We start from the raw sequence: 144,179 nt of genomic DNA, 5'->3' as shown, positions 1-144,179 counted from the left end.
TTAACATACTGCATTATTTTTTCATCTTTCCTCTAACGTATTGCCTTTATAGTTTGTCTATACCATGCATGCGATTGCAAAACGAGAATGTCTTGATTCATAGAACAAAGCAAACGGAGGGAGGGAGGGATGCGTAAGTCTTGGCCAGCTTCTTGCGCCAGTATCCATTACCGATATTTGTAATTGTGTTTGCATGGTCTCTATTGATATGTACATACATAAAGGTAGCGCTGGGTGGATTGTATGCATATCTCACCAGCGTTAATATAGTAGGAGGGGGAACTGCCATGGCCGGTTCGTTCACATCCAAATTACAATTTTTAGAGTGGAAATCAAAGCAGAAATATATGGTGTCCATATTAAGATACTTTGATAGTGACTCATGTCTGCTCTAGAAAAGATAAATAATTTGGATAGAGGGAAAAAGTGAGATTTGTATAACCAAGTTTTCCAGGGAATACATTTTTTTTCAAACTTAATCAAATAGATCGTTAAAAAAATGACAAATTAATGTGTCAAAATTCAGAAATGTGAGTTATCAGATTTGCTGTTCCTTTTTCAAGTAGACCTACCTGTGTTGATGAAAGCTCCATTACATACATATACACATGTAATCAATAAGTGAGTATAATGAAATAGAATAGGAAGAAATTGATTGAATGGTTCAGCATCCAGTGCCTACAATTAGCAGCTCTATTGTTGTTCTAACATTAACCTATTTGTTGTAAAGAGAATGCTGGTTTTAATAGTGTGATTAAAGCATGAACCTGACTATAATACAATTAATGACATTAATCAATATTATTTAACAAGGATAAGTAAGAATATAAAACAAAGAGTAATACATATTAGTTTGTATAATTCTTGATATAATGCCTGAAAGGTAATCAACATTACAATACATGTGCTTCATTTTCTACTGATACATGTACATATCAGCTCAGTGACTGAGTGCCCTTGACTCCATGTCAGATGCATAATCTCTTTAATTAATTAATTACATCCAATGATCATGCAGTTCATATTGTCTGTTGAGATCCAGAAGGGTGTTAACTCCACATGAAAGTATATCAGTGAACACCCTTAATACATATGGTATCTTTCCCTCTTCATAGTTAGCTTTGAATGCTAGGAATAGTACATGTTATCTGCCTTGAGTCCTGAAGTCGATGGCTCACTACTCTAATCCGTCTGTTCACAGAGCTGGAAATACAGGTGCTGATTAAGGTAGCATGTATAGTACAGACTAAGTAAGCATTCCCAACAGATTAATTGACCCCTGCAGAAGAAAGGAGAATAATTAAATTGAGTGCATTGCACAAGGTCGAAATCATAAATAAAATTTGAGTCGGGTACATGCCTCTTAGCTTTGCTGTCAAAGCTGTACATGAAGCGGGTCTAGATGGTGTATGTTGATGGTAGGAGACAGCAAATAATGAGGTTAAAAGGTCGCAGGAAGTGCATTGTGGAGGAAGTACTTGATGTCCGATATGCTTACCATCTCATATCCTACTCTTGATATAGATGATATAGACGACACAAAGATCTACAGCCTCGTAGAATAAGATTTACTACATGTAGATGCTGATCCACCTACACATGTAAGATGCCACTTTGGTAGCATATTTAGTTTTCATGCTTCTGAGTTTTAAATTTTGAACTGAAAACGGTGTCTTTTCATTGGAGATGCTTAACTAACTATATGTATAGAAATGGATGCTTGGCATTGATTACACTGTGTCTTTCTATACATGTACATGATGTACATAGACTGATGTACAATTATCCTTGTTACTTTAGAAAAATATAAGTCTTCTATCAAGACATAGTGATCTCATGTCACAACGATGACCTCTGTGTAATGATTACATGTATCTCTGTTTGCTACTATGAGTGGATACAGATCCTTGGAAGTGTATGCATTTGATTACATTAATGCAGAAGATATTACATTTATTTGCCCATATCTCAGTAAAAAAAAATGCCTATCACATCTTATTTCTTGATCATAATCCTATCAAGTGCAACGCTGAAGATGTCTCTCTTATACCCGCAGTGGCAACACGCTGAATATGTGCATCTATTTATATGCCCCCATGGTCGCCATGGTAATGGAGACTGCAACAATGGATGCCTTGCGAGCGTGAGTGGCCCCTCACATGCAGGCATCACCTGAGGAGTCGGCTCTGCGTATATGATGAAGACAAATGCAGCTCTCCCCCCGCTCTCTCTCTCTCCTTCCTTCTTCTAATCCGTCTTTCTTTTGGCGTGGAAGCGTTGCGGCAAACCAGATAGGGATTGCATGGTATATTTCGTTAGGACATACCGTGCCGGGAGATTTGCGTGCAACCCGATTCTCCTGGGTTACGCTACTTGTGTTATAGAAGCAGGGCAGCGATACCTTGCTTACCTCTCGGCACAAACAGACCATTCTAGCTCTGGATCACCCAATCTTTCTCCATCCTTTCGTCTTCTTTCTCAACTAACACATTGATTTTTGATTCGGAGAAACTTATCCAGGGGCGATAACAAAAATTGTTGGGAATTTTTTTCAGAAAGGTCTCACTCGTCAATTTCCATTGTTTGTGAGAGAAAAGAAAGGCTGTTGGATGTGTTTCTTTTTTTACCAGCTCGAAAGCTGTTGCACACTTTATGTTATAATCTATTATTAAGAAATATCATTTCTTGGGTCTTGAAAAAAAAGCCATCGTATTGTAAGAGTAATCTTCACAGGGTATCATTGCTCTTCAGTACAACAATATTCGTACCAAATGTTACAAAAAGGTTTGTTGCCTTAGGGGAAAACCCTTTCTTTACGTCAACCCTGCCTGTTTTTATCTTGAATAAAATGGGTCACTGAAATGTCACACAGCTATTTGTATTAGGATGAACGGCTATTAATACGTGTCCCTGAGGGCTGCTTGTATCCATTTTGAATAGCACCATCTTACTTTTCAATCGATTTTGTGCATTGTTGTTCAAAACAGCATTTTGGCAAAAAATCATTTATTCCCAGTGAATATAAGTAAAGTTTGGTTAATAATGGTCTTTTGGGGGTTTGTCATGGAGAATCCTATTGCTGTGAGTTTTATAACAATTGTTTATTGTGATGTAATGCAGTATGGGTTTATAAAACTTTTAAAGATTTTATGGATTATTTCATGCAATTTATCTAAAAATACATCTTGATTTACTCCTATGAATACATTTCTTCACATTGGAGAATACATTATGTAAAGTTACATTAGACCAGTTATGCATAAATGTCCAATATCAAATCTAAATATTCATCTCAAAGCGCTAGTTAGTCAGTTTCATGGAATGAGAGAAGAAGAAAACATGGAAGAAATACGGAACAAGAAAAAGGGAGAATGAGGGAGACGGAGACTAAGAGAGGGGTAAGTAGACAGACAGAGAAAGAGGGAGAGAGAGAGAGCAAGAGATAGAGGAACAGTGAAAATGTGTGTGTGTGAGAGAGAGAGAAAGAGAGAGAGGGGGGGGGGGGGTGAGAGGGAGAGGAAGGGGGAGAGGAAGAGGAAGGGTGAGAGTGATGGAGAGAGGGAACATGAGAGGGAGATAATACTTTAAAAGAAGACATCATCCAGATTAGCTGCCTCTACAACACATGGTAGACATACAGTTGACTCCCTGTCATCACAATTGGGTTAACGAGTAGTTATATGGTGAGAGCGTGATGATTGTGAATGTGAGTGTGTGCACATAACTGAGAATATCTACAGTAGAACGCATTCCGTATTGACGTGAGAGAAGGACAAATCTGTCGCTTTGGTGTGTATCCATACTATTTGGTGACTTGCTTTTAAAGGGCAATTGCATTTAGTATTGCACCTGGGGTGTTCATTCTGTGTATGTATAGAAAGTGAAGTACATCATCTGTTTGGAGCCAGAAGGGTATCAACTCATATACCTCAATACAGATTTAATGCCCTTATGGTTCCAGGTTTCAAGGAGACCTCTTATTTGAACAGATATTAGTAGATTTTAAGACGATTAACTGCTATTCGAGATGGAACCAAAGAAAATACAGATTAATTTGAATTGCAAAGACTTCCAAAATGTTATTAATCAAAGAACCATATTTTATAGCACATTTGATTAAGGAACCATATTTGGGGTACTTCAAGGAAGCTCCCGAGAAGACTCAATGATCTACTTAATCAAGGCACCCCTAATTTTTTTGATAATTTCATATTCTGCCTATGCCAAAACACATCTCATTTGGCGCCATTTCACTACTTACCTTATATGTTCCCCTAATTCTATATTATCACAGTTTGCAGAATAAACACGGATGTCCTGAAAATAGTAACCCCATTTTCCATGAATTTCAGAACAGCCATGCACGTTACACATTTTGATTTCAAGTAAAAGCACTCGAGGCATATGCACTGAATATCAAAGTCAAGGTCAAGATCCAGCAATGAATAACTTGATAGAAATATACTCTTACAGTTTGACTGAGTTATGTACTGTTACCTTTTAGGATGATTATCATGAAATGAAACTATAGATAAGCCTATTGATATCATAGTCATTTACTTTGTTTCAATCTATAATGAAAATGAAGAGAAAAGGTACAAGATGATGAAATGTTTAGTTTGTTATGCTGATATTCTACCTGTCATTGTAAACCAAAGCTGAACACATACCAGGTTTTAAATGATAGTTTTACTCTTGTAGATGTGTTTTGATAATCTGACATCATTTGTAAAACTATATTTCCATTGTTGCTTCCCCAGCTAGGTAAGGTTGTCAATAGAGAGTGCAATCTCAATGAGATATGAACATGTTCTCAGAGCTCATCATTCTCAAGTATGTGTTCAGTAGTGCAGGGTGCTTTTCCTTTGTGATTTTAATTAATATCACAATCTGCATCAACATCTTCATTTGTTATTAGACAGGTGGTATTAGCTCTGTGTTAAAGTCTATGGGTTGACACCACTTTAGTACTCAATAGATTATATCATGTGGAAAACATGTAGATGTCTTAACATGAGTTCTTTTTATTACTTATTAATTCTTATATTATTCAGAAAAATCATTACTTCATTGAATTTAAGATTAGATATCATGTGATATGATAATCTGAATCACAGGAGTGGTTGCAAGCTTGCCTACTAAATGTTAAGGTTGGTAGAAGCTTAAACTACATGTTATAATTACCCCCAACCAATGAAAGTTTTCTGCATTAGTCTGAAACAGTTATGTAAAAAAAAATACACAGGAAAATACCCTTTTTAAAATTGAATTACAACACAGTAAATGGCTTTAACTCGATCGTTAGCCATGTACCATTGCAAAGGACATTGACCATGCCATTGCTGTGAGTATACAATGTTTACAATGAAGTGACGTGAGGAAGTGTAGCCTCAAGTTTCAGAGATAATGATAAAGGGCATTGGGGATAGTAGAAAGAAAAGGATGGTAGAGCGGGAGAGAGAGAGAGAGAGAGACAGAGTGGGAGAGGGGAGGGAGGGAGGGACAGAGAGAGAGAGGGGGATGGGGGGGGGGAATAAAATGAATAGAAAATGGGAAGATGAATTGAAGGAAAGAGAGGAAGAAGGAAAGAGAGAAAGAAAGAGATAGAAATGAGAAGGAGATGGGTGGATAGATAGAGTGATAGAAAAAAAAGAGACATAATTGGGGGAGAGAGAGAGAGAGAGAGAGAGAGAGAAAGAGAGACAAACGGATTGAAAGAGTTAAACATAAATAAGAGGAATAAAGCGGAGGTTCCTAGCTGGAGTGTTTGCTTGTTGTAACCCTATTGACATAGGGGTAATAAATGAGATTTACAAGGATGCGATGTGGAGATGCCTGTTGTATTAATGAGTACACAACCACTTGAGTTAAGGGAGATGTTATATTCAGGCCTTTAAAGCTCTTAGGGATGAATATCTTGTAATCTTTTCCTCATTCCTTTTGGGTTAATGACTATTACACTGAAATGATAGTATCCTAGTATCATTGTTGAATTATTTTTCTTGAAAGATTTATTCTTTGTCATTTGATTTACAGACTGCTATATAGAGAATTTGTAACGTTTCCTCTACTTGCTATGTTGTGTGTTTTCATTGCTTTGTCTATTGTTGTTTTATCTAATTGGTCTTGTATATATTTTTTTTTTAAAGTGACGGTTACAATGACTTATAGGTTTCATGTATGTTGAAAATTCCATTCCATTACAGTTTATTGTAAAGTATAGATTAGATTTTAAAGCAAATTAAATTAACAAAAAAGTCTAAACATGTTATCAATTATTTAGACCTTAGTCTAACCTTACTCAATCATGTTTCATTTTTTCTCTTTTATTTCTCCCTTTTCTCCTTTGTCTGGCTGGATGATCTCTTGTACTTGGCTGCATCCTCCTTCTCAATACTTCACTTGGCATATACAGGTAAGAAACATCAATATTTTAATTTTTTGCACCAGAAAAGAGAAAAGATATTACGATGATAGTAATGCATTGGCCTGTATTTTTGTTTACCTTCATCACAAACAGATGTACATTCATGAGCCTAACAAGCAGATCTTGAAACTAGCAACATGTTATTCCAGATACTTTAAGTAATATTAATGAGCTGAACCTTCTCTCTGAAATAGAAATTCCTACCGTCTTATACTAAGTCATTACCAGTAAAAAGCAAAAACAAAAAACAAATGAGTAATAATGGTTTCTATCCAAAGTGTTGTTTTAATCATAGTCACCTTGATCTCTTATGTTAAAACATTAAAATGATCCTCACATAAGAATTAGAGCTAACAATAAACGTAAATTTATCTTCTTCATTTTGTTGTTGCTTCTGTATCTATTTACCAAATTGCTATAGAGATAATCATTGATCTAGCCCTTAAACAAAACCATATCTTCGTATAAAAAGCAACCCGCTGTGTATTCACAAATTTTTCAATCAAGTAGATTTTCTTTGAGTGGATTAAAAACACAAATCATTAGGGGGAAATTGCAATCAGACAATTGAATCAAGCATGATATGAAAAATCAATAAGAGTATGACGGGCCATTAGAATATTGATGTAGTAACTAATTACATCGATTGAACTCTGTGCAGATCTTTGCACTGCGGCTCTATCACCGACTATGCCATGCCTTGATTTTATGACTAGAATGTGAGCTGTCTTTCATTAAAAAGGGTATGCCGGTATGTGAATATTATCTGCTGAGTGGAAAAAGCTAGGCATCATCTTTGTATTGAAGCATATTTGAGCATGACTTAACGCCATTCTGACTCTCAGCTAATGGAATATTGTAGAGATTTTACTAAAAATGGTCATATGATGGAAAGCTCTTTTTGTAATCAAAAACAATTCTCATATATACAGCAATTTCATAGCAATAGTTATTTAAACTAGACCAGTATTATATTTAGGTACAGTAAATGGGTAGGTTAATTTTTGGTTTATTTTAGATATTGGTTAGTTTCAAGAACGCCATATTCTTGATGACCTCATGCCACAGTTTGAAATATTTCATATTCAAAATTGAATTTACTTATATACTCCCTGACTTCTTTTGCTCACTTCACTCTTTGAGACTGTATTTCCCTAGCTCTGCTCTGCTCTGTGCCTTCCCCCTCCTATTTGTTTTGATAGTGATGATTGTACGCCTATCTGATGGGTAGACTGTAAATACAAATAAATAGTGTCCTGTCTGCTAATCGCAATATTTATCTGATTTGCTCAGGCACACTGATGCATGGCATGAGGTCAGATAGGAGTTAAGGTGTCATTCACACCAGATCAATGTTATACCAAATTCATATAAGATAACTTCTGAGGAAGTATTGATGGCTTGATGGAAGAGCAATGGCTCATAACTGGGAGGTTTGGGTTTGAAACCGAGTCGATGCGCTAGTGCCCTTTGGTAAGGCATTAATCCTCACTACCAAGTTTACTCAGAGAGGACTTAAAACTATCAGTCCCCTAGTTGCTTACAAGCATACATATGCTTTCTCTGAAGTCACATAAAACAAACCAACAAATTAGAATCACTGTGTAGTAAAATAGGCATGCACATAAAAAATGTATAAGAATATTGTATAGAGGAATGTTGTGAAGAGAATTTTTTTTTTTTGGTGAAAAAAAATTCATCTTGTATAGGTGTACTGCTTCCTTGAAGCTATACATTATATTTGGCTAGTCTGAATGAAGGCTTCGAGGAGTCAATTAACTGAACCCTCATTTAGAGCTATGAGGTGCTGTAGCCAAATTGATTCCAGAAATGAATCGCACAAATAGTATCGAGGAGGCTTCCAGTTAAAGGCGTGGGTCAGCCTGTCTCCTATTCAAAAGAGAAGTCATTACCAGTGAATTAATTATAAAGATGACTTTCAGAGGATGCTTTGTCTGACAAGTGAATAGCAACTGACTGATTCATAAAAATGATTGCATATCCCAGTGCGTATCAGAATATCTGCTGCTGCGAGCCAGCGTAATGTTAATTGTATGTGAAACAATATCAGTAGACTCCCTTCTTGCTCTCACCACACATTATACACTTGTTTTATATCCAATATAAAAATGTTCATCGTCAAATGATGTCATCTAGGGCTTCGTAAAAATATTATTGTAATTAGAACATATAAATTTTGAAATCATTTCATCAGGAAACCATTGAACTACGTTACCAATGAAGAGGAGTGTTAAATAGAGGCACACTTTATGATAGACGATTTTCATACTTCGTTCCCATCTGTCAAATGCAAAGTTCATGGTATTTGGAGCATGACATTTATCTATGCATATTTATTCCATGATTGATTAAGAGAAATTAATGCTAGAGGGCTAAATATTCTGCCATCATGTTCTGGTTTAGACAACTCGTTTAGACAACTTGACTTTCAAGCAATTTGAAACAAAAAGTAATTTATTCATTTTTGTTGAGATGATAACATGTCACTTTATTAGCTTATTGAACCAGAAAAGATGTGATTGCTGAAGTGAATGCTTCATTATAATTAGACATCCTGTGCCTGTCACTTTTTATTTACATTTAGCTTCTAAACTAAGCACATCCTCCGTGTGGTAATATGGCACAATTACTGTGTCCTATACTCAGCAGCAGACAATGAGCAGTTAGATGCTTTATGAATACTATAACTCTACTCTGTGTTATACTCTTATGGGTAGAAGATGAATGTATATTTGGCAGTTAACTGTAGATGATTTTGGATATAATTTGAATGTATATATTTTGAGCAGATAGACAGTTATATATGCCTGTGCATATTGACTGTAGTATGGTGGGCAGTTAAATACTTATGTACAGATGAATTTATTTTTGGCAGTTATATACAGATGCTCATGAATTGAAGACAAATGCATGTTGGAGCAGTTAGATAGTTATGGATATCATGAATGGATATCATGAATGCATATCATGAATGCATATTTGGCAGTTAGATGATTATAAATATAAGATGAATGTATATTTGGCAGCTAGACAGTCAGATGCTTATGGATATAAGATGACTGGCTATTATGCAGTCTGGCTTATCGGATGACCATCAGCCAGGTGTTGAAAGCATGGCGGCATACCGTGGGAATCAATGAACATTAGACATCGCTCTCATACCTTACTCTGCGGTATGCATCCCCATGCATAGCTCTTAGGGTCAGGCAGGGAGGGAGGAAGGGGGAACAGCGTCTGAGTATAGCAGGCTCTCTTAAAGTAGAACCTCAGCATGGTACAGGAAGAAAATAATAACACATCATGTAGGCAATCAGCTATGAATGTGTGGTATTAACACTCTATTTACCTTAGCTGGAAGTTGATGAAAAGTGTATGCCTTACAACGTATTTTGAGAAACTAAAAACTAGAGGAGAGTAAATTCAAAATGAAATGCATCTTCTAGGCGCTAGTGAATTTTAGAATGTGTTTAATATTGAATGCCACAGTGCAAGGATGAACATGTGTAGGAGAAATGTATCAATAGTGAATATATTCATATGTCAGAGTACGGAACAGATTCCATTCCCTAGAGAAATGGTTCAAGACCATTAATCCCTCAGTCTGCCCATGATATCATTAGCTTAATGATGCTTAAGGAGCCTGAAAGTCTATTGGCATGGGATTTAAATCAAAGATTGCATTGTATAAAGCAAGCAGAAAAACACTCATAGGAAAGATACTGAAGTGTGAATTTGATGAAATGTAAAAATCAATCTTTTCATTCAAATCACACACCTTGGTGTTCTTTAGCCTCTATTTTCAGTCACGATGTCCTTGAGATGTCTTGATAATAGAAAGAAGAAGATACAAGGACTCCTCGAAGGCCACATTGATCCCCAATGACCATCACCACAGTGTACAAGTTAGATGACTCTCCTTCTGGGTCATCCAGTCTTTGCTATCCTCCATCATGCAGCGTGCGTGCGTCTGTTTCACTGCATTGATAACATCATATAATCTTCCTCATCTTAGTAGGCAAACACTTGTAACCTTATCATCACCGTAGTAACGTCCCATCACTGCAAACATGCTTTCACCTTGACGGGAGGAGGAGGAGGGTGGAGGGAGGATGGAGAAGGAGGAGGAGGAGGAAGATGCAGTAAAAGTCCAATCAGAGGTCAATCCCATCTGTGCATAAACATGTAACCACAGAACTTTATCCAGGCTCTCCCCCTCTCCCTCTCTCTCTCTCTCTCTCTCTCTCTCTCTCTCTCTCTCTCTCTCCACTCTCCATTCAAATCAAGATATCAGTCGGCACATTCGATTTGTCTGACAGCGTCTTGTTGAATAGTGTCCCTCCTCTAATCTCAAGGTGGAGGAAAGCCTGAAGGTTACAGCGGAGGAGTAAACCTGCAAGGTGTGATGTGTCTTATCACTTGTCTTATCATAATGGCAATGACTTTCAGTTCAGAAATGAATTATTGGGCAATCTTGAAAATACTTGGAAATACAGCTCTTTGAAGGCTCCTGAATGACTTATGACAGATACCATATTATCCAATTTTAGATTGTTATGTGCTGTCAAATTTTTCTTAAACTCAGGCAGCTTTGTTGGTAACCAGTGGCATTATTCCCCCTTCATATACATAAACTTCTTTGACAAACACATCGAGCCCCCTCTCTCATACATTTGACAAGACTCCTACATGTCTCTTGTTTCTTAGCATGAAGCCGTGTGCCTCCTCATCTTATAGAACTTTGGTTTTGAACCGTCAACTGTGCAGACAGGCAAGAAAGATTACATTAAGGCACACTTGGTTGCTTTAACCACCATTTAGAGGGAAGGTTCCATGCGCTGTCTATTTTGTTTTTCCACTCCGCGAGCATGAAACATGAGAGGGCTGTTTTTATCATTCTGCCGAAACCGTCCTCCTCCCCTCTCTTGTCAGTTTTCGCATGTCAGATTTCTTGTCATCAGTTATAAATTTACATTTGTATCTTGGAAATTATCAAATTTTATCAGGAATATTACAAATTCATTACCAATTCATTGCAAACATTGGGGTTGCATTTGTCTTCAATGTCTGCTTTAATAGCAATCTAAGGTGATGAAATAACCGTGTTCCACAGGCCTTCCTTCCAAAACCTGGTGCACAACTATCTAAACAAACAAAAAAGTGATTTTCAACCTAAAATATATTACATAAATATTGAACGATTGGAGGTTCAAATATGAAATACATATATCATACAGAAATATTCAATCCTGAAGAAAGGAGAGTTGAGATGAGGGAAGAACAGAAAAAGAGAAAGAGAAGGAGAGAGAGAGAGATAGAGAGAGAAGCAGAAGAGGAAGACTGCAAGAAGAATCACAAGATTTGGATCATGAGTTGAGATGTTGTTTACATAACGCTGAAAAAAAATATATATCATGCACATATGGAAGTCCCACATTAGAAGTCAGCATGCATGGGCAAACCATATATCACCATGAACAGCTAATCCGAGGTACTTGTAAGTGCATATCCCATTATCCAAATAATTCACCATTGGAAAAGAACCCTTGAGTTTAGATTATGCCAAAGTGAAGGACTATTTTGGCTTAGATTTGAGAGAAGTACTCTACCCTTGACCCCCAAAAAGTTTGGTACTTGGTCCATTTTGATAAAAGGGTCTGGTATTGGAATAGACAGACTCTTGTTTGGTTCCATGGTTAATTCATAAGTAGCGTGACAGACATGTGATGATGAATGCTATATAAATAGAGACAGACACACAGATAAATGATTTAACAAAAGGCTTTTAGGCTACTTTAGAAAATGCAAAATATTCAAGGATTTTTTTGTTGTTATTTCATGAAATTGGTTTTAAAGAGAAAAAAAAACCTAACAGTGCATAATTAATAATGCTTGGTACTCTAATATCACTAGAATGCAGGAGTTAAATATGGCTTGACATTAAATCATACTTCTGAATTTGAATGAGACGGTAAGAGTATGATGATGATGATGGTAAAGTTTAGTTGATTTTCATCAAAGTAGAGTGTTTTCCAATCATAAATAGAGGGATATCTTATCTGTATACAAATTCTTGAGTATGTTCATATCTTCTTGAGACTGTTTATTCAATATACCTAAATAACTTATAACAAAAGTTTATTAATTTAATAACAATCTACATGGACCTTGCATTTCATTATATTATTTTAAAATTCTAATTGAAAATGCCCTCACACTCTCCAACTTAATGGTGCATTCTGATCTTCATTAGAGAATGAATGGATGTGGGAGATAGGATGTAAATGACATCTTACTATTCAAGAATATCACATTTTTTATTGTCATATCAAACAAATTATGGCTCGAAATCAATCTTCATATCATTTTCAATATCATTTTCAACAAGTGTGTTTCTATCTCCATTAGATGGCTGATGAGTGTGGTGTGGGAGCGATATATATTTCACATTTTATCAATTCAAGATTTGTACATTTTATTCCATAAGTATACATATATAATTCCATAACCATACATGTTTGATGCCTTAAATCATTCTCTTAATCATATTTACATATGATTTGCATGGTATGTCTACATCTACATTAGATCTATGAGCATGGGAGGAATGACTATCACGTTTAAATAGCTAGGATCATTTTGATTTATTTTATTGTTCTACCAAACATAGATTCTTGCTTAAAATCACTCTCCATAGGACAAGTGAATATCAGTCATGTAAAGTGTCTTTCTATCTTCATTAGACGACTGATAATTGGAAGAATGCTGATATATAATGTTTATCTTTCCAAGATTATTTATTTTCTTTTTATATCACAAGTAACTTCTTGCCCCAAACTCCATTCCTTATTTGTTCAAGTGTGCATTTTGTTAAGTTTCTATCTATGTCCATTAGAGAACTGTTGAATGTTAGGAAAGGATGATTACATTTTGGTTTCCTAATAAATACTCATTCTGGCCTTAATACTGCTGTCAATCCACATCACATTAGAAATATGCTTTGCATTAAGTGTGTTTATATCTTCAGTACATTACTGTAGAGTTGAAAAAAGAGATATGACAGTTAACTATTCAAAGTTATTACATTTTGTTGTCAAATCAGATACATTTCATGGCTCAAACCACTCTCCTTGGCAAATTTCCAAATATGATTTGCATCAAGTGTGTCTTTATTTTCATTAGCTTACTGCAGACTTCAGCATAAGATATGTCAATTCACTATTCATCTGTTTGCTTTAGATAACCCTCCATCATCAATTCTAAACCTAATCACTAAGGTATTCAGTGTGTATATCTTCATTAAATGACTACTGAATGTGAGCAAGAGAGTTGATATTATATTAATTATATTTTTACACCAAATTATATTAAACAATTTAGACTTTTAGACCTCCAGGACACATTATAAGTACACCTTTTGTGAACTATATTAATACTTCACTGCTTAAATATTCATAAAGATAAAAGATAAAGACTTTTTAAAAATAATTGCTTTTCATTTTCATATTGGTCAGAGGCAGAAAGGTGATAACTCATAGCATTTAATACCCTTGTGACTCCCAATAGACAATATACACTGGCTTCAAGTAATCTCACTCCATATAGGCGCATTCTAAATCTGCCCAGTGTTCAATCCATCACTGTGGAATTATTTGTTATTGACATTGAGATATCTTGACAAGAGGTTTAAATCATCAGTTTCAGCGTGAAGACAAACAAACTTGTCAGTTTTGCTCTGACACCCACGTCCCCTTGCCCCATAGTGTTTGTGCAATGCTAAATAAGAAATATGTACATTGTGCTAGCTCTCTTCATGAATGGGATAGAAAATCTACTTTTGAAGGAGTTGATACTGAGGATCACTACCGTTGGAGTTGAATTCACTCCAAAGTAGGTGTTTGAATTACTCTTGTAAGACTGGATTCTACTTCTAAGCATAGATTTCCTAAAAAAATCAAACTCTGATATGACTCCTCAAAGAGTGGATTTCCACTCTTATACATTTAGAAAGTGAGTTCATATCTTCAATACAATAATAAAATCAGCTTTATTATATTTATACTAAATAAGTACACTTTTCATGTATAACAAGCATATATCGTATGGTTTGAAACTCCTCTCTCTTTACTTCACTGTAAATCTTTTGAGATTTTGCTGTCCAAATGAAATGATACATTGACGTTGTATGGAACTGGATGTAAACATAGGTGTAAAAACTATACTAAATCAACACACTTTATTTATTTATTCACGAATTCATGGCTTTATTTACAGTATGTGAATGACAGCAAATGGCTGCTTTGCTCACAATTTACAGAATATGCATTTAAAAAGATAATGAGGATGTATTCAAGATAATTACATGTGCAATGAAAGATACGATAATATGGAATAAGACGGCCAAATAGAAAATTAACAACAATGATAATATATCAGAAATGAACTCCTGTTTGAAACAACCTACATCTTCTAGCACCATCTAGATTTATTCAGTGTTTTCTGTCAACTGAAATGATATATCATTGACATTTGAGAGAATCGGACATTGATACAAGTCATCAGTTTTAGTCGAGCGGGTTCGTGAAGCCCTGAAACCGACCGCTTTCAAAGCCACATGGTATTTGTGAAATGCTCAATCAAAAATATACATGGATTTGTAGATTCAAGTGAATAAAGGGTATGAACTATATTGAATCAATAACCATTTTCATGATACAGGGTGTACATAAAATGCATTTGCGTTAGAAACTATCCTTTTGTGTGGTTCTAAATCACATGTTAGGTCTGTTCAGTGTTTGCCATCAACATAAAATGACATTTGAGAGAGTCAGACATTGTTTTAGATGATCAGTTATAGTGGAGCTGGTCAGTGAAGCCCTGACCGTCACCCACGGTGCTCAAAGCCACATGGTATTTGTATTCTGCTCAATCTGATTAAGTTCAACTCACTCTGACCGACGATGAAGAGAAAGATGAGGCTGGTGAAAGGAGAGTGGGATGGTTGACTGATCAAGAGGGCTGCTTTGCTAAGTGATGACTTTATTAATTGATGTCATCTGTTGAAGATATAGTTTTTGAATCAATGGTGACAATGGCTTGGTGGATTGGATGTGATAGGAGGTGTGTAAGTGATAGCAGTATTTTGGAGGTATCATGAGAGGGGGTAATCTCGGTAACGATTGATTTTAAACATTACCATCTGAGTATATCTTTCCTTGAATTAAAATACCTCCTGCATGAATAGTTCGTGAATTTTATATGCAATGATGTAAATAGTATATAGGATAAGTATCCAAATAGTATATTAATAATATGTGAATATTACTACTGGTATGTGTATTCATATAAAGTGGACATGATTTCTTAGAGAATAATTAATCAGTTTAGATGAAGGAGAAGAAAAATGGTCTTGGTGTTTTCAAGTTATAAACCGAAATTGTCATAGAATACCAGAGAAGGTGATTTTCAATTTAAAGAATGAAATTTTGGTTGTAATATTTGCTTTGGAGTCAACACGTCAATGCATACCATTACCCATCAACTGATCCGATACAAGTTTGTTCTTACAGCACATCACTGCATACTCTACAAAATAAGTCAGAAAAGTCCCTCTATATTTTCCACACAAACAAACTGATGTTAAGTGAAACCGTCGTCAATAGGAATAACAAAAGTCAAACATGTATTTGCTGCTTGACCAAGCATGTTATGAACAAGCTTCTAGAGATGTAAATTCTGTGTTGACTTGCTGATTTCACAGTGTTGGCATTGACTCACGGGAGAGATGATGGACTCGTGATGTGTGAACATTTCCTGGAGACCTTTCCTGTAGTTTGCACTTAATTAGCATCCCTAGCTGACCTCAAGATGTATTAGTGTTCATCCCAAGAGAAATGGTGGAAATTTGATTTCTTAAGTCAACTCCTGTCATTCCTATGCACTTCTGTCTGTCACGGGTGCTGTATCAATATCTTTGTGTACGAGACTGTTAATTCCTTTCATTCTTTTTCTTATTGACTGTACAACTTTTATCCGCTAATATTTCAAAAATACATTTTTAGTTATTCATGCTTGTGTGAGTATTTACAGAGTTGAATTTGGGTATGAGGCAATACTATCACATACGTTGTAATTGTTACATTGTTTTACAATCCAGCTACAAATTTGCTTAGCCTTCAAATGTATTGAAATAGGAGAATATAGCTAAAACCATATGGTATGCCCATATTAAATATTTACTTGTGTGAAATTCATCTGTTTTATGTATCCTTCAGTTTAATTCTAACATATAAAAAGTAGAATACTCACTTTAGCTCTAAATTAATTATTAATTATTATCAAAAACTAAATTTTAAATTCATTTTGCTACCTACAAATATATAATCTGAATATTCAGATATAATAATCAGTAGCAAAGTTAAATTATATTTTGCTATGTTGTATTGTTAAAATATAAAAATGAGGTACCAGCAAAATTCCATGTTATTATTTTTACAATTTCCTATGCATTATGATATTCAGGGCACCTCCAGCTTCATGGCTTTTAAATAAACAGCCTTGCAATCAAGGATTCCATTTTCCAGATCTTGATTATTTTACTCTGAATATGTTTTTTTGGATTGCAGTATTAGCTGATGATCGAGTGCATTTATACACCGGTCTGGTTGTAAGATACAAGTAAATACATTTAATCTAGAAAAGTATTCTTTCTCAACAGATTCTCTGTATGTTAAGAGTCAGAAGGGCATTCATTTTGTGATGAATTATGAGTTAACATTCTTCTACAGCTCAAAGAACATAATTTGTTGTACCGAGTGCCAAAAGGGCTTTAATTCTATGCGAAATGTTATGGTTTAACTCACCTCTTGTACTGAACAGACACTAATTCCCATGCTTACCCCTCTGTCTTTGGTAAGTAATATTGCAACAAGTTGAAACAATAGCCTGCATATCAGTGAATAGCCCCCAATGATATTTGCAATATATGGGTCATGATATAGCAGTTGAGGTACCGAATGTACTTGTAATAGGATGTTTTTCACACATTTTTTTCAGAGATGTTGTTGTATCTGAATGAATAGGTAGAGTAGGTGGGTACTTTGCTATCAGGAGACCCTAATTGCCTACACGATCATCGCTTAAATCCCTTCCAAGATTGCAAGAGGCATCATTAAGCGGAAGAGGAAGATGATTCTCCAGCATTATAGCAATCTCTAGTGATTTCTTGGGGGAACGTATGCTAGATAATCTTGCAAAGAAAACTAGTTTAGATAGAGAATTAGTGGGCTGACCTCATTTTGTTTCTTGCCGAAAAGAGAGTTTTTTGTTACCGTGGATGTAGGACAAGAAGTGGAGTATCCCTTTGGACATTCTCTAGAGAGTTACAGAAAGGGATGCATGGTGAATAAAGTAACGCTAACTTAAAAATGACCCATCTTATATACTGTATCCCCTGGGTAGTATCATTCTACATGTACCTTGCATTCTCACTGGTGGTCATGTGGAGGATGGAGTTTGAATTTAATCTGGAGGAATAAACAATTTTATAGAAACCCCTAGCCTTGCTTTATTAGCCACCAGTTTGTGTAAAAACACTAATGTCCGTCGGTCTTCTACTAATTCAGTTAAAACCGCCCCTGCATCTATGATCATGTAAAGCAAAGGTAAAACCTAGACGCAGGCTATTACTTCCTTTGACCGGATTTTGAATACAAGCTTATTGTCTTACATTGTCTTACACTCTGTCTGCTAGGGCATTCAATCATATAATTTTCCATACATGTAGAGCTAATAACCTTCTGGCTCTCAGTAGATAACTAACCACTTCAATTTTCATCTTCATTTTTTGTCTTCAATGGCTATACATTCATTTATGTATTTATTCAAATGCCTTCTGTACTGCACGATCAAAAATTTGATTCATCTTGAAAGTAGGTACCAGGAATATTTTCAGATTTGGAAAGTAGACATATTATGTGATCATGCATGCATGAGTGGAAAGCTAATGCATCCTGACATGAGTACACCACTACCATGGACCTACTACTACCAACCACTATACCAGAACCATAACAGTTCTCATCCCTCCCCCCTAACACATACTCTCACCCACCTACCCCACCCCACCCCACTGCCACAATATATGACATGCAATATTAAATGACAGCACGCGGCACACATTAAGCAGGAGGTGTGATCCATCACCCCTCAGATACAGGATGTCACTTCACCTGCTGTCTCTCACAGCGACATTGAGTAGCACCGGAAAAAGCCCCAAAGATGCACTCTTTTCTCCCCAGCTGACCTTGTGCGCTCTGACACTTGTAATAGGAACTCTTTTATCTACTAAATACATGCAGGAAAAGAGAAGAAAGGGCTCAATTATATTTCCCTCTTGCACAGATGAAATATATTCATCCTAAAGTGCATCATTTCCAGTTAAACCACTTGATTAATGCATTGCGTCAAGAAAAAAATCTGGAGTCGTATTTTTGTCAAAATGGCCTTGTGCTTATAAAAGCTTTCAGGAAAGGATCCATCTCTTTTATAGATGCTGGTTGGGAGTGCATGATTAATAGCTCAACTAAGAAAAAGAAAGCATATTTTTAATAGGGTCGATTTTAGGAGGTAGCAATAAAGGTATAATATTGAATATTTAATATTTAATGATTTTTGCATAATAATGTGTCATCTTGTTTGTTTAATAAATCAAATATCCACCACTCGGAAATGATGGATATTACAAAAATATATCTTAACTCAGGGAAATTGTGAATTCATCAAAAACTTTATAAAAAAATTAACTATTGACTTTAATATCTACCGGTATTAAATAAACTTCAAATTCAAATACCTTTTCACTGATCAGAGTGAAATTTAAAAACCCTCATCGTTTTCATCACATTGAGACAAAAAGTACAATGGCAGTCATTATGGCTCATTTAAAAATATGTGCACAGTTCATATCCTGTATAGTACATCATGTTGGTGATAATTAGGGTGTGTATGTGGACTTTGAATGATAAGTTCTTTTCATCACTCCAACAGTCATTTCATTTTCACAGAATTTCATAACAAACAAGAGAATATCATAGCCTACCAAATCAATACCAAATAAAAACAGATGTTTGTATCTCCTATCCCATAGAAAGAGCTGCATTTAATGAAAAACCATGAAATCAATGATACTGATGTAACCGTTGTTTTGAGGTATCAGTATTTGCACTTGACACCTCTCTGCTTTTGTCGTGGAGTTGACAAAATCGGCTTGGCATTGGGTTTGTCGCCAGCTTACTGGTGTTAACAGACTGATTATCACAGCTTCACCAGATGTCTTTCCCACCCGTAAATTGTCGGAGATAGCATCTCGTACAGGGGAAGAAACTTCATCTAAAACGCACCGTAGGCCTTTGTACTTTATATCCTTCCTTCCTCATGGCATATTTCTCTTTGTCCTGTTGTTGCATGACACCTATACCTTACCTATCTCTACCGTTTTACATCCCCCCCTCTCTCTCATTTTTTTGTATCTGTCTGTATCACTATACCTGTCTGTCTGTCTGTCTATCTCTATCTCTTTTTCCCCCTTTCCTCTCTTTCTCTCTCGCTCGCTCTCTCTCTCTTCCCCTCTCTCTCTCTTCCCCTCTCTCTCTTCTGCCCTCTCTCTTTCTCTTTTCTCTCTCTTAATTCCCCTCTCTCTTAATTCCCCTCTCGTTCTATTTTTCTCTATCTTTAGGGTATGTCATCATGTTACACCACTTTTCCATGTGTCTTCCGTTCTTTTTCTACAGTTTAAATGGACTTTAGTATCATTTTCTCCATACCCCTGCCTGTGACCCTTTTCTCCCTCTCTGACTTTTCTTCTTTGCTTAACCTGTTGACTAACAGATTCTCAAATTCTCATAGGCTTAATACAGGGGCCAACCACTCTCCAGTGGATATTAGTTAAAACTATCAATGAGTTAACTATCTCCTCTGTTTGATATTCTTTCCTTTGGTTAAAACTTAACTTTTATAATTACTGTTGTACTGCTACATTTCTTTTCCACTTTTTCTTTCTACTTTCTCTGTTACAATTTTCCCTTAACTGTTACTGTTAAACATTTACTGCTTATTTTTACTGAAACACTTTCACTGCTACTGTCACTGTAAACCTTTTGCTGCTACTTTCACTGTTACACTATTACATTTTGATAATGAGACTCTTGTAGAAACCATGAGTAATACCTTTCAACTTCCCTTCAACTCATCAGGAAGAGGGGTGGGGATTAAGAGACTTGGGTAGTGCCAATTGCACCTTGTTTCCATCTGTAAAGATTACACTAATCAGCTTAGTATTTATTTTAGAATCAATAGCCACTCCAAAATGTTAAAGGATACAGCAAGATCTTTTACCTTATATTCTTTGAATGAATAAAGGATCAGGAAACGCAAAGTATATAAGAGACTGCGTAGAAGTTAAGAGGATAAGTGAAATTATCCTAAACATGAAGGAAAATCTTGTGATTGGGTGCATAAGGGCATGGGAAGGGGACCACATTGAGAGTATACCATACATGCACATTTAGCTGCAAATGATATTTATATTAAGATTAAGAAGAGCTATGGGTCACCTTTTATGTTATCTTTAAGACATTTTGTTTATACATGATATCATGTACATTGGATGTCTATGGTGTATTTCAATCACAAACTCAAGATAGAAAAAGTATATTCTGAGCTTTGTAGCAAATAATTGTTCTGTATCTTGATTATTTTATATACCACCTGAAGTAAATTCTGCAAAGTGGTTCTTAGCCTCTTATACATATTCATTTTGTTGAAAAAAATAACATGAATTCATTCTGTTTCTAAATGTTTTCAATGTAACTGATGATTACTGTATAACATGCATGATTCAGTCTAGTTGTACTGTTGATTCCGCAGATTGAAAATGGCTTTTTTCAAAGTGGATTAGAGCAAACAAAAAGCGTTATTTTTTCAAATTGATTGATTTTGTGAGTTGGGTCGATAGAAACATCATAAGTTTGACAGTACCTGCTCAATGTTTATTTCTCAAGGACTAAACAGATCTATATCAGCTCAATCCACTCATTGTTCTTAAACTCTGTGCATCACAACGGTTATTGACTTTTGCTTTTGTATTAGTTGATGTCTATCATGAAACAATGCATGGATCCTTAAGATAGTCGACAATTAAACGTATGTTTTTGAGATGTAATGGGTCCGAGATACGAGCGGTCCCCTCCAGATGGGGAACCACATCTATGGATTAATAAAAGTTTGATCCAAGCAAAGTTGGACTGGTCAGTCAACCATCTTATCGATCAGTTGATATCTTATCAACTGAGCCCCCCAGAGCACCCCACTGGTTCCCTTTGGTCACTATTGTTCCCTTTTGTTCCCGTGTCTGACCGAACGTCTCTAAATTATTGAATTTTCCTTTTGTGAGGTTGAAAAGGCTTTCTACACTGGATTAAGGGTGAGATACAAAACCCATGTCATTAAAAAAGAAAGTGTGTAGCTACCTGGTGTGAAGTGCTTGCATGCTAATCTTGTAGTTGTTGCCATTTCTGAATTGAGAGACATCCCCATCTTTTGATAGTTTCATAATAATCAGGCACCTGTATATTTCAAGAAAATAAGTAAATGTAAAAGGACTGAGGAAAATTAAACATTTCTGTTTCCTGTTTTCAATTAAATGAAGGATTTAGTCAAAGTCTATAGATTTAGATGAATCAACAGTGGAGAGAGGGAAAGAGAGGGAAAAGGGATGGAGACAGTGTAGAGGAAAAAATGAAGAGGAGAGAGAGAGAGAGAGAGAGAGAGAGAGAGAGAGAGAAGGAATTGAGATGGGAAGAGATGGACAGAGGACAGAGGGAGAAAGTAAGATAAATATATTTTGTGAAAAGAGGGAATAGAACAGACAAGAAGAATGAGAGAGGGTAAGGGAGAGTTCGAGAGGGATGGGGGAGGGAGGGATTTGTGAAGAAGTAGGTCAAATACAGCATCAGAAGGCACAACACAGCTGAAGAAACTTTGTTTTTGCCAAGACCAATCAGCATGCTCTCTTCAGCTCCAATATTCCATTTGTCCAAATAAAAGTAGAACAACACTGCCCAAAATAGGCCTGCAGCTGAATATTATGTGGATAACCTCCCTAAAAAACTCAAGGTACATACACATCAGACCAGTTTCTTAGGAAGCATATTCTTACCTACATGTATTTTCCTGTCTCTAAATTATTCCTACCACCCTGGGGGGGAAACCTACATATAAAATCTTATTCATGGCTTGTTGGTTGACGATAAGCCCAAGTTTAATGCAGCTCCTCCATCTTGGGGCAACCTTTCATGCCTCATTTGAATTGAACCGGTGTGATTCGGAGCACTGTCAGGTGAGTCGAAGAGGTCAAACCAGGGGGGAGAGCAGAGCTATACGTATGTGTTCACTTGCTACACATCTACCTTAGATGATCCACATAAGGGGAAGTACCAGGGATTCTGTTTCAGGGTGTATTTATTATCTCCTTAGAAGAGGAAATCAAGAAAGAAAAAGAAAAAGAGGGGAAAAAAGAAGAAGAAGAAAAATAATGAGAAGAATGAGAAGTGAAAAATTATATGTTGCCTGCCAAGAGCAATTTACATGGAGTTAACACCCCTCTAGCTCTTGGAAGATATTTGGTTCAGATATGTAACCTCTAGCTAGTGGTTAAGTATATAATCACAAAAGAGACGGTTTCTCCTCCATCCGTTTCTTTTAGAAGACATACAATTTTATCCTTCTTTAAGTGCTTGTAATGCCAATATATATATATCTATTTGCCCTGGACAAAATTTCAGCAGTGCAAATATAGTTCTTATGCTTGTTTATTTTACCAGTTGTCCTTAAGATTTTTTTGGTCATTCCTTTAAAAAAAGTATATCTATTTAGGATCAAGTCTCAACAGGATCTACATATTTTGAGCCAGTCTGAATTTTTATAGATTCTGTACAAGGATATGTGAATTTTTATCATTGGTATACACACAATATTATGGACACAATCTTTAGTAAGTTAGTTTTTTATGGAACTTTAATCTTTTAAGAACTACTTACTAATGCATAAAAGAAACTTGATTGAAGTAAAAGAGAGGTAACAAAGTACATTTCATTCTATAGAAATTCTTTGAAAGGGATTACTGTGCATCCATTTAATGAAAGCGTTTATTAGTTCAGATAAACACAGGCTGCATTGTTAGGTTTTCATTATCCATCTTTCCTTTGTTTCCACTTTCTTCCCTCTTCCCATGTCTCCCTGAAAACAATGCCTCCAAATGTCCCTGTAGTTAAAAAGCGATGCGGGGCACGCATCTTCCATTAATGGAACAAAAACCACCAAGATGACTTCCAGCTATTGCCATGGCAACGGGGAAGTCGGAAAAATAACCAAGGGCTTTGTTTCCCTTCTAGTCAATTTCATTTTGTAGCCTGCTATCTCTAATTCCCCTTTGGATTGTGGGTTGGAGGATGGTTTGGAGAGTCTCGTAGGAAGTAGGTTGATGCTATGACGCGATTTATCATGATTGTGATCAATAGACTCATACTGCTTGCTATCTATCTCATATGAGAGTTTCTAATGGTATTGGTTGAGTATCAGGTGGCAGGAGTGTGTTGGCATCTTTGGCGTTAAACTAGATGTGATCTTGTGGTCACTTTAAAATGGTAATTAATTTGATAAAGTGAGAGATGGTTTGAATAATAATTTTCATTCAATGCTAGTGTGTTATGGATTCTTTGCTAAAATTGATATTATCAAATAATGTTACATGATATGCAGTGTTTCATGAAATGAGGGATAGCTTTTTCTTCATCTAGCTCAGAAACATGGCTGTATCTTTCTTGTCCACACTCTTTTCTTGAGTTAAAATTCTTTCGTCTTGTTTAGAATATTGACTATCACTAATTCATTGTTTTCCATTTTAATGCTAGAATATAACAGTAGTAATCTTCAACAATGAACAAAAAAATGCCCAGTCCCTGATCCTTTTTAGTGACCCATCTATTTAGCAAATCAAAATAACAAAATAAATGGGAATGAAAGACTATTTATACATTATTTCAGAAAGTCCCCATATCATAATATGAGGTGCAGTTTTGCAAGTACACAAGACCAGAAATAGCTTGAAAGCAGTAGAATTAAATATTTAGGAAAAAACCTCAAGATCGTGGATATCCTTGCACCAAGAGCCACGGATGAGGCTAAGAGAGAATGGTGTACGTACACTCAAGAGTACCCTGCTTAATGCATAATTCATGATTCTCGTGCGACGATGGCATGCATTTCTCCTCTTACGCTAAGTAAAAGACAGTTTATTCAGTCGTTGGTCAGCATCTTACCTTTAGCCTAAGTTCAAGCCAAATTTACCCCATATTTTCAAAATAAAGAATATTTTCCATTTTATCAAACATAAAATTAGGTTACTATAGGTCTGTGGAAGGATACATTGGTTAACCTGATTGGTTTTGAGGATTTCTTCCTATTTCTCTTCATAGATTTTGATAAATGAAATTTTACAGAGCCTTGTTTTTAAACTAACTGAACTTCTGCTTGGGGTCATATATTCCCAGGCTATTCCCTGTTTTACTGGCCTATTTCAGGGAAATTGACCTTATCTTGCATGTACAAACACACCGTAGTACATGTTTGGAGTGTTTCTAGTATTGCTATCTATCAATCTTTAAGATATTCTATCCTTGTAAATTTAATTGTCCTAAACTGAAGATGTCATGATATAAAATCATTATGACTAGTCTATCCATGACACAAGTTTTCCTGTATACTGTGAATTCGGGTGCGACTTCATTTGCCAAAAAGTTATTATATAATTAGTGGTACATTCATGTTAAACATTATTGCATGAGTGCAAGGAACTACACAATTTTATTTTGTAATGATGAATTTCTTGCAATTTTAATCCTGCTCAAGACAGGTATCAGAACCTTAAGTCTCTCTACTAACCAAAATGTACATTAAATGCACTGTCAATATTGTTTGGATTCTCTGAGACTGAAAGACCAATAGATCACCAAGAAATGCTGAACACTGATAGTAATATCCCAAGAAGGAAAATTTTGTTTCATTGTGACATTTTTCTAAGTGCATTTTAAGCAATAAAGAGAAAACACAAAGTCTGCAAATTACTCTGTTAGTTCTCTACATGATGTATCATTTCCCCTGAAATGGTGAAACATGATTTCTTTTAAATATAGGTTTATGTACAATTTACCCACTTTCACATTTACTCCATAGTCAATTGTACCAATGAGATCTCGTTTAGAAGTTGTCTAGTGGCATTATGATGTTTGTCTACATATCAATATAGGTCATCACGTTGCAATCTCTACACTCCCTTCCCTTATGGCTTCATCTATCTTGCTTTTTTACAAAAATATTTTCTTTTCTTTTTCGACTGTCTGATCTCTTATCTCTAATTATGTAGGATTCTCTGCTGCAAAAATACACAAATGACACATTTGCAAATATTTCTAATGACGTATTCTACAAAATACTAAGAGGAGCATGTGCTTACATGATTTTGCTGATGAATTTACAATGTTGTATCTTGTGGGGGAGGGTCCTAATGAATAATTCATAAGTCTACTGCCTGAAAGGGTCAGATGAATAATTGATGAGGTCAGTGAATGGAAAGGGGGATCAAAGGAAAGCATAGTCATCTGCACGAACCCCTTTCAAAGCGGTTCCTCGCAATTTTAGGTGGAAATCAATTTTTTGTGTCCATGTTCTGCCTTTGTATTTTTTTTGTTGTATACTGCCTGTGAACATAGCAGGTGGATTTTTGGGACTGTGGATTCAATCAAACAAGAAATCATTTCTGTTTTGGTTCATGGTGAATGTGGTTTTCTGGTCATGAAACCTCTCCACATCCTTGTCCAAACCACCCTCCTTGATCAGGGGTCATCAGAGGTTGTTTGGCTTATCAAGTTCATTTCTCTGCACTGCTAATGGCCATTAGATTGTATGATTGGGTATCATCTGACTTGTATTAGTATGGGTCACTAGATAATTCACAAAGTGATTCTGTGTAAATCCTTGTCAGACATATTTACCTGTACATTTTTTGAAATGTTTTCAAGATATTAGGCAGAAGAGAATGCCAAGGGTATACAGTCAACAACTAAACTATTCATATGTTTTCCAAGTTTGGTAGTTCTTTAAGTATTTGAAAATTACTTAAAATTACTTTTAAGGGAGGAAATATAGCAATTTGAAACACTAACGTGACATTGTATACCGATATAATTTTTTAAAGGGTAATAAAAATGTTTGTATTAATCAATTCAATTACTACAGACTATCTGAATGACATTTTCATCGTAAGAACTAACATAATTATTTGACAAGTTGAATTTTGACAGAGTACATTTGTCTTTTTTGATCGTTTAGTCACATCATTGTATAATCATACTAACTGTGGATGGGCTATGCATAAATGATCTCCAAATTTTTGAAATTGCTCACCAAATGTGCAAATATTCTATGGGATGATGAGCATAGTGATGATGATGAGGAGGATGATGATGATGATGATGATGATGATGATGATGGTGGTGGTGATGATTCACAGCATTAAAATGGTGCAATATTTCTATTTAAACAAAATTCAATGTATTGGTGAAGTCAATATTGATAGTTATTCAATAATCAATCATTTAATTTGGATATAATTTCTGCATCTGTATATATATACAAAGACAGAAGAAGATGTTATTTATAGTATATGTGCAATAATCTTCCTGATAACAATGGATTCATATGGAAATGAATTCATCAACTCCTCGTTCTCATATAGATCATTAGGCTATCTAAATTTGCGAAAATAAAAAGCGCAACCTTTGAAAACAAGCATTTCCAAACATCCCATAAAATCAATCATTCAAAATGTCAGGCCTTGCGATGTTTACTTAAAGTGTCTGGTATGACACTATTTTCAATGCATTATTCAAAGGCAAGCATGAAGGCAGTCAGGCAGCATGCGGTCTAGGGGTGCAAGAAACCTTCCCTTCTCCATCAAGATGGTTGGGATGATACTCCATGGTATATAGGTCCACCAAGCAAGGAGAAGAGAGCAAAGAAGATCATTTGTATACATATAAAGTCTTACATGCGGTCAAAATCGTTTGTTTTGATATTGAAATTCATATCAATTGCTAGTTACACAGAAGAAGAGGTTCTGGTTTCATATGAGGGTTCTAGTGACAGATTGTTGTCTTGTGCATGTGCTACAAGTGGCATTTATTTGTAGAAAATTATGTTGTTAATGTAAAAAGGTTGTGGTATATTTAGTAATGTAGCCTTATTATGTGATTACAAATTATTGGTGGAATGTTTTTGTTTGCAGGTAGAAACAAAATGACTTAACAATTTCAATTTTATATGGACATTTCAACAACAAAAATTTGAACGTATACCTATTGATATGGATACTATATGTAGCCAACTGATAAAAACTTGTGCAGTTGATGGATGAAAATAATTGCTCTGAATTATTAATGATACTTGAAGGCCCAAAATGTTTTTGTACAACAGCAGGTGTCTTGCAATGAAGTACAGTGTCACCTTAATCACCATATAATAATAAGAAACTTTGTAATTAGAATTACCACTTTGCAGCTGTAACATATATTATTGATGCATAGAGTTACTGGTCTGTGTAGTTTAATTCAGCAAAGCTTAGCTAACATAGACAATAAGCCTGTGTAGGGCCTATAAGATCTAGGTGTGTCGATGGAGTTTATTGATTATAACAACTTCCAGATCAGTTGTAAGTTAGGTTATTTGCCCACATTATGTATCATTAATGACGTCCCACAAAAAGAATCACATGGGGAAAAGTATCTGAAGACTGTTCCCATTCTCTATGATTCGTCTTGTCTACAAAAGACTGGATAGATTGGTGCTCCTTGGGTAAATCTATTTTCCATATATCGACCAGGTAATTTGAATACCTCTAGGCTTTTATGTAGAGAACAAAATCAATATTATGGAACAAGGGTGGAGAGCTAGGGGTGTACTTTTTACCAGGGCAGATGAATCAATCCTGTATGAATGAAGCTTCCAAAGAAGCCTATGCCAAGCCCCAAACAAGAGCTTTTATCTCAAGACAATGTCTTTTGAGGTCCAGAAGGGCGGTCATTTGATGTAGAAATGCAGTGCATATGAGCTAATGGCCGTCTGACTCTTGGTCAAATAATAAGGTCTCTTGATTCTGTCTTAGATAAAGATACTATCTTCTGAGATCCAGATGAGCATTGATTCTAGTACCGGTAGACCTACATCAGTTATACCCTTCTGATTGACCATAAATGATTTTAAAAGTTCCTTGGATTCCAAGAGAGTCAATAATAAATATATCTACAAAGATGAAAAGAAAATTCTGCTTAAAGCCAAAAGGGTGTTGATTCCATGTATAATCATATAAGTTAGTGCCTTTATGAATCTAAATGCAGAACAGTTTTGTTGAGAGGGGTAGAACTTTTCCCACCGTTTTCACATTGTAAAAGCTTGGTTAGTTGACCACAGGTACAATTTGAATTGAAATTATGGCATTGATCATTTATTCTAAGGCATTGGTCAGGCATTATGATAAGTGGAACTAAGTAGAGACATGTATACAGTCAGTATTTATGATCATTTTTAAGATAGATGATGAACAGTCTTGAAAGTTGATCTAGATTTCATTTCTTATGTAATTAATATAATAATTGGTTTCACGTTTGATCTGTTGAATTACCAATCAAATTTCTACTCTGACAGTCGTTACAAGAAACGTGACTCAACATTCGTGCTCAGAAAAAGTCAGGCAAGCGAAGAATCACAAGACATATCATTTTTCAAGTTTACTGTCGTCTCACGTTTCATTCAAGAAGCAAATTGCTTTTTGTTTGACATGGAGGTATCGAGTGAACTTGATGATAGGATGATAAAATATTTGAAGCCGAGTATGTTGGTCATCAACATTCAGGCTTGAATTACAGTGATATTCAAAGGACTCCCATTTCATGAGAAGATAAATGCTATGGAAAACAGAAAACAGGGTACAGGGTACATCTCTGTTATTATTGTGTGGAAAAATAAAGATGTGTTATTTATACTTATCAAAGGAGGATCGTTGCTTGCATTTGGAAAAGAAACAAATCTAGAATGAAGAAAAAAACTAATGCAAGGTTGATCATGAGTTCAGATGACATCTTTAAAACACTGTTTTGAAGGTTTATTTTTCATATTCCCTCTCATAATAAGAAATTATCACTTTATAAATCAACCGTGGTACTTGCCATTGAAGCGGTAATACAATATTCTTATGCATGCATGGTTGCTTGAATTACATTGTGGAAAAACATCATCTCAAAGTGCCCTATATATCAACAGTGATGTAGAAAATGTAATTAAATTGGTAGTATATCTTTGGATATATACACTCGAGGGAGAAGAGAGAAATCAAATTAGTGCAAGTGTGATTTCCTTACACATTAATAATTGAATAGTCTAGGATAGTCATCCATAGATGAAAAAAACCACCCTGGCCTCAAGATTTTTGGGGTTTGAAGACTGCTTCAATTCATTTGATTTCTCTTTGTCCAAAAAATACACAGTCCTTCTTTAAATAGCTAGTTTGTGTATTTTTAGTCTGTATTTTTCGAATATTTTATTCAAATCCAAAAAGAGCTATTTTTTATAGATATCATCTAAGATTGTGTGTTAAACCTCGCCATTGTTTTCTTCTATTTTTTCTTACTTAACCTCACTATTTTGATATCTTCCCACAAAATAATTTTCTCTTCTCTAGTCTTTTTTCCTTTCTCCATTTCCTCTCTCCATTTCCTCTCTCCATTTCCTCTCCTCTCTGTCTTCTCCCCTCCCTGTCTCCTCCCCTCCCTCATTTCTGTCTCTCTGTCTAGTCTCTGCTCTCTCTCCTTCTCTCTCTCCTTCTCTCTCTCCTTCTCATTCTCTCTCTTGATTGCATCCTTTTGCCGTAATGGACATCATAATAATCATGTACATTAATTCGTTCTCCTTTCTTGTTTCATCTTATTGCAGGTGCGGACCCTATTTGTTAGCGGCCTACCTATGGATGCCAAGCCTAGGGAACTCTACCTCTTGTTCAGAGCCTATCAGGTACATTTTTCATTTCATTTTAAAATTAAATGATTGTAAATCCATCTTGACTGACTACTGCCTTCAGATTCTGGTGCCATAAAACCCATTCATAAGTCAAGTCAAAACTTAGTTTTCAGCGTTTTAGCGTTAACAAGGTAAGGTATTCATATCTCCTTGAGATACTAGTGAGGAAGAGAATAAGGAAGCTGAATATAGGAACATGGCTAATTTCTAAGCAGCAACATTCATTTTCAGTTAACCCTGAAGTTCCAAATTAGTTTAAGCTAACACAAATTTATATTACATCCAATAATTTTAGGGAAAAAAGGCTGTATTCTTGAATTGAAAATAGGGTTAATAGATCATGAAGAAAAAAATGTATACATGAATTAATATTTTTTTTAAGCACATAGAGACATTGAAGATGTAATAAGCACAATTATTAATATAATTAAATTTAATTAATTAAAATAATTCTTGCATCATAAAACTTTATTTGCAGTGTATGTTTGCATACTGAGAGGCAACTCAAGGAGTAAAATGATTGTTTTACAAAAATGTATCCACAGCGAAGAAGTGCATTTCCTTTCACCTGTGGTAACTCAATATTGAAAGACATTCCTTTATACGCCAAATCCTTTGATGTCACTTCCCCATTGAGACACTACCAAATAAAGAATGGACAATCTTTTGGAATGTTCACTTTTTTGCTCTTCACCCTAGTCAAATTCTCAGACATTTGCAAGCATATGCATGTGACTCTGGAGATAAGGAAGCGATTCAAATCTAGGTTTAATCTATTTGCTGAATGAATTTTATACTTGTGCAAACACCAAGTTCGCATCGCATCCCGGCGCAGCCAGTGATGTAATGCACCGAAACGGTTCCATAACCTTAGAGGTAGTGATGGGCTATGGATGCACTAAAGCTTTGCATGCATGCCACTAAGATTTGTAGTGCATTCTTGAAAGTCCAGTCAGGATGTGTGTTGCTCCAACTGATGAGAACCTGCAATTTACCCAGAGTGTGATGCAGGCGTGAAAGACCAAAGTGTTGATACTTTTATCCAGATTAGAAGGAGGGAGTTCTTGCTGGCATCCCTAATGGCCAAGATGCATTAGGAGATAAAAGATGGAGAAAACACTCTCTTTTGATGTGCATCCCTAGCAACTGGAGCGCATCTCTGTATAGCTCCCTCATCCATTGGTCAGATCAATAGAGAAAAATCGCATTCTGAACAATATGACGAGAAAGAGAAAGAATGGATTCTAAAGAAAGGGAGAAAGGAAGAAAGAGAAAACAAATGTTGTAAGTGTATCAGAAAATGGCATGGAGAGAGCTAGAGGAAAGTGGAAGAGGTGCATACATTTATAAAAGCAGATTGCGGCACCCAGTGGAGGTGAATATCAAAAGAAATAAAAGAAATATTATCATTGCTATCATACATTTATTCACCACTTTTTAATGTTGAAAGAGAATTTATGCTTTTCACCTGTTTTCAACATTATAAAGCGACGCCATAGGAAGCAAATGAACATGCAATTAATTTCTTTGTGTCTAATATCAGACCTAGATGGCATCTTGATGTGAAATGTGGGTTTCATTTTTTTAAGACATACACAGAATTTATTTTTATGTTACTCTATAATGCTTTAAAAAGTGCAGACAACTCTACTCGTGTTTGAATAAGGCACGATGAAGAGAAAATTGAAAAGGGGATGAAGTATGGAAAAGGAGAGATTCATGAGAGAAAGAAAAAAGTATTTTAACCGCCCTTGCCACAAACAACTCATGCAAGAGTGTGATGATTATGCAAACACTTTGTGATTGATTGAACACTACCAACACTGCAAGGGTAAAACTGCTAGATTGCAAGTAATTCACTTGTAACCATGGTAACTATGTGTCTTGGGAGATCTTGGGCTGATGCAATCAACCAAGTTGAAGAAACAAGACTCTTTGAAGCATCATTGCTTCACTAATACGTTTCTATGTTTGACTTCCATCTTTGCTCAAAAGAAAAGTCAGTTCTATTAAAAGCTTACAAGGGAAGGAACCCCAACAATAATGTTCTTTTGATTAAGAAAATGAAGGCTGGGTTGCTCTACTGAAAACAAGCCTCTATATTTAATATTCTTTCAAAAGGCAATTGTCTACATTCTCTACTTAACTGTAGTAGTGAAAAGATTGCTTTTGTAATAGTACGATCATCAGGATTAGAATATTTAAACATTGATTTTTAATATCATAAGTAAGATTAGTAAAGATCATCTTAAAGTTTTAGATTTTTCCTTTCTTCAAAAGAATTTATCAGCCTAAGCATCTACCATACATGTTGACTGCTTACCATGAACCTAACCACTCAAGTACAAGGCAAAGTTGTTTATTTAAAAGTCATTCTGATGTTTAAGTTTACTCGAGACACAACATGGTATAGCGTTACAAAGCATTTCTCATCATAGAGGGATTTGAATCCCCTTGTTATTTGTACACATTCATCAGTCATTAGCAAGCAGAACCCAGTAGATAGAATGACAAAGACCCCTGGGATGGATTTTAGGTTTCAGATACGAGGAGGATCGAATTCCTCCCCAACAGCGCTTTCTCTTCAACTTCAGGAAATGAGGAAAACTAGGGAGTCGTTTTGGGTCATCAGTAGTTTTAAAACCGGAAGAATGTAGTAGGGGGGAGGAAGGGATCGATGTACTAAAATAGATGAATTTTTTTCCCTGCCTATTTTCTTCCCTGTTTCAGACAAAAAGGGCTTATTGAGAAGTGACCTGTTTTCTTCCAAATATGCTATTCCACAGCATTGTTTTTCAATTATATGAAAGTTGTCACAATTCATTAAACAAAATTGTTCTTCGATTGTCTTTTTTGAACAAATACTTTCGTATACTTGAAACCAATCATTAGTAATCTTCTTTCATGCAGAAATAAACATTGTATAAAATCAGAAGAAAAGAAGTATGAAAAATAATCAAAATATTAATACATTTTAAAGATTTATTTTTAAGATGGTTGTGTCATTCTATTAAATGCTTTATTTGCCAGAAAAATCAAATAGAATTAGGTTGTTTTCTGTCAATTTTTAGGCATCATAATCAGGGAGTTTTAGTGCTGTCACATATATTTTCTTTGATAACATATCCCAATTAGCAACTTTGTATACTCTGGCATTAGTTATACATGTAGTGATATTTTGGTACTTTAAATCAATGTGTGTTAGATAAAGCAGCAGCACTGAATAGATGGAAAGCACATCCTCAAATACACATCTCCACAGACTCAGAACATTTTAATGTTATGGCAATCAGGCCCTTATATATGATAGCATGCTGTTTGGTTGTGTGAGCGCATGGAGTTATCAAAATACCACCAGTCCCAGGCAGCTGGTATATCTGGAGGAAGGGCAAGGGGGGGGGGGGGAGGGGTGCAATTTGCCCCTCCTTACAAATTTCCTACCAAGAAAAATATGCAATCACATTTTATCCTAGTAGTTAGCAGTTTAAATAGTTGTAGGATTGCGATGGAAAAATGCATAATGTATAAATACATTCTTAAATGACTTGCCCCCCCCCCCCCCAAAAAAAAAAAAAAAAAAAAAATGGACAGAAACCCCCTTTTTAATGCAAACCAGGACCTTCCAAAGTGGTTTTCGAACTGAACTATATGTATCTATATACATGGATCACATGTGAGCTGAGATATCTTCCCCTCATGATACCAAGATCTGGATATGCATGGGTCATAGAATAATAGAATATGCCTCCATGGTGCCATGGCAGTCCAATCTTTACTGAGGCTAGCTAGCTAGCTAGTAGTCCCTTGAACATGACACTAGTACTGACAGCATGATATGAGCTAATCCCTGAGATGATTGTGATATGGGAGCTTGCAATCATCTCTTATCTGTTGACAGTTTTGTGTCTTCGGATGACGATCGGTGGTGAAAGTATCTGATATGGGGTTAGAGTTACAATGTCGATAACCCGCTCCCGCTCGGGAATCCAACCTGAACTTTGACAGGAGGAGTAGGTTGATATGACATGGGAGTCTAAAATATTACCCCCAAATGCTTTATTTATAAATATACTTTCAGTCCAAGTTACAAAGAGTATCAAAAAGTAAAAATAAACACTGACCCTGTGATCTTAAAAAGTGAACACTGAACAGTTTCCTTTAGCTATTTTTGTATGTTATGTTAAGCAGTGAGAAATATATAATATGGTATATAATGTTAGCTAAAAGATGAAGGTTCACAAACAAAAAATTCCTTTCTTAATCTTTCCTGTAGAACAAATGCACATCCAGACCCTTAATGAATGAGTGGTTGTTTTGTAAGATTGTCTCTATATGAATGTAATTTCACTTAATTGTTGGAGGGCTTTGAAGATGGATCATTTTGCCTCCATGTTAACCTCATGTAATTTCAGTATGGAATATAGACCACCTATTTTAAATCAGCTCATAGATAATAACATGTATTAAGTTTGTTTGGGGTGGTACTCTCATGTAGATCTGATCTTTGAATACATTTTTTGTACCAAAAAGAGTCCATTTTGTAATAATTCCAAGATAAAACAAACACAACATAGAAAAAAAGCTTTGCTTGCAGGTAGGATACTGTAATAGAATGTACCCTGTCTTATTGGTCTCCACATTCATATATATTTGTGTTGTTGTATTCTATGTTTCTCTTTAACTTGTACGCTATGTTTTGTATTTCATATGTTTGTTATGATGTTTTTATGATGAAGGAAATAAAGATCAATTCAATTAAATTCAATTCCTACTTTGTTTGGTAGCCAATCAGAGATAAGGATCATTTTGTGTCAAAACTCTATTGCAAGTCGTTACAAATCATTTGTTCTTTTGAATGAATCATATATTTTCTTTTTTTTTTCATTGCAGGGTTATGAAGGCTCATTACTGAAAGTAACCAGTAAACCCGGAAAGAACCAATCGGTAAGACGTACCCAAGTTTGTCTTTTCTCTGTTTGCATTTGTTTAAACACAGTTTGTAGGCAAAGTAGACTTTACTATACATTTACCTCAGTTACACTGGCAAACTAACTCCACACCGACTCCAAACTGACCAATTTGTTTTCCTTTTGGGCTAATATATATATATATTTGTTTAGTTTGGTCTCTTGGTGGTACATGTATGGTGTCCGTTTGGTTGGTGTGACTGAGGAATTACTAGAAAAACTGAAACCTATTGCATTGTGCAAAATCACTACCACTTTTTATAGTCATCTTTAAAATCAAATATATCTTATACTGGAAATGAATTCGCCTAATAAGTGACGATGGCAAAATTGTATTCCATGCTGGCACATCATATTTGCACATCGTTAGAGCACCGACCACGCTTTAACCAGATGACATCACTCTTTGTTCATGCATATACTTTGAGGGCATGAATTCTTTTCTTCACAAAACACATGCAACTTATTTTAGAACAGATCATCCCAGCCATCCATAAAATCCAAAATGAACTCTAATAAAGACCTCTAGGAAAACATGTTGCCGTGAATAAGGTGCATCTGTACTTTAGCCCCTTCACTCGGACTGCAGGGATACCAAGCATACCAACAGGGGGTAGTAAGTAGCCGTAATGTGAGTGACACAATTATTAGCCGACGTGCCTCGGATTCTTGCCAGACTGGACCAGTGTGTTTATCAAAGCTCTTCTTGTCTCGAGAGCTTGCTAGTCAGAGTGTGTTCTCTGTATCAGGTTCAGAGGGAATAGATGTTTGATTATCTCACTTATTCAAAATTGTAATGTAAAATGTGTTGCCAAGTTGAAGAAGATGTTGAGTAGTGGATATGGACTTGATATTGAAAAGAAACATTTCAGAATGGTTGGAAAAGGTTGATTAGATAGTAAATAGGGACCTATGTGCTTTATGAGAATTCAGAATTGTGCAGAATTATAGCAAATGTTCAAATTTACTAAATATTGCTGAAAACATAGATATGAGTGTGTGATACTACACTATACATGTATATGGCATCAAAATTTGGTCCAAAGTTTTTTAATAAAATATTGCCAAATTTGAAATATGAGAGCACTTCTAGAGCAATTCATTTCAGATCACATTACTACTATGGTATTCTTCACCCTGGAATATGATAGAATGAGAAAGCTCCCACTTTATTATTCACCTTAACCATGCAAAGAAGAAAAAAAAGGAATGACAGAAATTTTGTGCAGTTATTAAATATGAAAATTACAAGCTTGTTTGCTGCAGGCACACCAAGTTTGCTCCACTGGATGACATTCAAGATAAACTATATTATTCACTCAAAAATACAATATCTACGTAGTTCCATTTGTCCTTGTGAATATGATCAGGATTTTTAGCATTATTAAGGTCAAGTGAAGGTCATTTCAGTAGAAATGTTTTGCTCTCAGACTAATGAGAAATTGAAATGTGAGTAGACCAAACATGAAGGGAAAGTACAAAGTGAAGAGTGTCTGTGTGTGTGTGTGTGTGTGTGTGTGTGTGTGTGCTTGGAGCATAGGGTTAGTGAGTGATGAGACTGGTGATCAAGTCTCATTCCCTTGACTACTATCCTACATCACTCATCTAGACACTGAGAAGGGGTCGACTTCTAGATATGTGGTATGGTCAGTGACCTTTTAAAAGTCATCATTGGTCTATGGTATTGGATTATTACCAATTTACTTAATTTTTTCCCAACATTCAAATATTAAATGAGTATGTAGCACACTATAATAAGGTTAAAAAGAGTTAGTTAAAATTAAAATAATAATATACAGTGGTCAGCATGATGTCTGCATCTCACATAGAATAAAACAGTGCCTTGTTAATCTTCAGTAAAGAGGTCCAATGTTATTTTAACCCATCAATGCAGAGATATTTGAGATGAAACAGAGAAAACTCCATCATTGTGATGAAATATTACTCCTAGGATATAATGCTTTTCTCAATTATACAATATATACATATCTGCTTTAGAATAAAAGCACAGATTTACATTAAGATAAGCATCTATTTACATCCACTGGTAGTTGTTCATTCAGAAGTATAGTGCAATATTAAATGAATGCAATAAACAAAATTATGTAATGATAAAAGATAAATTTGTGTGACATATTGCCACAGAGAGAAAGTACAAATTTAAGATCTTGAAGGCTGACTCATATCAGAAATATCTCATAAAAATGGACTCTACTGGCGCTTGTTTATTGAGGGTGATGGCGCATTTCTCTTTAATATTTCCCCCTAATATCCCCAAGGGCATATTGTTAATTGACATACTTTCTATTTCAGTAATGTGTTTGCCGTTAGCACTTGTCATATACCTATTAACATTTTGATATCATGACAGACGACATTTCCACTAGGAAATTAAGCAGTAAGCAGTAAGCATGCGTTCCATAGTTTTGCAATGTAACACATACAGGAGGAGAGGATTTCGTATTTGTACAGTGGCTCTTTCTCTCTTTTTACCCAAAACACCAAATTCACATTTCTGAGTTTTAATGATGGGTATCTAAAGATTGCAAATGATAGAGCTTGGTTAATGAACATATTCTATCTGTATTTTGTTCAAAATCACTGATTATCAGTGTTTCAACATCTCACTAAGATAGCATTTTTGTGAGGTATTAAACTGCTGCTTCTCCTCTCTCTGTTGTATTTTTCTTTGTCTTTCTTCATCCGTCCATACTTCTCTCTCTCTCTCTCTCTCTCTCTCCCTCCCTCTCCCCCTGTCTCTCTCTCTCTCTCTCCCTCTCCCCTGTCTCTCCCTCTCTCTCTCTCTCTCTCTCTCTCTCCCTCTCTCTCTCTCATTCTGGCTAGCTTGCTCTATCTCTCCTCACAAATGTTGTCCTTCTCAGGTTGTCTGCCCGTTTCATCCTATTTTTTATCTCTTGGTTTTTATTTATTCTTTAAATATTGTTTCTTTGTTCATGCTTGCCATCCCATTATATGCTTGTCTATTAATTCTTATTCATTTTTATCTCCATAGATATTTTTTTCTTCATCTCATGCATTTTTCTTCTTTATTGGGTTTAAATTGTAATTTCCTGTGACTTCTAACCTACATGCATTTATTCATTTTTATCTACCTCTTTGTCCCTCTCTCATCCATAATGCATTTCTCCATAATTCCAATATAATCAATCTTCACTTTCTCTTTCCCTCATTTATATTTTTTACCCATTTTTATTTATGATTCTCCCTTTCTCCCCCATGATTTCTTCCACCAGCCTGTGGGCTTCGTCACATTTGAATCGCGTGCAGGTGCAGAAGCGGCAAAACAGGCACTCCAGGTGAGTAATTGTCGCCCCCTATAGGCAACCATTTTTAATAAGAGGCTGTTGCTCGACGTCCCCACATATTAATCTGAAAGTGGAGACCTCATACAGGCAAATTTCCCCGCTCAGTGTCTTTAAAAAAAAGGGAGACCCGATGTGATAGCCTTCATAATTTCTATAGCTCCATTCTGCTAGGTTAGGTTGATATTACCTACCATGCCTGAGGACGTTTCATATTTGTTTGCAGAATGGCTTTGTAGCCTCCTATTTGAAATTGGATACAGGAGGAGGTTGGGTAATGGAGATATTTCTAAAATCTCAGCTCTTGAGAGGTTTCGCTGCCTGATGTTCTATAAAGACATCCTGCTATCAAGGAAAGATCTCGAGACATAAAACCTTTTAGATGTTCAATGAGAACATATTATTAAAAATCTGTCTTGTTTTTTTATTTTATTGTTTTGTTTGTTCAGTGTTCTTGACTCAGATATGTTCTTTGTATTTTTTTGTCCACTGATTCTATTCTTGTGTGTGTACAGATTTTGATGTTTTCACCAAATTAGCTATTCTGTGCTATAGTGTATTAAATATATCAGTGTGAACTACTGCCTGTTCTTAGACAAAGTAAAAAGTTTCTGTCCTTCTTTGCCATTCCTAACTGAAAGTAATTCATACATGGACTATGAACTGGTTAGAACCAGGATACAACCAGGATGTCATGACTGTATTCCCCTACTGTATGTTTTTATCTGTTTCACTCTCACGTGGGAAAACAGATGCAAGTATTTTTAATTAAATAAGTAGTTATATGTAAGTTACCAAATACTAACAAGGATGAATGGTTCCGGTATTAAGGATAGGGAAAGGAAGAATTCTTCATTGAATACTAAGTTTGATAATGAAAAATTCCTGTTTAATTGAAATCAAATCGTATCCAGCGAATTAAAAAATACCTGATGTGCATTTTTATGAGGCAGTCATGGACTGAGTGGATTGAGTTTGCCAGATTCAACACCAAAGTGAAGAAATAGAAATCTAAATAGCTGTATCATGAATTACACAAAATATCTTACTCTTATATATTGTGACAATGTTGTTTTTTAATTATATAAAATCTTTACTTTCTTCCTTGAATACCAGGGAGTGCGTTTTGATCCAGAGCTGCCGCAGACGATACGGCTGGAGTTTGCCAAATCCAACACCAAAGTGACCAAACCTAAACAGACATCGCCTTTACCTGCCATTAACCCAGTGGTGGGACCACCTCTAACACCCAGAGATCCTTGTAAGTTTACTCATTTATGTTGAATATAAGTAATAATAAAATACTACTACTACTACTACTACTACTACTACTACTAATACTACTACTACTACTACTACTATTACTACTACTACTACTACTACCACTACCACTACCACTACCACTACCACTACCACTACCACTACCACTACCACTACCACTACCACTACCACTACCACTAATAATGATAATAATGATAATAATGATCATGAATATGATGATTATGACGGTGGTGTTAATGATGATAGAAATAAGTGACATGTTTGTCTAGATAATGAGACTTAGAGAATTAAATGATCAATTGCTTTGTTGATAAATTATTTAAAAACTCACATTTAGCACTAAAAAGGGAACAATAAATGTTGATTCAAACTAATTTTGCTGTGTATGAATTATATCAATGTGTGGTTCTATTTGCCTTTCCTCAGATGATCTGGGAACAGTTTTTCTACCTGGTGCACCTGAGCAGTGGGCACATCACCCGTAAGTCACATTTCATCATTCATCTGCTAAGAGCCAGAAGGATCTTAGCTCCTAAACAGAGCTAATGCCCTTCTTGCTTTCAGTAGACACATTGGGGTTTATTATAGATATGCAGAAACTGTAGGTCATGCAATGTTTCTGAAGTTAATGATACCACAAGAATTCCCCCAGCACATGAATCCTCATGATTTGTGATATGTACATATGTCTCCAGCTTAGAGCCAGAAGGGCATTAACACTGTGTAAAAGTGAATGGGATCGCACCCTTCTGACTCTCAACGGATACATTCATGTTTATTATACAATTCCAAAGACTATAGATCATACAATGATTCTGAAGTTAATGATATCACAAGAATTCCCTAGCACATGAATCCTCATGATTTGTGATGTGTACATAGCTATGCTGTCTGCATGGAACCAGAAGGAGCATTAACTCTGTGTAAAGGTGAATGGGGTATCACCCTTCTGATTCTCAACTCATGCATCCATGTTTATTATAGAATTCCAAAGACTATAGATCATACAATGATTCCGAAATAAATATCACCACAAGAATTCCCCCAGCACATGAATCCTGATGTGTACATATGTCTCCTGCTTAGAGCTAGAAGGACATTATTTCTGTGCGACAGTGAATGGGGTATCGCCCTTCTGACTCTCAACTCATGCATCCATGTTTATCATAGGATTCCAAAGACTGTAGGTCATACAATGATTCTAAAGTTAATGATATCATAGGAACTCCTCCAGCACATGAATCCTCATGATTTGTGATATGTACATAGCTATGCTGTCTGCATAGAACCAGAAGGAGCAATAACTATGAATGGGGTATCACCCTTCTGACTTTGACAGATGCATCCATGTTTATCATAGGATTCCATAGACTGTAGGTCATGCATTGATTCCCAGGTAAATGAAATCACAAGAATGCCCTAGCACATGAATGCTCATGAAATGTGATGTGTATGTCGTCCCGTTAGACCCAAAAGGGCGTTAACTCTGTTTAAAAGCAAGTGAGTTAACACTCTCCTAGCACTCAACAGAGGACATTGATGTTTTGAATAAAGCTGTCATCACATGGTTCACCTAAGCTGTTATCAATTACAACATGCAACACATACCTCTGATTAAAGATACAGGCAATCGCGAGTTTTGATAAGAAAGTTGTAGGCTATGTCAAGAGAAACTGTCTGAAAAATATTCTTACTTCATTATGAATTGTTGATTGTGATGGAAAGGCACTTTGTATTTGCTTTGTATGGACCAATATTTACGTAGAATCATGAAATAACAACATGCTGGAAACTGTGAAACACAATAAATTTGAGATAGCTTCGGCAAGGTTCATGTGTTCTTCCCACTCTCAGAATTAAGTGTCTGTGTTGGCTATTTTACTCATCATTAGAAAGGTCTTGAATATGATTCATCAGCTTTTCATGCTTAGCATTTTGGCAATTTTTTGTTCAGATCTTATTCAAATGATTAAAGAAGACCTTTCTTTTTTCTCACTAGAACTGAAGATTACCATTAAAATGTTAATGCCCTCCCTGTCTAAAGTTTGATCAACACTTAATGCATGCAGTATCTGAACTTGAAGTGTAAACTGCTTTGTACTTCTACTGCTTCATGTACATCTCAATTCTAAATGAGACAGTGGTTTTGACTGCCTGCCAAGAAAGCCCTAAATTATGAAGAATTTCTCTCCTCTGTCTCGTCTTCTCGCATGCATCAAGTGCAATGAAGCTGACTGCTGAACGGAAACCATTACACTCACTTTGTAGCGTCTTTCATTTGTGTGTTTGTTCACTCAAGCGTACTCTTCTTCTTCTTCTGATCAGAATTGAAATGTCAGCCAGGGTAGTGTCCCCCCGCTGCAGTTGTTTCTTGAATTTGAAATGAAAGTGAACGCCTTGTGTCACGGTACATCGGGCAATTAAACAGTCACATAAATCAGCAATGTACGAGCATGTTTTAGCAGAGCATTGGGAATCACACATTGATAAGTGCTATTTGCCAAGTGATGGACTATGAAATGGTCATAATCCTCTCTTGTACATAAGTGCCTAAAATGCATTCAACATTTGATTATCAAATTAAGTATACCCGTTCAAATTTCATAGTCTCTCAAGACAAAGTGGACATTTTGATAAGCATTTTCTATTAACTCTTTGGGAGCCTGACTTGAATGCCTCTGTGCAAACTCCAGATACCTTATGATAGTTATATGTGATGAAAAAGTGTTCTGTTTTTAGTAAACCTTAAAAAGCACTTTTTCTTAACCCTTGGTTTATTTCAATTTGGGAGAACAAATTGTGCCACCTGGACCTCTGCAAAAACTGACCCGGCACCGATATCTGCTATTAAAATCAGTTTGGTCAGTAATCAGGAATAGTTATCCTCTGATTTCGCATTCAGATGCACTGTTATCCAGGGGAATCCAAACATAGAGGATCATAGAGGATCATATAGAAAAAATAGGGAACTTTGGACATACAGGGATTTAAATTCAGGTTTCAAAATTTTCTGAATATTGTTTAATTCCAAGAGATATCACAGCTTTAATTAAAAAATAAATAAAGCAGTTTACATGAATCATACTCATGGTTCACAATGACAAACTAGCCAAGATATACTCTATATCGTATAATGAAAGAAAAGATGTGTCATTCTATCTCTCTCTCTCTCTCTCTCTCTCTCTCCTTCCCTCACTTGTTTCTATATTTCAATTTATCTTTCACTCCGTTTAAATATCCTATTTCTATTTATTCCTCGCTCTCTCTCTGTTTCTGACTTTGTATATCATTTGCTATATATCCCTTCATGCCTCGTGCTTGTTCGCTAAGCTCAAACCTTATATTATCCCCCTGATCAAACTTCCTTTCTTTCTTCAATCCATCCCTATATCATTCTTTCTCCCCACATTCTCTTCCCTCTCTATCACTCTCATTTGCCGGTCACCTTCCTCCCTCCCTCACACCTATTTGACTTGACTCCCATTGATACAAATTGAATGTGAGAGCAAGCACTCACATTAGTGTCAAAGTGAACAGATTTTCTGGCCCTGATCGCTGTCAGACGATTAGTTGAGCTCCACAAATTCAAACTTGTTTATGGAAGCACGTAATGCAATCTTTGCTGGCCCGAGCGATGCGTCGATGTGAAGTTATTCAATGCCTAACGATGAAGAGAGATAATAAGAAAGACACCAAGAGGCACTGACTCAAGCAAAGTGTTTTGTTCAAAATGACTGTCAAGGGGCAAATTTTGTTAAATTTGTTTGCATGCTGCTTAGGACAAATCAACATGTCAAAAGACAATGCAATATTGACAATTCTTGTTAGCACATCCCCAGTTTGAAACTATATTTGTTTTTCTCTCTCTCTCTTCCAAATATGTCAAACCTACAATATACAAGCAGTTGCATTTTCCTGTTATTTGGAAGTATGATTGAGATTTGGGAGGTTCTAGCAGCAATTAGTCATGCTGTATGAATTAATGAGAATGGACAGGTTAGAGCCCTGAGGATTATAATCAAATAGACTCCATGTTTTGAAATGCAATTTAAAAGTGACCTTTTACGGACACACTCACACACACACGCACACACACACACACAAAGAGAAAGATTTTATTCTAGAGGGCAATTTGCAATGACTTATATGCTTTTCTTTTGGATTGTTCATGCTTTTGAATGTTGCCTTTATAACTTAAGATTAGTTAAGGTTAAACGGATGATAGTTGATTAATCAAATTTTCTTGTCAATTTCCATTTTTGCTGTAATATTTAGGTTTCCAGACTGCTGTCATCTCATGAAAACTTCAAATTCATTTATTGACTCCCACTTTTTCTATCCTTCATTTCAGATCATTGTACACAGATGGCGGGGTACACCACCCTGCATTGGGTAACCACAGAATAGGGTTAGTGTTATGAAGAGCAGTCTTATTTTATTCCACTCTGCTGCAATATCATCTAATGAATATGTTGCATTACTTTTGTACCAATTACATGCTTCCTTTTCTTGTGTGTTTCCAGATTATCGTACACAGATTTAACGGCTTCGACTGGAGGGGTGCATCACCCTGTGTTGGGCCAACCAGCCATCCATGCACAGCTACCCGTTACTGATGGGGCTAGACTTGCTTATGTCCTGGTAAGAAATCAAAATAGGCTTCCACTTCAAAGACCCTAATAAGTCTTCCTCTCAGCCAACTACATCCTTGTTTTAAATGCCGAGACTAAAATGATATATATAATGATATAAACATTCTTAATTTGAATGTCATATTAGTTTGTAAAATAAGGAAATGGGCAAGTCCAAGTTATTTGATCAATTTGTGTTCCTTGTGTTACCAAGTATCAAGGAGCAAGGAACACAAATAACATTGATATAGTAATTTTTCCTTGATATTTAGTCTCATCCAAGCCTTAGAAGGGCTAAGTTAATGCAATGATCCAGTATTTTAAAATCTGATGTAGTGAGTATTTTTATACGGGACAAAATAACTTGGACTTGGCCAAATACAAACTGTGTGTGTTACAATTGTCATGGGTTCAAATGACTTCTGTGGGCTATTGGTCATTTGGTAATGAAGGATTGGAAAAAGGTCACTGTGATGTGTTGGATTTTTTTCTTCCATTTTGACACAAAGCACTTGGTGAAATTCGTTTTTGGGATATCGGTGTAAAAACATGTAGAAATCATAGACAACAATAATACATTGAGCAAGTTCTATAGATGTGTACCTCAATTATGACACAATCATTGTGCTTGTAATGTGGAAACATTTACAATAAGGTAGAAAGGTATTTGTTAGTCATCACAGGTAACAATGCACACAGTCAACACAATCTCAACTCACACTCACACATGTATGTGGTAACATTTCATGTTATGTAGAATATCAACCTGTTGGTCACAATTTTTATTTTGATAACAATCAGCAGTGTAATGTAGGTTAAATCACTTGTGGAGAAGCAGTTCATACAATAACTCTCAAATTAACCAATTATTCAAGAGAACCTAGTAAAAAGTGAATTTATGATTATACCTAGGTGTTATCCCATCTGCTGAGAGCCATATACATTAAGTCCATTTCATAGTACATGGAAATGAATTAATATCTTTCTGGAGCTCAGCAGATAGCACAAAATAGAGAATTTTGAATGATTAACAAATTTCATTATCACTCTGTTCAATTGAGGTGTTGTTATCATATTTTTTTTTACAAAACTGCAAAACACTATGTCCTCGTTGCACTTATTTGTTGTAAGGCCATTGCAACAAATAACACTGTTACAATAATCAAGATAATAATGCTCTACAATGACCACTCCACTCCAACAGAATTAATTATGAGACAAATATCTGAGCACATGTACATGTAGGTGATAATTTGATAAAGTGTTTAAATGTAAAAATGTCACCTTTTTTCAAGATAACTCCTTAATTTACATAAAATAGTGTTTCCTGTCATTTTGTATTTTTTGTATTTTTTATGAGGTCAGGTGTAAGTTTGAGATCCATTCCTTTAGTGCATAAGTAGGAGTTTTCCTTTATACGCTAGTTTCACTGATTTGCTGTGTTTAGACCAGTTGATTTGAAGCATTCAACATGCACACCATGTCATTTTGATGTTTTTTTAGATTGTGTGAACAGCGCATGTGATATTCTCAAAGTGCACGAAAAACCAAGGGCACTGACCTTTTTATGCACTTTCAAAAGATTCAATTTTCAATTCTTGCATCCAATGAAATTAAGAGCACATGCAACTATTTGCAACCAACAACATTTCTGGCACAAAATGCTGATATAATGATTAGAGGTAAGATTTATTGTTGAAAATTTCACATGTTGGCAGTTTTTTCTCTCATTTTCCTGGCCTATTCACAGTACTTCAGCATCTACTTAAGATCATAAAATCCATTTAATTATATCCGGCAGTGCCCCGACTCTCAAGCCCAATATTTGTAACTATTTATTAAACCAATATCATAACACTCTTGGCATTTCGTTTGAGAGCCTGTTTATCTGAGAGGGTGGCGAGTTTGAGAAATTGAGACCGTAAATTATCTTTTGATGGCCGTTTATATTTACGATCCTGTTCAGGCTGTAAAATAATACAAGCAATAGTAGTGAAAATGAATGGAGGGATGGTGCAACTTTAGACAGGATTAGGCAAGTTTATGATGATAACTAATTATTATGTACAGGAAGGATTTTATGGCTGGCGTCACTTCATATATATAGGCTTTCTTTATTCTACTCAACCATCAATTTCTGTTTAAAAGGGTGTATATCAAGTCAAATTGCTTGCACAGGAGCGAAACCACCTGTAGCATAAAGTGAATAGGATCCATAAAATAGGGTACATATCGTCCTTGTTTTCACGAAGTGACGGTGGTAGTGAGGAAAATCGTAACGCAAAGTGAATGCAATTTTTATGCCTCCGCCACCGAAGGTGGTGCCGGAGGCATCATGTTTTCGGGTTGTCCGTCCGTACGTCCGTACGTCCGTCCCGTTTGACCGTTATCACAATATCTCAAGAACCATTTAAGATTTAAACTTAAGACTCGGGAATAGTATTTATCACCATAGGAAGACGATCTGATTAGATTTTGGAGTACGTAGGTCAAAGGTCACAGGTCACAGAGGTCAACTTATGAAATTCCTTGTATTGAGTTTGTTAGCGCGATATCTCAAGAACCATTTGAGATTTAAACTTCAAACTTAAGGATAGTATGTAACACCATAGGAAGACGATCTGATTAGCTTTTGGAGCACGTATGTCAAAGGTCAAGGGTCACAGAGGTCAACTTATGAAATTCCATACATTGAGATTGTTATCATGATATCTCAAGAACCACTGGAGATTTAAACTTCAAACTTAGTGATAGTGTGTATCACTATAGGAAAACAATCTGATTACATTTTGGAGCATGTAGGTCAAAGGTCAAGGGTCATAGAGGTCAACTTATGAAATTCCATACATTGAGATTGTTATCATGATATCTCAAGAACCACTGGAGATGTAAAAACTTCAAACTTAAGGATAGTATTTATCACCATAGGAAGACGATCTGATTAGATTTTGGAGCACGTAGGTCAAAGGTCAAGGGTCACAGAGGTCAACTTATGAAATTCCATACATTGAGATTGTTATCATAATATCTCAAGAACCACTGGAGATTTAAACTTCAAACTTAATGATAGTGTGTATCACCATAGGAAGACAATCTGATTAGATTTTGGAGCACGTATGTCAAAGGTCAAGGGTCACAGAGGTCAACTTATGAAATTCCATACATTGAGATTGTTATCATGATATCTCAAGAACCACTGGAGATTTAAACTTCAAACTTAGTGATAGTGTGTATCACTATAGGAAAACAATCTGATTACATTTTGGAGCATGTAGGTCAAAGGTCAAGGGTCATAGAGGTCAACTTATGAAATTCCATACATTGAGATTGTTATCGTGATATCTCAAGAACCACTGGAGATGTAAAAACTTCAAACTTAAGGATAGTATTTATCACCATAGGAAGACGATCTGATTAGATTTTGGAGCACGTAGGTCAAAGGTCAAGGGTCACAGAGGTCAACTTATGAAATTCCATACATTGAGATTGTTATCATAATATCTCAAGAACCACTGGAGATTTAAACTTCAAACTTAATGATAGTGTGTATCACCATAGGAAGACAATCTGATTAGATTTTGGAGCACGTAGGTCAAAGGTCAAGGGTCACAGAGGTCAACTTATGAAATTCCATACATTGAGATCGTTATCGCGATATCTCAAGAACCACTGGAGAATTTTCACTTCAAACTTAATGATAGTATGTATCACCATATCATAATATTTCAAGAACCACTGGAGATTTAAACTTCAAACTTAATGATAGTGTGTATCACCATAGGAAGACAATCTGATTAGATTTTGGAGCACGTAGGTCAAAGGTCAAGGGTCACAGAGGTCAACTTATGAAATTCCATACATTGAGATTGTTATCATGATATCTCAAGAACCACTGGAGATTTAAACTCCAAACTTGTTTAAATTGCTCTATGGCGGAGGCATCATTTTCGACTGCGCGCAGTCAAAATTCCATCTAGTTTTCACTACCGTCACTTCGTGAAAACAGCGACGATATGATTCTATAACAAGCAGTGGGTTATTTAAGAGGAAACAGTTAACATTATTTTAGTTTCACACAAGTATTTATATGATTTGGACAACTTTTATGTATGAACTAAAGTAGTAAAGAAGGTGTATAATTATATAAAATAAATTAAATTGTTTTAACAGAGAACATACTTTGAAACCAAATTTACAAAATTTAAAGATAGGATGTTCTCATTCTAGGTAAGAAGGGTTTTAAGGAATTTAATGTCATTGGGTTAAAGTTGGTCGTATCGACTTCTTTTCCTAACATTAGATAATTCAAATTAAAAGTGACACATTTCATCATCTAAACTTACAAGATGAACTTATACAAATCCATACTCATCAAGATTTGTGTCACAATTATTATTTTGGTAGAAAGTTATAAAAATAACCCAACTTAAAGGAAGAGCCACTCAATGTTAAAGGTACTGGGACTTTAGTGGGGGGGGGGGGGGGGTAAAAATTAAAAATAAAGAATAGGGGAAGAGGAGATTTAGGCATATATTGAGCTTTAGATTTTTTGTTTTTCTATATAAAGATATAATAATCTTACAGTGATGGTAACAAGTTAAGTGCAACAAGAATTATGTAACATCTTACACCAAAACAATTTCCCTAAAATGCATAATTGTATGATAATCAATGAACTAATGATGTCAGATAATGGATTGTCTCCTTTTTTAATGGATGCTTTATACAATTCCTCTGATAAGTGCTGATTGTTTCCACAATGTTTTGAGCTCACATCTTCCTTTTTTCCCCTTGCTTTTCAAACTTGCGGTTCATTGGGAGTCATATCAAGTGTAATGTCCCATATTTTCTTCAAACATATTAAGCAGGAACATTGTTCTTGTACTGTTAAATTCCCAAATGATACATAATCCATTAAAAAGGAGAGAAGTGTCTATTATGTCAGTTCATTCATCGAGAGTATGCTGTCAAAGAAATGGACTTGTTCAGAATTTCTTCATTCTTTCTAACAGTATTGGAAATTCCTATGAAACATGTTAAGCAACAAGAAAAGGTGATACCTGAGTTAAAGAGGCGGATTTACCACTCTCAAAAAACAACCGTCCAACAACAGAGACCTGCTATTAATTTTGTTCACCTTTTCTCGGCTGTCTTTTAAAATAAATCACACTTGCAACCGGGGAAACTGATTGACTTTCTTATATTTTTGTTTCCTCCCCTCCATACCTCTTATCCTTGTCTTGTTGATTGTATCCACCATGCAGCCTCACCACACCCCCCAGGCCGTCGCACATACCCCCACGCAACACACACCCCTCCCCCACCAACAAACCATCCCTATCAGTATGGCCAATGCAGCCACTATGGTAGCCATGGCTAACTCAGGGGCCGCCTGCTCAACGCTATTTTTGGCCAACCTTGGGACTAACACATCCGAGCAGGAATTACGCGACACACTCAGGTGGTGAGTTCTCTCTACAAACAAGTCACACTTTCCTTCCGATTTGTTTTTGATCATTCTTGATACATACATGCAAACCCCTTGATATTGGAGATTGGGGCCATGATTCAACAATTTTTAGATCAAAGGAAGGATTTGATGATGGACTCCATGTACTGTGTCCTGTGTGACATGAGTTTATCTATTTCCAACAAAAGTGCTGAATCAGTTGATATGACAAGTGAGGGATGGTCAAGTAAGAAAAACTAGGCATGGGTCATATACAGATATTTTTCATTTTGGATGAAAGACTTATGTCATACATGAGGCATTGCATGGAATTGCCTGAATTTGAATAAGATGAAACAAATTGTTGGAGTCCCTTCCCAAAAGGAGCCAAAAGTTGAAACCAGTTTAACAATTGAATTTTAACACAATCAAATCCTCATTTTAACCTTGGAAGATACACTAATGAATCAGTGTTTGAGACTACACACCTACATCATACCAGATTGCATCTGAATTTTATCCCCTACTTCATCCTTCATTAGCAACTTTTGTTAGAATCTGATGTTACTGCTTTTCTGTCATTTACAAATCACCTCACAAACCTTGGATTCAATCAAAGATTCGCGTAGGTATCTTTCACAATCATTAGAATCATGAGCACCCAACCATTTTAGCAGTTTCCTAATCAAGGAATGAGTTTATTGAGTGCTTGGTAAGTTTGACAAGTTGTGAATTTTTTTCTTTTTTAAAACTTTGATCCACAAAGCACACAGTTCACTTGTATTTTCACACCATAGAATCACATTCATTTTTATGCAAGGATCTTAACCATCAGAAAAATTGAAATGAATCTGTGAAGACTTAACACATGACTGCTAATAGAAGCATTCCCATTTTTCCTCACTTTACACAGGATGGCTACATACAATATTTGTCTACTTTTTTTATTTTTAAATTTTACCTAAAATGTTTTCTTCCTACTCTACCAAACCACAAAGAGAATAAGGAACAAAAGCCATACTCATTCAGTTTTTCTACGTTGCAAGCTAACAGCGTTGATCTTGGATATTTTGTTCTATAAAAAAAGTTATTCAATATCTATTACATTCATACCGGTATTTTTTTATTCTGTATTTAGTTTAGTCCCCTAAGAGAATAATCAAGTCCATTACCCTAATGCGTACTCTCAAATCTATTGGAATGTAGATCTTAAGTAGCTCCCACTGCGTAGAAACGATCAGATTGTTTCAAACTGTTTAAAATGTTTTGTTTTCTCCCCCAGCCTCCCAGGTTTTAACCGACTACGCATGCACAACAAAGGAGGTGCGCCATGCTGTTTTGTGGAATTCCAGGTAAATTGTCATTAGCCAACTAATTGCTACACACTAACAAGGGCAATCAAAATAAATATGGCCTCTTGAAATCAAGTTTTGTTATGGCATTTATAGGAGTTGTATAAGGGATTTGATTCTAAAGCACTTTTGAAGTGCTCTGTTAGGGAGTAGATTTAAGAAGTGTTAGTGACTTTAAACAAAGGAGAGTGTTAATAGATGGAGGAAATGTTGGGGAATTTGTAGAGTGCAGAACTTTTGCATATCATGCTGCAAACCATAAGCATACAGTCTTATCATTACAATTACCCTAATTCTTGACTCTAGATTTGTCCATTTTCTGTCCTACATTGTGGTTTGACAGATATTGATAAGGGATAAGAAAAGACTGGGCTGACTCATTTGTATCAATTATTTAATGATAATTATGTTTGAAATATCTACTAAATACATATTTCAGAGCAGTTCCTGTACATCTGTTCATGTAATAAAGATGAAGATATTAGACATTAAATCAGAAGAATTACAGTACATATGCAAAAGATATCTTCAAAACAGAAAATGGGAATGTTTTTATACTTAAATCTATCTTTTATTTCAAAGATTCAACATTATTTTACATTTTAATTTTCCCAAAGTAAATATTTCCTTGAAATTTCTTTACTACATAGAGCAGAATGAAGATAGTACAGCAATCGTCTATCTGCTTAGAGCTAAAAAGTGCATTGAACTGCAGTCATTTTACAAGTATTTTAATGTTTTGCTGGCTCCCAGCAAACAAATGTCCATATTATAGACACTGTATCCTACCCACATTTCATCCTGACGCTGGGTTTATGTACAGTCTAAAGTAAGACAGGAAGTTAGATTGAGGTAGAAGTTTTCCTTTTGGTAATATAAGATTTCACAAGAAGGGTCGAGTTTATCTAACACAGACCCCAATATCAATCTAACACTTGTTTTTCTTTCTCTCTCTCTCTCTCTCTCTCTCTCTATCTCTTTCTCTCTCTCTATCTCCCTCTCTCTCTCTCTATCTCTCTCTCTCTCTCTATCTCTCTATCTCTCTCTCTCTCTATCTCTCTCTCTCCCTCCCCCTCTCTATCTCTCTCTCTCTCTATCTCTTGCTCTCTATCTCTCTTTCTATATCTCTATCTCTCTCTCTCCCTATCCCTCTCTCTCTCTCCCTCTCTCTCTCTCTCTCTCTCTCTCTCTCTCTCTCCCTCTCCCAATTCTCTCTTTATATGATTTCTTGACTCTTAATAGAACGTAGGGTTTGCTATGCAAGCCCTGGCCCACCTTCAGGGGCTGATGCTGAAGTCAAGTGACCGTGGTGGCCTTCGTGTAGAGTTTGCCAAGGCCAATATGGGTGAGGTGAGGTCTAAAATAGAATTCCCCCTTAAATTAAACTCCACTGAGATGAACATACCAGGACACATCAGAAGCCTGCCAGAATGACCTTGTAGCTAGGACTCTAGCTTGCTAATTAGTCAGCAGTTAATGAGAGTAAGATGTTGAATAGAGGAAGCCGCGATTCAGGTTCAATACTTCCGCGCATTTTCACACCTAATTTCTATTAACCTAATCATTTCTGAATGTGAATGTCTGTTTGGAGCCATTATGTTATGCACTTATGAATCTAAACAGATCATTTGATTTATACATAATTATTTTGACAGCTTTTCCAGCTTTATCAAAAGTAGTGGTAATACTGAAGCTATTTCTTATGTCAAATAGCTATAGTCCAGTGTACCATGAAAGGTTACTGCAACAAAAAATATCATTAAAAAAAGTTGTTTTGTAATTGTTGAGTTTAATTCCGTAAGGCCCTTTTGTGGACCTTCTGTCTCCCAACAGTGGGGTCTTTTAATTCTTCTCAATATTTCCCAAAAGGCCATTAGATTGAAACTTCTGTTAGAGAGACAACATGAAAATAGAAGCTTTAATATCTTTCATGTGCTATCCCATCAAATTTCATTACATTCATGGTTAAAACATTTAAGGCTTTAGATAAATAGTACGTTTTGAATTACCTTATCCTCCACTCTTCCCCACTCAGTTACATGGAATAATCTAATAAACATGCTTTCACTAAATTTGTTCTTCCACACAGCCCAAGAGAATAGAAATGACTACCCATCAGCTCTATCCATCAATGCAACCCCAGTTGGTATTCCAGTGATGCAGTTGCCATGGTAACCATAAAAAACCCTCTAAATCATACGGTGCATGTAAGAGAGAGTGAGAGCGAGAGAGAGATAATCATTCTAGCCTAGCAATTCTATATTATGTGTATATTATGTTTATTTAAGGAAAAGAGAGAAGACCAATTTAATTATTGTTTATAAGATATCTTGTTTCCTTCAGATCTTTATATTTTGAAGAAAAAATGGATTGTAATCATGAGTATATAATTGGTGAAAAATCAAATTCCCAGTGTTTGTGTATATTGTACTGTTATGTGATTGTAGATTTTGGATAATTATTAGAGAATTCTAGAAATTCTATTGAGTGCAGTTATTTACTTTCTTTGTAGTATATATATATTGAGTAGTCAAATTATGTTTCAATGAAATAAGTTGTTTGAATTGTGTCATAAACTTGTAGTGATTTTTTTTTATTTCATTAATCAAACACAAAATTATGAAATCTAAAAGAGAATGAAATTTTGAAATCTAGATGAAAAATTACTTTCATATTTATTGATTGTATCTTTATTTATCCTTTTTGGTGTAATATTAGATTTTTTAAAAATCTCCTGGATATGTTGTTTATTTTCATATATCGACCAGTACTTGCAAATTGCAGATACATTTTTGAAAACCTCAGTGTGTGCTTGGGTGTGATATTTTAGAAAGAATCTTTTAAGGCACAAAATTACACCACTTTAGTCTAAGTTGCTCACTAATCACTTCTTTGTTAATCACCTTCAAATTATTAAAAACTGTACCTGCACTAACAAAATTTCCCATTCCAGTACCTGAAAATTTCCAATGTTTTTTGTGCACTTCTCAAATATGTACTACAATCACTGAGAGCACAAGTTTAGTATTTTGGTCATTTCTTTGCACAAGATCTTTGGCACTAAGTTGGCAATGCTTGAATACCCTAAGAAATGGAAGTGATGATTGTTTCAAAGTGTGAAGCTGCTATAGCAACATTGAAATTGAATTTCTGCATTGTTTTTTTGCTGTAAAATCAAGGTCTTATACACGTTTTATCACTTCAATATTTTATACTTTTGAAATGGGTTTTACACATTTTCATGAGAAAGCAGCTTCATATATTCAGAAAAAAAGTCCACCATGACAAAAGACAATTTTCATGGAGAATGGCAATGAATAGTTAAATATGTTGACTGAATTATTCAGTTTAATTATATTTAGCATTATTTCTATATGCAAAGAAAAATGTGTCTTCGGTTATTTTCTCAATAAAAATGTGAACATCTATTTCAAAGTACATTTTACCAAATCTGCACATATTTCACATGCCTCTAGTCAATTAATGCACAGGTCTTATCTTTATGAGAGCTACACATTAATGTTCACACCATCTATATGATTATTAACACCAAATCACTTGGGCACCTAGAGTGGACATACAAATGTCCATGCAGATGTTAATGCACCAACTGTCCTTATTCACCGCAGCCAGATTAGTGTAGCAGCCAACAGACTTGCCTAGAGAGAAAACAATCTGGCTTAAGTTATTTTATGTAGAGATACTTTATCATTATAAACCATGGTGCAAGTTTTTTGCTACGAATTGTAAAGAAACTTTAATTTTTGATGTGAGCAGAGAAAGTCAAGTGACCTATATACTTTTTATTTGAAAGAGATAAAAATGTTCTACCATCCATACTTGTAAACCAGAAAGTGCTAGATTGTAAAGGTTTTTTGTTTTTCAGATGACATGAGCTGATGTAATAATGTTTTTGTTACGATATAACTGGTCTTGTTCTGTACATATTGAACTATGAATCTTGTGTTGATATCTGAAACAGCAGGGTAAGTTAACTGAGACAGAGGTCTTTTTATTAGGATTATAGTATTATTTCTGGTGAATCCATTAATGTCTTTTTCCTTTGCTAAAAATAGCTTAGTTTCCTTTCACAACAAACCAACCAAAGATAGTTTTTTGTTTAAGATTGTTAGAGGCTGCCATGGGTGTTTTTATAAAGCCTTGTCAATTAAGATTCTTACATTATAGTATACCTTTAGAGTTATTTTGAATCATGAAAGAAAATTCTGTGTTCATTTCTAGGTTTCATTCTAAACTAGACCAGATAGGTGAATTGAATGATAATTCCTTTCTGTAGATTTTAAACCTTGGGTACAGATTTACCACCCGAGGTACACCATATTTAAATGAATTTGTTGGACTAGGTGAAGAATGATGATGAAGATGATATGTTATTTTCTCTGTTTTGTACTATTTTAAAGTCCATGTAACCCAGTATCTCAAGATCATTCCTTACTCATCACATTGGATGAAATATCTATGATGCGCATGATATCGTCTGTAATGCAATTATGCATTTTAATTTTATCATTATGAAATAGCGAAATTAAAAAAAGAAAAGACCCCCAAGGATAACTATGCTTTTAGAAGGGGGAAATGGGTTTTATTGGTAGATTTTCCTCACTCTCGGTGCAGATATGGGCATAAGTTACCCATGATTTATCAATTGTAAAGTGTCTAAGTCCAGTTCGAAAAAGATTCGAAAGAAATGGACTCTTTTTATCTGAAAGGTGATAGAATTATGGTAATATCTTTCCAACACATAGATATGTATCAGTTCAAATGCTGCTGAAGGTTGCAAAGCTTCTTGAATAAATTATTTTCTTTTCGTTCAGTAGACAAACAAGTTTAACACATTTACCTTGAGTATCAAGCCAAACTCGCTTTGTTTGGTTTAAGAAGTGCCTGTTTTGGATAAAAAAAGACATGATGACTATTGTCTGTACATATGGTATATATAATTATCATGATAATCGTAAGTGTTTAGTATGTATCGTAACTTGGTCATAATTTATACATTTTAGTGATAACCTTAAAGTGTTCAATGTGTGGAAATGCTTTTCAATTCTTTATCATTTTGGTATGAATTTTTAGTATCCCTTCTCTTTGTCCCGATTTCCCCCCATTTTGAAAGACTTACAAAACAATCAGGTGGATGTGAATAATTCTTGAGATATTTTTTTATAAGTGCATTCTGATTGAGAAATTTTATGATTACGAGTAGAAGGTGGGAAGTCACAAACTAGTGCTGCATAAGTATCGGCTAGTTTGATCTATTCATTTCTAGAATTTGTCATTTTAATGATTATCCATCTTCACATAGAAATACAGAAGGTCCTGCCATTCTTACAGGCTTCTCTATTTGCAGAGTTTCTTGTTTAATTGAATCAGTGTGATACCAATGGATGAGATAAGGTAGTCAGGAATACTCAAATGAAAGATGAAATTACGATTGAAAAATCTGAGTGTCCATCGGACTGATGGTCCTCCACTTTTGTATCTCAATCTCAATCTATGCTAAACTTTCTACTTGTATTTTCTATGGGAAACTGCATTTTTACATTATGTGAATGGATAAAGACATTATAATGGAGTGGAGAGGTATTTCAAGGGATGAGAAGTGACGAGTTCCTGTATTGGGCAACCTGGCCTTCAGGAAATATGGCATCAAGTGTCTTTTTACCCTTAGAATGAGAAATTTAAGACTTATGATTTTCTTCAAGCCTTGAAATATTTTAGTGACTTCAATGCAGAGCAGTACCACCTTCATATAGTTTCAGTGAACTACTATGGAGGTACTAGGCATTTTGGCTTGAGATTGGACAATATGTTCTATTGTTTTTCCTAAGTATTTATGGTTGGTTTATACCGTGTCCTAAATGGAATTTTCCATTGGAATTTCATTAAATTTTGTCAAAAAGATTCATTTGTACATGTTTGAGTGGCTTCATACTTTTGTAAATCATATGCCAAATATTAGCTTTGTGTGAGTGACAGAGTGAGAGAAAGAAAAAGAAAAAGAAGGAAGAGAGAGGATATATAATAGAGGTAAGAGATGGAGATAGAGAGGAAATGTAATAAAGGAGAGAGAGAGAGAGAGAGAGGGGGGGGGGGGGTTGTGAGAGAGTGAGAGAGAAAAAGAAAGAAGGGAGAGGGAATATATAATAGAGGTGATAGTCTGAGAGAATGAGAGAGAGAGAGTGAGAGAGAAAGAGAGAGAGAGAGAGAGAGAGAAGAGAAGAGAAGAGAAAGAGATGAATAATGATAGGGTACATACCAACTTTTTGTTGGCAAGAGAGGAAAGGAGACATAGAGAAAATGGAGGGAAAAAAATGAGTGGTGTGGATAATGAGATTGGCAGGCAGGAGCAAAGGCACACAGGGAAGAAAGAAGAAAAAGGACCTGAGCGTTAAAAAAATGTCCTTGCAATTTGAATTGATAGAAAATATATGAAAAGGGAAAATGAGAATTAAAAAATATACAAAAAGTAGAACAAAGTAATTAATGAACAATGAAGGCAGGTACCAAAAGAGAACTGTTGATAAAGTACAGAAGATGAATGAAAAAAGATATTAAAAGAGACAAATGGGGAAGGGGGACAAAGCTTGTGGAAAAATTACAGGAGAAACGTACTTGTGCTATCTAGATTCATATGGTACTTACTCAATATATAAATATGTAAACCAATAACAAGTATGAAATTATTTCTTCCTGTTGAATTTATTATATTGTAATTAAAATGTCAGTAAAATTAACATTAACATGTATCATCATCAGACTATATATGATAAACATCTTACATAACATGATCAGTGGAAAAATATTTGAAGGACATGTTTTAATCACAGAGAAACTGTTGCATATTAATAATATCATTAGAGACTAGCCTATTTATATATGCATATATTTTTTAAACTTTAACAAAATCACAAAATTCAGTAAATTAATTTACATATTCTACCAGTCAATTTACATTACCTTGCTCACAATAAAATAAATTACAACCTAAATTTGGCACACACCCATTCATAACAAATAGTATATATATATATATATATATATATATAAGTCTAATTATTTACTTTTTGTGAATCTTACTGTCAATAACTTCATAGAAAAACGAATGGTAGATATTACATATCATTATCGCTTGTCATCATATTTTTCAAACAGATAGAAAATGCTAAATATTTAAATTCATAAAGGCTTCTACATAGATATATTTGAGCTGTGTAATAAGTTACATTCCTTGTTCCTACTCTTTTATATAATTATGGAGTTGTTAATACTGACCATTTGGTCTGAAATTAAGGCACTATACTAATATATATATATAACTATAATTTCAAAAAGCAAAGTCTTAACTGAGCATTGCCTCACTCATAAACCAAATATAGTTAGTTACTTTCTCTAAAGAAAGAAATATATACATTTAGTAATCTCTTTCATTTAACAACTTCACCTGGTAGATTCATTTCCAGAACTTTGGTTTTGATGTTAAGGACAGAGACAATAAAATTATAATCAAGCCAAAGTACATGACTTGAAATGACTTTAATTAAACCAAAGTTGATATTGAAATGATATAAAATTAGACTGAAGATGGCTATCGTAGTACTTTCATATTGATTTGACGTAATCAATCGCATTTTCTACAACAGGCCTGATTTGCAATATAATAATGTCTTAAATGAAATTGAAATAGAGCCTGCAATAAATAAAAGTCTAAAATAAGTTGAAATAAGGTCTACAGTAAACAAATTAAGAAGTGGTTACAAATTAACAAGAGCGTACAACGATTAATTCTAGACAATCCTTTCTATTCATAATTTTTTTCGATCATTTTAGGGAGATTCCATGGGGTCAATAATTGGTACGAGGTTAACGCTGACACTCTTGCCCTCTCTCTTCTGTCTCCTCAATCGGGCCTCCACTTCTGTGGCCGCGGGGCCTTGAGGCTGGGGTGGTGGTGGTGGTGGTGGTGGCGGTGCTGCTTGGGCGCTAGATCCCTGAAGGTGTCTTGGTTTTGTACTCCTGTCGATAGTTGGCGCTATTGCATGTGGGTTTCTTGAGACACTGGACGAGGTTCGGGTAGAATGGCGACCGGGCACATAGCGAGAATCCATGTAGCCGATCTGAATATGAGTGAATGATAGGGGGTGGGGGAGCCTAGTTAATTTCAAGTAAGCAACCAACGATTCAAGCTAGATTCTTCCAAAATTAAATTCTGAGACGATCAATTATTTTATGATGTGTTTGTCACATATAAATTTGCTATTGCCAGCATGTTTTTGTTGTTGTAACAATGAGGATAATTTATGAAAATAGCTCAACAACACAATGATTTGGGGCTTCAATTTTCCCATTGAAACAAAGATTACTACTGTGTATCTTCTTTGAAATGAAAACTTGTGAGAACTCTCATTTATTTTAATGTATTTCGTTTTATAATACGAATATATTTGATCATTACAGTAAGGGGCGTAAATCCGTACCGAGGAGTGGGGGGATGATCGGCGATAGCCATCACATACTAACAGGAGCACACGCCCACACTAATTTACGCAAGCGCGCGCGATCGCGCACGCACAATCACAAAACACACACACACACACACACGCTCGCTCGCTCATTAGGGGTGTGTGGGTGATAGGCCTACCGCGCGAAGCGCGGAAGCTTAGACGTTTCCTTAAATTATTAGTAAAAGAAGACGATTTATTGTACCGTTCTCTACTGTTAACCCTTGTCTGAATGAATCCCCCCCCCTCCCGCGCAAAGCGCGAAAGCTTTGGCGTTTCATTAAATTATTATAAAAAGAAGACGATTTGCTGTACCGTTCTCGACTGTAAATCCTTGTCTGAATTCAGTTCCCCCCCCCCCGGCCCCCACCTCCCGCGCGGAAGTTTTGGCGTTTCATTAAATTATTAGAGAAAGCAGACGATTCGTTGTACCGTTTTCGACTCTTAATCTTTGTCTGAATTCAGTTTACCCCTCCCGCGCAAAGCGCGGAAGTTTTGACGTTTCATTAAATTATTAGAGAAAGCAGACGATTCGTTGTACCGTTTTCGACTCTTAATAAGCCCTATTTATCTTAATTTAGTTCCCCCCTCTCGCGCGAAGCGCGGAAGCCTTGACGTTTCCTTAAATTTTTAGAGAAAGCAGACGATTGGGTGTACTGTTCTCGACTCTTAATTCTCGTCTGAATTCAGTTTCCCCTTCCCGCGCGAAGCGCGAAAAGCTTAGACGTTTGATTTATTTATTATAGAAAGAAGACGATTCGTTGCACCGTTTTCGACTCTTAATAAGCCATATTTATCTGAATTCAGTTTCCCCCTCTCGCGCGAAGCGCGGAAGCTTTGACGTTTCATTAAATTATTAGAGAAAGCAGACGATTCGTTGTACCGTTTTCGACTCTTAATAAGCCCTATTTATCTTAATTTAGTTCCCCCCCTCTCGCGCGAAGCGCGGAAGCCTTGACGTTTCCTTAAATTTTTAGAGAAAGCAGACGATTGGGTGTACTGTTCTCGACTCTTAATTCTCGTCTGAATTCAGTTTCCCCTTCCCGCGCGAAGCGCGAAAAGCTTAGACGTTTGATTTATTTATTATAGAAAGAAGACGATTCGTTGCACCGTTTTCGACTCTTAATAAGCCATATTTATCTGAATTCAGTTTCCCCCTCTCGCGCGAAGCGCGGAAGCCTTGACGTTTCCTTATCGTTTTCCTTATTATGCTGCAATTGAAACAATCACATTTTTTTCATCTTGTTCTTCCTTTTTTTTCCTCTCTTTTTTTTGGGTAATATCAGGGGGGTGATTGTACAGGCCACCCCCCCCCTACTTCAAGCCAGGGGGATGCAGCCCCCCCCCATCCCCCGGGATTTACGCCCCTGATTACAGTAAATTTACTCAAAAGGAGGGTACTGATGTGTTTCGATGACTAACGCGGGGACTAACGACATAGTTTCATAAGAATATGAACTCTTTCTTTTCACTCAAGTTTTGAAGATGCATACCTCATCACCAGAAGCGACGTATGGTCTTCTGAATTCAGTAGCACCCATGTCTAGTAGTCTGGGTTGCTGACGGGCGTAGTATACCGGCTGGTTGCTGATGCGATGAATCGAAGACTGCAGGCAAAAGAGAATTAAATGATTTAAAAATGTTTAAAACAATTTAAATTCGATGTTACATTTCTATTTTGGGGATCACATTTGAATGATAAGCTTAAGCGAATCCGGGACATTTCTGGCAATAATAAATGAAAACAAAATCCTCATTTTGAACTATTCAAACATAAATAAAACATAAGTCAAGATCTGACGAAATCATCAGATGTACAAATTCGTCACTATAATGCGGTCTCCAGACCAACAGGAGGAGGAATATTTTTGATTATGCCTATATTCATTTGAGCATAAGGTCTCAGGGAAGAGACCAGGGGGTGTTTCACAAAGACTGAGATCGACTAGGACTTGAACTAGGACATGCCATTCATGCCACTGTTTGCTCTCACCATTTACTGGCATTGGTCTCCCAAGGGACTTACAAATCATGGTCACAAATATAAAGAATTTACAATTTTTTGATAATTCATTTATTGAAGGAAAAAAATATCCTAAAGATCATAATGGTGAGAACAAACGGTAGCATGAACGGCCTACCATAGTTAAGTCCAGCTTAAAGTCGATCTAAGTATTTGTGAAACACTCCCCTGGACTTATACCTGGACATCAAGCACTAGGGGACCGACTAACACTGGCCGCACAACATCACTTGACTTGACGAGAAGTAAGTGCAGTACTAAATTCTGCGCAGTTACTGAAATTGTAGGATGTAAATAACTGATGAAATAAACCATCTTTTTTTCGTTTCACCGAGTATTCCAATGTTTGAATAATACATATCGTACATGTTGACAAGAATAAGAAGAGAGAGGAGAAAGAGAAGAAGGAGGAGATGGACAGGAATCTGAAAAAGAAGAAGAAGAAGAAGAGGAAAGACAAGAAGAAAAAACAAGAAGAAGAAGAGAAAAAATAAGAAGAAAAGCAAGAAGAAAAACAAGAAGAAGAAAAAAAAGAAAAGGAGGAGGAGGAGGAGGAGGACTTACTTCGAATTCTGGTAGCTGTCCCATAGAACCAGCGATCCGCTGGCTCCTCTCTTCATCCTCCACCATCATAGCACTAGTGCTCGCTGCTACATCGTAGGCTGCGTTCGACAGCGAGTCCTCGCTACGCTCATCAATGGGATCCCAATCCGGATCGTGGAAGAAGCGAGGTCGTGAGTTTCCATGACCACGGCGGCGTTTAGAAGAGTCTCTGTATCGTTTCTCTTTCCTGCTGATGGCGCAGCAGAAGACTGTGAGGACGAGGACGAGGACGACGAAGATCACGGAACCGAGAGCGATGCCCAGGATCTCAAGAGCATGGAGACGACCTGGAAAGAACAACAAACATCATTTTTTGTAGAAAACATGATCCCAAAGACTTTCAAGAAATCAACTCAAGTGACCTATTCAATACGTGATGACAAGGCCTCAAAATTGCCTTTTGGGATACCATGTAAACTAGGGCACTCAGGCCCAATTTCGCCGGGAAAGGATGGAGGGGGGGGGGGGGGGGCGAGGAGCTGATGTCGGTTACCTAAATGTCGGTTACTTTATAACAAATCGAATGTTATTTAAATCGTCAAAGTATACTAGAAAAGCTATACAGAGTTATACATTTTGCTGCATGAATATGAAGTGAGGGTATATATTCCGACTTTAAATAATCTCAGACGGGTTACAGCCCATTGGTGACATGTGCCCCTCATCCCCTCACCTATACATACACACCTTCTACGCATTTGCATGTACAAGTTAAACAGAGTATTCGAGGGGTACTGACGTTTGGTATTAAAAATGGCCCGCATTGCCTTCATTTAAGTTTTATACCATCTAACTTAACACAAAACTATTCTATTCAAAAGTAATGAAAATCTTGCACTATATAAGCTAAAGAAGACAAAGTTCATATAGGTCATATACGAAGGTCGGAGGCAAATCCAACGAAACTCAGTGAAAAGATAAAACAAAACCCGCAAAACTATACGTTAATACTTCATTAGATGTGCAATATATATTTAAGATAACGAAATATTACCGAACACACTTTTTTGACTTTCAGTCACTTACCTGAAGGCCCTATTTCACACTGTGTTCCAGAGTACCCGCCAGCACAGCTGAAACAAAGAAAACAACATTTACTTAACTTGTGATCATGCTAGTGACTTCACTGACTTTCTAGCCCATTCTATCAATTCATTTGGCACCCAGATGTAGAAATAAATTTGTATGGAACAAATTTTGTATCTTCGTCAGATTGTACTTCATGTTCAAATAAATATCATATCATGTCATGTGATTCACCGACTAATAAGGCTTGAACATAACCTGGACAAGCGTAAATTCTTCGGAAGGGTTGTGTTATATCAAAAGAGGCACTCTTACAATATATACGTCCAGTAAAGTAATTAATGTGAAATTGTCCTTATTATGAATTTCTGTATTGCACATGAAATATGTGGAATCTATTAGGACCGCCTGACATCTCATAAGGCAATATCGCATTCACGACGTCATTACTTACTTGCAGAGAGATCCACTTGCCGAAGCTTTGCATGTTCCTCCATTTTCGCAGAATCCATCTGGACAAATTTCTGAAAAAGAACAAATGTAATGACTGAATAGTTGGATTAAAAATATATATATATATATATATATATATATTTTTATAGAAGCCATTTTAATAGTTGTGGCAAATAATGATGGTACCAATGATGAAAACAAGGATATATTTGGATATGGCGATGGTGATTGGGGGCATACAGGAACTATAGTTACACATTTAGTTGATAACAATATCAACGTGATAATGGCAACGTTGAAACTGTTAGTTTTTATCGTTAATGTTGTGGTAGGGGTGGTGGTCATGATGATGATGATGATGATGATGATGATGATGTTGATGATGGTAATGATGGTGATCATGACAGTATAACCATGAAGATGTTTCAATGTTTTCATGTTCATGATAATGACAATGATGATGGCCAACATGATACATAACTTTGACAATGCTCAAATTGACGACCAAAAATCTAAAACATGCGTGGTATGTAGGTTTTGATGGTGACGGTAGGACTACATACCTTCACAGATCCTCCCTGGCAGAGATGGGAATGGAGAGACATCCTGAAACTCGTTCAAACATTGGCAGACATACCCATCAGTAGCATGTTCCATACAGATAGCTCCTGGTGAGCATGTGTGAGGTAGGTCGGACGGACAAGGTCCGGGTTCTGCAGATAAAACCAATATGTTAATATAAGATTAAATACTCCCTGTTTGCATCATCCAAGTGGTCTTCACTTGTATACTCAAACTCAATTAAATCTATCAGCAATAAATATCTTATTGATTGACTCCAACAGAAACAAAGTTTTAGATGGTCAGGAGAGAATTACTTAACTTCCTAAGTACATGTATCAATTAGATCTAGTCTATGTGAGATGCTTCAACTCGACAACAAATTTGAATTATTATTCTGTACCCATTACTGTCGGAGGAAACGCTGCAAAAAAAGCTAATAATTAAAGCAGAAAACACAGTGTACCGCATTACTTTGCGGTACTAAATCGGTGGCATATCCGTAAAATAACTTTATTTCCGGACGCGCGATTGGCATGCCATACCTTCGCTTAGTTATCATTGCTCAGTTCATATGCAAATCAAAGAACCAAATCATTCAAGATCGTATTGTGGGCAGCATAATGCTATCGGAGATCAGTTGAGGAAGAACAGGGAAATCAATTATGAGAATCATTTTTTAATAATATCCTCACCTCTGCAAAGTCTTCCTGGGTCGCTGTTAGGATCTGGTGATATATCAATGAGTTCATCATTACAGCGACATGTGAATGAACCTTCTGTATTGATACACTCAGCATTGTCTGCGCAGTCATTGTCATCGGCGGAGAGACATTCGTTGTAATCTGTAAGAGAAATTAGACCATTAGACGTTAAACAAATTTGTTAAGGTCTCTACTTTTACTACCCCCCCCCCCTCCAACAATTTTAAAGATCCTCTCTTTTTACTAAACGGTGTCTCCACAACACACTTTTCAAATTCAAAGATGTCTCCCAATTGTGTAATGTAGTGAACTGCCTCCTAAATCTGATATTTAAAGCACTGCCAGCGGTGTCTCCACTTTTATTACAGCTAGGATTTATTTCGTCAAAATGATAGGGTTAGTGTTTTTATTTGGGTTTATGTTAAGTTTAAGATTATTGTTATGGTTAGGTAGAGTTAGGTTCAGGGTTAAAGTAATGAATCCGGTTAGTGTAGGATTATTTTGAGCGCGGATCAATAGTCGCCAGAACATGTATTGTAGAACCAATATATATATATATATATATATATATATATATATATATATAGACTTACTTAAAAAAATGGATTCTATATTAGTAAGACATCTACAATTTAATATTCTATTTGAAGATAAGAAACGTCTTTGGGAATTACTGTGCAAAAACACTACTTAACCTAGATTTGTGTAAGGGCATTGTAATTCATATTGTAGGCCTTCTACCAATCAAGTACATTTGCATCCATAATAGATATAATAATAGATGTTAAGACACGAACCATGGACAGTGATGGAATTCTCATCAATATCGACATCAACGATTCCGTTCTGAACAGTCTGCTCTAGTGATTGCGTGAAGGCTGCTGAAACTCTCGACGAGTTCGCCGACGTGGTATTATCTTCCTCTAACTCGACTCGGTAATCGACCACGATAGAACCGTTACGGAAAGAGTCGACCACGATATTGATGTAACGATCAGCAACCATGCTGTATTGGTAGATTGTCCTCAGCTGTTTAGAGCAAAGTGGATATAACACTGAAGCGATACTAAATCTATACGATATAACTGATATTTTCTTATAATCAAATGAAACTGAATGACATATGGGAGGATTTAAGGGATGATAATGGCATCATATTATTGTGAAAATAATTGATTTTTATACAGAATAGTTTTATACTATATGAATGAATTATAAAGTTCAATTTTTCTTTTCATTTGATTTGTTTTCATTTATCGTGTTAAATTATTACTAAGTTGATGAAATAGATTTTTCTTTAAACAGAAAGAGTGACATTTTGAAAATGACTTTCCTATCTATATGATACATAACTTTTCTTATATTTGCTGTTACTTTATTTCCTTTTCATGCTCATACTAAGTCCACTTATCATTCACTTACCCTTTACTTAGGGTCAATCTGCTGCCGCAAGAACTATAAACTAATTATTATTCACTTGAATTTCCTTAACATCTGATGTGGGGAGCTTCAAACCAATTCATTCAAGAATTTCCCTAAAGTCTGTCTACCGCAAGGGCTACAAAATAATGTTCATATTTACATATGCAACTTATTCGCTTACCGTTTCCCTCAGGTCTGCAGCGAGAGCTACAAACTCCTGAGTAGTACTGCTGGACAGTTCTTGAATGAAGGACGCCTTTACTCCTCGGAATCGAGTGATTCTGCAGCTACCAACGAACTGGTTGACATCTGTTTGGTGATCAAGACAAGTTTGAGAATTCGAAATGATTAACGTTAGGGGATGATTTAATTGTTTTTTTGTATGAACAATTATAAAAGGAAACCTAAGCACAATAACAGTTCAGGTGAAATCCGTTCTTTGATTATAGTACTGATAACACGTGGATTGTATGGTCTTCACTGACAACCATTCATAAACACAATGATTCACATATCGTATATTACATACATATTTCATTCAGCAGCTTCTTGAAAGTATGATAGAATGATATTAAAAAAAACTATCTTTAACTTAATTCGATAATTCGACGTTTAGAATGTTGGAAACAAAATGAATATAGCTGGCGTAATTATTGACCAATATCAATTTTGTTGATGTAATTTGACATTTAATCGAACAAAAAGCGAGAACTGTAATTAGAGGATTAGAGATTTACATTACAGTTTCCAAAAATAGGCCGTAGCCTTTTTGAAAAATAAATACACTGACAATTTAAAAAACAAACTCACGTCTACAACGGCCTCTGTTATTAAGAGTGAATCCGGGTCGACATTGGCACTCGTACGTCGAACCAATCACCACGCAGGTCGAATGGGCGACACTGGCGCATGGGTCAGATGAACATGGATCACCAAGAGAGGTAGATGGACGTGGTGTTGTTGGCGTGGTCGTAGGAAGACGTGGAGTTGTGGGCGTGGTCATATTGGGGTCCGCTGTAGGAGCGGGAGGTGTTGTTGGTGCTAAGATAAAAAATAAATATAATATAAAAATAAAAATGAGATAATAGACAGGATATCAAACTCTTGTGAACATCACATGGATTTGAAATAGGAAAGTAAAGACAAATGCAAGATGTTTAAAAATCGTCCAACATATTGGTCAAAATACAAAATTTCAAAGTACAAGATGACTAGGAAAATATGGTGAATGATTTTATTATGATTAACGCATTATTCCCTGATATCACACCAAATAATTTATTACTAACTGCGGTTCTCACAGGGATGTTTTGTGTTGCTTCATCGTCAACTCTATAATCCTCAAGAGATTTCGTCTTACAGCAGAGACAAGAGGCGTACCTTGTCACAACTTTTTGCGCATGGTAAGGTAACTCTTTAACAAAAAAGATAATGGCAGTGAGGTCATGGATAATCTTAGAAGCAGGTCCAGCAACTTACCAACACAAAGTCTCCCGGGTTTGCCGGGGAGGCTTGAAGACTGGTCGAGGAATCCAACATTACACTCGCAGGTGAATGACCCCTCTGTGTTTGTGCACGTGGCATCCTGGTCACAGTTATTGTCCGTTGACGATGCACACTCATCCAGATCTGGTAGGAGGGATCAAAATAGGATTTGAGTATGAGCATAGACCGGGGGATGCACGAGTGCATGTCCCTCCCTCCATCGAATAGTAAAAAAGAGATAGAGAGGGGCAGTAGGACGTGGCAATGATACGACCCCTTATAATACCACCTCTTATCGATGGCTATGTTAATTCGATTTTCACCCGACTAGCCTGACCAGTGTCCCTCCATGCTAGGACCACGCTACGCCACTTTGTCAAATATAAATGACCGCCCTAATATTCAAATTTATATATCCAAAGATAACCATCAAAAGCTAGAAGTTTGTGGGTCACTCGAAATAATATCAATCTGATACCAAACTGAAGATGCAAAGAAAATATTCCTCTAAGATAATACTAATCTTAGTTTGACACATAAGAAAAGCAAAATTGCAAAACCAGAAACTGTTTAAAATAGTCAATGACTGAGGTTTTTGCTGCATGAAACTTTTGAAACCTGACCTGTTCGAAAATTTCGTGAAAGTTTCCTACACCCAGAAGCTTCTGGGTTAAGAGTAACATTTGATCATTCAGCTTACCTGTCACCATAATAGACATCTCATCGATGGTTACGTTGATAATCCCCATCTCCATCGCCATCATCAAGGAGTCCGTAAAGGCGGTCATGACCAACGTCGAGTTGATGAACGTAGATGACGGAGATGTGGAATTACTGGTCGCGTTCATGACAGGTTCCTCAGTCTTGAAGTTGACAGTGTAGTCAACAACGATGGAACCTTCACTGAATCCGTTGATGGTAACACTGAGATAGGTGTCCGCGAGCGCACTCATCATAAAGATCATATCCAGCTGTATATTAAATTAAACAAAATATTTTTAAAAAAATTAACTAGAAAGCATAGGGCTAACAGTCATGAGTTGGGAGGGGGAGTGGCAGTTTAACAAAGGCCACAGATGTTGCTATGATCAACAGCATCAAGACTTCTCAAACCCACAACCGCGTCAATGAGAATTATCTTTAGAATTAGTCCTATAAGCAGTATAGTAAAAAGGCAGTTTCATCCTAGGCCTGTAAAATGGAACGAAGAAGTGGAAGAAGAATGTCAAAATTTGATATCAAAACATTATTTTAAAGAGTAGTATTTCTTACCGTATTTTCAACATCAGCGGCTAGAGTCTGGAAAGCAAGTGATGTTGTATTCTGCAGATCCTCTGTGAAGTCGGCCGTTCCGCCGTTGACCTCAGTGATTCGAATCATTACTGTAAACTGTTGGATAGCTGTTAGATCATAGATAAACAAAGATATCATTCATCATGACGCTTTGTCAGATGTTAATTGATATCAAGTAAAGGGGCTCTTTTCAAGTTTCAATGAAGGATCAAAGCTCTCGAAGGACTCTCTCTAACTCTCTCTGGTCGACATTCAAAGAACCCAACTGCCATTACAGGTTCATTAAAATACATTGGCAAGCATTATATATGAACCGCCTATAAACACTACAAGTATTATTATTTAGAAAGGTGTAAGGTACATAGCTCGTACAACATATGAAGAGTTCAGTTTATAGTTACGTTACTTACATATGCAACTGTTATTTGCGTCCCTGGTGTATCCTGCTAGGCATTGACAAACGAACGAATCACCTGTCGTGATGCAATCGGTATTTACATCAGAAACACAGGGACTAGAAGAGCATGGATCTACTGGAGTTGTGGCTACCTTCGTCTGAGCTTCAGTTGTAGCATCTAGTGTGGTAGCACTGTTCGTGGCATCGGTCGAATGTGACATAGTCGTGGCAGCTGCTGTTGTTGCGCGTGTCGTTACAACTACAGTCGTGGCGGCTTCCGTCGTTTCCTCTGTAGTGACACGTGTCGTAGCAGCGTCAGTAGTTGGTACTTTTGTGGTTTCCTCAACAGTAGTTGACTGTTTGCTCTCTGTTGTAACACCATGAGGTGTAGTTTGGACATTTTGAGTTGTAGCAGTTTTTGTTGTGACATCTGGTTGTATTGTCATCCTCAATGTTGTTTGTTTTCCAGTTTGTGTAGTAGCAACATCAGTCGTCTGGAATAGATCATCTGTAGTTTGTCTTACCATTTTCTCTTCAGTTGTCATTTTTGTTGTTTGTGGGGCTCGCGTTGTAGTCATGCGATTCGCAGTCGTTTCCTTAGCTTCTATAGTTGTCTGGCGACCTTCAGTGGAAGCAAGTTTTGTTGTGGCCACTGGTTGAGTCGTGACCCTGTCGCTTGGTGTGGTTTGTTTACCCGCTAGCGTTGTAGCAACATCAGTCGTCTCAAAGAGACCCTCTGTAGTTTGTCTTACCATTTTCTCTTCAGTTGTCATTGTTGTTGTTTGAGGGGTTTGCGTTGTAGACATGCGATTCGGAGTCGTTTCCTTAGCTTCTATAGTTGTCTGGCGACCTTCAGTTGAAGCAAGTTCTGTCGTTATCAATGGTTGAGTTGTGACCATGTCGCTCGGTGTGGTCTCGAACAGATCCTCTGTAGTTTGTCTTACCATTTTTTCTTCGGTCGTCATCTTTGTTGTTTGCGCAGCTTGTGTAGTAGCTTCAACAGTTGTGGAAGCAGTCGTTTCGAAATCGATACTGTCAGTCGTTTCCATTCGTTTGTCTTCTTTTGTGGTTAAATACTTTTCCACAGTTGTTGCTTCTGTAGACTGGGCCTGTGATTCGGTACTTGAGTCTGTACTGCGTTCTGGTTGCTCAGTTTCTCGTGTTGTCTGGAGGGTTGTCACTTCCGACCCACGGGTAGTGGCAATATCAATGTCATCCGTTGTAACTTCATTGGGCCGCTCTGTAACAGGTCGTTGTGGGTCCCTGGTTGTTGAATCACGTATCGTTGTTTGCCCTGAGTCTAGAGTTGTAACTTCTGCCGAAATCGTTGTTTCCTCAAAGAAGTCTGTTGTTCGTTCTCTTTGTGGAAGCGTTGGCGTAGGTCTTTTGGTAGGACGTGGTGACATCGTATCTCCTGTATAAAGAAAAACAATATATATATATATATATATTACATTCCTGTAGCTGAACAAATTTATTATTCCTTCTCACATGTTAATTTCTCTTTCGAACTGTATTTTTCACCCCTACCCTTAGGTTTGTAGGTATCTTTCCCCAGATTAAATAGATGTAGCTTCAAATGTTTATCTGAGTGAAATATGCTAGTAGATTAGGTCGAAGGTAATAGGCCTAGAGTAAGAGCAGGAACAAAAGAGTGAAGGAAATAAGAGGATCATGCGTGGGCACCTACAACAAGGGTACACAATATATTCCAATAAAAGAAAATGTGCTGTACTAGGACGGAGATGAGACGGGGACATCCCCTCCCCCCAAAAAAAAAATAAATAAAAAATAAATAAATAAATAAAAAAAAAAAAAAATTATAAAAAAAAAAAAAAAAAAAAACCGAGATGATAATAATAAATACATATAGACAGTTTCATATGACAGTTGATTATTCACATAACTGAAGATTAAAATGTAAACATCAATATTTTGTTGATATCAGGGGATTTTATTTGATAAAAAATCCTATCCAAAGGATCCCACTCACGAGAACAGTTTCTGCCAGGTCGATCGCGGATGTTTAGAGAAAGATCAATGAAACCGTTTTCACACCGGCAGTTGAACGATCCCTCAGTGTTGACGCAGACAGCATCACCATCACAGTCATTGTCATTGGTTGAGGCACATTCATCAAGATCTACAGACAAAAGGAAAACAAAAAACCGATGAATCTATGTCAAGTCATGGTCCTTTGGTTGGTGCATCAGTTGAGTACAATTGACGAAAGACGTTGTTCCTTAAACGATTCTACTTCTGTTTATAATATTATATTATCAAAAAGGAAAATACAGAGGACTTATATATTCCATCCTATCTTTATTATATTCTACCTCCTCTTCTGTCTTTGCACGTGTTTCTTGCACTTCACTTGTCAACAAGTTTTGTATTTTTGAGGTAAACGTACACCCCCAATCACAAGTATTTTGTTATGCTTTTCATGCTTTTCATGCTTTTCATGCTTTTCATTGTCCGTAATTTACCAGTGACCGAAACAGAAGATTCGTCGATGGTGATGTTAAGAGTCCCCATCTCGATTGCACTTCTGAGTGATTCCATAAATGCACTGGTGATCATAGACGAATCAATCCTGGGTGTTGTTGCATTTGTCACCACTCCTTCGTTTATGAATAGGACAGTATAGTCTACGACGATAGAACCGTTGGCAAAGCTATTGATCTCAGATCCCAAGTACAGTCTGGCGAGCGAGCTCGTCTTATAAACCATGTTCACCTGTAAAAGGGAACGATATTGGAGGAAGTTACTTACAAAAAATGCTTGGCATAAATAGGTAAATTGGTAAAAGTATATTTCTTTGTTTAGTTCCACAGAATTTACATTTACTGATCCACAGATCAGTAAATGATACAATGGGAGATATCTTACAAGGCACAGCATAAGACACTTACCGTGTTCTCTACGTCAACAGCTAGAGTCCGGAAGGCAAACGATTCTCTATCCCGTAAATCCTCCGTGAACAAGGCTGGTCTTCCTTTAGTCTCAGTGATACGAATTGCCCCTACGTATTGCTGTGTAACTATGTGATAAGAATTAAAAGGCATCCATTTGGTAAACTTTAAGATACTCACCAATGGGATATTGAAAGTTATGGATCAACTGATAGCCATATTCGACATGGTACAATGGTTTAAACAAGTGATATTGTAGTTTACCCATTAGGTCACGTTTTGTCTAAATTTTTAACTCAAACATAATCATTAATTAGCTCACCCTATTTTGTCCTATTGATCATTAGAATGTGATAAACTTTCTGATACGAAATTTTTTTTCTCGAAAAACTTACAAATGCAAATGTCATCGGAGTTCCTAGAATATCCCGCCTGGCATCGACACATGAACATGTCATTCCTCGAGACACAGACAGTATTGGGATCCCACGCACAGGGGAGGGAAGCACACGGATCTTTTGGTGTTGACTCCTCAGTGGTAGACATCATGAAATCAGATGTGGTGAAGGCGAAGTCAGTTGTCGGTTCAAAAGGCGGTAGGGTGGGCCTTGGTCGCATGGTGGGGCGTGTTGGACGAGGAGGGCGTGTCGGTCGAGGTGGTCGCGTTGGGATAATTTCTAGTTTGATTGGAACAAAATATGCTTTAAATATAAAGTATGTTTTTATAAAACAAAAATCATCCATTTCATTTCAAGTATTTTGTTAAGTCTACAATCTGCGAAAACCTCTACACCAAATTTTTACTTGATATAAATACATCACCAAAGTCTAATATATATGCACTTCCTACATTTGGATACAGACTATTTGTAGTAAGAAATGCACTCTCTCTTAATTAAAACGAACATAAGCTGTAGAGATGGATGTTTCAACTTTTATTTAATCAGTGTAACACAAGGTCATCCGGCAAATTATGGGAAATATTTCAGAAAGAACTCTTTAAATATCACAAAATCGAATTCAGCATCAAGAAGTAAATCCCACAATCTAAAGAAAATATGCAAATGACAAGCTAAACAATTTATGAGTGAACTGTAACTCTTAAACGGAGAATTATATATTAATCTCTTTTATATTTGCATTTACTTACTCATACACATCGGTCGCATGCCACTGAAGGACCCATCAGCTGAACACCTCAAGACCGGCATTCCAATCAGTTTAAAACCGTCCTTACAGATGTACTTCACACTGTCTCCTACAAACGCCAGCGGTCTAGGTCGAGGCAATTCGGGAAGAAAAGGCAAATCTAGCCACTCTAGGAAGTGGATGAACTTCCAGTATGTTTCATGTACCAGTGCATCCAGTGCAGTAGTAAACGCCCACAATTTATCCATGATTGGTTTGAGTGGTTCTGGTAAAGGTAGTCCAGAGAGGTCAATGACGGCGGTCCAGTCGAAGTTTTCCCAATCAATACCATTCATGAAATGGATGAGATCAATAACCTGTTGCGGTATTGGCAAATCAGACATGTCCACGTCCATCCAATCGGTGTTTGCCCAATCCATTCTCATCATCCAGTGAATGGCAAGCTTCATTTGATCAGAGATGGGTAGTCCAGAAAGATCAATTACTTGGGTCCAATCAAACTCATTCCAGTCCATGGTCAACATCATCTGAAGCATATCTCTCATCTCTTCAGACAGCGGTAGTCTCGAGAAGTCCATTTCACTCCAGTAAGGGTTTTCCCAGTCCATCCTCATCAACTCTTCGAGGAACAACTTAGTATTGTCTGAAAATGGAAGACCAGACAAGTCAATCACTTGTGCCCAGTCAAAAGTTTGCCAGTCAACAAGCATCATCAACTCAAGAACCTCTCTTACTTGATCGGACATAGGAATCATTGACAGATCAATTTGGTCCCAACTCATGTTGTTCCAATCCATAGTCATGAGCATTTCAAGGAACAATCTCATTTTATCTGAGATATGAAGTCCAGATAAGTCGATAACCTGAGTCACATCAAAATTGGCCCAATCAATTTGGGTAATCATCATGATGTACATCCTTAACTGATCTGGCACCGGGAGCTCAGTCATATCCATGTTTTCCCAGTCCATGCTCATCATTCTTAGTACCAGTGATTTGATAGGCTCTGGAAGGCCTGAAATGTCGATGACATCACTCCATTCAACGTTTTCCCAGTCTAATGTGATCAGCATCTCCAGATACATTCGCATTTGATCAGATATTGGTAAACCAGAAAGATCAATGACCTCAGACCAATCGACATTTCCCATGTCCATGTTCATCAATCCTCCCAGGAGTTCCCTAATCAGTGTAAAGTCCATGTTCATCCAGTCAAAACTTTCCCAGTCAATCTGTGCCATCATCAAGAGCATGTCTTTCAACTGATCAGGTATGGGCAGGTTCGTGAGGTCTACTGCTTGCATGAGGTCAATGTTTTCCCAATCCATACTTTCAAGAAGGTAAAGGAATTCGGACAATTGATCGGGCAGCATGGATGTATCAAGATATGACAGATCCCAGTTCTCTCTGCTCGAGGTCAACATCACCAATAATACATTCTTTAAATCCTCTGAAATTGGTAGATTTAGAACATCTAGGATCATCGACCAGTCTATTTCTTCCAATTCCATGTCAGGCATGGCATTTATCCAATCAAAGTTCTCCCAGTCCATCATCATAAGTTGATTTAACAAATCAAAGATATATTCCTGGATTTCGGCATCCATGAGCATAAGTAAGAAGTCCCTGTTACCTTGAGGGATAGGCCAATTTTCCACCATTCCAGTCCAATTGACAGCATCCCATCGCGTGTTTGTCATGGTAAATATAAAACTCTTGACCTCGTCTGGGATTGAGAGAGCAGACAGATCAATCTGGTCCCAGTTGATATTCTCCCACTCTGTCCTCATCACCATTATGAGAAATCGGCTGGCAGCAGGAGGAATGGGAAGATTTGTGATGTTCTGGTTAGTCCAGTCAAAGTTTTCCCAGTCAATGAGGATAAATGGTTGTAGCATTTCTTGAACGTTCTGCGGTATCGACTGATTTAACATTTGTAAGAAGTCGAAGCCATCAGGAAGTTCCCAGCCCATTTCCATCATCAGTGACAGTATGCTGTCTATATCAATACCTGACCAATCTGTACCATTTAGAAGAAGGAGAAACTCCCGAACTTGCGAAGGCATTAGGAAATCCGTAACATTGATCAAGCGGATGCTTTCCAAGTCTATATTCATCAACATCATTAGGTATTCCCTCCATTCGTCGGGAAGAAGAGCGGTCATATTCATTTGATTAAAATCGATGTCTTGCATGTCAAAATTAATTGCCATCTCTATCCAGGACTTTACGTTCTCTGGCAATGGTAATAGAGGCAACGAGAACTCCATCAATTCAAGATTAGTCATATCCAAGTGTCTTGCAATGAACAGAATGTTTTGGACTGATGCTGGCATGATGCTCTCAAGAACCGTAGTGTCAAGGTTTTCCCAGTCTGTTGAAACTATAAATTCTAGAATGTTCCGGAAGGAATCTGGTAGACTCATATTTCTGAAATCTGTGCTGTTCCCCTCAAAGTTCTTCCAATCTATATTCATCAAGCTTTCGAGATAAGGTCGTAGTAACTCGACGTAAGGAATATCAGTCATGTTAAAATCACTCCAGCCGGAAAGGAAAGGACGCAGTGCCTCCGGTATTGGCATATCTGTCAAAGTTATGCTATACAAGTTCATCAAGTCCACGCCGGTGTAGTTTCGGAGAAGACTCCAGTCGATGGGATTCTGACGCAAAATACGAGTGACTATAGCGATCAAATCCGCTGCTGAGGTAGGTACTGGCAAATCATTGATTCCCGTCATGTTCATCCGCTCCCAGTCAAAATTCATTGCCATTGTGATCATATCTCTAAAAACATCTGGAATGGGTAGTATAGGCAGTATATCGTCGGCTCCTATATTTTCCATGTCTGTTGTTAGGAAGAGTTCGATCAGTTCCCTGATGAATTCTGGAATCGCATTGATGTAGCTCCAGTTGGTATTCTGCCAATCCATGACCATTGTGATTGCCTGTCTGAAGATATCTGGCAAAGGTAGTGCTGTCAAATTAAAGCCATTCCAATTAAGTATGAAATCGGAACTCCCATCCGTTGACAACTGGATTGTGGGTAGACCTTGAGGAAGAAGTGAGTTTAATGCAGCCATAGATGCTTCCCAGTTAACATCAGACCGGTTCATATTGGATAGAAACTCTCTTCCGATGGCGCTAATAAGATTTAGCGTACGGTTATCAATAGTTGGAATCATACCAGTTAAAACCGTTGTATTCATATTCATCCAATCTATGTCGGAATGATCACCGTCTCCCCAGAGTGTGTTAGTGACGAGTTCAAGAACTGCCTCGATTATTCTACGAAGTACTTCGAAATCAGTATTCTGCCAATCAATACCCATTACTATGTCCAAGATTTGTTGTGTCACCTGCGTTGCTCCCGTGTTAGGGATACCAACTGCTGGCATATCGACATTGGGTATGTCCACATTAGGCACGTCGACATTTGGTAGGCCACCAAAGAAACCGCCATTTCCCGAATCTGCCGTTGCTCCTTGCGAATCGGTTGTTTCCTCAAATGGGTTCCCAACTCCAAAGTTAGGGAAATTCAGACTTCCGATTTGAGATGCTATATCACCGATGTTACCAGACTCATCCTCTCTCCACAAGTCATTGAATGCCGTGGTGAATTCATCTCCGAATAGATCTCTCGTGACAGGCCATTCCCAGCCAGGTGTGGATTCGTTTCCTTTCATTCCACCTGGAGTCGTCGGTGTCTTCATGCCCGGTGGGCGGTTGTCGAACAGGATGGCGTATCCATGTCGTGGTGGATAGGGGAAAGGACCACAGGTCACTATGAAAAATAAATGATATGGGATGTTGAAGATTACATAATATGTACGCAATATTTCCTTCAATCAGATTCAACTGTCAAAAATGTTAACTGCACTTTTTACTTCAAGAATCTAGAACGGAATACGGTTGAAATTTGAGATCTAATCACAATGACGATCGTTTTCGAAACATGAACTGTCATAACTGCGTAAATCTGCAACTTTGGAAGATATTTGTCTAAAAGCATGCCATTATATAAACGCAACTCCAATTTAGAAACTTGTTGTACCTCAGAGCTCTGACAATATATCGCAGTCTTCGACTAAATGCAAAGGCCTTTATCCACAAGTGGCTTGCACTTTGTGTTATCGAGACTTTGCGAAATACTTTTCTACTATCATCATGTTCATGTGCATCTATTTGGGAGAACCAGTTTAAACTTACATTCGCAAACACCATCGGTGTTAAAAGAAAATCCTGGTCGGCATACGCACTGGAAGGATCTGCCAACAACGATGCATTCTGCCCGAGCATAGGCACACGGGTTGCTGGAACAGGGGGTCGTGACTGGTGCTGTGTATATGAAGTAGATGATAGTATTATAAAGCCTACCACCTGAATGTGTCTGCAGCATACAGAATAAGTCATGTATATAAAATAGTGGATAATTCATGTTTGTTAAAAGAAAGCACTGGTCTTCCTTTTGGTTTCCACATTTCTACCAAGTATCAGTTTGTTAGTCGGGTGTACGATACTTGTTCAGGCGACAATTGCTCCGTGGTTAATTTCATAAAATAACCGAATTCTTAACTTCAACTCTAGACCAAAGTCTATACCTAACCCTTAGCCTAGCACAAGACCTACTTGCTACTCCTACCCTAACCCTTTATTTTCATGAAATAAATCCCGCAGTAATTGTCACTGGAACAACTATGTCGGACAGAGCACCTTTATTCAAATCATCAATAGAGACATTATATTAAGCGCTATATAATAGCTAAATATTATTATTATCATTAACAACAATAATAATCTTTTTAGTTTTCTTGGCATCATTGAAACACGACAATATTTAATTTGTCCGCCATCTTAGAATATTAATACTTACGAGAACATCTCCTGCCTGGTTGATCACGGATATTTAGTGAAAGATCGATGAAACCTTCACGACAGCGGCAGGTAAACGATCCCTCAGTGTTTATGCAATCAGCATCGTCATCACAGTTATTGTCATCTCGGGAATTACATTCATCCAGATCTAATGAATAGAGTAATCTTTCTTAGTGAAAACAGTTTGACATCTATTAATTTTATATTCAAATAGGATTGAGGATTATTTTATGAACATCAGTATGTCGAAATGTACTTTTTCTACCAGGTGGACATAAATGAAAATGCATGAGTAACTGAAATCTGTTGAAAGTTAAGTTTAATACCGTTCTTTCATTCCAAACTTGTAATATGTCCCTATTGTTTTATTGGAAACCACTCTCGATAGAGACAATGTTAATCTTAGGATGGGATAAGTGTGGTAGTCACGACCTAGATATCTTAGACCTAGTAGACCTGGAAAAAACGGGCTTCGAGACGGTCTTCAGACCGAGACCTGGTCTCGAGACCTTCGATCTGATGGGGGTTGATGAATGACCAAACAAACCGCATCAATCTGCACTCACCAGTAACCATCACAGATGACTCATCGATACTGACATTGACAGTACCCATTTCCATCGCCATCTTCAACGACTCTGTGAACGCTGCGACAACGGTTGTGGAATCAATCAGTGTCGGCATCGTTGTGTTGCTGGTCGTATTCGTTGGGATAGTGGTTTCCTCGTTCCTGAATTTGACGGTGTAATCCACAACGATAGAGCCGTTCGAGAAACCGTTTACGGTGGCCCCAAGATACGAATCAGCAAGAGAGCTCATCAGGTAGATCATGTCCAGCTATCAAGAGATGAAGACACACGCTAATCATTTTAAGTACTTGTACTTGAATACAAACTCTTGTGTCTGTAAATAAGCTGGCAAACAACCACTAGTAGCAAAGAATTATGATCCGTCTGAAAAGAACTTGATATAACACAATAAACGTATAAACGATTTAAAAATGAGAATTATAATAATGATAATTAAAAAAAAAAAAACAGTACAGAATTTCAGATTTTTATGCTGTAAATTGGGTTTAGTTATCACTGATAAATTTCCTGAAAATATTTTAAAATGACCTATAGCTAGCTGGGCGTGATAGTAGGCCATTATGCCGAACTCTAATTTGTACGAACGACAGAAACTTGAAGAGAAGACATTCCCTACTCACCGTGTTCTCTACGTCAGCGGCTAGAGTCTGGAAAGCTGGTGATGTTGTATCCTGCAGGTCTTCTGTAAATGAGGCAGTTCCGCCATTTACCTCGGTGATTCGAATCAATGCTGCAAACTGCTGAGTTGCTGTATGATGTTTTTGTTGGAAGAATCGGTACATTTTTATTGATTTGATTGTCTTGCGATATCGTTCTTGATGAAAAAGTATATGTAAGATAAAGTAATGGCCGTTACAGACGAGGCGTCGTTTGCTGACGTAGAGCTCGTCAATGATGGGCGTGGCCTTTGACATGGGAGAGTGACATCGTCCAAAAAGGAAATGCAAAGTGTACCAATAATGTTTTCAATTAACATCACATGAGCTCATGTACATTAAACGCTTGGGTCAAAGCTACCTCGATAATCCTATGATTATTGCAAAGGTAACGATGCAGTCGCGTCTAAGAGAGAAAAAAAAGCTTCACAGTGTTCTCCCAAACGCGTACAATATTCTAACAAATTTCTTGTGAGTTATTTTAAGCATGGATAAGTTTGAGCATGATAAAGGGAAATAAGTTCTCTACTTACATGTACATGTTTCGTTTGAATCCCGAGCGTACCCTGCCTGGCACTGGCACTCGTATGTGTCACCCAATGAGACGCAATCTGTGTTGACATCCGAAACACAAGGATTCGAAGAACATGGATCTGCAGGTATTGTCGGTGCAGGCGAAGCTTCCTCGGTTGTAACCACCATACTTGTTGCTGCCTCTGACGTAGTTTGTAGATCCAATCTTGGAGTCGTAACTTCATCATCGATGGTAGTTCCTTGATATCTTTCTGTAGTAGATTCTTCAGGTGTTTGGGAGGGTGTAGACGTTGCTCTGTCATTTTGAGTTGTTTGTTCTACTTCTGTTGTAAATTCTGTAGGTGTGGGCCACGGATCTTCTGATGGCCTTGGTGTTAAGGATTCAGATGTTGCTCTGTTTTTGGGGGTTGTGCTTTCTTCATTTGTTGTAAATTCGAAAGGAGTCGTCCTTGAAGGTTCTGAGGGTGTAGGCCTTTCGGTTGGTCGAGGCCTTCCAGTTGGTCTGGGCCGTTCAGTAGGACGTGGGGGTTCTGTTGGCCTTATTCCTGGAAAAGAGATAAGGAAAGAAGTGAGTTTTCTAAAAAGCCTTTAAAAAAAAGAAAACATAAGACTTTATTAACATTCGTATAAGTATATTAAAAAAAACAATCGATGCTAAATCTGATTTTTAAAAATGGTTCTAGTCCGTATGATATACCGTTTTTCGCAACATTTGCATGGTATAATTCAGTGTAATACAAAGCCATCCGGCAAATTATGTGAAATATGTCAGACAGACATCGATTAATACAACAAAATCAAATTAAGCATCGGAAAGTACATCCCAAGGTCTGACGGCTACATGGAATCTGCAAATGACTATCTCCATTGTCTATGAGTGAACTGTAACAATTACTTCGGGGATTATATATTATTTCTTTTGAATTTACATATACTTACTCATACACATCGGTCGCATGCCACTGAAGGACCCATCAGCTGAACACCTCAAGACCGGCATTCCAATCAGTTTAAAACCGTCCTTACAGATGTACTTCACACTGTCTCCTACAAATGCAAGAGGTCTAGGTCGAGGCAATTCTGGAAGAAAAGGCAAATCTAGCCACTCTAGGAAGTGGATGAACTTCCAGTATGTTTCATGTACCAGTGCATCCAGTGCAGTAGTAAACGCCCACAATTTATCCATGATTGGTTTGAGTGGTTCTGGTAAAGGTAGTCCAGAGAGGTCAATGACGGCGGTCCAGTCGAAGTTTTCCCAATCAATACCATTCATGAAATGGATGAGATCAATAATCTGCTGCGGTATTGGCAAATCAGACATGTCCACGTCCATCCAATCGGTGTTTGCCCAATCCATTCTCATCATCCAGTGAATGGCAAGCTTCATTTGATCAGAGATGGGTAGTCCAGAAAGATCAATTACTTGGGTCCAATCAAACTCATTCCAGTCCATGGTCAACATCATCTGAAGCATATCTCTCATCTCTTCAGACAGCGGTAGTCTCGAGAAGTCCATTTCACTCCAGTCAGGGTTTTCCCAGTCCATCCTCATCAACTCTTCGAGGAACAACTTAGTATTGTCTGAAAATGGAAGACCAGACAGGTCAATCACTTGTGCCCAGTCAAAAGTTTGCAAGTCAACAAGCATCATCAACTCAAGAACATCTCTAACTCGATCGGACATAGGAATCATTGACAGATCAATTTGTTCCCAACTCATGTTGTTCCAATCCATAGTCATGAGCATTTCAAGGAACAATTTCATTTGGTCTGAGATAGGCAGTCCAGATAAGTCGATAACTTGAGTCCAATCAATGTTGGCCCAATCAATTTGGGTTATCATCATGATGTACATCCTTAACTCATCTGGCATCGGAAGCTCAGTCATATCCAGGTTTTCCCAGTCCATGCTCATCATTCTTTCTACTAGTGCTTTGATGGGTTCTGGAAGACCTGAAATGTCGATGACATCACTCCATTCAACGTTTTCCCAGTTTAATTCGATCAGCATCTCCAGATACATTCGCATTTGATCAGATATTGGTAAACCAGAAAGATCAATGACCTCAGACCAATCGACATTTCCCATGTCCATGTTCATCAATCCTCCCAGGAGTTCCCTAATCAGTGTAAAGTCCATGTTCATCCAGTCAAAACTCTCCCAGTCAATATGTGCCATCATCATGAGCATGTCTTTGATCTGATCGGGTATGGGCAGGTTCGTGAGGTCTACTGCTTGCATGAGGTCAATGTTTTCCCAATCGATACTTTCCAGAAGGTAAAGTAATTCGGACAATTGATCAGGCAACATAGATGTATCAAGATTTGACAGATCCCAGTTCTCTCTGCTCGAGGTCAACATCATCAATAATACATTTGTTACATCCTCTGAAATTGGTAGATTTAGAGCATCTAGGATCATCGACCAGTCTATTTCTTCCATTTCCATGTCAGGCATGGCATTTATCCATTCAAAGTTCTCCCAGTCCATCATCATAAGTTGATTTAACAAATCAAAGATATATTCCTGGATTTCGGCATCCATAAGCATAAGTAAGAAATCCCTGTTACCTCGAGGGATAGGCCAATTTTCCACCATTCCAGTCCAATTGACAGCATCCCATCGCGTATTTGTCATGGTAAATATAAAACTCTTGACCTCGTCTGGGATTGCGAGAGCAGACAGATCAATCTGGTCCCAGTTGATATTCTCCCAATCTGTCCTCATCACCATTATGAGAAATCGACTTGCAGCATCAGGAATGGGAAGATTTGTGATGTTCTCGTTAGTCCAGTCAAAGTTTTCCCAGTCTATGAGGATAAACGGTTGTAGCATTTCTTGAACGTTCTGCGGTATCGACTGATTTAACATTTTTAAGAAGTCAAAGCCATCAGGATGCTCCCAGCCCATGTCCATCATCAGTGACAGTATGCCGTCTATATCAATACTTGACCAATCTGTACCATTTAGGAGAAAGAGAAACTCCCGAACTTGTGAAGGTATGATGAAATCCGTAACATTGATCAAGCGGATATTTTCCAAGTCTATATTCATCAACATAATTAAATATTCCCTCCATTCGTCGGGAAGAAGAGCAGTCATATTCATTTGATTAAAATCGATGTCTTGCATGTCGAAATTGATTGCCATCTCTATCCAGGACTTTACGTTCTCTGGCAATTGTAATAGAGGCAACATGAACTCTATCAATTCAAGATTAGTCATGTCTAGGTGTCTTGCAATGAACATAATGTTTTGTAGTGATGCTGGCATCAGGCTTTCAAGAACCGTAGTGTCAAGGTCTTCCCAGTCTGTTGAAACTATGAATTCTAGAATGTTTCGGAAGGAATCTGGTAGACTCATATTTCTGAAATCTGTGCTGTTCCCCTCAAAGTTCTCCCAATCCATATTCATCAAGCTTTCGAGATAAGGTCGTAGTAACTCGACGTAAGGAATATCATTCATGTTAAAATCATTCCAGCCAGACAGGAAAGGGAGCAGTGCATTTGGTATTGGCATATCTGTCAAACTCATGTTATACATGTTTATCAAGTCCAGACCGGTGTAGTTTTGGAGGAGGCTCCAGTTGATTGGATTCTGACGCAAAATACGAGTGACTATAGCGATCAAATCAGCTGCTGAGGAAGGTACTGGCATAGCATTGATTCCCGTCATGTTCATCCGCTCCCAATCAACATTCATTGCCACTGTGATCATATCTCTAATACCATCTGGAATGGGTAGTATAGGCAGCATATCGTCGGCTCCTATATTTTCAATGTCTGTTGTTAGGAAGAGTTCGATCAGTTCCCTGATGAATTCTGGAATCGCATCGATGTCACTCCAGTTGGTATTGTGCCAATCCATGGCCAATGTGATTGCCTGTCTGAAGTTATCTGGCAAAGGTAGTGATGTCAAATTAAAGGTACTCCAGTTAAGTATGAAATCGGAACTCCCATCCGTTGACAACTGGATTCTTGGTAGACCTTGAGGAAGAAGTGAGTTTAATGCAGCCATAGATGCTTCCCAGTTCACAGCAGACCGGTTCATATTGGATAGAAACTGTCTTCCGATGACGGTAATAAGATTTAGCGTACGGTTATCAATAGTTGGAATCATACCAGTTAAAACCGTTCTGTTCATATTCATCCAATCTATGTCGGACTGATCACTGTCTCCCCAGATTGTGTTAGTGACGAGTTCAAGAACTGCCTCGATTATTCTACGAAGTACTTCGAAATCAGTATTCTGCCAATCAATACCCGTTACTATGTCCAAGATTTGTTGTGTAACCTGCGTTGCTCCCGTGTTAGGGATACCAACTGCTGGTATATCGACATTGGGTATGTCCACATTAGGCAGATCGACATTGGGTATGTCCACATTAGGCAGGTCGACATTTGGTAGGCCATCAAACGGGTTTCCAACTCCCAAGTTTGGAAAATTCAGACTTCCAATTTGAGATACTACATCACCGATGTTACCAGACTCATCGTCCCTCCACAAGTCATTGGAAGCCGTGGTGAATTCATCTCCGAATAAATCTCTTGTGACAGGCCATTCCCAGCCAGGTGTGGACTCGTTTCCTTTCATTCCACCTGGAGTCGTCGGTGTCTCCATGCCCGGTGGGCGGTTGTCGTACAGGATGGCGTATCCATATCGTGGTGGATAGGGGAAAGGACCACAGGTCACTATGAAAAAACAAACACATGTAGGATGTGGAAGATAACATGAGCAATAGCTTTTCTCTATAACATTCTTCTATCAAATACCTAAATTGTATTATTTTATTAAACTATAACACAATTGAAATAAGAGAAAAAATCATCATGACGAGCGTTCCAAATAAATGAACTTTTACGACGGTGTACATCTACAAATTATAAGATATTTGTTTGAAACTGTCCATTGTGGTATATGCACCTCAATTTAGAAATGTATTGTAACCCAGTGCTCTGGCCATCCATCGAAGTTTCGACCGATTGCAAAGACGTTTATCCATAAGTGGCACACAATAATTTAGACTGCGTAATACCTTCCTTATAAAATGATGTTCGCATATTCATGTGCAACCAATTTAAACTTACATTCGCAGACACCATCGGGGTTGAAAGCAAATCCTGGTCGGCATACGCACTTGAAGGATCGACCAACAACAATGCATTCTGCCCGAGCATAGGCACACGGGTTTCTGGTACAGGGGTTAGGTGGGGGCGGTGGCATCGTGCTTGGCACTACGTAAATAGAGAAGAAAATAGTATTTTCAAGCCTACAAACCAAAATCTCGACTCCGTTATACAAAGTACGTGTAAATAATGTTTATCAAGATGGTCAATAAGAGGAACCATTGGTTATTCAAGTTTTTCTAGTCCTTGCAAAAATCAGGAGCCATCAGCAGAACTGAGAAGAAAATTGTCGTGGCATCTATAACAAATAAAATCACTAGAATTTTTAATTTGGGTTTGACATTTGGAACATATACTTTATTCGCGTCTCATGAACTGCTACTTACGAGAACAAATTCTTCCGGGTTGGCGGATGTTTAGTGAAAGATCGATGAATCCTTCACGACAGCGGCAGGTAAACGATCCCTCAGTGTTGATGCAGGCAGCATCGTTATCACAGTCATTGTCATCGCGTGAGGCACATTCATCCAGATCTAGTAAAAATTAATATAAAAAAAAAAACGTCTTTTTTCTTTTCTCACTAAGCTCAGTTTAACAAACAAATTTACCACTGAGGTAGTATTGAAGATTACTTTACGAACATCAGTGTATTTGGACTAGTATGATAATGCACAAGTGAGCGAATTATAAACTTGTAATATTATAGGCTAACAGGTCGTCACGTTATTTTGATTTGGACTACTAACGACAGAGACAATGCTAATTTCAAGATAACATAAGTGTGGTAGTCCTCAATTTCAAGACCTAGACCTGGAAAAACCGGTCTCCTGATCAAGGCCTGGTCTCGACTCCTTCAACACTGATGGGGATTGATGACTGACCAAACAAACCGCATCAATCTGCACTCACCAGAAACCATCACAGATGACTCATCGATGCTGACATTGACAGTACCCATTTCCATCGCCATCTTCAACGACTCTGTGAACGCTGCCACAACAGTTGTAGAATCAATCGTTGTTGGTATCGTTGTATTGGTGGTCATATTGGTTGGGATGGTGGTTTCCTCGTCCCTGAATTTGACGGTGTAATCCACAACGATAGAGCCGTTCGAGAAACCGTTGACGGTGGCTCCAAGATACGAATCGGCAAGAGAGCTCATCAGGTAGATCATGTCCAGCTATGAAGAGATGAAGACATACGCTAATCATTGTAAGTACTTGTACTTGAATATTCACCCTTGGTAATAAATTATTACGAGAGGCAGCTGCGTCAATTGATAAACTGACAAACCACGGGCAAACGGATTATGAATTTTTTTTAAAGTTAACTGACGACAAAATAATAAAGAGGAAAACGAGTATAAAATTAAAAGCTCCAAAGGAATACATTTTCTCCTGATTATGAATTGCCGATAATCATTTTTACGCCTACATTTTCTTACACGTACTATAAAATGTCCACAATTTAGCTAAACTGAAGATGATAAGCTACTTTTTTAAACTTCAATCAACGTTTACATACATTTATGACAGTCACTGAAGAATTATTTCTTCTACGCTTACCGTGTTCTCTATGTCAGTAGCTAGAGCCTGGAAAGCTGGTGATGTTGTATCCTGCAGGTCTTCTGTAAATGAGGCAGTTCCGCCATTTACCTCGGTGATTCGAATCAATGCTGCAAACTGTTGGGTTGCTGTAAAATGTTTTTTGTAAAAGAATAAGTCTATCATTATATTCATTCTGATTTTATGGTATCATCTTTATTAAATGAAAATATTATTGAAAATACTGAATGGCTGAGGACACATTAAATTGTACGTGTATATAAATGTTGTATCAACTACGTTGTGATTAATTCTCTGAGCATTACAGATGAAATGATTAATCATTTGCCTGAACACTAGAACGTTTTTACTTCATACTTTTTATGAGGAGGTGCGATAACTCAGTTGTAGAACAGTGATCTCGTACCCGGAAGTCCCGGGTTCAAAACAAAGTTGACGCGCTAGAGCCTTTGGTAAGGCATTATTCCTCATTACCAAGTCCCTCGGAGAGGACTTAAAGGTCCCCTGGTTGCTTATTTACAAGAACACACATACTTTCTTATTGGTCAGGTAAAACAAACAAACTAACCAACTTACATGTACACGTATCGTTTGAATCCCGAGCGTATCCTGCCTGACACTGGCACTCGTATGTGTCACCCAATGAGACGCAATCTGTGTTGGCATCCGACAGACATGGATTCAAAGAACATGGATCTGCAGGTGTTGTCGGTGCAGGCGAAGCTTCCTCGGTTGTAACCATTTCACTTGTTGCTGCCTCTGATGTAGTTTGTAGATCCGATCTTTGAGTAGTCCCTTCATCATCAATGGTAGTTCCTTGATCTATTTCTGTAGTGGATATTTCAGTCGTTTGGGAGGGTTTAGATGTTGCTCTGTCATTCTGAGTTGTTTCTTCTGCTTCTGTTGTATATTCGAAAGTAGTTGGTCTCGGATCTTCTGAGGGTGTTGAGGATTCAGATGTTGCTCTGTTATTTTGGGTTGTGCTTTCTTCATTTGTTGTAAATTCGAAAAGAGTCGTCCTTGAAGGTTTTGAGGGTGTAGGCCTTTCGGTTGGTCGAGGCCTTCCAGTTGGTCTGGGCCGTTCAGTAGGACGCGGGGGTTCTGTTGGCCTTATTCCTGGAAAAAAGAGGAAAAGCAAATGATTTCAGAAAGGCCTAAAGCCAAACCAAAAAAGAAAAAATACAATAAAATCCATACTAAAAGAGAATATTAAATATTGCAAATTTAACTGGTCAATTTCATTTCTGTATTATTTTGGTTGCACATCAATTACTTTTTCAATCTTTATTAGAAAAGTTCGCTCGATTATAAATGATCATACAGATGTTCATCAATCCAAGATATTCTTATTCAACGATGATCAGTGGTATAAACATGTCAAATAAATACCATGTACGAAACAGAATTGTTTAAGAAATTCGTTATTTCAAAGGGTACTTACTCTCGCAATCAGGAGGAAAACTGCTCCACGAACCGTCATTCGTACAGGTGAGTACAGATGATCCAATTAGCTCGAAACCTCTCTTGCAAACATACGTAATACTATCACCAGCAATTGGAGGTGGCCGAGGACGTGGTAGCTCAGGGAGAAAGGGTAAGTCGAGCCTAAACAGAAACTTCAAGATCTTGTTGTACACATCATAGAAAATGCGGTGAAGTAGATCAGAAACGATGGAGTCCAATCTGTGTATAAAAGCCATGGCACGCTCCATCATACTGTCCATGTCCATCCAATCAGTGTTTGCCCAGTCCATATTCATCATCCAGTGAATCGCGAGCTTCATTTTATCAGAGATGGGTAGCCCAGATATATCAATAACTTGAGTCCAATCAAACTCATTCCAGTCCATAGTCAACATCATTTGAAGCATATCTCTCATCTCTTCAGACAGCAGTAGTCTTGAGAAGTCCATTTCACTCCAGTCAGGGTTTTCCCAGTCCATCCTCATCAACTCTTCGAGGAACAACTTAGTATTGTCTGAAAATGGAAGACCAGACAAGTCAATCACTTGTGCCCAGTCAAAAGATTGCCAGTCAACAAGCATTATCAACTCAAGAACATCTCTAACTTGATCGGACATAGGAATCATTGACAGATCAATTTGTTCCCAACTCATGTTGTTCCAGTCCATACTCATAAGCATTTCAAGGAACAATTTCATTTGGTCTGAGATAGGCAGTCCAGATAAGTCGATAACTTGAGTCCACTCAATATTGGCCCAATCAATTTGGGATATCATCATGATGTACATCCTTAACTCATCTGGCATCGGAATCTCTGTCATATCCATGTTTTCCCAGTCCATGCTCATCATTCTAAGTACCAGTACTTTGATGGGTTCTGGAAGACCTGAAATGTCGATGACATCACTCCATTCTACGTTTTCCCAGTCTAATGTGATCAGCATCTCCAGATACATTCGCATTTGATCAGATATTGGTAAACCAGAAAGATCAATGACCTCAGACCAATCGAAATTACCCATGTCCATGTTCATCAATCCTCCCAGAAGTTCCTTAATCAGTGTAAAGTCCATGTTCATCCAGTCAAAACTCTCCCAGTCAATCTGCGTCATCATCAAGAGCATGTCTTTGAACTGATCAGGTATGGGCAGGTTCATGAGGTCTACTGCTTGCATGAGGTCAATGTTTTCCCAATCGATACTTTCCAGAAGGTAAAGGAATTCGGACAATTGATCGGGCAGCATGGATGTATCAAGATTTGACAGATCCCAGTTCTCTTTGCTCGAGTTGAACATCACCAACAACACATTCTTTAAATCTTCTGAAATTGGTAGATTTAGAACATCTAGGATCATCGCCCAGTCAAAATCTTCCATTTCCATGTCAGGCATGACATTTATCCAATCAAAGTTCTCCCAGTCCATCATCATAAGTTGATTTAACAAATCAAAGATATATTCCTGGATTTCAGCATCCATCAGCATTAGGAGGAAATCCCTATTACCCTGAGGAATTGGCAAATTTTCCACCATGCCAGTCCAATTGGCTGCATCCCATCGCATGTTTGTCATGGTAAATATAAAACTCTTGACCTCGTCTGGGATTGAGAGAGCAGACAGATCAATCTGGTCCCAGTTGATATTCTCCCACTCTGTCCTCATCACCATTATCAGAAATCGGCTGGCAGCAACAGGAATGGGAAGATTTGTGATGTTGTCGTTAGTCCAGTCAAAGTTTTCCCAGTCAATGAGGATAAACGGTTGTAGCATTTCATGCAAATTAACAATTGCATCCAAATCAAAAGTTCTCAAAAGTTCCAGGTCCAAATTCATCAACATGGAGTAAATTTCATTCATGATTACATCAATATTTGACTGGTCTACAGTGTCCCAGTCCGTGTTAACTAAGACGAACAATACAGATTTGACCTGATCTGGAAGCGGTAGACTCATGAGGATATCTGTGGAATTATGCTTGCTCCAGTCCGTACCATTAAGGTAAAGGAAAAACTCCCGAACTTGTGAAGGTATGATAAAATCCGTAACATTGATCAAGCGGATGCTTTCCAAGTCTATATTCATCAACATCATTAAGTATTCCCTCCATTCGTCGGGAAGAAGAGCGGTCATATTCATTTGATTAACATCAATGTCTTGCATGTCAAAATTGATTGCCATCTCTATCCAGTACTTTACGTTCTCTGGTAATGGTAAAAGAGGCAACATGAACTCTATCAATTCAAGATTAGTCATGTCCAGGTGTCTTGCAATGAACAGAATGTTTTGGAGTGATGCTGGCATGATGCTTTCAAGAACCGTAGTGTCAAGGTTTTCCCAGTCTGTTGAAACTATGAATTCTAGAATGTTTCGGAAGGAATCTGGTAGACTCATATTTCTGAAATCTGTGCTGTTTCCATCAAAGTTCTCCCAATCCATATTCATCAAGCTTTCCAGATAAGGTCGTAGTAACTCGACGTAAGGAATATCAGTCATGTTAAAATCATTCCAGCCAGACAGGAAAGGACGCAGTGCATTTGGTATTGGCGTATCTGCCAAGCTCATGTTATACAAGTTCATCAAGTCCATGCCGGTGAGGTTTCGGAGGAGACTCCAGTCGATGGGATTCTGACGCAAAATTCGAGTGACTATAGCGATCAAATCAGAACTTGTAGTAGGTACTGGCAAGTCATTGATTCCTGTCATGTTCAGCCTGTTCCAGTCGAAATTCATTGCCATTGTGAGCATGTCTCTAATTCCATCTGGAATGGGTAGTATAGCCAGTATATCGTCGGCTCTTATAACTTCCATGTCTGTTGAAAGAAAGAAAATAGTCAGTTCCCTGATGAATTCAGGGAGCGCTGACATATTGAACCAGTTGATATTTTCCAAATTCAGTGCAGTGACGTTCATTGTACTCCAATCCAAGAAAGGTAAGTACGTTCCTTCGATTTCCCATCGGAACGTCGGAAATCCTTCGGGAAGGTTCGAATTGATTATTCCAACCACGGCTTCCCAATTAACATTTGATACGTTTCCACTAGCGAGAAACTCTGTTGCTAAGAGTTGTAGAGCATCTACGTCTATTGAAAGGCGTGTTGTATTGATACGTGAAAGGTCAATATCCGGTAGATCATCAATCATAAATACCGGACGTTGAATAGCAGCGATAGCTTCTTGGATATCTACAACCGTGGACCAATCAGTATCCGTTATGACATACATGATTTCCCTCATAAAACTTGGAAAAGCAAGTTGAATGAAATCAAGAGATGTCCAATCATAGTTATTCCAATCAGTTGATAGAATCACAGTTAGACCGTTTCGGATCACACCAGGCATCGGCAAGGCGGATGCGTTCATGTTTTCCCAGTTGATGGTAGATAGATCACCATTTTCCCAATTAGTTGCCATTATAACGTCGCTCACAATTCTGATCAATTCACGTAAAAGACGGATCATAACGAAAGATTCAGAATCTATGATCTGCCAGTCTATATCCATCGTAATGTCAATTATTTGTTGGATGACCTGTACAGCTGGTAAATTGACGTTGCCAAAATCCGGAAACCCGTTGGATGAATCACCAGGAGAAACACCACCTTCCCAGGTGACAGAGGGTAGGGTAAATCCAGGAGAGAACGTCACCATATCACCAGAGTCACCTCCACCACCGATAAAAGGTATGTCTATATCAGGCAAATCGATGTCACCGCCAGGAATCCCCCAACCCCCGCTAGGAACCCCCCAACCCCCATTTCCAGAATCTCCAGTTGGACCTGCAGAGGCTGTGACGGATTCCTCGTCATCACCCGCAAAGGGATTTCCTATTCCAATGTTCGGGAAGTTCAATGCTCCAAGAAGACCTGGTACATCATCGAATTCGCCGGCCTCATCGAATAAGTCACTTAACGTGTCGTCACCCCTCATACCGTCGGGAAATGGGGCCCGCGAGACCGGCACCATTCCTCCATAACCTGGTCGAGGTGTCCAGGATGAAGGGCGAGATGGAATGTGTCTATCGAGAGGAAGGGCATAACCATGCCTTGGAGGAGGAGGATACCGACCGCAAGTAACTAATTTATAAAGACAAGTGAAACAAAAAAGGGATATTAAAATAAATGCATAATGATATCATGTAGGAAATTAATGAATGATGACAATGCTCGCAACGACGAGATTGAAAGTTTTATCTTTATCGATATACCCCATAATTATAAGCTCTTATAATTGACTCCATTATGGCCTTTAATGTACCGTGAATACATTTGGAAGCTTAAAAGAAGAGAAATAAAATATTACTAGTTCCCATTTAATACACTTGGCAAACATAAACCATTGAATGTAACTATCCGGGAAGCTGTACTCACTTTTACATTCAGGTACAGGACCACTCCATTCTCCATTAAAGCAAATGATCCATTCGGGCCCTATGAGGACGTAGTTATGAACACATGAGAAAACAACCTTCTCCCCACGGCGATACCAATCATACCGTCTGTAAGATCCATGCATTGGGGCCATGATTGGTGGACATCTTGGACGAGGTCTCGTTGGAGGTTCTGGTGATGATGCATCAGTAGTCATCATCCGAGTCGGTAATGTTACAATATCGATGGTGGTGTGCTGTGAGAAGTAATCGCGCGTAGTGCTTTCAGGCAGAGGTCTGGTAGAGACACTTGGGCTGGTTGGTCGATGCGGTCTAGTGGAAGGTTCTGGCCTTGTTGTTTCGATGTCGATCATTGGTGTAGTTTCCCTTTCTTCCGTTGTTTTGACACCATCTTGTGTTGTTGAAGGGCGGTTTCCTAAAGTTGTTCCTGTATCAGCCGTTGTTAGAACAGGTGTCGTTTCTTCATTCTCCCGTATCGTTGTAGCTGCAACATCTGTAGTAGTACCTCCAGCAGCAGTTGTTGGGGAGACACGTGTTGTTGTACCAGATGAGGAAGAACTTAATGTGGTTGGCTGAGGTGGTCTTGTTGAGGGCTCGGGTCTTGTCGTTTCGACATCCACTTCTCGTGTCGTTTCCCTGAATTCAGTTGTCACTTCGGATGTTGTTGTTGTTGTTGTCGGATGGTCTTCTACTGTGGTTCCTGTATCACTAGTCACTCTGCTAGTCGGTGTAGTTGTAACCGAAGCCTCTTCAGTTGTAGCTGCAGCAACAGTTGTTTGTTTTAATCCTTGCGTTGTGCCAGCCGGTGAATCCGTTGAGACAGTGACATCGCCTAACATTGTAACAAATAAAAGGGAAATGTCAGTTGAAGACATGCATTTAGTGTGATGAAACAGACGCTGAACTTCGCAACATACCTATGTAGCCCACCGTTACATGCGTTTGTGCTCTTTTTGATTACTTTCATGGAATGCATCGGTCAATCAATTGCATACATTGTCTGATTAAATATGTCTTCATATATATGAAGCCATAATGCATGGCCGTCCAGAGGATTATTTTATGTTGGGGACTGGGGTAAAATGCAATAAATTATTGAAAATTTATTGCATTTAAAAAAAAAATAATTTATTTATAGAAACTGCCCCCTACCCTAGCCCCCGCTGCGTACGGTTCAGTGACAAAACAATGGCCTCGTAACTGTGAGGCCCCACGATCAAAACCGTGTCGATGTGCTATATTAGTGCCCTTTTGTGGGGCATTAATCCTCATTACTGTCATTTATGACTTGAGGGCGTAAGTCCCCTAGTTAATAAGCATATTAGCATACACATGCTTTAGCAGTCCCGCAAAACACACATTGGCAAATTATTATTCAATAAAATCTGAGAATGTATACTATTATCTAAATCTATTATTTTTAAATAATTTTTAAAATAATTCCATCAATTGGGGTAAAACAAAAATATTCCACCTTTATGAGCGACAGTGTATATTAAATAGAGGTATAACTTAAACATTTTTTTGTCGTGCTCATGTTGGTCATATACTGCAGGCAGACCTGACTCATTTCGGCTCTGCAATATTGCCACACGTTGCCTAATATTGGTTTGTTGCAAGGATAGAATTTTATCAGTAAAACTAATTCGAACTCTTTTTTCCAAAACATAAAAGTTCCGGTGACGGTAAATTCAGACTGATCAAAGGAAATATATTACGGTAGTAAGATATGTGATTAACTGCTTACCTTCACATTCAGGAATGTCTGCGTTGTAAGCTCCATCATCACAGGTGATCTGAGATGCACCAATCAGTGTGTAACCCTGGTTACATTCAAAAGTTAAAACATCGCCGTGGTCGAAGGTTCCAGATTGACTACCAAAGGCTGGCGTACCTGGGTCTTCACAGTTACCTTGAAAAATAAAAATGAACTAGTAAGAAAGAAAGAATGACGAAACACTGTTTGTCTCACGAATGTTCTTGACCAGTGGCGTAACCACAGAATGGGCATGAGGGTTGGGGCCACATGCCGAATGGTAAAATAGGGAAAACTGGATAGGAAAGAAAATTGAGTAAAAAGTATGATGCCAGTGCCCTCTCAATTTCTATACCCACAATACGACACTGTTCATCACAACAGACCAAGCAAACTAACAAATACGGCGCCTAATTCTTGGTATCTACCTACTATAGTTTAAAATGTTTTTTCTTGGAAGAACGTTGTCATTTATGTACAGACTTACTATAACAGAAGGGTGGCTCAGTGTCCCAGCCGTTGCTTGTACATGTTAGCTCAGAAGCTCCAACCAGGGTGAATCCCTCATTGCAGACATAGGTGAGCGTGTCCCCGTACTCCACACCACCCGATTTGGTGCCGTCCTCCAATGTTCCAGGATCACCACATGCCGCTGTAAGGGGTAAAAACAAGGGGGGGGGGGTAAAATATACGTTAGCAGAAGTACTCTCGGCAATAGCTACATGAATATATCTCTATATCATATAAAAAATAGATGGAGATTGGAATTATAATAAATACATTTTTCGAAAGAATGAACGGCTTGTTTCTGACGGATGTCTTATAGTAGTATGTATGCGACGATTGCAGTCAAGTCAACATGCCTTCCCAAAAACTGTCTATTAAACCAGCTCTCGGTCATTTGTTTATGTTACTGCACTGCAACGAGAATTGTGTGACCGGATTATATATAATATGTCAAAGCTACATCTTTTGAACCCACGTCTTTTTTCTTACACCGTTTTCGAGAACTATTGTGATTATGTCTGAATCGCTATAACATTCAAAACCTGTAGTAACATGTTTATTAGAATACAAAAATGATTATAGGCCTACACACCGATGCATTCTGGAACTTCGTTACTCCAAGGACCTCCGAGACAGGTGATGATACTGGCTCCTACCAATGTGTATGAGTCATCACACGTGAATGTCACTGTATCACCGTTGCCATAGGATCCTGATTGGGCTCCGTTTGCTGGGGTTCCTGGGTCCGAACAGTCGGCTGGTGGAATAGTGAATGGATTGAAAATTGAGTATTGGATGCATATCGAACCCTAGGTCATGTCGTCATATTGCAGTTGGTAGTCAGTAAATGAAATGAGTAGCAGTGCCAGTGGTATTAAGTGATACTATGTGCTACTTTAAAAAGTATAAGGTATACATTTGCGCAGCACGAAGTTAATTATGTGTCCAACAAACTTTGGTTATTTTCTTTACCCAACTTGAGTAATATTTTGTCCAATTAGGGTCATAGAATTACTTATAAATGAGCAAAATATTAACCAAATTGGGTAGGAAAAGAAAAATTGCCCAAAGTTGGATGGATATATAGCTCTTTCTGATTGTGTTAATTTGTTACAAATATCACAATCACTCTTTTCCTTTGCTTAATACTGCTTAATACTCATGTGTTTTTGTTTCCTTCTTCTCTGTTTTAGGTATAGCCCACTGACCAAGATGAAACAAGCTCATATGGATTTTAATGTACATGTAGTTAATATAAATGTAATCACATGTTTATATTAAGAGGGACTATAAGACAGTGGTCTTGTAGGTATTTTAAAATACAAGAGACAACAACAACGTTCTAGCTACATATATTTATAAAAGTCAATACTCGATTAATCAATAATGGCAGCACAGGTTCCTAAGATAACAATCACTTCGTCACAGCGATGTCTATGGAAGATGCCGTGTCATATACCTTGACAGATTGGGGCTTCTGCTGAAAATGTTCCATCTTCACAAGTGATCTGTGACGCACCAATGAGGGTATATCCATCGTCACATGAGAATTCGACAACATCTCCATTTTCGTACGTTCCCGACTGACTGCCAAACGAGGGAGTGCCAGGATCTGTGCAGCTTTCTAAAAAATAGAATAAAGTCACAAGACATGACACGTAATACTCTACCGAAGAAAATGCATTACTATATCCGACTCTTGATATTATTATTATAAATATTTTCAATAAATTTTTCTTTTTTATTATCAGCGTTGCTGGGGTTGTTGTTATTTACGTTATTATATTTACTCACGGTAACAGACGGGTGGCTCAGTGTCCCAGCCATTGCTTGTACATGTTAGTTCAGAAGCTCCGACCAGGGTGTATCTCTCGTTGCAGACATAGGTGAGTGTGTCCCCATACTGTACTCCACCCGAATTGATTCCATTCTCGAATGTTACAAGATCACCACATTGAGCTGGATCAATGAAAAGTGGTATGATATGATGTTATGAGGGCTGCTTGTAAGACAATAAACAACTATTTTTTCCTAAAATATTTCAGATGAGTAATCGTATAGCTACTTATCAATATCAATATCAGATCTTTGCATAAGAGGTCCTAGCGATGTATGGTATGTACCATTGTGGACGATGAATTTGTTGTACTAATGAATTATTCGGCGCCTTAATCGATGGTGCCTAAACAGGAATTTTAATATTAATAACTAATGAAATAACACAATAATGAATGTTATCTCTCATTCTCGGTGACGAAGGTGGCGTCTATTAATATCAGTGGCTGTGAGGGCTAAACGTGGGCCTTGCGGAACTGAATACATTGATTTAAGCACAAGTCCAAACTATTTTGTCCCTTATGTTGCCGACCGCATTAAGTAATTTAGTATTCCTGATCATCGCATTAGGTTCACAGCCATGCTAGAGCTTGGATCCGTACATGAAGTGAAGTGACACATCTGATATCACTTCCTGTTCATAATCTCTCAATACATGGTAACGTATGTGACATCAAATGAGATTATAGCTTGGACATGCCCTAACAGAGTTAGTAAAATAACAAATAATGTATTCTCACCGTAACAAACTGGTACTTCATCACTCCAGTCTCCGCCCATGCAACTGATGATACTTGCTCCTACCAGAGTAAATGTATCATCACACGTGAACGAAACAGTGTCTCCGTTACCATAGGAACCTGATTGAGTTCCATCAACCGGAGTACCCGGATCAGTGCAGTCCGCTGAAAGATGTAAATGTTTGTGACGAAAATAAGCTCTAAGATCATTGTGTTCGTTGTCATTTTTGTTCAGGTAAGAATATTCAATTGTGGCATGAGGAGTGGAACACAAAGTTTTCAATGTTTAAAACGAGCCATGATTATACACTTTACGAGGGATGCTAATGCAAGCCACTCTGTCAAGATTTAAGCACAGTAGGGTATATTTGTATTCATCTCATCTTTTATTTCTTTAAATTATGAGATAATTAGAAAATTACCATGTGTGTAGTCTAAGAATGCGTTCTCCTTACGTAATCTAGGTTTCTGTGATTAATATTAATCTTCATATAATCAATCTCCTCGAAATAAGAATCAGAGGGGAAAATTGACACTCCGCCCTCCCTCTCCAACAAGTTTACCCGATTTTATAGTAAAATTTAAATTTTTCCGTCACATACATGTGGAAATGGGGAAAATGTCCACCGAATGTCAGGAGGACGTTGATTAACATATAACCTTTGATACACCCTATACTGCCTCTCAACAGACGAACATTTAGTTAAATTAAATGTGTGTATTAACTTCGTTTTCATGTGTTTTCAGCTAGATATAAGACAAACCTGCACAAGTGGGCGCTCCTCTATCCCATTCGCCATCCTCACAGGAGATGACTGAAGCACCAATCAATGTGAAACCCGGTTCACACTCGAAAGATACAGTCGTACCTTGAAGATAGGTGGGAGACCCTACCTGGACGCCGTTAGATGGAGTCCCTGGGTCGGCACAGTTGGCTACAATATAGATACATCAACAGGTTAATGAAATTGAAATTGATTGTCCCTGATCTTGTACTTATTACCCTTAAACAATTTCGATTACTTTGTCATATCATTTGATATAGTTGCAATACTCTTTGACGTGCAAGAAGACACGAGCTAATTCATTTATTTATCTCTAAACGAGGAGAAATGAACGAAAGAAATACTGTTGAATAGTGCTCGAGAATAGCCTCCTACCTTAAAAATCCCAGTTAGCTTCAGAAGTTTAAAAGTCACCGATTTTCATTTTGATGTACTCCAAAATAGTGATTTAAAAAAAAAATCAATTTCGTTAAAAAAAATCTGCCATTGACGTTTATGCTTTCATAATAGAAAGCTGGCATCGACCAAACTACTTACCGACACATTCAGGAACAGGTAGAGTCCAAGTGCCACCGTCGCATGTTATAGTGGGTGCCCCTACCAAACCAAACCCACTATCACACACGAACGAGACCGTAGTGTAAGCCTGGTAGGTTGGGGACCCTTCCTGGGATCCGTCCACTGGAAACCCAGGATCACTGCAGTCAACTAAGATCGAGAAAGAAAAAGCTTTCTTGTTTATGGGGCAACCATTATGGGTGTATATTATAGACACTATAGGTGGTGGAGCCAGTTAGGGTAGATGCCGCCCCCTCGCATGTAACCTGTGTATAGGCCCTGGAAAGTTAATTACATATACAGTCGTCCTCAGCCTGCAAGGATGCAAGGAAACTCAACTTCTCCTTCTAGCCTGGAAGACGCCCTATAAGAGAATATGGTTTATGCGCGTACAGCGTATTCTCTGTTGGGCGTCTTCCAGGCTGCCCCACCCCGTTTATAAATTATCTGATACGCAATTGGTATCGTGATATCAATTTTTAATTTCAAATAATGTTGTTTTAATCTTTAATCTGCACACATTCTGAAACTAAGCATTAACGTAGTATCTTAATTGTTAAACGGGCGATTTTCATACGAGCGGTTAGTAGTTCGAATTCTTGCTCTGTGTTTTTGTCCCTCTCGATCTAGGTGTAGTAAGATGGTAAGCCCTTTCAACCGTGAAGTTATGTGGTATTTGGTTTCTGCTTGGTAGGAGGAAATACCTTGTATACTGTGCTATTCAGGTTCAGGATAAGGTAATATTGGTGTGCAAAGAGGATCACTGTGTAGCGGATATGAGAGCCAAGGTCTTCAAGAATCCAAAATCATTGATCATCAAAATCATCAATTTCTGCAAATTTCCCCATTACACTGCAATGAATATTTTTTATTCATTTATTTATTTATATTATATCATTTTTCATTCCATATTCTTATATTACTCATGTATTCGCATATTGATATGTGTATTTATATCTATTCTTTCATTTAAATCCACTATTAGGATGGAAAACCTTATTGGGACATCAATTGCTTTTTCACCGCGGGGATCCATGAGGTTGGCTACAAAAAAATCATAGATCTAAAGTCTTCGTGCTTAGTAAATATTGCATACATGAAATAAAAACAAAAATTAAAAACTCCCATTCCTTCCCGTTATTCAGCTTAGTATATTTTCTTATACTCACGGACACAAGTAGGAACAGGTCTTGAATATAAATCGTCATTACAAGTCGTAGATGGTGATCCAATGAGACTGTAACCTTCGTTACAACTAAACGTTACAGTCGCTCCTTCTCCAAATCCTTCTTCAGCGGTGAGAGATCCGCTCTCAGGCGCCGTCAATACTTCACAAGCTGCATGAAACCAAACAAATCATGAAAGGCGTATTCAGTATAGAATGAGAATACATTTTAGACAGAAAGCTTCTATCAGCCATCACTCATGATGCAAATTTATTTCAAGAACAGTCTTAATTAAATCATCTGAACAGTTTATAAATGCGCTGAATGGTTTCTCCATCGAAAACAACCCTAATATAATGAAGTATCCAATAAATCTGTTATGCAGGGTGGCATAATTATGTATAATTAGAATGCACATTATTTGCATTCGTTGTTGCTATGTCTGGTAATAATCATACGCAAATAACAACTGAATTGTTCATACTCTTACAAAGTTTTGTAATTATTTAAGTATGTGAACAAAATTAATTCTCCCGATTTATGTTTCTTGAGAATTTGACATATCAAAGCGTATTCAACAAAGGCCTTAATTTAACCAGCGCATCGTTTATTCTTAAGTTACGAAAAACACACAAATTAACATTTATTTCAGTTGTTAATTGTAAGGACTATAACAGATGACAGTGCCTGGTACGACACGTATTGATATATGAATTTACTTGTATCGAAGTAACTGGAATAACAGAACGTGAGGTTATTCAGTCTCTGTGATTGATTTACATTGCAATTACAATAATTGAGGACATCTTGGGAGACCGACAGCCCATGGACCGACAACGATGTCCGTCTTGTGAATCTCGTGAATCCTCAAATAAGATGTCCGAAGGCCCGCGAGATAATGATGGGGTCGTGGACAGACGGTCTTTCATGGTCTTGTGGGTTGTATCAAATTTCAATATGTGCCAAACAGAAAACGCCAATGAAGCTCGATTTTTGTTCCTTTTAAATGCGTTTTGTAGTTGATTGGATAATCCTGAATGAAATCCTAATCATTCAGACATGCAGAATAATAGTAAAAAATTAGGCTCGGATTGTAATAATCCTCAGAGAGATGACCTTTATGTATGGTAATAGTCTAGAGAATATAAACTATCGCTAATGTTGTGCACAAGAAAATGTGATTTCAACTCGCAGTGATTCTCCGATCCAGAATTATATTGTTGATATCAAATTTCCTTTACGTAATTCCTGTGATGAAGCTTATTATCAACCGGGTAACATTCTTAGATGATTTCAAGCTTCGCTTTTCAAAGCCTGCTTTGGTAAAAATTGTTGTAGTTTAAAGATCAAACGAGTATGTTGGATTGCAGTCTAATGCCAAAATGCAAATAGAAAACATCATGCGAAGACAAGGTAATATATAATAATAAGAATGACAGTTAAATATAATAGGCATTCATAATCCAATTTTCCAGAAAGAAAAACAGAAGCTTTTGAAATAGGACACATAATGTATTCATCTACATGAACTATGAATATGAAGAAAGGATTCAATGACATTATAAGTACATTTATTTATCTTTATGTTATTTTACAAACAGTAATGTAAAAGTCAGTGGTGTTTAAAACCAATACGAACCAATAAAGAAGGCAGTTTTTGTTCAGCAACTTTTAAGTCAAATAGAGCTTATGATAACATAATATAATTTGTTTACAGGGAATGAAATCTGAAATCTCGAAGCGTGTCGTGGTAGGTAGTCAGGTAAAAGGAAAATTCGTTTTTGGAGGAACCCTAACTATGTTACTGCTATAGATGTGCTTGTATTTCGAGCAATCATACTGAGTTTAGGTCGGATCTATTCGAGACCCATACTAAAACAAATGGTCGAGGGTGTAGATATGTGTATACAAATATCCATGGGCTGGAGTCCGAATCGCGAAACCAATTTCATTCGAATCAATGAAGACATTTTTCTACACTTTCCATTTTAAAGCCAGAATGTGTAGCTCATAGGTGCCGGGTTGAAAGAAAAGCTTTAAATGATCCGGTGTTTTGGGGCAGACGAAGTAACACCGGTACTTTGCATGTTCATTGATACTAAAGGCCCGGTCACACAGCCTTTCGCGTCTGTATCGCGGGTAAAATTTCGCGATTTTTTTTTGCCCGCGGTTGCCCGTGGTGGAAAATGTGCAAAATTGGCTTACCCGCGGTTTACCCGTGGTATGCCCGCGGAACAGACGCCGGCGACTGTTCCGCGTCCTTATCGCGGGTGAAGCGCGGCGGTACCGCGGCCTACCACGCTTACACGCGGTACACACGCTAATGCACGTGATAACAACGCGGTACAGACGCGGAACAAACGTGCTATGACCGTGCTCCACCCGCGATTACCCGCTAAAATTTCGCGTCCAATTCCGCGTGTAACCACGTCTTAACCGCGGCCGTAGCACGTCCTAGCACGTTCGTTCCGCGTCTGTACCGCGTCTTTACCGCGTGTGTACCACGTGTACCACGTGTACCGCCCGCGATTACCCGCGGTCTAAATTTTTGGGCAGCCCAAAACTTTTTCGCGCGGCCAACCGCGTGTGAATTTCTTACCGCGTGTAACGACGGGTAAAGTACGGCTGTATCGCGTCTTTATCGCGACCTCAAAGCGTCCAACAGCGTCTGCTTCACGGGCAGAAATTTTTGGCCGTGATTCGGCCGCGATACGCCCGTGGAGGGCTGTGTGACCGGGCCTTAATATGCGTGTTACGAAATGTAGCTCATTATCATTATGCTTATCATTGCCATGGATCTTTCGTTTTGTTTTAGCTACATGTAGATGTTAAGATTCTAATTTATTTTGCAAATATAAAGGTACGTCGAGGTTTATTAAGTGAAATGGATGCCTCATGAATGAACATTTTTTCGCGAGGAGTACTTCCGCATATGATGGGCTTCCCCTCAGCCACGCCATTCAGAAGACTATAATCACTGTCACAATAAAAGACCCAAGAAGCTTGGTTGAGATAATAGAAAGATAAAATGGAAATACCAAGAGCGGCGATAATTCTTAGGATAAGGCCATTCGAACACCTCACATAATGTTCTTATATGTAAGATGGAGATGTCATGGTCTGGTCGTGGTCTTTTAAACATATGACATAATTATGCTTATATTATTTAAGATAGAGATGTCGTGGTCTTGCACCGGACTCTGGATCAGATGGTTCACGGTTCGAATCCCTTAAGTAGCCCTGATGTCTGATATTTGCCTCTTACAACCCAGGTGTAGTAAATGTATAAAATATTACACAATATTCTTATTTCATGTAAGATATAGGTGCCGTGGTCTAGTATCATACTTTCGACCAGATGGTTCGCGGTTCGAATCCCATAGTACGTGGCAAAGTGATGTGCTTTGGCAAAACATCATTCTACATTTGCCACTCTCAATCCATGTGTATTAAAGTAGTAGAGCTAACCCTGATGTTATTACATTATGTAAGATACAGGTGTCGCAGTCTAGTCGGGATCCCAATGTAAAATATTAATCGCAATCTAGGTGTAGTAAATGGGTACCTGACAGAAATAAATGCATTGAATAATTTCAGTGCTATTAGGCAGCTTGAGCTTCCCGTGAATCTATCGTGCGCTTAGGATGCCTCTCTCGGCAGTTCTGTATGCTATATAATAATAATAATAATAATAATAATAGTCATAATAATAATAATGATACTAATGATAATACTAATCAAAAAATGATAATAATAATAATAATAATAGTGGGTTCTTGTATAGTGCTCATGTCTGTCAGACTTGATACTCCTGGCGCTTTACAATTACTACCCCAGTTTAGCATTGCTGCCATCATGATGCCCTAGCATTTCACAGGAACCCATTTACCTGACCTGGGTCGGGGAAAGTATAGATAATGATATGCCAAAGGACAATAGTGCCGCGGCGGGACTCGAACCGCGAACCATGTGATCCACGGTCAGTGACATATCCACGAGACACCTTCACACAGGGCCCAAACTTTGTATTATTATCAGTATACAGGCACTGTAAATGTAGCTATTATCATTGTATAGTAATATTATTACTCTAACAAATATGATACCACACATATGATTTAAATGGTTAAGTTTCAATTATACCATTAATTGAATCCACTTTCATCTAAAAGAAAACAGACTTTTCATTTGAAAAAAAAGCGTTACTATACTTACCCTGTGAGACCTTTTGTACTGATAAGATAGTGAGGATGATATAACTTAAATGAAGCCATTGACAAGATATCCCCCTACTTGAGTGGGTAGTCGGCATTCTGGCAAACATTTGCTTTCTCCTCAAAATAAGAAGAATCTTCTCTCAAAACAGGCAATAAACTGTTAAAAATCCTGTAACATGGTAGAGATGTATTCCTCTTATGAGCTGATCAAATGCTAAGAAGTAAGATGGTGTTATCCCGAAAAAAAGAGTTTTTAGTTTTCTTCCCTCGGATGGGCTTGTCTCCACTTCTAAGGCTGTCGGGATCTATGCGAAGAATTCCTCAGCACCTTATTCAGTCATGAAACCCCATAGAGGATGTCTGAAGAAAAGAGCCGGATAATAGAACCAGGCGGTGCCAAGGTACTCGTGCAAACATTTGAAGAGCCTCCGCCCTTTCGGACCACTTTTCCGCTCTCTTAGAACTTTCATCTATTCTTTGACCCCTCCCTTGGTCAAACACAAGTTGCGCAATGGCGCACACAACGTCTCTGAACGATGACGGCTATTATTAGACCATATTCATCTATCACATTCGGGATGCATACTGACTTTCAGTAAATTCAGACAAATGTTATAACCATGCTGTGTCATATCTTTAGGCATTTATATTGCTCGTAAAATGGTCTCGATTGGAGGAGATATTGGGGCGTTTTCAAGTGAATAGTTTTTTAACGATGCACATACAGGAAAGTTTTTTTTTTATCATGGTTGCAATTATTTGTTTCAACACGATATTCCTAAAAATTTTTTTTTCGATGATGTAGACATAAACCTGACACTCATGAGGAAAGTACATCTATGTCTGTTCATCTAAATGAGAACTATACTAGTGCCAGCATGGATACTGATGCAACAAGTTGCTCTAAAATGACAAGGGTATTAGTTAAATCCTCATTCAGGCATTATTGATTGAAACATAACAGAGAACATGAATATACATGTATGATGGTGTCCCATTCAGATCGTTGAAAATTTGAAATTTTCTACATGTCGAATTCACCTTGCTCATGTTCCATTTTCAAAAACATCGTTCAGTTCAACCTATTTTCCTCTAGTAATCTTTTCTCTTGGTTTTATCACATTATCTAACAAAATATATTGGAAAACCAAGAAAGAAACAGTTGTTTTGAATGATGAGCCTCAGTATTGAATATGGGGAGGGCTGCACTTCATCCCTCCACTGGATTGACCATTGGTTACAGCATGAACCTAATACAGGCTATGACAGAAGATTTCAATGAACATGTGGGATCCAACAGATCGGGTGCTGAAGCTGTATTGTATTTTATTGCGTATTTCCTTCTTCTTACATAATCGATGTCTTTGTTTAATTGTTGTGCGTATTGTACATATAATATAGCACATCGATTTCTCTTCTTCATTTGGCATAATAGAGTGGTGGGTCGTTCTTATCGTTAGTTCAAGACTGGCTTTCTAGTCTCAGAAACATAATATCCGATCTGTTATAGGGAGCACATAATATCTTCGTCCACCTAGAGCCAGTAGGGCGTCGACTCTAGCCTATCTAAATTTACATGAGAAAGTTTGGGAGATAATATAAATCCTTGGGAAAAGGAGAGTTGGTTAAAGATATCAGTTTAAAATTCTGTCTTTTGGCTCCGTGGCAGACTTTAGATAATGTATACGAATGTAAGAAAACAAAACCTGTAGAGAAGTATAACCTTTGGAAAAGACTAACGTTCAGCGTCGTTGTCATGATTATGTATGTGTGCATATTCTGAGGACAAACAAGGGAGACAAAAAGGTGGACGATTTCTTTTTCAAAATCTTCTTTAGGTTTCAAGAGTGATAAGATGTTGGTATGAATACCATCACAAAAGAGACGGTAATATGTAAATCAGTCATTTCATGTAATACTTTGATGTAAGACACTGAACACAGAATGCAGCCAGACTTCCTTGACATAACGGTCAATAACAATAGGAGTGAAGGCAGAAAGTAAGAAAGACAAACAGAATTATAAGCTTTCCTCCAAAGGGTGACCCAATGAAGCCATGCAGCCATGTAATGAACCACCTTTCATCATCTTACCTAATAGTGGACTTGAAAATCCCAATGCATGTTATCAAACTATCTCTTCCATATTAACATAAATGTTTGTATGACACACAGACCTTTAGAAAGATCTTTGTTTGCTTCGTGACGTCATGTTTCAGACGTTGTACATATTAATTTGCATGAAGTTGAAAAGCCTAAAATGATTTAGTGGAATCACTTAAAGGAGATGATTTTAGGCTAGTTCTAAATGCATAATGCGACACAATATCACCTCAACAAAGAGATCATAATTTTGATGACATTTGATGGCTGACAAAAAGAAGAAGAATACCATGAGAGGTGAGGAATATGGAAACAGAGAAGCAAAAACTGATGAACAGGCTGATCATTACATGCATGATGATTAATATCATGTCTATCGAAGCTAAAAGTATGAATACGTGGATCTCAATCCATTACCTTCCAACTGAGATTAATGTTTCACCCCATTTCAAGAGGTGCTTTTATTATGCCCATTAATTTTGAGGAGTAAATTTGAACTTCATTCTTCACTGTATAATCATTATCGACCTGTATTACCCTTTTGCATCTTATTTTCTTCTCCCTATTATCATTATGCTTTTTCAGCACTTAGCCAGCAACCCCCCCCCCCCAAAAAAAAAGAGATAAATAAAACAAAAACAAATAATAATAATAGTGATAATAATAAAAATATTGATAATGAAGATGATGACGACAACAAAATAATAACAATAAAGATAGTAACAATTATAATAACAGTAATGATAAATATAACTTATAAAACAAGCAAACAAACCAAACATTATAATATGATATTTCATACTTTAGTGGAACATTTGGTTCAGACTAAATGTCGTCCAGTTACATCAATATGACTGCATTATAGGCGATAAGTCATCCTTAAACTAAACATCTCATACTGAAGCTTGTATAGGTGCTTCAGTATTCATACATTTAAACGAAGAAGCTTCTACGAAACGTTATGCAAATTGACCAACTTTCAATTTCAATGCACCCGTTCACATGGAAATGGCAAGCCCGGTGGGATGCGATCATAACCAAATTTAGAGTTACATTTGCTACTGTATAATTTTTAATATGGCTGCTCGTGTCTAATATGGTAGGTATAATTAGGCCTACATTAGAGAAGGTGGAAGGGGGAGAAGGGGGAAGGGGGAGAAGGGGGAAGGGGGAGAAGGGGGAAGGGGGAGAAGGGGGAAGGGGGAGAAGGGGGAAGGGGGGGGGGAGAGAAGAGGTATTATGTAATCCTCTGATGATAGCAATTAGGGAGTTAACTCTATGTTAAAGTATATTAGGTAATGTCCTTCTACTTCTCAACAGACGTATTGTGAGTTACGTTCAAATGTGGCAAAATGAGATAAAGGGGTGGGGAAAGAGAGAGGCGGAGAGGGAGGGGGAAAAGAAAGAGAGGAAGAGGTTAATGCGCTAGAAATAAAACATGGTGTACTGTTATTTTATCAATTTATAATCTATGTGCTCCGAGGGAATTTCAAATGTGATATGGTGTTCAGGTCAAAAGAAAGTTTGTCCATCTTAATCTTTAAAGCAAGCGGGTGTGGCATGCATACATTCTGCTATGGAGGTACAGTATTGCACAGCCTATTGTTTCACTGTTTACTCACGACAAATGACGTCTAAACGAATAGACGAGTCCTATGTCGCAGTTGTATGACATTCCAGTGAAGGTAAAACTTTATTGCCGAATTGTAAATCTAATGTGAAATAAAAGTTATTTGCGGTTTGGTTTTAGATTCGACAAGTAAACGTTGTTTTTGTGAGATTGCTCCTGTTCTGGTGCCTACGGGGTTACGAAATGAATAATTACGAGATACTGAATACTAAAACCGAGCTTCATGTATATCTCCTCCTTCCTCCCCCCCCCCCCTCTCGCTCTCTCCCCTCTCTCTCTCTCTCTCTCTCTCTCTTTCTCTCTCTTTCTCTCTTTCTCCATCTCTATCTTTCTTTATTTCATTTTTTTTGTTTTATCTCCCCCTTTTCTCCTTGTTGTTTCCCTCTCTCCTGCTCTATCGCTTTTTTTCTTTTTCTCTCATTTGATCTTTTTGTAAATACGAGGGATTACGTCTTAGAAAGAAGGGGAGCGATATTTTTTTCTTCATTTTCCCCTTTTCCTCATGCACCTTATATTAGTTTGTTAAAGAATTTTCAACAAATGAAGACGAATTATTACTGTATTATGACATTTTGTTTTAAATCCCCCTTACATTCTCAAGATTAGTCATCATTGTAATAATGCGTTATATTATGACTAATTGATTGCGGATTGCAGATCATGCGTGAATTAATAAAATGATCGGCCTAACTGATAACTAACAGCTAGGCAGGTAGGGAGAGACAGACTGAGGAAGAGACAAAGAGACAAAGAGACAAAGATAGAGAAAGATAGAGAAAGATAGAGAAAGATAGAGAAAGATAGAGAAAGATAGAGGGATAAGAGAGAGAGAGAGAGAGAGAGAGAAATAGAGAGAGAGTGTATGAGAGAGAGAGAGAGAGAGAGAGAGAGAGAGAGAGAGAGAGAGAGAGAGAGAGAGAGAGAGAGAGAGACATGGCTTGGGGGAAATGGGTGGGATAAAGAGTAACGTACCTTTTTCCCCTAATCGTCACACAACTCATCTCAATCATGACGAAAGTTAAATTGAAATACGCCATCTATTGACAAAATATTTTTTGTTTCATTCTGTTATGGCATGCTCCATTGACCTCAGCATCGCGGTCAATATACTGTCAGCGAAAAAGCTATTTTCGTAATGTATTTAACTTATAATGCCTTACGACACGGATTGTATGCAGTTTGTATTCTATTGAAATACAATTATTTGTAACAGGTAAATGAAATAATTTGTAGCGAGGCACCTCACAAAGACGTGTGCATTACGTTTGGCTACAGCAGGATATGATCTATATCTTACCACAATTTTTAAGGACGGGAGGCCCATTTTCATAAATAGAATAGAAAGAATTACAACTTTAAAACTACCCCCATCCCCGCGCATTTGATATGGTATCATGAATCTGGTGATGCGACATACGTCAAAGTAAAGGTTAAGGTAAGGGTTTCAATAGGGTTAGAGGTTATGTTTAGATTAAGGGTTAGATTTATGGTTAGAGTTATGTTTAGTGTTGTATCCATGGATTTTCAATGAATTTGGGCCCGTGGGGGGGGGGGGGGTGGAGGGGGTACTCACATAGTAAGAAATCCGGGTTGTGCCGCTCTAATGGGTTACTTTTTTACACAAAATTCCCTAAACGTAGTCGCGAAAAATGGCACACCCCCGTCCCCCGCAGGAACACGCGTCGTACAACAGAGTGGCGGTCAGTGAAGAAAGGAGTTGGCTGTTTCATGCCAATGCGCCTACTCACCTAATGAATGGCGCCATCAACGTATTTAGACATTGCAGAAATCCCAAATAATGGAAATCACATAGAAGCCAATGACCGTTGAAGAGCTTAGGAATTCTGATTGACTCCACTTTAAATACTCCAGTTATTAACATTGGAAATTCGGTATTTTATTAAAGATAAGTACTGGCGCCCTCCATTGCAATTTACATGATAACACGTAAATATTGAAACACATGGACTTGAGAGCTGAAGTGGGTTTCCATGGCGTTTTAAGGACCTAGTTTGGACATGCAATAGCCGTTCTTGATATTCAGGTCAATTGACTGAATTTATCCAGTTAGTCTGTGACCTCTGGTGATTCATTTAAGTTCCTATATTCCATGTATAAATCACTAAATGCAAATTTGATTTTTGTTTGTTAAAGCCTTGTGTTCAATATGATGCCAGTGCTAACTGATATGGATGTACAGTTTTTATTAACAATAACGTGAACAATTCTATTCAAAACACCCCGTGGATGTTATGATGTTTCATAACGAATGCCATAGAATACATTAAAGGCACCGTTTAAAAATGTTAAATCTGAGATTCATGGCCCTACGTACGTGTTATCAGTGTCTGTGATATGGTGTAATATTGAAGCCCTAAAGAATGATCACGAAGTGCATTAAAACAGAATATATCTTTGAAGGACCGGATTTAACATACTCATTTTTCTTATTAGACTGTTGTGTTTTGATTTCCAATCATAAATATCATGATAATCAGACAGGTTTATAATTATCATTGCAACATGAGCTTAATCCAGGATTCTGTTTCAGAATCTGTTCATGCAATCAAAAGCTGAAAGTGGTAAATCAAGAAGAAGAAAAAAATCAATGAAAACGTCATATTAGTCAGTTTGCAAACACATTTGTTCCTTTGCAATAAATAACACAAAAAGAAAATATTGATAGCAGTCATAAGGGATTCGTATATAGCTGAGAAGATGAATGTAATATAAAGTGGCCAAAAGCGAGATCGAAAGAAAGAGTGAGATTGAGAGAGAGAGAGAGAGAGAGAGAGAGAGAAGGGTAGATCGAGAAGGAGAACAAAAATAAGAAAGAAACACATAGACAGAGAAAAAGAGAGAGAAAAAAAATCGAGGTAGTGAGAGAAAGGAAACGGGAGAGTGAGAGAAAGTTAGATAGCAGAGAGAGAGAGAGAGAGAGAGAGAGGGAGGAAGCGAGGGGAGGGATAGGACGTCGAGGAAAATGTAAATGATATGAAAATTGTTACGCGATGCTACAGACGTTCAAAACCGCGAATGTAATTATGAAATGTGATAACACAGCCGACTGACTTATTAACAAATCCAGTACTCAAGGTATCATTTTGTCACGTGCAAATTTATTGGGCTGTTGAATGTTAACACTTTAATCATACCAAACAGATATCTATAGCGACTCCTCCTGTATGTCGCAATCGTCAGTAGCCAACTTCAAGGGAGAGTAAAATGTCAAATAATACCACGAATCACTGCTATAATGGAATAATTATTGTAGGCATATGCATTCATTTAGAGTTCATTTCTTTATCTAAAAAATTGCACGAAAAATACCTGTGAATAAGCATATAATACCGCCAAATATATTGAAATCATTTTCATGTAGCTCTTATTAGGATTGCACTATATATAATGAAAGTCAAATTTATGTGATATAGTTTTTATCAAGGTCTCTGGAATAAACACGGCTTTTTACGTTTCATCTTTTGTACCAAATTTAACTCAATGACTGGAGCATGCATCCATATATAGGGCATCAATTATATTAGCTCTCAAGAGTAACCATTTTAGAGTCTAGTTATATTTTTCTCATTGAATATGACTTTGTGTTACACTAGAAAAGTGCCCTTCCAGTGGAATTTCGCCTAATTCCCTCTATCTATTTTTGTCGGTCCGAGTCCTGAATACTTTATGACATCGTCATTCATATCGGTTGACAAGTCCTCACCAACTGTCATATCACGGTGTCCTCCAGCTCACCAGGGGACCTCCTCCTCAGGTCTCCTATTGCTGAGGAACCCTATGTTTCCTGAGCGCGTCTGCCGCTGCTGCTCCAAATATTTATGAGACAGCCGATACCCGAACTTGCTCTTGAGCTGTGAATGATACTCGGGAAGATGATGATGATGCGGATGATGGGTTGAAGAGTGAAGGCAAAATACATCAGTAGAAGGATTCCCTCCCATCACGAGCGGACCATTACTTCGAGAGCCTCTCTCTCTATTATATACTCCCTCGCTTCATGGTCGATCGCCTACATTGTTTCATTATTACATTCACAAAATTACCATCGGGAAATGATACAATGCCGTTAGTCTGCCTCGTTAATTAAAAATAATTCCACGCTCCGAATCGAGTCAAGAGTGTTAATTATCATCCGGACATTTTAATATCAGATGAGGATGATGCTCTATATGTTCTCATAATATGAGTTGTCAGTGTATGTGTAAACGACATCTATTTGTTTCTCTTGTATTGCTCATCCGTTGACTCTTTGTATTAGTACATTTGTACATACGGACCTTACATCTGCATCACTTTCACCTGACTTCGTAATATTCGGTTGTATATCAGCATCTCGACTCTGAGCTGTGTTGCTGCACTTTATTAGACGCCTTACAATGCCGGTATACCAATGTATTTGCGGAGTAATGCTGGATGCATGCAGAAATTTCACAATTTGATGATCCAGGGAAAGATCGATCTCCAAGCTTTTCCCCTAATGCATTTATTTCCAGTCCACAATGAGGCTGATTTGTCAAGTCGCCGAACGTAATAGCTTGCCGCCGCTTGTATTGCGGGAGAAAAAAAACACTAAAGTAATGTGTGCTTGGCTCATCGTCTGCTAACAAGGGGCACATCCACTGAGAGGATTCTGAACGCTTGTTTTATTTGCATTGCTGTTCCATTTGGAATTGAATATCTGGAATAGTTTGTGTCTTTAGAACTCACCTGAGCGGTTCTTCCAACATGGATATTTCTCATACGGTATTCATGGTATTAGTCAAAGTAAATTTCAGCCTCCTACTTGTTCTACTTGCATCCAACGAGATGCTTAAAGATGGCATCATCGGTGTAGCAGCACAGAACAGATCAAATGATATTGACGATTGCTCGTAAGTATTATCAGCGACATATTTTTGTGTAACTTGAATAATATTCGAATTGTATCCTAAGTTGTTATAGTCGGGTCGATATTTGTGATATCACTGGTAGTGCATTAAAGAGTAGATGTCTTCTTTTTCTCAATGTTTAAATAACAAGTAATGCATAGAATGTATAACATGTAAACAAACATTGACAAAGGTCATTCTGTGAAGAAATTTTCAAGACTTTGTAAGCTCTAGTTAAACGATATCTGGAATTCAATTGCTGTTTAGAGAGAAACGTTTCTTTTGGGGCCAAAATATTGGTATCTATGTGTTAAAGTTACAATATTTCGTAAAGAAAAGGAACTTTCCTGGTAGTCTTTACTGTCGAGGAACACAAATCACCTATTATATAGTGTTTTGAAACTACCAGTTTCCCCATTTATATTTGCTGATTGTTGCTAATAATCCCCTCTTCTTCTCATTAATTACAACACTTCAAGTCTCTCATACCTCTCCTGATCATATTGCCCTCTTCAATAGAATTCTTGTCCTATTCAATTTATTATTATAGACTTTACTTTATTGAAGCAATAAACGTTACATGATGCAGGGATATTTGAGTTTAAACTCACATATCCCTGCATGATGTATGAATATTGGCCAGATTTTGGTTTTGATATTAGAATGATCCAACTTATCCCATATGTGTGCATATAACCATAACTCTTCTCCCCTTAAAAAATGTTAATGTACACAACAAGCGAACAAACAAAACAGGAGACAAACTGTAATACCTCTAATAGTTATGTACCTCCTTTCATCAGCTATACATCATCGACTCGTTTCCACACTTCCTCATCTCCTACACCCACGTTATTTGAAGTTATTTTAATGAGGACAAAATCAATAATTCAACTCGGTTCCCTTCCCCTACTCGGTACCCTTAATTAGTATACTAATTATCTATTTCTTTATATTTAAAGTTGCATTTAATTCAACCTCGTAATTAATGCGTTTTTCTGGCACTAACATTGTTCAGCATTATTTTTTTTCAAAAATTCGCCATCTAAATCTTTGTTGAATACATTAAGAGGTGGCAAACACAAGGACTTACTTCAGTAGGCTTATATCGTCTTTTGACATTTGTAACTTTTGTTATTAAACTTGTTTCGAATTAAACAAATCTTTACTGAAGAGAAGTTTAAGTTCTGGTAGAGATGAAAACAGTTATGGGTTTATTCCTTTTATTCCACTGTAGATGATAAAATCATAGTAGCCATGTCACATAAAAGTGATTGCTACTTGAAATGCCCTCGTGTTCTCCATATAACCACAAATACTCTCAACTTTAGACTCATTCATTTTGATCACAAGTCATGTGTAGTCCCATACCCATGTCTTTGTGGGTATATGCTTTTCATTGTATGTAATTTTCAGCTCCAACTCTTACGGTTTCAAAATCTGACAATATAAATAATAAAGCACTACATAGTCAACCTTCTGCATAACTTCTGGAAATTTTCTTTCACAGTGCAATCATAACGAGTAACATTCAACTTTATCCGTAAGCTTTCTTTTGACACTCCTGTTGTTCAGTGTACTTCTCGCCCTTTGCTGAATACGATAAACATCAAGGATCATAGCTAGACAACGGGTATTACCCAACGCGAGAGTGATATGGTGACTACGGTCTTGTGTGCTCTAAGGAGACTGTACTCCTTCCTAAATCTAAGCACGTCTCTCCCTGAATGGGATTTCTCATCCGTTTATGAGCGCCCCCTCCAATACAATTTGTATTCTCCATCACGACGAGGAAGGAAGAAGGGGAGGTTCTCTATGCAATCAACAGTGGATGTAATAAGGAAGTCATCAACCGTTCTTGCACTTGCCACTGACAGAGTGGAATATCTTTTACTCATAATCCTTAATTTAAAGGTTTGTTTTTTTAACGTCATTTCGTAAAGATGGGGAGGGGTTATAAATCAGATGCATCGTAATCATTCACGATGAAGCATTGGCAGTGTGGACATTTAGGACCATTTTGTACGTCATCTGTAGTTTTAAAAAATTGTGGAATGTTTTCTGCATCAGAAAACTGTCCTGCAAAATTACAAACCTTCGGAATGAAATTCCTTTATTGACTAAATCGAGATGACTGTTTATCATAAGTTATAACCCTTGTCTAGAAGTACAGACATTGTTTCGACACATTCACAACCCTGATAGAAAGCAATATGTTTTACTCATAATCCGTGAATTAAAGGAGTTCTAGCTTCTGTGTTTGCGTATTGTCAGAGGTACTTCAGTATCTGCAAAAAATGGAATTAAATATTGAACCAAAATCATTTTTATTCAGAATGAAGTTGCTGAATTTATGATAATATGAATTTAACATATTTTGTAACCCTAATCTGAAATGATATTTTCACTCTTTCAGGATTCTGATAAAGTAGGGTATATTTTACTTCGTAGAATAACTGATTATACGAATTTTTTGTTAAAGTCGAACGGTTTTCAAAATTTGTAATTTTAATCATAAATATCTTGATAATCAGACAGGCGATCGGCTTGTAAAAGTCATGGGGTTCCTGGCTGACCTAAAGGTTTGTAATAATCATTGCATCATGAGCTAAATCCAGAATTTTATTTCAGAATCTGAGACAAAGTTACCGGATCCCTTTAAGGATGAATCATGCGTTATTTATAAGCGCGCAAACTAAAAAGGCACGAGCAGTCAGCTTGAACGTGCTCAGAGCATTTGCAAGAAAAGAAAAGAATATTACTGGTTGCTTCTGTTTCCTTTAAACTTTTTAAACTTTTCGTTTTCGTGTACAGATCAGTAAAACAATAAATACAAGCACTAAGTCCTTTAATGACTTGTTATGTTGTTACCATGATTTCATGTCCTTTAAAACATCAGCCTTGCAACATCACAAGGACAAGTTCATGCACACTCTAGAATACACGACACTTCACATCTCCCTAATTAAGTAGCACGATACATGTTTTCAGAAAGCGATATGACTTCACTGCCGCATGCGCTGTAGAGTGTATCATCACCCGATACTTTCTAAAGGGTACAATGTAATCTTATTTAAAGCTACTTTCTAAGATGTAGGGTCACGGTAGGTGAGGAGAATGTCCATGGTTACTCTCTAACAAGCGTCTGGAGGTAATTTCGGTTCATGGAGGCAGGCATTCTTCAAAATTATGTCGTTATATCCAGTTCGAATGGAGATGCAATGAGCGAGTCAAAGCTGGATGGAGCATTCATAACATCAATACGATTTTAATTCATGCCGGTTCGAATAGTTCATGATCAAGAATATATTTCTTCGAATATAATGAAATGCCCCCCTCTAAATATACAACAATGACCACCAGAAGCCATGTAGTGCGCTGTTTGTGTACCAAATCTTATGGAATGTGTTCTATAGATTGTGTGTATTCTTCCAATATATTTTTTTCTAATTAAAACTGCATTTAACAATTATATTAATCTTTTGTTTAAATCACTAGTAATGTTTGTTAACATGTCGACTTTAATTTTTCAACATCAGGAGAGGCCATTTTTATGACGTTGTCCATATACCACGCGTTTTGAGAGGGCAGGTATTATGGTGTAATGTTAAATGTTAATGCTAAATGTTTCTCAAAATTTCCGATATATTCCCCACAAAATAAAGATGTGTCGACGAATACAGATGCACATAGATATTGTTACAATGTTTAAAGGCTTTTGTTTCTAAATATTTACTAGGGTTTCGGTTTTTGTAAGTTCAGTCAACTTTTGCATCTCCTGAACTGTAAAAGTACACGATTGCATGAACATGAGCTCTGATGAGTGGCTGATAGTGATGAGAGGTAAGCAGTAAAGGAGATGGGTAGATAAAAAGGGAAAATAAATGAGATAGAGGAAATAAAGAAAGAGAGAGAGAGGGGGAGAGAGAGGGGGAGAGTGAGAGAGAGAGAGAGGGAGAGAGAGGTAGAGGAAGATGGGGTTAGGGGGGAACAAATGGGGTAGTGAAAAGAAAATATAACGATTCTACGAAATCGATTATAATGGGTAGTTGTTGAGCACACAATAATAATTAGAATATAATCAATTAAATAGTGATAGGCTATGAAAATATTTCAGGGGTTAGAATAACGTGTGTGTTTGTGAGCGTGGGTACGTAATGGTGTGATTTTATGCGGGGTATGTTTTTGAGATAGATAGGAGAGCGATGAAGGGGGAGAGTGAGAGAGAGGAATCTGAAGGAAGATAGAATAGGAATAGGCAGAGATGGAGGAAAGGGGAGAAATCAGAACGAGCGATGAAGGGGGAGAGTGAGAGAGAGGAATCTGAAGGAAGATAGAATAGAAATAGGCAGAGATGGAGGAAAGGGGAGAAATCAGAACGAGCGATGTAGGGGGAGAGTGAGAGAGAGGAATCTGAAGGAAGATAGAATAGGAATAGGCAGAGATGGAGGAAAGGGGAGAAATCAGAACGATGAAGTGAGAAGGAGAATGAGAGTGAGAGAGAGAGAGAGAGATAAAGAGAGAGAGAGAGAGAGAGAGAGAGAGTGGGATGAAGAAATACAGATCGAAACAGATAGTTATTGAGGGAGAGGGGAGAAAGGGGACCGATGAAGAGAGAAAGAAAGAGAGATATCATTATAGAGAGAATGTAAGAGAAAAAGAATGAGATCTATACAAAAAAGAGGGGGAGAAGGAAGAGATAGGAGGTGTAGAATGAGTCATATGTCAATGCATATGGAACATGTGAATCTATACGTGCGGTATCATGGAGGTCAATTGAGCCCCTTCATTTTTGACGTATCCAGGACAGACTTGACCAGTACATCAAGGGTTCACCATCTTCCCAACTTTCATTTTTCTTGATCACTGGACAGCGAATGAATATTTTATTTAGCTCAAAAGAGGTGCAGGATCACACTCGAGGTTATTGCTCTGACTCAGAATCAGGACTTCTCAAACGAACTCTACAAACTTCATAAATAAACATCATTACACACAGGGCCCCGAATCTCATGCATTGCAATCCTTTTCACAGGAAACATGTCACTTGAGGCCCAGAAACATCAAAGCAATTATCCGAGGCAAGATCTTGACATCTTCTTCTCCTTCTAAATCAGTGTTTCGCTTTTTATCTCCTTTCTTGCTCCAAGCTTAGGTGTGACTCTTCGCTGATTTCCCTTCATCTGTACCTCTTTCACCTCATTCATCAATTCCCGATTTAATAGCTATTCTCCATTATGGATGGTAACTATCATCATCATCCCACTCCCTTTTCGCTTATATTCCCCCTTTTCCTTATCTTAATATCTCTCTTTCTATCTACATGTAGCCTATCTGATGACCTCTCCTTCTTCCCCCCCCCCCCCCTATACGCGTGTCTCGTCCACCCCCGATGCCTATGGCGGGCGGAACATGCCATATACATGACAACTATACAACTATACATCCATTCGATGGATGTAAGGTTTTAACCAATCAGAACGCAGGAAACTGTACAACTATACAACCATACAACTATACGACTATACGGCAATGCATCCATCGAACGCATGTATAGTTTACAGCGTGCGGGCCGAAGTGCCATAATCAACAACCATACAACTATACGACTATACGTCTATAAAGCTCGGGTTTCAACTACTGCTCGTGCAGTGGTTTCTCTCTCCCCCTCTCTCCTCACAAAACAACTGCTGCTCGTGCAGTGGTTTCTCTCTCCCCCTCTCTCCTCACAAAACAACTGCTGCTCGTGCAGTGGTTTCTCTCCCCCCCCCCCCTCTCTCCTCACAAAACAACTACTGCTCGTGCAGTGGTTTCTCTCCCCCCCCCCCCCCTCTCTCCTCACAAAACAACTACTGCTCGTGCAGTGGTTTCTCTCTCCCCCCCTCTCTCCTCACAAAACAACTACAGCTCGTGCAGTGGTTTCTCTCCCCCCCCCCCTCTCTCCTCACAAAACAACTACTGCTCGTGCAGTAGTTTCTCTCTCCCCCTCTCTCCTAAAAAAACAACTACTGCTCGTGCAGTGGTTTTTCGATCTCTCCTCACAAAACAACTACTGCTCGTGCAGTGGTTCCCCTCCCCCCTCTCTCCTCACAAAACAACTGCTGCTCGTGCAGTGGTTTCTCTCTCCCCCTCTCTCCTCACAAAACAACTACTGCTCGTGCAGTGGTTTCTCTCTCCCCCTCTCTCCTCACAAAACAACTGCTGCTCGTGCAGTGGTTTCTCCCCCCCCCCTCTCCTCACAAAACAACTACTGCTCGTGCAGTGGTTGTTTTGAGAGGAGAGAGAGAGGGGGGGGGGGAGGGAGAGAGAAACCACTGCACGAGCAGTAGTTGTTTTGAGAGGAGAGAGAGAGAGAGAGAGAGAGGGGGGGGGGGTGAGGGAGAGAGAAACCATTGCACGAGCAGTAGTTGTTTTGAGAGAGAAACCACTGCACGAGCAGTAGTTGTTTTGTGAGGAGAGAGGGGGAGAGAAAAACCACTGCACGAACAGTAATTGTTTTGAGAGGAGAGAGAGAGGGGGGGGGGGGGGTGAGAGAGAAACCACTGCACGAGCAGTAGTTGTTTTGTGAGGAGAGAGGGGGGGGGGGGGGGAGAGAGAAACCACTGCACGAGCAGCAGTTGTTTTGTGAGGAGAGAGGGGGAGAGAGAAACCACTGCACGAGCAGTAGTTGAAACCCGAGCTTTATAGACGTATAGTCGTATAGTTGTATGGTTGTTGATTATGGCACTTCGGCCCGCACGCTGTAAACTATACATGCGTTCGATGGATGCATAGCCGTATAGTCGTATAGTTGTATGGTTGTATAGTTGTACAGTTTCCTGCGTTCTGATTGGTTAAAACCTTACATCCATCGAATGGATGTATAGTTGTATAGTTGTCATGTATATGGCATGTTCCGCCCGTCATAGATGCCTCCCTATCTCTTTTTCTTTTTATGTATTTCCTTCTATTCTTGCCTTCCGTCTCTCCCGTCTCTCTCTCTCTCTCTCTCTCTCCCTCTCTCTCTCTCCCTCTTTCTCTCTCCCTCTCCCCTCTCTCTCTCTAACTCTCTCTCTCTCTCTCTCAAGGTTCTCTCGCCATCTAGATAGTTCTCATACAGTCTCGTTTCCATCCCTCATCTTGTTATTCACTGTCTCCTCCTCGATATACAATTGCCATTATTATTTTCCTAGTGGTATGTGGAATCAATTTTGCTTTTTTTAAAACAAATTATTACTTTCGTCTTACATTTCATTCCATTCACTCCATATATTTTACATTAAACTCATTTTTCCTTTCTTTCCACACAACATCGCTATAATATATTATCGTCATTTGATGATCCTTTTCTTCTCCATCTCCTAACTTGTGCACTTTGTAAACATTTCCTTCTAGGCTATATAGATCACCTCGAACAGTAATAGTTTCATCATGGGTTCTCTTTCAGTGGTTTTGAAATTTGTAGCGGCGTTGTAGCGGAGCGGCGACACCGCCATAACACCGCTACAAATGCATTCACAGTAGAAAAGTTATCCCGCTGCAGCAGCGGGATAAATATCATGTACCCATTCACGCTGCAGCGGGTGATTTTTATTACCTCCGTAACAAACACGTGTATGCATGGCTCATGACCCGCGAGTGACCCCGATATGACCGGAAATACTTGCTTGAAATTGCGCGGTAAACATGTCAAGTTGCTTTTTGTATCCTCGATCATATTACTTTTTAAAAAACTAGCATTTTTATTGCTTCCCGTCAGAATATTTTAATTTTTTGAAGTGTGAAATATTTTTATTTGGATAATTATAATACCTACATAATAATAAAATCAATTTGAATCCACTGGTTACTTTATTTCTATTTCACTTTATGTTCCCCATTGCTGTAGAAAAGAGGTCAGTGATAGGTAAGTAAACAAATCACACGTGTTTGTCGCGGTGTTATAGCGGAGAGCCTTCACACTGAGTAAACACCGCGACAGCAGCGGGACTGTCCCGCTGCTGTAGCTAGGCGTCCCTAGCGATAGTTTGTGTCGGCGTTATCGCTAGGCGGTGTTATCCCGCGATAGTTTATAACGGGTCCGAGCCTTCACACTGAAGACAACACCGCGACAGCAGCGGGACAGTCCCGCTGCTGTCGCGGTGTTTGAGGCCACTGTGAATGGGGTATTTGTCTCCTATCTTTCTCTCAATTCCCTTTTACTTTGGTCTCTCGTTCTCTGTTTCGTTCACAAGACCATCTCTTTCGTACCAGCTCTCCATGTGCACCAGCCAAAATGTAAATAAAGCCTTATAAGGAGAGTGCTATGTCAACCTCTCAACGCATCGCTCATCCCTCGGGTAGCTCCGGCGATGATGTAGGGTACACAACTCATACCAAATTTATTCCCCATCTCACCTCTTTTTTTCTTACCATGAAGATTTCTGACCCAAACCTACCCCACCCCACTCGCTGACAACCATTTATACCATCACATCTTTCTTCTTCTTTCTTTGTCTGTGTCTTTCTCACATGCCTCTCCCTTTCTCTTCCAGCTTCTTTTCCTTCCCAGTCCCCAACCCTCTATATTCTTCTCCTCCTCTCTCCCTTTCTTTCTCTCCCCGTTTCTTCCGCCCATCTCCTCTGCCTCTCTATAGTTTTTGTCTACATGAAACTCCCCCACCAATCGGGCCTCCCCTATTTCTCTCTCACCCTTTCTCCCTTTCTCTCTCTCTCTCTCTCTCTCTCTCTCTTTATATGTCTCTCGTTTCCTTCTCTCTCTCTCTCTCTCTCTCTCTCTCTCTGCATGTCTCCTCGGTGTCAGTCTACCTACCTATCTATCTCTCCCTCTCTATCTCTCAATATACCTATATATCTCTCCACGCACTCTGTCTCATTATACAATTATGTATATCATACTTGACAGTTTACGATAGTTTTCACCATCGTGCTCATAGCAAAACATGACACTTTGATATATCGACATATTGTACATAAAACAAAACGATACGAAAAATAAGGAATAGAAAATTTCAATAATTCTCGAAGAAGTCTTTTATTGTTTCTCTCGTTAAATCCTGACATAGCTGCTCAACCATGGGATTTGAGAGTGTTACCCTTCATGCACAGACATACATAAAACTGAAGCGACATGTAAAATATAGAAGAAAGAAAATCGGTCGAGAAGTCGGTTGAAATCATCTCAATACTTGAAGAAGTCATTTATTGTTTCTCTCGCTATATCCTGACATACCTGCTCGCCCGTGGAATTTAAGAGCGTGACATCTTCGCATAATAGATAACGAGCTGGATGTCATCGTTTCAAGAAGGTTTGTTAGCACAATGAGGGCATGCTTTCTTTGTTCAGGTTGAACAGAGCAGCTGCCTCTTGTAGCAAAGCCATACAATCATACATGTACATGGTCAATATAAGAATTAACAAAACTAGTTTTCCCTTTCTCTTTTTTATTCGATCTCGTCTCATTTTGTCACTTTAGATGCATCATACACACACACACACAAACAAAAAAATCATACATATTTCTTACAATGGTCTACGTGTAGGATTCAGGGCGTCATTTTGTAAAATGTTTACCATTATGAATGGATATTCCTTCATACAGAAAATTAATACTTTGGAGGAACTTTTAACTTTAAAGTTTTGGAAACGCCACCCTTTCAAAAAATGAAATGGAAGCTCTTATTACCAATCATGTAAAGAACCGCCTACTAATTGATATATTTGGCAAATTATTATATCCAACTGGACTGGATAGATATTATATCTATCCAGTCCAGTTGGATATAATAGCGTAGTCCCATAAACATCTTTCTGTGAACAGTGCTTGTAACTTTACCAAGACTGGGCCAAATTTCTTATCATTTTGATGATTCCAGAACCTTGCAGTACACACCAATACTTATATGCTATATAGATGATCAACCTTTTCTTACCGATTCCACAACGTTTCTTTCACAATGCAATCGCATGACCAGAACTGGTCTATACCTTTAACAATTTCCTTACCCAGTGTAGGCGCCATATTGGGTATGTTAATTATATTTAGATTAAGGTTTATTTTCTGTATTTCAGAAGGGAGAGCCGGGGGGGGGGGGGGGAGAAATGGGATCAAACAATTTTTTTGTAAATATGCAAACACACACACACACATACACACACACGCAAACACAACAAAAAACGGTCAACATGAATTAAGGTGGGGGTGTCAATTCAAAATTTCACACATTCCTATTTTTACTGAGATGTTTTCATTAAATTTGTTGGAATAGTCTCATAATCTCTGTCGCAACCGTCGCCGAATACAGTATAAAAGAATGTCGACCCTGCTTCAATTTTAGGCCATTTCAGTCACATTCTTCAACAAAAACAGGACATTTCCTTCTCACTCCCCAATGTCAGATCCGATATATCATCAAGTTACGCAGCTGGTCTGTTTCTCGTGTCTCATTACTCTCTGTGCCACAAAGTTCAATGTTATACCGCAGTCACACCACCGAACCGACTCCAAAACCGACCGATTCTGGGCCATTGGATTCAGCACGATACCGCAGTCACACCACTGAACCGACTCCAAAACCAACCGATACTTGGCCATTGGATGCAATGCAATACCTCAGTCACACTACTGAACCGACTCCAAAACCGACCGATACTTGGTCATTGGATGCCAGGTAATACACCTGTCACACTACCAAACCGATAATGTACCGACTAAGAACCGTCAGGTCCTTGGCCATTGACAATAATTTTTTGTTTTTTTTCGGTCAGTTGTCGGTCTCGTGACTGAGATATTTAATCATACCGCCATTCCAGGCACTTAATTGGTTGTTCTGTCTGTCATCGGTCCGTTATGGGTATCGTAGGTCTCACACGGGTATCAGTCAAACCTCGAAACCGACTCCAAATCGACCTATTCTTGACCGTTGGAGTCAATGTATTCTTGTTTGTTAATTGCAATGACGACCTTCGTCATTGCCTTGTTTTCGTTCACATTCTGCCCCATTAATATTCTCCTTTTCCTTTTCCTTATCCTTATCGTCTGGAAATCGCATTCGTTTAGCACGTAGTGTTTGTGACTCCTAGTTAGGTGCTTTTCTCATGTCCTTTTCCTTTCAAATTTCATAGGCATGGTCTCTAACATCTCATCAAGGTCACTACATTCTTCGATTTTGGAAATCACTCATGAATGACCGTCCATGCGCCATTTTGTCCGTTTCTGGTCCATTTTAAGGCCTTTATATCTTCCTTCCTATCTCCACTATCCTAGATCCTACAAACTTCTAACAAATTCCTCTAGATAGTCTGAGAGATGTTCTTTCATCTGCGACAGATGACTTGACCTTCAAAATGCCATCTTCATACTCGAAATTCAAATCTAAAACCGACTCCGTCAAAAATCTCTCAAGTTCTTGAAAAATGGACCCCTAAATAATCTAAAACTGCCATAACTTTCTCATATAAATTCCGTTTTGTATTTAAATCTCACAGTATCTTTATCTCATAATTGCACATAGCCATGCCAAATTTCACGCTCCAATGGCTTTGCACAACATAAATAGCGCCCTCTAAAGTTCTGGGAATTGGCTTTCTGTCTGTGGCCGTATCTCCATAATGGCTTGGCAAACCCGTACCCTTTTTTGGATTTAGATACTTGAAGATATGCCCTTTCCAGCCATATACAAAATTATATACCCTAACACTGACCGACTTTGCGAAAAATGCCCTCCAAATTCGCCATTTTCAAGAAAATTGAGAAATAACTTCAAATTGCTCTAAATTAGCGATCTTTATACCTACATCAATGAAACTTGGCAGACATATGTATCCATATACGTGACAACTGTCCGCCAAGTTTAGTAAAATTCGAATATGTCAGCGCAAAGTAATCGCCAAAAATGATGAATTTACTATGCATTACGTAATAGCGCGTTTAATGCGTGCAATACATTGCGCGCAGATAATAATGGTGTCAAACTGACCGCAATGAAGTGCCCTTTCGAATGATACCAAGTATAGTATATGTTCACACTGAAAATTGTGAGTAAATCGCATTTGAACAAAGGTCACTACACGAATTCCGCCGAGTTTCCGCCCGAATCTAACATGTATCGGCTACGACGTCATTTTTTCAGACTGCTTTTCGCCCCTTAAACGTCCTTTTTTTTCCTTGAAAATTTGCAGTGACATGCCGATTTGCAATACGCAGGGCACCTCTTGGCCGGATTTTTGAAATTGGTCAAGGGGGCCATTTAAGACGCCATTTTGTCCTATAAATATATTTTATATCACGTGTTTCGATAGGATTATCATAGAAAAAAAGAGAGTTGTTTACAATAACTACCATGAAATCCTCTTTCTAATGATACCAAATACGGCCCATAAAGAGACATAAAGAGAGAGAGAAAAAACAATTTAACTCCGGTCATAATACAGATCCTGTACGTTTTCCGCCCATACATTACACGAATTGTCTATGGGGCATATCGGGTTCACGCTTTTGGCCCCCAGAACGATCTTGACTGCAATGACGAACATGCACCAAATCCCATTGGTTTTTGCACGCAGTGCTTGCAAGCCCTTTCTAGGTTCTTTCCCCTATCCCAATTTCTTTCAAACTTCGTAGGCATAGTCACTACCATCCCATCAAGGTCACTGTTGAGGCCTTTCTTTCGCCCTACCTATCTCCAATATTACAGAAGCTACAGACTTCGTACAAATTGCTCTGGATAGTCCGAGAGAAGCTCTTTCCTTTGACACGTAGAAACATGGCGTCATTGCACGCACATCGTTGCGACACGATTGCATTTCTAGTTCTGACTGTTGTCGGTCTCATAGGTGTGAATGGGGTGTCATTACTCAGATATAAGACAAGTTTATCCGTCTGTCGGTTTGATATACCATTGTAACACGAAACTTGTCTGATACCGTCAGCCTAGTCTGATCAACGCGTGATGAAAATCAGGAAGAGTGGATTCTGAAGATGTCACGAGCTGGCTAGTTCGAGGAATTCTGTCGCTAAACATGAAATGCAATCTGATCATTCTGATGATAACTATTGAACAGATGTTTTATTCTACAACATGTGTTGTTGTTTGGAAGCTTTTCTGCTTTTGTGACTCTTATTATTCCTAAAAGCTCAATAAATTAATGAGATATGAGAGTAATAATATTGAAGTCATTCTGAAACCTTAATGTACAATATTTGCTATCAATCGGCGTAATAAATTAACGAACATTCAGTCTTAGGCAAGGCATAAGTAATGAATTTATTTGAATTAAATATTGCTGTTAATTATTCAACTGCATCATCGTAATATGATTTGAAGGAAACGCTAATGACATGTGACAAGTTTGCACGCTCCATAGAATCACTCTCATAGCTTATTAGCATTGTTATATTTCTTCATGGCTCCTTCCATGACTGAAGTCTCTCGCATAGATATCATTTTACCTCACATTGTCAATCAATATTAGTACTAAGAGTCCCTGGATATCGAAATACACTCATCGGGTGTGGTGTCTGCCGGAAGGGGTACAGCCATGTTAGAAATGTTTTCCCGATGGACTTTATAATTATCTGCTCTCGTGTTCAAATATGCATACCTGAAACATATTAATGCATTTCCCTTGGGTATTTGGATGTGCAGCAAATGGGTTTTGCAATACATTAATGAAGTGCAATGTTTAGCTTGCCGTCATTCCAACGAAAGGTACATGAATCTAAGAAAAGTTTATTAATGAACTTGCCCCTTTTGCACCAGACCAAATAATTCTCCACTGGTATGCAATTTTACAGATAAAGTGATTGCCTTTTGAAAGAAACTATGTTGATGATATTGGAATTGGTTTAAATATTATGTTGTACATGATAAATTAGGGAAATTGCAAGCTTTCTGAATCAACAAAACGTTAAGAAATTGAACAAATCTTGCACAAGCATTGGAAATCGCTGCAAACAGAATGTGATAAATGGATTTCGGGACTATGTGCGCATGTGGCATCAAGGTTTTGAAAAAGGTTTAAAACTATTTAGGTCCAATTTTGATTATGAGGCATTGCAGGAGCAGTCCTTGTCGTGTTGTAGTGCCGATATGCTGACAACTACATACACTGAAAGAAACCCAAACACGAATGTTTTATTCCTGTCCCGACAAAGCCAACGTCCTCACACCTATATTGAGTATCACTTCTGGCAGTTATCATCGAGTATATTGTGTGATATCAAGGATTTTTGACAGTAAACGTAGGTTTTGCTAAATTTTTGTCAGGAACTGAATACTCTATGTTGAAATAATTGTTACATATATAATTTATATACACATTGTGTTTCACATTGTACTGTTGAGAAGGACAAAATGTTAATATATACAAAAATACAAAATAAAATCGGGTTTATATGATTTCCCAAACCAAAATTTACCGAGAAATCATTGAAACAACTCGAGAAGACCTTTAATGTAACAAAAACCAACATGACGACAGAGAATACCCCTATGGCGAGGTGCCATGGAAAGGATGTGACTCAAAGCAGGCATCGCATTTGAAATGGAATGAAAGAAATGCTGAAATGGAATCTCTTTCCTCATTGATTTACTGTCTGACTATACCATCTGTGTATCTTACCTGTGCGGAATAATATACACCGAAGAGGGGTGCCCTTTTGTAAAGTATCTAAAGTTTTAGTCGTGACATATGTTGTTCAATCATAAAGGAGGATGATCAAACTTAAATTTTTGAATCAGTAAAAGTGATTCATGATGTACGAGATCAAAGCCTCGAAATGATGAGAGGTACAGGGATCATGCAGGGGCGTCGCCATCCGATTTAAATTGGCAGGAGGTTTAGGGGCCCAAATTTTCCGACAAGAGAAATTTTCCACCCCCCCCCAAAAAAAAAAATGATGTTGAAAACAACAACCAAAACAAAATATATACTTATGTATATGAATAACTAAAACCGACGGTTTGTCGGACTTCAACATTTCATTTGAATTAAAAAAAGGTTGTCAAACATTTCCCCCAACTAGCCAAACGAAAAAAAAAAAACGTCATTTTTCTTAGATTGATGGTATCTGCTGACAATAAATAAAGTGTTATTGGCCTCACCGCAATATTTTTCTTGACTGAATCTGAAGTCCATTACCATGCCTTACCTGCTCATATCAGCTTCCACCGTCATTTCCATGGTTGTATGTGACAAACAATATAGCACCCTGTCGCAGTAATGATCATGTTTGGAATTATTAGTTGTGATTTATGGTATTAGGTATACCATAAAGGTATCAGCAGTTTCGATCAGGTCAACCTTATATTAATTTGTTGAAAAAAATATCATTGTTTGAGGACCGTGTCTTCAAGATTTGTTCCTAGACTCTATAACTTAGTTGTAAATGTACGCGTCATATCATCAACTCATTTCAATTATAATCACCACTTTTAGCCCGAGGATAATCGTCTTATACACAATGTAGCTCGAAACTATGGTACTATCATATTTTGTTGGATTGGAGTTCAAAGGTTAGGTCTGATATTATAACAAAAAATGAAATTGACGAACCCTATTGCTTATTTGGGTTATTTCATTCTTGTTTACGAAGGCATACATGTAAATCATTTGATCGTGTTCTACAATAATATTTTCTGTTATTTCCCATAGTAAATATGGAATAGTATAATTAGTCTCACCACATTATATCATCAAAGGAATACTTTCTTCTGCATTGCGATCTTATATATAGTATACAGTAACATGTATCACAGGCAGGCGTAACTAAAAAGTATTTTATGAAAATATATTTATATGTACCGACGAAAATCTTCGTACTCAAAATTAATACAACACATGGGATTATTCCAGCCTTTCAATTTAATGATATACGTCAATGCAAATCTTAGATCATACTATTCCCAGGCGCGGATCCAGGGGGGGGGGGGCCGAGCGGGCCTTGGCCCCCCCCCCCGCAAAAAAAAAAAAAAAAAAGAGAGAGAAGAAAGGAAAAGAAGGGAAAGGGAAAGAAGAGAGAAAGGGAAAGAAAAAAGTGGAAGAAGAAAGAAAAGGGGAAAGAAGGAGATCGGGGGGGGGGGGGCCGAAAGAGCCTTGCCTCCCAGGCTGTTGACCCCCCCCCCCCCCATCAAAAAAATAAGAGAGAAGGAAGGAAAGGGAAAGAAAAAAGGAAAAGAGGAGATACTTGCGTACTGATGGGGGGGGGGGCTTGGGGGAAATCAAATTCAAACGTGGTTTATTTCTAATTCCACAACCGTGGATTACAAATAATGCTGAAATTACTTAATTTCCGAGATTTTTTCTCACTTTTTAGTAAATTATACGTTTGTATGTGTTTGTTGGAAAATGACAAATTCCTAAATTTACAGCCAGGCAAGAAATATGATTCTTGAGATTCCTACATGTCAGGGCCCGAGGTACGGCAGGAATCGGGAGCCTCGAGCTCCCTCCACCCCCCTACACTTTTTTTGAAAAAGTGTAATAAAGAGAAATAAAATAGAATGAGAGCAAGAAAGAGAGAATAGTTAACTGCCCGTGTTAAAAAATAATGAGGCATCAAAATATGCTCATCTGAACTGGATTAAATGCCTAAAACCCCTAAGCTTCCGGGGGCTCTGCCCCCATGGACTCCACCTATAGGGCCCTACGGGGGCCCATAGATGCTTATCGGACGGTAATTTAATGCCTAAAACCCCTGATTTTTTTTGGGGGGGGCTCTGCCCCCTGTACCCCACGCCAATAGTGTCCTGCCAGTGTCACAAAAAAAAATAAGGTATACAAAAAAAAGCTCATCGGACCTTAGTTAAACGCCTAAAACCCCTGAACTTCCGGGGCCGGCTCCGCCGTCTCGACCCCACCAGGGGCCCTAAGGCGGGCCCCTGAATGCTTATCTGACCGTAAGTTATTGCCTTAAACCCCTGAGCTTGCGGGATCGGACAAGGTATCAAAATATGTTTATGGGACCGCAGGCACGTAGCCAGGCGGGGGCGTAGGAAGAAAAAGGAGCAGACAAAGGATATCTTTGAAATTCAGAATCAAGAACGGTACAGCAAATCGTCTTCTTTCTCTCTTAATCTTATGAAACGTCAAAGCTTCCGCGCTTTGCGCGCGGGAGGGGGGGGGGAACCTGAATTCAAACGAGGATCCAGAGGCGAGAACTATTATACGAATCTTTAATGATTAAACGAAACATAAAAGCTTCCGCGCTTCGCGCGGGATAGAGGGGGAACTAAATTCCGACGTGGATTATTTTCGAGAACGGTACAACGAATCGTCTTCTTTCTCTAATGATTTAATGAAAATTAAAAGCTTCCGCGGGAGGGGGGACCTGAATTCAGACAAGGAATAAGAGTCGAGAACGGTACAACGAATCGTCTTCTTTCTCTAATGATTTAATGAAAATTAAAAGCTTCCGCGGGAGGGGGGACCTGGATTCAGACAAGGAATAAGAGTCGAGAACGGTACAACGAATCGTCTTCTTTCTCTAATGATTTAAGGATTCGTAAAAGCTTCCACGCTTCGCGCGGAAGGGGGAAAATCTAAATTTAGACGAGGATTATTTTCAAAAACGGTACCACGAATCGTCTTCTTTCTTTAATATTTTAATGAAACGTCAAAGCTTCCGCGCTTTGCGCGGGAGGGGAAAAATCTAAATTCAGACGAGGATTATTTTCAAAAACGGTACAACGAATCGTCTTCTTTCTTTTAAATTTTATTGAAACGTCAAAGCTTCCGCGCTTCGTGCAGGAGGGGGAGGGGGGACTGAATTTAGACAAGGATTAAGAGTCAAGATTGGTACAACGAATCGTCTTCTTTCTCTAATGATTTAATGAATCGTAAAAGCTTCCACGCTCCGCGCGGAAGGAGGAAAACTGAATTCAGATGAGGATTAAGAGTCGAGAACTGTACAACGCATCGTCTTGTTTCTCGAATGATTTAATGAAACGTAAAAGCTTCCGCGCTTCGCGCGGGAGGGGGACAATCTAAATTCAGACGAGGATTATTTTCGAAAACGGTACAACGAATCGTCTTCTTTCTCTAATGATTGAAATAAACTTAAAAGCTTTCGCGCTTCGCGCAGAGGGGGGGGGGGAACCTGAATTCAGACGAGGATTAAGAGTCGAAAACTCTACAACGAACCGTCTTCTTTCTCTAATAGTTAAATAAATCGTAAAATTTTCCGCGCTTCGCGCGGGAGGTGAAAAACTTAATTCAGACGAGAATTTTTTTCGAGAACGGTACAACGAATCGTCTTCTTTCTCTAATAATTTAATAAAACGTCAAAGCTTCCGCGTTTCGCGGAGGAGGGAGGGGGAAACTCGCCCCTCCCTGCACCGACCCCCCCCCCGCATTATGTCACTGTTGGTCACCATTACGTACCAATATTTGGCTCGCAAAATTTCAAATTTGGGCCCCCCCCCCTAAGAAATCCTGGATCCGCGCCTGACTATTCCTTATAGTCGTAGGGAGCTTACCAAGCAATACAACATGCAATAATGCATCGAGGTATACATTGATTATCTCAACTTCCATTATGATGCGAATCGAACGTGACTTCTTCGCTCATTTTAGGCATTTTTTGTCGCTAGAACTATAGAATCGGCGTTGAGATACTGTTTAAGTTTGTTGACTTATCTTTTCTATACATTTAAAGTACTATCAAATCACACGGCTTTTTGTCTCTCACTGTAATTTTCATAATATAAATTAACATTCTATTTCCTAATGTATCTCCGTATTTCCATTACTTTCTCCCGTTCTATGCTTTTACGCCAGACAATTTATTTCCCGTTAATTGCTTCCATTTATGGTAATTTGCACGTTATGGGTTTGTATTCATAGCTCAGGCAGATAGTTATTAATGAACCTATTTCAAACAAACTTCAAACCGAGGGCCGAGCCGACCGATTCTTAGCCATTAGGTGTATAGGCTAATGCATCGTTTTTTCGCTCTGTCGTCGGCCTGAAATCGGTCTTGTCGGTGTGTCGGGGTATAGTAGACAAAGTTGGATTCTATACTACCGCAATAAAATTAATGTTCAATAATAAACTTTACATGGTTGAACAGCCCCCCTCCCGCTCCCTCCGGTTTCACGCAAAAAAAAACTAAACGTAAATAACAATTAATGAAATTATTAAAAATTAACGGATTTGTGAGAATCAAATCATGAATGTCGTTGAATTTTATTGTTCTTTTGATCTCAAGTTTTTCGTTGTCACATATTGTTTATTTTGCGTGCAACCGTTGAGTGGAAAGTGAATCGCCGTGGTAATGTTGAATAAGCGCCACTTTCAAATACTCCATACACACTCATCATAATTATCATATTGTATTATTTTGTGTATATTTTTAGAGGGGCCCCATGGGAGACCAACTGATGTTGAATAGGCTACCCTGTATCAACATTTTGTTTTAAAACAAAAATATCTAGACGCAAAACAATTACTTTGGAGTTGTAAATTTCCCACATGAAGACCTTTATTTAGCTGCCAAAACATTGTAAACTCACACTACTGGTAAGGCTTAGATGCACTGATTGGCTTATACTATCGTTCGTAGTATGATGCATGCCTGACTGGTCCTATTGTTTTACAGTCCTTTTATTAATCTTATTTTGGAATTTCATTACATGAGGTACATTGACAGTTTGGGAGAGATTATATTATCTTTCTACTTTGTTGGCAAGCAAAATGCGGCTCATAGAGGGTTAATCAAGGAGTTATCATGTAATAATTGATACTAAATGTGAAAATATATTCCAATAAAGGATAAAGCAATGTCATCGACTTATGTGTCCTTGATAACATATTTCCCACATGAGAGTTTTATTTTCAATCTGAAATATCAATGACGTAATCAAAACCGGTCTGTGAGATCACGTGACTCCCACCCCCTCCCCCTAACCCACTCCCACCTATCGCCATAAATCTCGTAACGAGGACTGGGAATACATGGCGCGCAGTTACAGTGCCAACGACCCGAACCAGTCTGCATGCATCTACCTTTACCGAGTACAGATTAACTGCGCACACGCTTATCTTGTCTTCAATAATACATGGCCCTAATCACTAATGGAAAAACCTTCCTTATGGGCTGATATTGGGAGAACAAATTTAAGAAAATGTTAAGGAAACCCCCAAAAGAAAACGCACTTAGAATGGAATTAGGTGTACCCTGTGTAATGACCGCAATTATAATTTGCCATGCGTCATTGAACCTCCGCAACGAGGAAAGAGAGAATGAAAGACGATAGAAAATGAAGAGACAGAAAGAAAGAAAGAAGGAGAGAGAGAGAGAGAGAGAGAGAGAGAGAGAGAGAGAGAGAGAGAGAGTGAAAGACGGAGAAGAGGAAGCAAAAGAAAAAAAAGGAAGAAGGAGGAGAAGAAGAAGGAGAGGGAGAGGAATAAAAAATAAATGAGTAGCGAGGAGCGAGAGAAAATGAGAGAGAGGGTGAGAGAGAGAGAGAGAGAGAGAGAGTGAGAGAGAGAGAGAGAGGGGGGGGGGGGGGAGGAGAGGCGGAAAAAAGAGGTAGATACATGCAACAGAGTTAATAGAGATGTAGAGACTAAGGGGGCGTGTGTGTGTGTCACGCGTGTTCGACATCATATTGCATTTCATTTCATTTTTTTTAGATAGCAACTAATGAGTCGTACATTTATTTATTTGATTGAATGTTATTATGAAGAAAAAGAAATGAATTATGAAGAATTATTTGTATTGTTTTGATATTGAATGAACTCAAATTAAAACTAAATACGGAAACACAAAACGTGTGTGTGTGTAGTGAGAGAGAGAGAGAGAGAGAGAGAGAGAGAGAGGGGGGGGGGAGGGGTGGGAGGGGGTTGGGATGGGAGGGCTAGTGATTTCTATAATTTTATGACAGACCTTTTTTTCAATTATTAGGTCAATTTCCTCGGAGGCTATTCTTTATTTGGGGCAGGTGTTTAAGGGTTTTCCTGCAATGGATTTTTATGTATTTCAGTCGGATTTGTATTTAATGTGATGCAAAGGGTAGATTAAATTATTCAGATCAACAGTCGTTGCCGTGGATGTCAAATGCAGTGAACACACCTGCTTGGTATGATAATGACAAATTGTGCAAATGAGATGCATGATATTAACATTTTTTAAAGAGAATTTGAAGTCGGAATACAATATTGAATGTGGCTGGGAGTTTTCAATATATAGTTTGATTAAATGAAGATGAGTTTATTCACTAACACAGCAGTATTACACGCACCAGGGAAAAAAACAAACTATTACTAATATTTAATTTAATTTACTAACGAATGATCAGATGTGAACGACTCTGTCATATTTAGAATACCACATAATCCACAAATTTGAAATGTTCATATCACTTTGATAGTTTTCATCAAAATTAGAGAAAAAAATAGAAGCATTTTTTAAAAATTAAAAAAAGAAGATGCAAAGTTACCATTTTTCGTTCATACAGATGTGCATACATGCACAAATCCTGTAAAGGTTATGGGCAGTTAAAACCGTTAACAAGCAAGTGTATATATAGGCCTATATAAAAGTAATTTTACTCCATAGTTGCCCTTCAAACTAACATTCCGTGTAGCATTTTGATATGACCTCAAACGTTGCCATCACATTTTTAAATTTTGGTTGATACAACAAATATTGCCATTTCAATTTTGTTTCTCTTTTGAGGTGAAGTAAGAAATGGCAAATCTGTTGTAATTCATATGTCCCTGTATATAGTCCCTGAGAGATTGATTGTCATCACATTAGAAAGTCCATCAATGGATAATTATGTAATGTGGCCTGGTACCCTATACCCCCCCCCCCATAAACCTGAACATTTTCCCTTGTGTATGTTGTTGTTGAGATACTTTCCATTAGTCTTACATTTCATACAGCTTTTAAAATCATTGTATATAGTTCAATAAGAGTTACGATCACTCTTTTCATTTCAGTATTTCAAGGAAAATTGTACTTGCCTTCATTCTAATTTTGTCGGTTTTTGCGATGCTCATACGTGTTTCATTTAGATTTCATTATTTTCAAGTAGTTTTTCCTTGACCTCATTTAAGGAGTGCACAAATCGCTCTCATAATATCGGTAAAAAGGGAAGTTTCCACCGCGCATCTAATTCAGAGCGATCCGCTTATTGAGTAGACTCCGTATGAAATCAACGAGGCCCGGAATTTTTCAATTGGCGCCAAAATGTGGAGACGGGTTCTTTACTTGTTTAATATTAGTACGCAGTTTCTCTTGAATAGGGCCATCGTCGATGATGAGATGACTAAGGACGGCCATTTAGTAGGGAACTAGGCTATCATAAGGTGAAAATGCATATATCAAGTAAAGAAGATTATGGGGAGCCATACGAGGAACGTAAACATGTAATACATCAGCTACCATTTGCATTTTAAACAAGCTGGAGCCTTCTAGAAGATTACAAGACGATTCGGTACTTATTTTATGTATGAGTTTTGTTGCTTCCGTCAATCATCATTGTCTTGCACTCTAAATACATGTGAAATGTAAAATTTCACTCAATATTGTGTATAAAGGGCACATGCATGTTTTTGTAGCTAAACATTTCAGAGTTAGGTAAATAATATTGTGCCCCCACGTTATAGGTAGAATTTATTAAATATTGGGTGATATATCACCCCCAAAACATGAATATTCCCTTTTTATTGGGTTTATTTGACCCAACATTATTTAGTGTACAAAACCTTTGCCATATTATGGTATTTTCGTATTTCTGAGACGGAGGTTAAGAAATAAAAGGTTTGCATCCAAACTGATCTGATTTTCATATCCTTTTAAAGCCGATGGAACAAAAGGTTCATTGAATATTTACATGGTGCCTCAAATTGCATCACTATCTTGACGAAACATTTTACTTTATTGCTGATCGAAGAAATAGAAAACAGAGGAAGAGAGAGAGAGAGAGAGAGGGGGGGGGGAAGAGAAGGAGAGAGAAAGGAAGAGAGAGAGAGAGAGGGAGAGAGAGAGAGAGAAACGGAATATTGTGTGGGAGGAGGTAGAACAAGGATGGGATGGACAGAGAATAGATGATGATCGTCCAACATATTCGATTGATGAGAAAGGGACTGGAGAGGAGGAAATACGAAAAGAAGAAACTAAACGAGAGACTGTAAGGAGAAGGACGACTAGATTGAAGACATTTGAGGGAGATGAAGGAGAAGAAGGAGAATTTTAAAAACATATATTGACAAAAGAAGTAGGTGTAAGACCGTAAGGGAGAATACCTAGAGGGGTGGAACTGAATGTGATGAGCATCGCGAATGTTAAATGGAATGAGATCTTAATGGATATTGTGATTTCTTCGAGAAAATGACATTCATATCAGGGGCTAAATTGGCAACGTTGACGTTCGTCTACATTCGCTCATGTGCGTAATGAAATACCAATCCTCACCACGGTAGTGAAGTGATGTGTTCAATATTATCTTCAAGTGTGATGAGATATGAGTAGAATATAATGCAAGACAAGGCATTAATGTTGAATGATGTGGTAATAGGAGCTATGAAATATTGATCTCTGGATGACACCTAGACAGTCATTACTCAAATCTTTGCGATTCAATAGAGAACCATTATTCTATAGGTCACCTGCAATCGTGGAGTTCATATTCAGTTCCTCTATTATTTATTCACTAAATTGACCAAAATCATGGCATGAAGCTGGTAGTAGCATGGGTTTGCACGGGGGAGGGTTGATCCCCAAAGGAGTGGTATAACTCCAGGGATACAGAGGGTGCAAGGGGCGTGCTCCCCAATCGAATAGCAATGGGGCATGAGAGAAAGGAGAAAACAAAAGAGGGAGGGGAGGCAACGGGGAAATGGTGTTATGACCCCTTTGCATACTACATTCGATGTCTTTGTTTTAGCGCTTTCCATTTACAGAACATGAAATTAGAATCCGTAAATGAGTAAATACGCACAAATATAACAAAACAAAATTTCGAGAATGTCGGATCAAAGCAGTTTATTGACTAATTGTTTAATCACATTTCTCTTACGGTCCACATGCACAAACATTTTTTTTAGAGCAGTCTACTACTATAAATGAATTTCATAAGAAGTAATCATAACAATACAAGTTGACTACCTCGCTCTGTTTGTAGTGTGTGCAATAACATCAACTCGAATTATAATCCTTGTTTCCATAATGTTTCACATTAAAAAAAAAACATCGTGCTTGAGAGCTTACTACTGTAATCAAAGGCAATATCTCAACAGTACACACGAAGAAAACCAAACAAAAAGAAATACCCAATCCTTAACCATCACCATTATACATTTAAAGGTCACATTGACTATACCTCGCACTGTGTTTGTCATGTTTGTGTGTGTGCAATAGCAAAAACAATTTTATTTGCAGGCGCAATGGCTACATTAAGTCGCAATGGGCAGTTATCGAACCCCCTCCATTAATGCTAATCGATGCTTATTCACAAAATGGTCGGAACAGGGGTCGGCGCCTCTATTACAACGTTTCGTTTAGACTCTCAATATTTTCAGCAAATCATCAAGTTAACCGTGTTGTATGTAGTTGTATTTTCGAATGTTCATAATTCCGATTTCCAAAGGTTTGTTTTTATTCCGAAGGTTCGCAATTCCGAAAATGACAAAGAAATCTGTTTTGTTTTATTTAGAATTACGAACCCGATTTCATTTTCGAAATTGCGAACCTTCGGAATAATCCATTTGATACAACACCTACGTGGATCCTTGTCATTTGATTGGAGGATTGTTGGTCACATGATATTCGATAGATGTTATATTGCACGGGCGTGCATTTTTGGTTATATATGCAGAGTGCATTTTTGGTTATATGCAGACTGCGTACCTCTCTGCCGTGCGTGTATCCCTGCGTGTATCTGACGCAAAGGCAATCTGAGTGTAATCGAGAAGGCTCGACTCCAACTTTAATTTATCTTTACTATAAGGAGTAAAGCATAATTTGTTGATTAACGTTCTATTAGATCTTTTTTGATGTTGTATAAAACTCACAACCATTCATTAATTGTATACCATTTTACATGAAATTAAAAAAAACAATCCTTTTCAGGGGAAATTAATTCTGTGACTTCTATAATAAATTGATACACAAAGAATGGGAAAGATCGCCTTTTAACTACAACTAAGATTGTCTCTAATCTTTGTTCCCAATTTACATTGAATAATATTTGTACATGAACTTACCGTCTAACCCGTAGCAATAGTTGATTGACCGTGTCTGATATGTGAAGAGGGCCTAATCATACTGTCAACCATTCAATATGATCCTCTACCCATTACATTACAAGATCTTTATTAGACTTAGGTTGGCTTGCGCATGTTACAATGCTCCAAGCACATGCAGCAATGCGCGCACGACTTCGACGAAAAGGCGGACTACTACAGGCGCCAAGAATGAGTATCGGACAGAAATTATAAAAGTGCTCGCAGACGGAAAATGAAATCACTTCAACTGGGAAAGATTCCTTCTAAATGCATCGGTCACCAAAATCAAATCAACACGAATACATGAAGGCTTTATCGTCATAAATCGTCCTAATACGCACTTCTGTAATGGAGCTTGGTATTTTTCCTCGTACACTCGGATTCTTTTATTTTAATGTGTGGGTAGTCAGTCATTGTACGTCTTCATCAGCTCGAGATTACCAAATAGCCCGCTATTTCTGATTTGGGAAATAAGCCCACTATAAGTTACAATAAGTTATAAATCGCGTCTTCATCAGCACGAGACTCGACCTCGAAACTCGAGCTAGAGAAATTAGCTCGAGATATTTTGCTCAGCGTTCGCGCATAGTGCGAGTGTTCGGGCTGGTGAAGACGCACCGGACAAATGGTGGAATTATTTGCTAAATAGCGGGATATTTTGCAAACTAGCCCAAGATATCTTGGAATGATTTTCTCGACCAAATATCCCGATAATTGCAACTGCGGGGGCTGATGAAGACGCAAATTAGCTGGATAATTTGCCATCGGGATAGTGAAAATAGCGGGTTATTTGGCAAACTCGAGCCGATGAGGACATGACTGGTTTTTGTGGGTAGAAACTTACCTTAGTATTACTCAAGTTTCTACTCGAGATATTGAAACGTAAATGATAAGTAGCTGCTTATGGGAGCATCCTGCCATTCAATGAAATACATCGTATGATTCTATAGGGTGTATGTAGTCAGGGAAGTATCTACGGAGGGGAGGGTGTGTCGGTGCTGGTGTGTTCCTTAACCTACCGTTTGTTCATTTTGTTCTTATCATCATCATCATTTTGTTCTTGCATTCTCTTTGTACAGTACCCTGCCAACAGATATTACAGGCTTTTTCGAATGCTGCCCTCTAAATTTCGCCCCTACGAAATGTGTAGAAGGTACGTATTTTTTTCATCATTTTTTTTCACAGGTGGGGGACTCGGGAGGGGGGGGGTGGAATTCGTAACAATTCAGCGGCTTTGCCTCTTTGGCATAAATCCCCAAAGAAGAGTGGGGGACAGGGTTAACGCAAATGGGCGCAGAATTTTTTCTTGAGAACACAGACACGCACACCCACACACATACGAACATTTCTTTTTAAATTGACAAAAGTTGAATCATTTTAGACCGTTAAAACCATTAATATCGTTGCATAGGCCCAATACATGACCTTCCTATACCATCATACGATACAAAATATATTCGCTCGCCACGCCGTGACCCGACTGTTTAGTAGAAGGCGTACAGTATTATATGTAACCCATTTAACCACGCCTTTGTTTGCCGCTATATCGGCTAGTAGCTCTTCCAAGAAAATAATAATGTTTAGATATTGGTATATACCCGTACGTTGTAATTAATACATTATCAGGGATGATCTTCATATAATAATAATGATAACCTAGGCTTCTATAGCGCATTCCATCTTCAGAGAAAATAACAATGCGCTTTACAATAATAAAACAGCAACTTAATTACACATAACTAGTACAGTAATTCATGAACTAAAGAAATATCAAAATAAGAACAAGATTAATAATAATCAATAAATATTGACATCAATTACAGAGAAATGAAAGCAAATTATAACGAATTACAGTAATGTTATCAATAATGCAGTTAAAATGACATCAGAGAGCGTTTTAAAACAAGTAAGATGTCAGTTGTGATTTAAAGAAAGTTAAGTCTGTGATGGTTCGGAAGGAAGTGGGGAGAGAGTTCCAAAGACGCGAAGCTGCAGATGATAATCTTCTGGATCCGAGATACTGCTTCAGCACATTATACTTGGGGTTGTGTGTGTGATGGTCTGAAGATCCATTAGATCTTTAGATTAGACTATTAGATTGATAGTGTTCAAAGACAATCTCATGATGAAAGACCTTTAATATGTTACTTGATGAGATAAACTATAAATGCAAGCTAGTTTGAGGGGAAATTCGAGGGAAATGTCGCTCTCAGTCGCTTTAAGTTAGGGGCACATAATATTACGGAGGTTATGAGAAATCTATCCTTTCGGGGGAGATGAGGCATGATACAAATATCTTGTCATAAGACGTATGAGTTGGCCTATGTCTCTTTTTATCATGAATATTGATGAATGACATTTTGGAATGTACATGCAGTTGCCTTGAGTTTGAAGTTATAGGAGGTGCACATTTGACACATATACAAGGAGCACTAAGAAGATGTGGAAAAAATCACTTACTACTAAGGGAAAAGGGCACATGTCAAAATAAAAGGGGAACGTATCAGATTTGGATAGGGGCACTTATGAAGAGTGAAGAGGGTGTAATTATAAGGAAGGGGCAGAAGCATATATTACAGAAAGAAAATAATCACCTGTTGAAAGAGAAAATGGCACTTATTGGAAAGGAAAGGGGGCAGGTGGCAAAGTAAAAGGGGCACTTCTAAGAAGGAGACAGTGTGATTTGTTACAAAGGAAAAGTGGTAAGTGGCACTAGTAATTCAACTGCAATAATAACAAGTAAAGAAGACAGGAGGCATCCTTGTCGGACCTTCTGTTCAATAGAGAAAGATATTGGATATCTATCCATAATTCATTTCCTTTCCTTTTGTATTTATACAAAGTTTGAATCCATTTAATAAATCCTTCTTTAAATTAAAACTTCTTTAAAAGCGGGAAATAAAAATGGGTGGCTAACTTTATCATATGCTTTCCTGAAGTCTAGAAACATAATAATCTTATCTAAACAATAATCAATAAAATCCTGGGTCAATCTGACATTTTCTTTATAAATCTAGTTTGATCTGTGGAAATAATACCACCTACATGTATAACATTTTGTAATCGTTTTGATAAAACTAAGTTTCAGAACATGACACTGTACATGGACAAATATATACAAAACACACAGGAGCATGTTTGGGTGCAATATGTGTTTTAATTCAATTATTTTCACTTGTCTGCAGGTGCAATATAAAGCCGCGGGCAAAAACCATTCAAGTGATTACAACAAAAAAGGTGGATGTGCTTAGTCCAGTGTAAATGGGACAACACGCAAATGTGTCATAAACATTTGGTCCAACTACTGCAGGTATATGAGCGCATGTAAAGAGCAGTCCTCTTCATGGGGTAACCTTTCTGTTGTGATTTAGTTTTAAATTGACATGCAATAAATTAGAAAGCCCACGGATTATTTTCGCCTACACCGGGACTCAACACTATCTCTAGATATACACCTAAGTCCTAACCATCATAACCTTTTAAATATTAAGAAATATATGTTTGTCTTTATTTAGGATGCCCATGTCAGTTTGGCGGCTACTGTGACTTCACAGCGGGCACCTGCAGGTGCCCGTCGGGACGGACTGGGCCGCTGTGTGAAGAAATGTGCCCCGTTGGGACGTACGGAGTGGAGTGCGTTCAGAGATGTACGTGCGGTGTGGGTGCCACGTGTGATCCCTACAGTGGACTGTGTAGCTGTCAACCTAATCTAAAGTGAATACAAATTTAATGTCTTTGTTACTATTTAACGTCTTTTAGAATATATACCTAGATTGTGAAGTATGATAAACAATAAGCTAAACATAATTTTTATACAAGTATTCTTTTTAAAGAATTTGTAAATGATTGTCATTTTAGTCTTATTTGGTTTTCCAAATGAACGTAAAAGGAGTGAACAAAGTGCTAGTAGCACTTGTAACACACCGACGAATAGACTTTTCACCTTTCCCCAAAATATTTGTCAATCAATGTCCTGTGGAATCGATGTCAGGTATTCAAAGAAGAAGAAACGGCTCTCAGGTGTCACTTCGCGAGGGGGATACTAAATCCCGACTCACCTGCCAATTCTAATCCCCCGTACATTACCTTAATGCTACTGTCAATGTGGTTAAACTTCTAAAAGTAATTGTATATCTAATCGATTGCCTTAATTATATTATCTTCTTTTCTCAGCTGCATGATATGCCGAGAGGGTTTCTACGGTCCCACCTGCAAGTTGACCTGCCCATGTGACCTAGGAGTGTCATGTGACTCATTCACTGGACATTGCCAGCAAGGTATAAAGGATGGATTGAGGGAAGGGGAAGGGGGAGGGGAAGTGGAAGGGGAAGGGGAAGGGGAAGGGGAAGGGGGAAGGGGAGGGGGTTCTACGGTCCCATGTGCAAGTTGACCTGCCCATGTGACCTAGGGGTGTCATGTGACTCATTCACATGACATAGCCAGCAAGGTATATAGGATGGATTGAGGAAGGGGAAAGGGGAGGAGCAAAGAGGGGGGGGGGGGGGGTCTACGTTCCCACGTACAAGAAGACCTGCCCATGTGACCTAGGAGTGTCATGTGACTCATTCACTGGACATTACCAGCAAGGTATAAAGGATGTATTGAGGGAAGGGGAAGGAGAAGGGAAAGGGGGCGGGGTCTACGGTCCCACGTGCAAGAAGACCTGCCCATGTGACCTAGGAGTGTCATGTGACTCATTCACTGGACATTGCCAGCAAGGTATAAAGGATGGATTGAGGGAAGTCATTAAAAAAGCACTATATAGTCGATAAAGTATACGAGCACGTGAAAGAAATTACCACAACTACTACAATTGTGGAAGGTATATTCAATGACAAATATAGATTTCAAGATTATTAATTATTTGGCGTCAGACATACCTGGGAAGGGAAAGCTAACTAGTGTACGGGCTAGTGTACATGTAAATCACTGTGACCCTCGGGTCTCTCTTCCCGTTATTAAATGATTGGGATGTATAGGTGGACCACTACTCCAGGGTTCCCCTAATCTAGAATCTGGATGGTAGTCGCCATCCTCCCCTACACCTACTGCAAACCTGGGATGGCGTAATCCACGAATCCGTATGCACCGGTCTAAACAGCCTGGCGTAGAACATCGGGGATCAGGTCATCTTCGGCTTGCAGCAAAAAGGTGGAGATCGCAGAGGTGGAGATAATAAATCGGCCAGATTCTGGACTAGGCTAGTGCAGTGTGTTTGAAACAGGGAAGGGGCACTGTAATACACATCGAAGTCTTCAGTCGTTTGCCTGGGTTGAATTCGAACCCATCTCTTGCTCTGAGCCCCCCGCCTCCGTAACAGATTTGTCATGATTATAAGTAGTTGTATGTCATAATTATGTACGCAACATATTATTTTCCCCTTCCAATGTAACTCTATCTTCTTTATT

The 144,179-nt window shown here is 37.9% G+C and overlaps 3 protein-coding genes and 1 long non-coding RNA gene across 7 annotated transcripts in view; 3 read left to right on the top strand and 1 right to left on the bottom strand.

Annotated features, from left to right (window-relative positions):
* The first annotated feature begins 30,515 nt into the window (after nt 1-30,515).
* On the top strand, nt 30,516-57,557 carry LOC589684. 3 transcript variants are annotated; one of them, XM_030972540.1, is made up of 11 exons: nt 30,516-30,622; nt 35,519-35,572; nt 38,850-38,912; nt 40,035-40,179; nt 40,626-40,680; nt 44,551-44,607; nt 44,723-44,840; nt 50,095-50,294; nt 51,562-51,631; nt 52,874-52,976; nt 53,721-57,557. In XM_030972540.1, exons 1-11 carry the CDS (start codon nt 30,575-30,577, stop codon nt 53,804-53,806), a joined length of 999 nt encoding a protein of 332 aa, XP_030828400.1. In that variant the 5' UTR covers nt 30,516-30,574; the 3' UTR covers nt 53,807-57,557. The 3 variants fall into 3 exon arrangements, with proteins under 3 accessions (XP_030828400.1, XP_030828401.1, XP_030828402.1); XM_030972541.1 differs by having other exon boundaries at nt 52,874-52,981; XM_030972542.1 differs by lacking the exon at nt 44,551-44,607.
* A 1,128-nt stretch (nt 57,558-58,685) lies between these two features.
* On the bottom strand, nt 58,686-105,244 carry LOC581873. Of its 2 annotated transcripts, XM_030972538.1 has the most exons (39): nt 104,936-105,244; nt 100,724-100,891; nt 99,534-99,704; nt 98,976-99,146; nt 98,212-98,376; nt 95,616-95,780; nt 95,120-95,284; nt 93,353-94,204; nt 88,964-93,058; nt 88,099-88,638; nt 87,523-87,650; nt 86,867-87,137; nt 86,344-86,490; nt 85,919-86,065; nt 81,770-85,522; nt 80,830-81,375; nt 80,261-80,388; nt 79,617-79,887; nt 79,049-79,198; nt 78,385-78,513; nt 74,180-77,959; nt 73,425-73,706; nt 73,030-73,157; nt 72,604-72,853; nt 72,111-72,260; nt 70,131-71,531; nt 69,700-69,827; nt 69,128-69,398; nt 68,422-68,571; nt 67,753-67,983; nt 67,124-67,251; nt 66,318-66,549; nt 65,512-65,661; nt 64,819-64,968; nt 64,257-64,326; nt 63,803-63,849; nt 62,738-63,063; nt 61,644-61,757; nt 58,686-59,766 (listed from the first exon to the last, which is right to left on the bottom strand). In XM_030972538.1, the coding sequence occupies exons 1-39, from the start codon at nt 105,042-105,044 to the stop codon at nt 59,476-59,478; spliced, it is 20,550 nt and encodes a 6,849-aa protein (XP_030828398.1). In that variant the 5' UTR covers nt 105,045-105,244; the 3' UTR covers nt 58,686-59,475. The 2 variants fall into 2 exon arrangements, with proteins under 2 accessions (XP_030828398.1, XP_030828399.1); XM_030972539.1 differs by lacking the exons at nt 81,770-85,522; nt 85,919-86,065; nt 86,344-86,490; ... (1 more) ...; nt 87,523-87,650; nt 88,099-88,638 and having other exon boundaries at nt 104,936-105,239.
* A 34,423-nt stretch (nt 105,245-139,667) lies between these two features.
* LOC115919527 lies at nt 139,668-143,044 on the top strand. The gene is made up of 3 exons (XR_004061893.1): nt 139,668-139,924; nt 142,287-142,485; nt 142,945-143,044. It is a non-coding gene; the product is annotated as an uncharacterized LOC115919527 (long non-coding RNA).
* Nucleotides 143,045-143,432: 388 nt separating this feature from the next.
* Nucleotides 143,433-144,179, top strand: part of LOC105439627 — a 7,833-nt gene continuing 7,086 nt past the window's right edge. Inside the window, exon 1 of the mRNA XM_030973629.1 lies at nt 143,433-143,490. The gene's annotated coding sequence lies outside the window, so the exon portion shown is untranslated. The remainder of the gene's footprint in view (nt 143,491-144,179) is intronic.

This window comes from Strongylocentrotus purpuratus, unplaced genomic scaffold, assembly GCF_000002235.5.
Source record: "Strongylocentrotus purpuratus isolate Spur 01 unplaced genomic scaffold, Spur_5.0 spur5_scaffold_6, whole genome shotgun sequence".
NCBI classification, from domain to species: domain Eukaryota; kingdom Metazoa; phylum Echinodermata; class Echinoidea; order Camarodonta; family Strongylocentrotidae; genus Strongylocentrotus; species Strongylocentrotus purpuratus.
Note: the sequence above shows the minus strand (reverse complement) of the source record. Positions and strands in the feature narration are given on the sequence as shown.

What these genes read in the sequence shown, in the direction of transcription:
- LOC581873 (XM_030972538.1), bottom strand. Translation starts at nt 105,044, where the DNA reads ATGTTTGCCAGAATGCCGACTACCCACTCAAGTAGGGGGATATCTTGT. An exon ending in GTCATCTGTGATGGTTTCTG is followed by an intron (nt 86,491 to 86,866) that starts GTGAGTGCAGAT and finishes AATTTTTACTAG; the next exon opens with ATCTGGATGAATGTGCCTCA. An exon ending in GCCAGGGAGGATCTGTGAAG is followed by an intron (nt 64,327 to 64,818) that starts GTATGTAGTCCT and finishes GTTCTTTTTCAG; the next exon opens with AAATTTGTCCAGATGGATTC.
- LOC589684 (XM_030972540.1), top strand. Translation starts at nt 30,575, where the DNA reads ATGGATGCCAAGCCTAGGGAACTCTACCTCTTGTTCAGAGCCTATCAG. An exon ending in TCTAACACCCAGAGATCCTT is followed by an intron (nt 40,180 to 40,625) that starts GTAAGTTTACTC and finishes GCCTTTCCTCAG; the next exon opens with ATGATCTGGGAACAGTTTTT. An exon ending in TTGGGTAACCACAGAATAGG is followed by an intron (nt 44,608 to 44,722) that starts GTTAGTGTTATG and finishes GTGTGTTTCCAG; the next exon opens with ATTATCGTACACAGATTTAA.